The sequence below is a fragment of the Epinephelus fuscoguttatus genome, linkage group LG1 (assembly GCF_011397635.1).
Source record: "Epinephelus fuscoguttatus linkage group LG1, E.fuscoguttatus.final_Chr_v1".
Lineage (NCBI taxonomy): Eukaryota > Metazoa > Chordata > Actinopteri > Perciformes > Serranidae > Epinephelus > Epinephelus fuscoguttatus.
Genome location: NC_064752.1, coordinates 28,551,950 through 28,654,578, shown reverse-complemented (window position 1 = coordinate 28,654,578; position 102,629 = coordinate 28,551,950). Strand labels below are relative to the sequence as shown.

The 102,629-nt window shown below is 40.3% G+C and overlaps 7 protein-coding genes across 13 annotated transcripts; 3 read left to right on the top strand and 4 right to left on the bottom strand.

Annotated features, from left to right (window-relative positions):
• Nucleotides 1-4,674: 4,674 nt before the first annotated feature.
• Nucleotides 4,675-47,052, bottom strand: arhgef25b (Rho guanine nucleotide exchange factor (GEF) 25b). Of its 3 annotated transcripts, none has more exons than XM_049577037.1 (17): nt 47,043-47,052; nt 41,534-41,639; nt 23,668-23,990; nt 23,477-23,581; nt 16,400-16,527; nt 14,966-15,032; nt 14,735-14,838; nt 14,415-14,484; nt 13,439-13,528; nt 13,246-13,338; nt 12,052-12,102; nt 11,061-11,138; nt 10,776-10,967; nt 10,511-10,691; nt 10,104-10,303; nt 9,894-10,004; nt 4,675-5,733 (listed from the first exon to the last, which is right to left on the bottom strand). In XM_049577037.1, the coding sequence occupies exons 3-17, from the start codon at nt 23,776-23,778 to the stop codon at nt 5,644-5,646; spliced, it is 1,671 nt and encodes a 556-aa protein (XP_049432994.1). In that variant the 5' UTR covers nt 23,779-23,990; nt 41,534-41,639; nt 47,043-47,052; the 3' UTR covers nt 4,675-5,643. The 3 variants fall into 3 exon arrangements, with proteins under 3 accessions (XP_049432994.1, XP_049432822.1, XP_049432914.1); XM_049576865.1 differs by lacking the exon at nt 47,043-47,052 and adding an exon at nt 44,245-44,682; XM_049576957.1 differs by lacking the exons at nt 41,534-41,639; nt 47,043-47,052 and adding an exon at nt 38,475-38,885 and having other exon boundaries at nt 4,678-5,733.
• ankrd33ab (ankyrin repeat domain 33Ab) lies at nt 45,984-52,539 on the top strand. The gene is made up of 5 exons (XM_049577927.1): nt 45,984-46,127; nt 47,013-47,321; nt 47,418-47,547; nt 47,730-47,870; nt 50,783-52,539. Exons 2-5 carry the CDS (start codon nt 47,061-47,063, stop codon nt 51,628-51,630), a joined length of 1,380 nt encoding a protein of 459 aa, XP_049433884.1. The 5' UTR covers nt 45,984-46,127; nt 47,013-47,060; the 3' UTR covers nt 51,631-52,539.
• Nucleotides 52,540-55,384: 2,845 nt separating this feature from the next.
• LOC125889710 (activin receptor type-1B-like) lies at nt 55,385-68,453 on the top strand. The gene is given in 9 exon segments (XM_049577804.1): nt 55,385-55,478; nt 58,617-58,862; nt 60,941-61,207; nt 61,323-61,553; nt 61,699-61,866; nt 62,411-62,567; nt 62,717-62,841; nt 62,959-63,089; nt 64,475-68,453. Coding segments are annotated over 9 exon segments (1,545 nt in total). The 3' UTR covers nt 64,601-68,453.
• A 2,507-nt stretch (nt 68,454-70,960) lies between these two features.
• LOC125888481 (5'-AMP-activated protein kinase subunit gamma-1-like) lies at nt 70,961-78,401 on the bottom strand. Its single transcript, XM_049575899.1, has 13 exons — nt 78,272-78,401; nt 77,073-77,124; nt 76,880-76,980; nt 76,712-76,793; nt 76,562-76,620; nt 76,315-76,360; nt 76,172-76,226; nt 75,496-75,622; nt 75,117-75,282; nt 74,973-75,010; nt 74,177-74,323; nt 72,747-72,846; nt 70,961-72,542 (listed from the first exon to the last, which is right to left on the bottom strand). The coding sequence occupies exons 1-13, from the start codon at nt 78,278-78,280 to the stop codon at nt 72,532-72,534; spliced, it is 993 nt and encodes a 330-aa protein (XP_049431856.1). The 5' UTR covers nt 78,281-78,401; the 3' UTR covers nt 70,961-72,531.
• A 1,351-nt stretch (nt 78,402-79,752) lies between these two features.
• On the bottom strand, nt 79,753-86,436 carry rhebl1 (Ras homolog, mTORC1 binding like 1). The gene is made up of 8 exons (XM_049575798.1): nt 86,012-86,436; nt 84,378-84,449; nt 84,201-84,268; nt 83,763-83,845; nt 82,303-82,359; nt 82,157-82,204; nt 81,632-81,713; nt 79,753-81,530 (listed from the first exon to the last, which is right to left on the bottom strand). Exons 1-8 carry the CDS (start codon nt 86,061-86,063, stop codon nt 81,438-81,440), a joined length of 555 nt encoding a protein of 184 aa, XP_049431755.1. The 5' UTR covers nt 86,064-86,436; the 3' UTR covers nt 79,753-81,437.
• Nucleotides 86,437-88,905: 2,469 nt separating this feature from the next.
• LOC125888123 (zinc finger protein Eos-like) lies at nt 88,906-99,188 on the top strand. Of its 5 annotated transcripts, none has more exons than XM_049575392.1 (8): nt 88,909-89,295; nt 90,438-90,495; nt 90,595-90,699; nt 91,733-91,987; nt 92,965-93,132; nt 93,228-93,377; nt 93,673-93,804; nt 94,328-99,188. In XM_049575392.1, exons 2-8 carry the CDS (start codon nt 90,456-90,458, stop codon nt 95,212-95,214), a joined length of 1,737 nt encoding a protein of 578 aa, XP_049431349.1. In that variant the 5' UTR covers nt 88,909-89,295; nt 90,438-90,455; the 3' UTR covers nt 95,215-99,188. The 5 variants fall into 5 exon arrangements, with proteins under 5 accessions (XP_049431631.1, XP_049431349.1, XP_049431543.1 ...); XM_049575586.1 differs by lacking the exon at nt 88,909-89,295 and adding an exon at nt 89,464-89,732; XM_049575517.1 differs by lacking the exon at nt 88,909-89,295 and adding an exon at nt 89,464-89,989.
• A 60-nt stretch (nt 99,189-99,248) lies between these two features.
• On the bottom strand, nt 99,249-101,126 carry LOC125896479 (40S ribosomal protein S26). Its single transcript, XM_049589105.1, has 4 exons — nt 101,071-101,126; nt 99,938-100,115; nt 99,701-99,831; nt 99,249-99,340 (listed from the first exon to the last, which is right to left on the bottom strand). Exons 1-4 carry the CDS (start codon nt 101,071-101,073, stop codon nt 99,305-99,307), a joined length of 348 nt encoding a protein of 115 aa, XP_049445062.1. The 5' UTR covers nt 101,074-101,126; the 3' UTR covers nt 99,249-99,304.
• Between the last annotated feature and the right edge of the window lie 1,503 nt (nt 101,127-102,629).

Below are 102,629 nucleotides of genomic sequence, written 5' to 3'. Positions count from 1 at the left end.
TAAAAAAACAAAAATCCACTTTATTTTTAAGTACAGTAAATCTCCAGCACAGAGCTTTTATTTTGAAGTGGCGTTTTCTGCTGTAGAGTGAGTGACCAAGCGTTAGCTACTTTACAGAGACAGCAAAGTAGCTCAACACCATAGCCAAATGCAAGTGTGACACTGAATGTATTAAATTGTGGGACCTTAAACTAATGTGAAGTCTGGACCCTTTGGCTGGACCAGTTAGGACCAGGAGTTCAGGACCTTTTCTAGTTCTATGGCCACCTATTTAGACTTGTAACTGTCTCTTGGCACATCTCCACAGCAGCTGGCAGCACCAATTACTCCACTTTTGTAAAGCCGTCCTTGGTTTCTGGCTTTTAATGCATCTTCAGATTGTGCAGCCAAAGAAACAATAGGCCTTGTCTGTATTTGTAGTCCATTTTCTTTTCTTTTAGAGTAGTCAGCCAGCTTTCCTGCAAGAGTTGGATGTCGTGTCTCAGGTCTCAAGTTGAAGTGTGAAAGGCTTTAGCGCCTCATTAGAGAGTGTCAAGTCACACTCCTCACATTTGGCTTTGGGCTCTGAGTCATCACCTCCATTGACAAAACCATGTTCAATGCAATCTAGGCTGTATCTACAAACACACTTTTAATATTTTTGTGTGAAATAGGAGCACTACTGTCATTTTTTCACCTCAGGAACTTTTCCATTATACACCACACCACAGCCTGCGGGTTAGTGTGAAAACTGAGCGGCCCACTAGCTTCGACTTGAAGACATTTAGAGGTTGCTCACGGCCCACACATGGGCACAGACCCATTGGTTGAGAAAGTCTGCTTTAATCCCTGTCCAACTCCGAAAGTGTGAGACACTTATTACAAAACAAAATGTATGAAAGCAAAGGTCTTGGTCAGCAGTTTTTATCAGTGCTCCTAGAAATGTTGGACTGTGACATCCTCACAGGACTCCATTTAAATTCTATGTTGACTGTGTGACAGAAAATAGTGCCTGTTTTTTTCTTTTTTTCTCTTTGTTTTCTTTTTGTAAAATGCAGCAGTTAGCACTTGCATCATAAAGTCATGGGTTCATATAGTCTTTTATATTGGTTAACTTTATGACAGTCATTATTTTGTGAATCCAGGATAGATCTGGAGGAACAAGGGAGACAGCTAAAGATGCAATAGCCTCAAAAGTGTTAGCTTGTTTTGTTTTTTTAAGACCATGGTCAAAGTTCACCTCGCTTATTTTTGCTGTGAGGCAACAGCTGTAACCACAGAGCCACAGTGATGCTCCGTGATGCACATTATGATGTCCAAAAACAACCGAAGGATATTAGAATTCAAGAAAATGTACATTTACAGCATATTTACAGGCTAGTATTCATGTTGAGCTGTGCGCAGAAGGCAACACATATTGTGTTTACAGACGTGTTGTAGATTATGTGGGGCTGCTAATAAAGGCAGTGTGCATGTACAGTAAGTTCATATTATTTATTCACGACCACACTTCGACCTAAGCACAGTGTAAATGACCTGTGAGCCTTTGGGACATGATGTGCCATCCGGACACAAACAACCTGCGATGCTCTGTGCATCGCAGGTTGCAGGGAAGTCTGTCACTTAGAGAGCTGAAGTATGGCATTCATTTAAAAAACCATGTGGAACCACACCGAGCCATCAACCGCACACAGGAAACAGACAGGAACTTTCTGTGTTTGATTGTTGTGATGTAAAACAGCAGCCAGGTGAAAGAGCTGGTGTCATATTCGAGCAAGGCAGGCACTTTTGCTTTGTCCTGCCTCCACCATCAATCACTCAACCACAACTCCCCTGTCATTTCAATAGATCTGTCTATAAATACAAAATGATCATGATTTCAAATATATGATATTAACAAATCAAAGAATTTCATATTGATAATGTTGCCAATTCCAATAGAGGGCGCTGTATACCAACACCTTCTCTATTAAATTAAAACTCATTCAGTGCACTCAGACTTGTTTTTGTACACTTTTCCAAGTTGAAAATCTACTTTGTTAAGAGGGTTAAGACAATGAAAGCCATGATGATACTCTGTATAATATAATAAGGTAACATGGGCCCCTGACACCGATTATGGTATGAAAAACTGACTTTAAAACAAATGTGAAATGATAGAAAACACATCAGCAGGCTTTAATCTCGTCACTGAAGTATCCTGGAGTGGTGGCTTCAGGAGAATCTAAGTGTAACTGTTCATAGTTTTCTGCAGTGAATTTGTGCAGTTCTCTAAAGCTAGAAAAGACCCTGCAGTAACTACGTCACTGTAGGATTCATATACTCCAAAGTACATGCTCATATTCATAGCACACTGGGAGGGTGGATGGATAACTGAACAGGCAAACAGAGGGCTCCTGGACCAGAATCTCTGTGTGAAGTGCCAGTTCATGGACCTTTTTCACAGCAGACATTTTGACTTGTGTCAGTAGAAAAAGCACAGGTGAAATTGATAACATTAAGGATGGCTGAGTTCCATTCAGTGTCCCAGTAAGCTAGTAACATTTAGCCAACATGGACAATACCAGGGTCTCCCCTAAGTGGAACGCAGCTGTCATTAGTGTCATTGAACACACCTGTGTTGCTCCTACTCTGACGTGTCAAAATGTCTGCCGTGAAAAAGGTCTATTGTTCTTGTAAGAAAGTCAAATGACCACAAAGACACACGGAATGAGTTAATAATTGCAAAATGTTGCACAGCAACAACAAAGACAACAAAAAACAACTAAAAAGAAATGCAAAATTACTACAAAGAGACGCGCTACTTTGTTTGTTGTCTCTTTCTGTCTTGGTGTCTTGCTCCTGGAAGGGTTGTGGGGCCTTTTACATGCCAGGCCTGTTGTGGTATCCAGCCGTGACTGGGAAACATGAGGAAGTGTTTTACGCTGCAACATACAGTGGCTCTAAATTATTGTAGATATCATTAAAGTTCCCCTCCAGACATGTTTTAAACTATGTAATAATACAATGCTATGTTTAATACTTTGTTTAATATGGTTTTCCCACTTAAAAAAAACAACAACCAAACCAAAAAACAAAACAAAAATCTCTGAAGACCCCAGGAAGCACATCTTCTTTTTTCCCCCACTGAGATTGTGCTATAGGGCCGCTAAAAAGACCCCTCGTTATACCTCCTTTGCATTTTTACACAGCACTGAATGACAGTGGCATCATTCCGCTCCGGTGTGATTATACACTGTATCGCAGCTTTGCAGAATCAAAAGAGACATGACGGGCACGACATGTAACACAACAGCACTGGGCTCCAGTGTGACATATAAGCGTCGACAGTGCTGTCTGAACAACAACCATGGCATTAACATGTCAATAAAAATCATTTATCATCCCGGCTGATATTGTCCTGGTGGACGTTTTCGGCCACTCTTCTTCTTTGAGTTAGCCGCTAACTGCTAACAGCTACTTTTTAAATCTCTTGCGATGGGTCACACGCATAACATGTTGTCAAAATGTCACACCTGTGCCTTCCATGATCCCATCCTGCCGGCTGTCCTGTTTATACAGACACCCTTTCGGCGCTGTTACCGCCTCCCATGGCAGCTTAAAGGCCTCTCTGTCTCTCTGCCTCCCTATTCTGCAATCATGCCTTATATAGAGCAAGACACGACAGCACAATATTCTGACCCTTAACAGGCAGTGCAAAAGGGGCTACTTAGAACTTCTGGATCTGGCCTTCACCCAGACCATCACCACTGCTGCTTTCAAAGGTTTAGCTGTTGCTTTCTGCTTGCCCCAGTGTTGGCATTGCACTAAAAAAGTGTGGCTATATATAGGTCTGGCTATGTGAGACTAGTGCTGGATCAGCCATATTACTGCGCCCCTAGCACTAGTCTAGGGATGCCGTAGTCTCACTCACCAGACCTTTCTCAAGAAAAGAAAGGTCTGGCTGCGCTGACTCTCACTTCAAGATTGGAGGAAAAAAAACACCCGGCTTTTTTTATTTCTTTCAACCAGTCACAATCGTTCTTGGCAGTGCCAGCAATGGTGCGCTTGCAAAAATATTGCAAAAAACAGGTTTTGGTGTAACACGCCAACAAAAATATCGCCTACAGGACGCGAACCATAGCAGAAAAATGGCTACATCCCTGTGAGATCAAACACTGCAGAAGTTAGTAAAGGATGTGTTGAAAACTGCTACACAACCAGATGTGGTAGGGTGGGACTTCAGCGGGTGGCTGGTTCCGCCCAATGAGAGGCTGATCTATGCAGCAAACTTCCTCCCACTCAGACTAGGGATGCCGTACCGGTAATATGGCTGCCATTCTGTGGAGCAGTTTGGGAGTTTGGTGCCTGGTTCAAGGGCACCTAAGCAGTGACCCCAGGGACATCTCTCCAGCTGCCAGTCCATACAACCCTCTGGTTCCCCAGCCAAGTCCCCACTGACTGAGCTATGCCTCCCTATATTTTCATTATGCTAATGCAGAATTTGTTCTTTGCACTGACAAGCCTGCTGTGCGCTGGAGGTTTCAGGTTTCTTTGCCAGAGTTGTGTCAAAGTCTGTTCCTCCGTCCCCCCATCCATGTGTGTTTCCAGTATTAGTTGGCTTTCATATTAGTGATGTACCTAATCTAGTCTGCCTGGTGTTCATTTGAGTCTCAGATTTTGGGAAAGTCCACAGACATCGTCCCCCTCAGTTGACACATGTGAAAACAGCTCTCTAGTCTACATGAGAAAAGCACATTTCTGAGTGGAGGCGAGCTTTAAATATAATTCAGACTTCATGTAATTGGTACAAGTTCAACAAAATGGAAATGACAAAAATCTGAACAGCATTTCTCTTTAATTTCGCGTGTATATCAGGACGCCACAGGTCACAGAGTTTTATTAATATGATCCCATATGAGATTATGTACATTCAAGATGACAGTGACAGGTGAGCACCTCAGTTTTATCTTTGTTCCCTTTTTCCTCTCTCTGCCTGATTAGGACGCAAGCTCTGTGTGAGTTTGCAAATGTGTTTCGTCCAGATAACACTCTAACAATGGCGGGGGTTAAAATAGCCCACCAAGGGGAAAACACAGCTATTTGCTAATCTGCAGGGAGCACACAGACACATACACAACACGTATGGATTCAGATCCCATAGTGGAGCTGGAATCTGCAGTCAGTCAGTGATTTCATGGATGCAGTCATTTGAGGACGCAGAGTGTAAATCTGCGTGAAGGGATCTGAGATCAGATGTCTCACCGGGAATAAAGTGGAATTGGTCCCCTGTGAAAATATTGAGCTTTACAAAAATATCCATCCATGAATTTTCACTGGAAAAAGTAAGAAATTCATACATATACAATATGAAGTAGAGTCTTTGTGGTGCTTAAAACCATATTCTCACACATCTTATCAGCCATCACCATCTGTAGACGTGTGTGTATTCACTGTTTACACTCACACCAGTATGATTATACAAGATCAAATCCAGGTTAGCCTAAAGCATGGTGGTATCTGGAGGAAATCTGGAGGGATGTTCAGGAGAAAATGTGAAAAATGGAGACAGTGAGACCTTGAATGACTTCTGAACAGGAGTGAGACGAACAGTGCTGACAGAGCACGAGTCGAGGCACTCCGACTCCAAAAAGGTAAAGTGAAGTCATCTGACACCGCAGGTCATTACTGCTCGCTCTCCTTCAGATGATCCAGGTTGTTTGGCCGATGTGCGCCCTTGTTTAATGTAGTCGCCTGGAAACTGGCAGTCACACCCTGAGAGGAAGAAAAATTAAATGTTTTTCAATACTTGTGTGGTTTAAATGTGCATTGAAAGAACATGTTATATTTCCAGTGTTACAAAAAGATTTAAGTTCTTTAAACAGTTACAGTTCGTAGAAATCACACACAGCACCTCACAATTTATTTCCTTACTGCTGTAAACACTGATTACCAATTTATCATTCTGTCTTTTTGGGCGCGCTTAATGTAAATAAAATGCTCTATATTACTTTGTAAATTAAATTAAAATAATTTTAAAAGTCAACGGCCAAAGAGAGAGATGTTCATCATTTCTGAACTACCAGATGGCAACATAATGAGATAAAAAGGATTCATGGAGTTAATCACATCACCCTGATATAAAACATTAAAGGAATACTTCACCCCCCCAAACGATTATTCGTTTTGTAGTGTATTGTATTTATTATTTCAATTGCTCAACCCGTCTTATGTTGAATTTGTAAAGAAAACGTTATTCTTACTTTTATTAAACATGGTGCCCTTTTACTTCAGTTCATCAAGAATTTTCTTAACTTTTGGATTCTTCATTCACTGAAGGCATGTGAGAAAAACAGTTTTTCTGAATAACTTCAGTTTTTGTCATGAACTCAACGTAACATAGGGTCAGTGACTGATATACTGATATTTGGGGTTAAGTATTCCTTTAACAATCTTGACTATATTACACTGTAAAAGTAAAGTCACAGTAGTTGATTTTTTGTTTCATTCTCCACAAACTCCTGAAGGAAATATCTCACTCTTTAACTGCTAAATGTTTCACTATGTTCACCAGCTAGTCGTAAACTTTGGCTCATTTGGTGCTGAGCAGGAAATGTACAGTGGGTAAAACCTGTTGTTACTTGAAACCAGGCTGATCAAAGCAGCTAAAGTGAACTAAAACAGTTAAGTTGTGGGGTGTGAAACCAAAACAACAAGCTGAAAGACACCAAAAAACTCCATAGAGCTGAGGAAATCTGTGTGAGGTGATAATTCTTTGTGGGTCTGTGCGGTATATCACTGTAAACTGCAATCCATACATGACACAAACTTTTAATGTAAAGTTTACACAAATGCCAGGATTGTCAAAATGACATAAAAACTTTATGTTCACTTGACAACTTGACATGATTTTTTATGTTAAGTCAACAATTTTTGAGTTTTGAGTTAATTTGACTAAAGAGTTACCCAGCCTGCTGTGTGTCAATGTGTTTAAGGCTATAAGCCGAAGGCAACAGTGTTTAAATGTGTTCTAAAGCATTCAGGTTACCCATTACACAGTGATTAATGTTTATGTATTTCACAATGGTTCTAATGGGTTACTGATAATGTGGTAAAAGACATTTTGCACCATAAGTTAAATCATATACACAATTAGTGACGTCCCACCTGTGTGGATAATAGAAAGTTTAACACAAAGTTGAGCTGATGTGAAATAGAGAGCACTTCCTGGTTCAGAGTTAGTTAACTGAGAAAATTGAGCTTGCCACAATTTATATTAAAGCTTCAATGAAATACAAGAAATGGTTGTAAAATGTGTACTCAGTGTTTTGTATTTTATATGACATAGAGTTAAATGCTCAAGCTGCAACAACAAAGTTATGTTAAACTGATAAAATTCCTGTCAGACAAGGGTTATGTGATACATTTATTTTGTGTCTAGTGAACTCAAAAAGTATATGTTACTCTATTGTACTAAACTAAAAGTTTGGAGTGCAAGATGTTTGCAAAAAAATAAAGCTGAGTGAGGGAATTGGGGTTTACATAGTGCAGCTTTGAAAGGATGTTTATTTTTGTGCTCCTCCAAGTTTTGACATGAACCACACAAAAAACTACAACCAAAGTTTATGCTTCGACCTAATGGGCACAGGATTTTATATAAATAACTTTATGAAGCTGTCACATAAAAAATTGAATGCACAGGAAAGTCAGATAAGCGCCATAAAAAAGAGAAACCCATCTGTGCTCATGCACATTAAGCAGGGTGGAAACACTGCTGATCTAAAAGCACAAAAAAGTACCACAAGAGGTCGAGAGCGTCTTTGTGGAATCAGGCCAGATAAACACTTCTAATAAGTGATCAAACCATTTCCTCTTCTTGGTGGAAGTCTGAGCGAATAAGATAAAACAGCAGGTCAGTGGGGTTTCCCTAAACTGGATGACTGAACGACACCGACCACAGATTAGGTCGACCTGGTTTGTAAATCCATGCAGAAACAACAACAGGATATTTGACAAAGGCAACCAGAGAGTCATTTCCTCTCATCATCAGTGATCAGGACAACAAACTGCCTCAGGCTGCCGACGGAGAGAACAGCTCCATCTGAACCACCCAGCTTTAAAACCAATGTTAATGTTATTTGTACTTTCACAATAAACACCTAAAGGGGTAGTTTTAAAGTGTGTAACCTAAGCTGATGAATCTCACAGCTGCAGCACTGAATCAGTTGTATCGACAGAGGTGTTCAAGTTCCAGCTTATTTTTACTGAACACAAGTTAACACATAAATAAAGAGTCCTTTTAATAGAGTGAGTTTAAAAGGGAACTTATTGTGATACACCGCTGAAAACAGCATTTCACTTTCCTGTCTGGTGGAAAGATTTTTAATGTGTGGGTAGAAGCGATCTGTGTTGCACTTGTAACCACTCTAAACAGTGATGTCACAGTGTACTGAGCACAACTTGTACACTTGAACATCTGATCACTGAATACGACGGGAATCTCTGCTCACTGTTCTGTTTAAGTAATTTACTTATTATTTTCACAAAAAAACAAAGTCCTCAGAGTTATCTGTCTGTATCAAGCAATACATATCCTCTATATCCTCTAAAGTAAGCTTTGGCATGTTGCATTTGTGGACTTAGACGTTGTTGATGTGTTGATGTTGAATGTTTGTGATAAACCAAAGGATGAAGTGTTCCTTCATGTGCTGAGAAAATTCTCCTACTTCCTGAGCTAAATAAACTCTTTAAAACCCTCTTGGATCAGCTGAAAAATGCGTCGTCACAAATCTAAAAACACGGTTGTTTTTCTGACATTGTGAAAAATTGACTTTTTAGGGATGCGTGGTTCTCACAGGAGAACAACGCCACAAGCACATGATGGTCTTATAGAGAATATGAAGCATTGCTGTAGATTAAACTATCCAACAGTATATAAAGAAGTTAAAATGAGCTCAACCTGAAACATCTACAGCAGTAAAATGCAACATGAACATTAATGCAGCAGTGATGTTAATCCAGAAACATCAGAGCAAACAGGAAAACACTGACAGCATGGAACATACATACTTTGACTTTAGGTATTTTAAGTATATTCAGCATTAAAAAGTCCTGCAGCTGACTGAAGTCAACAAAAAAGATCCTCAGCTGCTGTTAAATCTTCTTTCAAGTGTGTTTTATGTTCACCCACATGAAACATATTTTCTAACTGTAGTCTGAAAATGTGTTTGCTGTGCTCACAGCACTGAAAAGGTCAGTTTAAAAAATCATCACCAAGCTTTCTGGCTGGAGACAATGTACTTCAAGGTTCAGTCTGCAATCCTAAATCAAATAATCTGTTTGTCCAACTCAGTGAGTATCTTCTCGTGGTCCACTATCTGTCTGCTCTGTGTGCACTGAAAAAAATCTGGTGTTCATACACAGTCCCGGCACTGTAAAGGGGAAACAAACAAAGTAGCTCAGACTGAGCAGGCTGCTCTCCCTCTTCACCGTCCTCGCCCACGAGGAACGAAGCTGCAAACTATAATGAAAAGTAAATAACACTGGAGACATTTCTGGAGCTTCTGAAGGAGCACTGATGGCGAGGGTGTATTTGTTTGGGTGTTGAGTTCAAATATCTCTACAGACTTGCTGACTTTCGTGTAAACATTTCCACTGAGTCTTGCTAAGTGGAAGAAACAGTCAGAAACCTGTTTGTGTGTGTTGTGTGGATTATAAACAGGAACAGGGAGGATGTTTCTGTTGAAAAATGACTTTGCTGGTGATATCTTTTCATTAATGTGAGCACCAAAAACAAAACGTCATTAACCTGCACTGTATTCGGGTGGCAGTACTCAGACATTGATATTGTCAAACATGAGGAAATAAAACCAAAAACTATCCTCATGGCTAGATACCAGATACTTTCATGATTGTGTGAAGTGAGACTGACATACCTGCATGCTGTGTTGGCTGCAGGGTGGCAGGCCATTGGATGAACTGAGCTGCTGGTGGGAGGGAAGCGAAGGGAGAGCTGCTTGAGTCGTCACAGCACAGGGATTAGAAAGCTTGAGAGAGAAGAAGGAAATCAAAGACAGAGGATGTCAGAGAAGGAGAAATGTATTAATGTACACAAATGTGCTGAAGGAGCGCTGCAGCACACTTACCACTTTCATGGCCGGGCTGTGGTATGGTGGGTGTAGAGAGGGCAGGGAAGTGTTGTAAGTCAGCAGGCAGGGCTGCTGGCGTCGGTCCATGGATGCAGAGGAGTGAGGTCGCAGGCCAGATGCTGTTGGAGACTTCATGTTCCTGCCCAGGCTGTTTGAGTTGCTTTCCCTGCGCTGGTACTCTATTGGAGACTGAAGGGCTGCGGTGGACAGGAAGTGATGTGAAACCATTTCATTTGTTTGACTCACGACCATATCACATGGTATGGAGCACAAACATTACATACAATAACAAAACAACACACAACATAACACAGGGTGAGTAACCAATATACACATGGTTATTTAGTGAGGAAGTATCCCTTTAAATGTGTGTTTTTTATTGAGTTAACACTGAACTCTGGTACCATTAAGGAAGTTCCTCTGAGTCTCTAAGATCTGCCCCACGTCATCGAGCCAAGCTTGCTGTATTTCCGGAGATGATGCCTGCATGATGAAGCGCGTCACACTGCCGTTTGTTCCTCGAGAGGTCAGGACCAGAAAGCATGGATCATTCTCAGAGTGCTCCTCCACGCCCAAACAGCTGACCTGCAGCACACAGGAGACTTGTTAAACATTAAAAAAAAAACACACTTAACCAAAGATGTTTTAAAGAAAACACTTTCACTTCACCTTGATGCTGTTTTTAAAAATATACCCTGGCAAGGAGAAACCCTTTTTCTTATCGATTGGCTCACTGAACATGACCAGCTGCTCAAACAGGAAGACCCTCCTCTCCCTTGCTCTGGACGGGATGCCGCTTTCCTCCTCGCTGACAGAGAAGGTATCCTGCTGGAGCAGCTTCCCCTGAGCTGTGATTTTTCCCTGAAACAGTGCGTGTGTCACAAACATTGTTCTAAGTCACCCTGGATGTGCATTTCATCAGCCATGATGCACAGGAAATAATCCATCTCTCACCTCAAAACCTTGGAGCCGGCCCACATTCATCATATCGTTACAGCGTTTTGGCACGAAACACATCACCTCCACAGCCCTCTGATGGAAGAAATGAGATGGAGGAGAATCAGTGAGGGAAAACACAATTTTGTGATATACAGACATCCCAGTTTACAGTTGCCAGTTTATTAGGTACAGCAGCTAAAAGTAATGGAGTCTTGTACAACAGCCCTGCAATAAATCTTACTTTTATGAAGGCTGTTGTGTTTTCTCCCAGCAAATTCAGGAAGACAGTAGCGGATACACCTGGCCAGCACTGACAGGATTACATTTCACTGGAACTGTGCCTGATATGATGTTATGTGACAAATAAGTTGACTGATTGACTGATTTTAATTGGAGGAGAGGTGTACAGTTCAACAGCACCACAAACTGCAGCCTCCAAAATGATCACACAGTTAAAACAACACCTCAGTTAGGCTCCGTCTACATGTATACAGCAGATGCCTCCGTTCGTTCATGAAATGGTGCAGCAACTCTAAGTTTAAGGGTGAAGTAGATATTAGATGAAAGAGTGCTGACATATTATAAACAAACCGGTAGTCTGCTATTGTTGTTGTTGTTTCTGGTGCACTCATTACACAAAGTAACAATGGTCATGCACAAATTGAGGACATGATGTCATCGTTTCCCAAATGCTCCAGTTCACACGTCCACATAGTTAAAAAGAAACCAGAGTTTGGAAAAATCTTCTTAAAAGGCATTTTAAAAAAATCTGACATAAAACTTTGTTTGGATGTGGACGTCGGGCCAAAACGTAACGGAAAATATCTGTTTTCAAAAACATCTATATACATGTAGACAGGGCCTGAAACAGTCAACAAAAACTGACCTTTATAACCTTCATGAATAACTTCTATTGTATTAGACTGCATTGGTTTTAGCTAGGCGTGCCTAACAAACTGGCAACTGACTGTATTATATGTATTCACATTCTGTAATGAGCTCACACCTGCAGCTCCTCAGCATCCCTCCCTGCTTTGCTGTAGTACTTCAGGAAGTCCTGGGGTCAGATAGAGGTGTGTTTAGAGACAAAGTAGTTCACTTTTATAAAAAAATAACTTTGTGTCATAATTGCAGAAACTGTCACTATATCCTAACAGTATTACATGAGACGGATAATCTGTGGAAATATCATGCTCTTCTGCCTTCTCCTAGTGCTCCTAATGGCATTTGAAAAAAATCCAGCACAAACACAGTGGCGATCTCTGCTCATGCAAACACTGTGCTGCCCTCCTCCCCTGCTCACGCTCTCACCCTGTCAAGCTCAGTATCTCCAGCGCGTCAGTTTTGAATCTTTTCAGGTTCTGCAACTCCTCATCGCTGAAAAGCTGCTCCGATGTTCACTCTTGTTTTATCTCAGGCTCGGTTTAACCCTTTCTCTTTAGCTTGTTACCACTGCTAGCTCACCTGGCACCACTGAGCTAGTTCAGCCAAGGAGAACAGCATTGAGGTTTACATCTCGTGCCAAGTTCACACTGAATGCGGAAGCGATGCTCTAGTCCTTTCTGGGCCCATGTTAAACAATGGGGCTTTTCATACAGGACACACCACAGCCTGAGCTCCGCAGCCAGCTTGCAATCTGTGGTGAAAGTTTTGGTGTCTGGTCTGTTTTTTGCACGAGCCGCGAGCACATCTGGCACGAAAACACGTTGACGATCCATCATGAACAATATGAAGGTTATTATAGATTTGTTATAAGTTATCTGATTATGATAAATGATCAAATATGCAGCCCATGCTTCCACATATATGTCAGTTGTGTCTAACAGAGAGGGAGAGACACGTGGACACAGACACACAAGCACACAGAGACAGAGCTCTCTAAGTGTGATGACAAAAGGAGGAGCAGAATCACTTGCTGATCAGCACAGAGAAATGCACTTCTGGTGTGAACAGCCAGGCAACCGCTGGAAGGCAGCTGCACGACAACTGACATATTGGGGTACCTTTGTGTTAAGTGTGAACATGGCATCACAATCAATACCTCCAACACTCTGCAACTTGCTTTAAAACAATCTAGATGGATAAGTAGCACTACAGGTAGGAGGAAAAATACATTTTATTGATTTTGGCATGAACTGTCCCTTTAATGTTGTGTAACAGTGCCACACATGCAGCTACACAGTCGTGTTGAATTGCAAACCTTCAGCAGCAGCTGATACTTCATGATCCTCTGAACAGGTTTGATGAGCAGGTCGTTGAGCTGCAGCCTGTGACCCAGCTGCTGCCTGAGATCCTGTCAGGTGAAGAAAACACAGAGAACATGTTCAAAGATAAAAGAAAAAAGTCTTCATGGAGCTTTAACAAAATCAACTGTTGTATAAAGGTTCACTCACCTCAAAGTAAGTCTCAATGTACTCAGAGACAATGTGCTCTGATTTGGGTTTGTTCTGACAGTAAACCACGTACATGTGAAGACGCCGCTCCTGGAAAAAGAATTTAAGAGAGAGAGAGCTCATGTGACAATTATTCCAAATAATAATCTGTGTGTGACAGGCAGTGTGAAGAAGTATTAAGCCTCTGAGCAGCTCTGACTCTTGGTTTCCTCTCAGCGTTTTTGTGTTCCCATTACCCTCAAGAGTTTTTTGTTGGGGCGGGGGGAGTTTTGTTAAACCAGTGCAGGACCTTTGGCTCATTAAATATTTCCAGTGGATGAGAAAGAATGGTTTAATTTGCTGTAGCTTAATTAGGCGTGCTACACTACTGTGAGTGAAGCAGATAGAGAAGCTGAGCTGGAAAAGCTGCACCAAATCAAAAATATATTTCCCTTTTTTTCTGCTGTAACAATGCCAATTAAAAGTATTCACCACCCTTAGAGAGTCTTTTTATGTTTTACGACACTGAATCTGCGTGATATGTCTTTTGATTCAGCCGCTATTCTGTGTTTATGTTAGTACGTCCTTTGGAAATTGAATTTATAGAGATCTGTTTTCACTATGAAATTAAAGAGTCTATTCAGTGTTAAACAACTGCATATGAGGTAGGCGTGAATACTTTTTATAGAGCTCTGCAATCTGTAATTTCAGCTCATTTTCACACTACACGCCGTCTCTGTAGATCGTCTTCAACACTGATCGTCAGCTTTGAAAGCTGATGATTACAAGACCCTTTATTCTGCAGCTGCACCTGCAGACAAACTGATCCTCGAGATGAAGACACATCTGGATGGCGACAGGCCAAGGCTTCACACACACAGTCAGCGCTCTGATCTGTGAGACGGCTGCGACCTTCAGCTAAACTGAAAACATACAGAGACGGAAAGAAAAAAGAACTTGTCATCCCGGTTTGTAACTCGCAGATCTGTGGACTCACATGTTTGATGAAGAGCTGGGCCAGGCTGTCTGGATCACCCACACATTTCTCCAGCTCTCCCAGGAAATAACTGTGTGACACGAAGCAGAAAAGGTCAGGCAGGAACAGTCATCCAACCACATGCACACACACACACACACACACACACACACACACACACACACACACACACACACACAGAAAAGATACAGCCACAGGGGACGTGACACACGTTGAACCACAATGAAACATGCGGAACTCAGAAAATCTGCATTAACTGTAAGAGATGGTTCAAATTCAGAGGAACAGACGGGGGAACAGAGGAGATGTCTCTGACTCACTCCTTATGCCAGTCATAGATCTGGTGGATGTTTCCAAACACAATCCTGTCCTTCCCTTTCAGGTCCTCTGGGACTCCCTGATTGGCCATGGTGCCCATGTACCCCTACACACACACACACACACCCAAAACCAAACCCCTCTCTGAGTTTACGACGTGATGTTGATGAAGGAATCTCAGTTATCTAAAAATGTCATAAGCAGATGATTTAAAGGCTGGAGGAGAGACACACCTGCACTATGAGTCCAAGATCCTCCACATACAGCCTTTCTGTTTCAATTAGCTCTGTCAGCACATATCTGAGAGAGAAATTTAAGGACATTAGGAAAGTAAATAGAGGCTATTACCAAACTAAAATGTACATACAGTACATGTTAAATGATGTCTGACATTTCAGGGAATTCACTAATTCACTTTCTTGCTGAGCGTTAGATAAGAAGGTTTAAACCACTCTCATGTCTGTGTGGTAAATGTCAAGATACAGCCAGGAAACAGTTAGCTTGTCTTAGCCAGATTACCACTTGTAAAATCACAACTTGTTTTTACATTCAGTTTTTTGTCCAGACTAAAACAAACGAGATATAAAGTGTTAATCAGAAAGTTTCAGCACGGGAGTCGGTTTTTATCTCTCAACTAGTCTCACGTAGCCAGACCTGTCTCCACAGTACTGTGTCAGCACTAGAGAACAGCCTGGAAGCACACATTATCATTCTGCTATAGGGGGAAAACCTTGGATTGTTTTTGCCTCTCTAAACCAATAACAATCATTCCAGGTGGAACAAAGCCCGGGATGCAGCAACGGTGCCCTTGCAATATTTAGGAGGGCAGCATACACAGTGACAGGGCTGACTGTTAGCATCACACGGCTAACATTACCTTAGTGGTATTAATGGGTTTGACGACAGAGTCGAGACATTTCAGTGTTGGTGGGAGTTTGTTGGGACCATTTATTGCCTCAGGGTTGTCTTAGCGCTGCTGGTGTGATAGCTCATGCTAACCAGGCAAAATCACTGGGAGGAGAGCAGCTCCGGAGACGGCAGCAACAGAAAGTTTGCTTATCCAGTGGGGGGTTGGGACAGTTTGAAGTTAGACCCCCAGGGTGAAAAGGATGGAATTCAGGTTCAGTCAACTGCGACTGGCAGTGTCAGAAAACAGACTGTTTATTCTTTATTTGCGTCTGCAAGATGGAGTTTGGGTTTTTCTTAGTTGCGTTTACAAGTTGTGTTAGGCATTATAGGTCTTTAAAACAATTCAGCTGAGAACAAAGAAGGCATGCCTTATTGCACAATCCAAATCTTTGTCTAAATGTGCCATTTTCAGTGTTTAGGATGTTAGCCTGGAGGTTAGTGTTTCCCGTAGCAAAGGGGATTCTGGAAACGTTAACACAGTGGAAGGGGGGAGGATGCCGGCCTAAATAGTCGGCCAGTGGCAGGATTATAGCCACAGTCTATATCCAGTGAGCCTTTGGACAGAGCCAGGCTTGCTATTTCCCCCATTTCCAGTCTTTATGCTAAGCTAAGCTAAACGTCTGCAGCCTGTAGCTTAATATTTACTGTGCAGACATGAAAGTGGCATCTTATTTCATTCTCTGCAAAAAAAAAAAAAGCAAATAAACTTATTTCCCAAAATGTCAAACACCTCGTTAAATGTAGAGGCCAACACCTACATGCTCTTCTCTAAGGCAATGTTTCGCTCCTCTTCGCTGTCCACTGTAGCAGACCACTGGCTGGCCGAGTCGTCAGTCACAGTGCAGCTGTCCTCCCCTTGGAGAGTGTTGATGCTGGATTTCTGACTCTGAAACACACAAACAAGACAGTTTTTGGTAAGCATCACTGTCAGATATTACGTAAGAGGAGACAGACAGAGACAACATGTTCTGTGGGGCAGTGAAGCCCAGTGGAAAGTTCATTTTCCCAAGCACTCAGCAATATTTGAGTATTTTGTTGTCTCCACTAGCTATAACTACTACCCACCCAACATTTATATGTGGAGCCCATGTGGGTAGTAAACAGACTGAAAAATGGGCCCTATATGTGACTGTTATTGGGTTACATATTGGCTCCATGACAATAGCCAATATGGGTGGATTTACCCAAGTGGGTCCCAGATGAGATTCCCATTTTGGGGTCCATATACCTACTTGGTATCCAGGTAACATTAGCATAACCATGTGGGGCCCACTTGAATAAAGCCATCGATCTGCATAGATATATATACATAGATGCCGCACCCTGGCTTGTGGGATGTGTCAATACCGCCGCCATCTTGCCTCTAGGTGCTCTGACCGGTTCAGACCCATGTCAGACTCGGCAAAAATGCCACATTTTTGCTCTGCATTTGAGTGTACGAACGAGAGAAGTGTTAAAACCAAGCAGAAGGGAATAACATTCCACAGGTAAGAAGTTGTTTTACAATATTTTACTGTTACGAACATGATTAATGAGATATATATCTGAAAAAGTGATCCTTCTTTTAAGCTAATCAAGTAAAGTAACTGTCCTGTTCTGGTCCTAATGCCAAATTAAGCTAACGCTATGTCACACAACTTGAAGAAAAAAGGTTAACATTTATATAATATTACTTAAAATTATGATGCTTTGTCAAACAGCTATGTTTGTGTTATTCCAATTGGTCAACTATCTGTTTCATGGCACCAACGTGACATAATGCAGTATAACGTTAGTAGTTAACTTGTGACCTGATTTGTAACTACAAATTATGTGGAACTGCGTTTTTCTGACACTTATTTTGTGTGTAGTTTCCCAAAAAACACAGATAGGAGACGGGCATGGGTAGCAGCAGTGAGGAGAAAGGACTTTGTCCTGAGTGACTCCTCAGTCATCTGCAGCTGTCACTTCACACCTGAGGACTTCGACAGGACTGGGCAGACTCCTAAAAATAATACTAGCTACTGTACACTGTGTTTTTTGTAAATATGACCTAATAATGTAAACAGTTCTGTGTCCAGGCTCCCATGAGCACTGTGGTGTTATACATATGAGATTAAAGCAAAAATTTTGTGTAAACATGCAGCTCTAAGTCATTTATTTTCACTTGTACAAAGCCAACATTTGTTAATCAGAATCTGCACTGCAGCTCGGCACAACCCTGCTGATATACTATTTTTTGCACATTGTGTGAAATGTGAATAAACATTTATAATCAAAATTAATAATTAAATGACATCGTGGTGGGCATTGTACATCTAGTAAGAAAAAAGAATATTTATTACATGGGGAAAGTTTAGTTTAAATGTGTTGTAGAACTATTACAGTTACTTTATCTACATAAGATCAAATATTTTGGTGTGAAAAGCTGCATTTTTATTTAACCAAGTATCCTGTATCATAATTACATGTCTGACGATTGTAACAAACCAAACCGCATGAAAATCGGTTGAGAATTCAGCGAGTAATGATGATTTTAATCATAAATAATCTCCTGCCTCAATAGACATACATGCATTAGGCAGCGCGGCTCCACCTGGGCAAGATGGCGGCCACGTTGACGTATTGCTCCAATGAGGAGCACCATTGAATGCGGCATCTACGTATATATATATCTATGATTGATGTTGGCAGTTAGCACAGGGCCAATATGGAACCCATGGACAATCCAATATAGGGCTCATTTCTCAACCCATTTACTTCCCATATGGGTCCCATGTACAAATGCTAGCTATGATGAGCTTTTAAAATACAATTAATTGTTAAAGATAAAATCAGTGGCTCCTGAACTTTTACTCTTGTGACCCCTGATACAAAGCAGTGTCAATCAAGATTATTACAGTTAAGTAAAACTTAACCCAAAAACTAAAACTAGGTATGAAAAAGAAATTTTAGTTAAGTGAAATAGAAATAAAACCTAGACTTCAGAGAAAATGAAAACTAACTGAAACAATATTGTATACTTTAAAAAAACTAAGAAACTAAAAATAAACACAAATTGTCTTTAGTCTTTGACAATTTATCCAAAATTTGTCAACACAACAAGCATGAGGAGGCATTAGTGCACATGTTTATTGAGACTGGGATGTCAACATGACTGTGAGTCCTTAAATTGTTGCATTTGTACTTTTACTCGAGTAAGTAAAGTATCTGAGTACTTCTTCCAAATGCTGTGGTGTAGAGTGATTTCTGACCACTGGGCATCAATCTCACATATCATTACTCTTCATCTACTGTGACCCCTGAGCCAGCCTGCACACATCTGTAGAAATGATGATGATGAAGATGAACCTGGAGAACACATCTGTGGAGCAATTTTATGTTCCCTTTTATGATCCCTTTTGGAAAGTCATGCCACCCCCTAAAATCCCGTGTAACCTGAGAATAATAATCACTTTTTAATGTCTCTGCTCGCTGCTGAGGAGACTGCTGGGCAGAGGAATTTGGAAAAGTCGAATCAGGCCTGACAGATGAAGGTAAATAATGAGCATCATCAGTACAGTTTGTCCACTCAGATAAAGGTCAGGGTAACTGACCGCAGTGTAAAGAGAGCTGTTATGTAACAAATATCGCTCCTCACCTAAAAGCAGTATAATCTAATGTGAGTTTGACTGTAATCCGTTTGACATAGTGTAGTCTAACCACATTTTGTGCTCTGCCTCGGTGCTCTGGATGATAATCTGTCTGCTGAGTCAGTCTGTGGGTCAAATATGCACTCTGTTTATTTTCCTTTTTTTTTTCAAGGTCAGTCATTTTTTCTCTCTGAGTCTGAGTCGACTGTTCACATTTTCACGCAGCTGCCGATGAGAAACATCTGAGGCTGATTCAAACTCCGTCTCCACTCTGGTTCTTATCCACTATCCTGCTGCCACTAAACTGAGTTTAGTTTGTTGCTCTAAATGTTTCCTCCTCTCCAACAGTAACTTCTCATCAAGCAGAAATCCATTAACTCCTCTGACAACTGCAAGGAGGTTAAAGGAATAGTTCAGCACTCAGTGAAACACTCATTCACTTTCATGCTGAGGGTGAGATCAGAAGATCAACACCACTCTCATGTCTGTAGGGTTGATAAGTTGGTGGAGCCAGCATCCTGTTAGCTTAGCTTAGCACAAAGACTGGACATAGAGGGAATCAGCTAGTCTGGCTCTGTCCAAAGGGGAAAAAAAATTTGCCTATCAGCACCTCTAAAGCTCACTAACTAACACGTTACATCTCCTTAGTTTAAAACCAACATGTTAAATGACAGTTTGCACTCTACAGGTGGTTATGTGTTGGGCTTTGTGCTGGAGACTCCAGGAAGTTAGACAGAGCCTGTCACATTATGTCTTGTTAAAGAGAGAAGTGTCATTTTTGCACTTTGGTTTTTGTATAGATTAAGCAAACAAAGATGTTAATTAGTGAGAATTAGAGGCACTGGTAGGTGGATTTTGTTACCGTCAGCCAGGCCAGCTTTTTTATTTTCCTCAGCTAAGCTAATTGGCCACTAAAAGTGTACATTTATCTTTACCATACAGAGTGTCATCAATCTCCTCACCTAACTCTCAGTAAGAAAGTGAATGAGCATATTTCCCAGAATGTCAAAGTATTCATTCAGAAAGATGATAAAGCTTTTTATTTACCCTGATCTGGACAGGACAACATTAAAGAGGACTTATTGTGCTCATTTTCAGGTTCATACTTGTATTTGAGGACATGTTAACCTGCTTTAATGCTGAAAAAATCTTTATTTTCCTCATACTGTCTGTGCTGGAACACCTGTATTCGCCCTCTGTCTGATGTGCTCCATTTTAGCGCCTGTCTCTTTAAGCCACCCTCCTGAAAAATGTATCTCAGCATCTCTGCACCATCATTGCAGCCATGGGAATGATTATAATGCAGAATAGTGGCACTTTCCCCTTTTAAGAATCACCAATAAAAGCTTCTAAACCAAAATCTTCCCAATTGGACATGTTCCAGCAGAATACAACACAAAATTGGTGAGGTATTAACATCAGCACCAAAGATTACATGTTTGCCTGATGTTAGCATGTAGCTACATGTAGCAGTGTACTTGCAGCTGGGGAATAACTGCAACAAAGTATAGCTGCACTTACTACTGTGAAAAACCACAAAGTAAAACTTCTGAATACAACTAGACCTGTTCCAGCAGGAATATGATCCAAAATTGGGAGAAATTTACATCGGCAACAAAGATGACGTCATCTAAGATGACTTAGATGTTTGCCTGACGTTAGCATGTAGCTACATGTAGCTTGTCTAAACATTAGAAGCAGAATTCAGAACAGTCTGAAGCCTGAGGTTTAGCTCACAGGGATTACTTTTACACACATTTACCTCATCATCTGAAATGTGGCCACTTTTGATATGAACATCCAACATTGTAACGTTATGTTAGAAAATAAGAAAAAGCATCAGTTCCCTTTAAAAGGTTGACGAGCCAAAGTAAACATAAAGCTGCAGGTGTTCATTTAATATTTTCATCCCAAAGGCCCATTGGACTGAGAGAGGCTGAAAGCGAGGACAGCCATTTAAAAAGCTGAACAATGTCAGACAATGCCACAGGAACTGAACCAGTCGACTGCCAAGAAAGGAAGACCAAGAAGGACACGTTCATGCCGAGCTGGATGTGAGGGTAAACCTGTTCATAATACAGCCAGCATTAGTACTTACGTTAACAAATGTCCAGTGGCCCTGCAGCACCCCTGGGCTAATTAATTCTTTACTGCTATAGGCTGCTTGGGTGTCGTGACAGTACGCTCCTCACCCCCAGATACAGACTGCTTTCCTAGTTGATTACTTCCAGATGCCGTCTAGAAAAGCCCACAGGATTGATTCCACTCCACACGGCTGTTCAAAGAGTATTTACTACAGTGTAGGGTTACCAGAATGTAGTCTTATGTGCTAGTGTGTGTGTTCGTGTGTGTGCACACACACAAAATATGCAGCAAAATGTGAACATATGAGCTATTCAATTGGCACAATTGGTGGAAGTCAAATGATGTGTGTAAATAAAAAGCCTTTCACATGCTAATAGAACTGAACAGGATGTAGAGGGACGTTTGTAATTCATAGTGTGAGTTGTCTCAACATTTAAGTGTATGTTTCCGTCATTTATACATTATTAACTGATGAGCATTACATCAGGGTTTGATTATGAGAGAGGCTACACTGACTGAACAGTTGTAAGAGCACTTTTGTCTTTGGTCATGAATTATTTATGCTTCATTTATGTTGTTCTCAATCACTTTTTCCGGTCAACTTCTGTAATTATATTGTCTGATCAGAAAAAAATTCTATTTTATATAATGTGTCGTTTCATATCATCACAGCAATAACATGTATCATATGTTCCCCAACTTTTTTTGCACTGCAAACTGTTTTCATAATGTTGTCGACCAAAGTAAAGGTTAAAGCTGATTATGGTATGATTTCCATTTTGGTTTTCTTTAATACTTTCTGTGTGGTCTATTTTCTGAAAAGATTTATTGCTTATTTGGTCATATTTGTTTATTCAGTTTTCCAAATCTTATTTTCTATTATATCTTAATTTCAGACATTGAAGGCCGACTCCATCTGGGTTGTTGTGTGGGTTTTTCAAATGGGAACAGCCACTCTGCTGTTAGCAAGAGTAGTGACATGGTTATAGTGCTGATGCCCTCCTCCTCCTCACACACGCAGTTTTCTGACAGTATTACTGACTGTGACTGCATAATGTATACATGGAAGTGGAAGATGGTGCTATTTTATTATTAATAATCCTTCATTTAACCAGTTCAGGAGGAAACATCCAGATTTAATATAATACCTAAATTATACTGCATATTTAAACTAATATTTTTATATACTACTCTTGTATTTTACACATTTATAGATCAATCATCCGTGTATTACCTACAGTAGGTGGCGGTTGGCACGCTCCCAGTTTGGAGAAGGAGACAGGAGTATCGGGGCACAGACGCTAAGCAATCTACAGCTGTGAACACCACGTCACACTATAACACAAACTAACTAACTAATCAATTGAGGTGGTGGTAGACCAGCAACTCCCCATGTTCTGCAAAGGAAAATTACTGTTTCTGTGAAAGGAGTCCGGTTCTGTGGAAATGGACAGCAGCATAAATATATTTTAGCCACCTAAAGAAAATCAATATCAATTTAAGTTGTACGCTGGATTTACATTGTTTTCCCTGCTTCACTTACTGTTAGACAGCCCTTTCCAATGGGGAACTGACGCTGTTATATTGCTCTCTTCGTAGCCACCAGACTCTTTTGACAGAAACAGTCATCCTACCTCACAGAACATGGGAAGTTGCTGGTCTACTCACTGCCTTAATCGGTTAGTTTGTTTGTGTTACTGTGTGACTTTCGGAACCAAACTAACGTGGCGTCCACAGCAGTACGTTGCTTAGCTTTTGTGCCAGTCGTTCTGTCTGCCTTTCCAAACCTAAAACATAAGATTGATACCTATTCTCGAAGAAGGCTTGGCTTGGTCATGAAGAGGCACATTACGGCGGGCTAGGCGGTTTACATGTAGCAATGTCATCATGCAGGAACCTACGTCAGGTCGTGTGTGAAAACGTTTTAAGAGGGGCTTGAGAAAATTTTGACGCTAAAACACACATACTTCAACCAAAATTAGAATTTTCAGATTTAAATACATAAGATATATTACTGAGAAGCTACAGAATGGCATAAAGACCTGAAAATAAATACATAAAATAATGAAGCCAATTCCTGTCTCCATCCTGATAAAGTTTGGTGCAACAACATGATATAGAAATGAATAGAGACATTACTAGGGACTGTGTGTCTCTGCCTTGCAGGAGGTCAGATAAGTTGCTCTGACAGGGCGCCTGTGCAGGAGGAGAGGCTACTGGATTCAACACACCGTCTTTCCACACCTGAACAACACAAACACAAGAATTATTACAAAATAAAAACACATTATATGAGGTATTAATGCAGCCTTTATGTCTTAAAGTCTCACTGTGTCTCCAGAGGGGAGGATGGTGTAGCTGTCGTTTGGTTCCAGAGGCCTCAGCTGAGTTTCACTGTGGGAACGGAGCGATGACGACTGCCTCCAGTCTGACCTGCACATCTGCTTCTCAACTTTTCCCGCTCCTCCTCTGGTATCAGAGCTCAGCTTGCGGACAGGGTTGGTAAGCCATTTCTTGAGGGCGCTGACAGGGTGCCGTGATCCTCCAGACGAGGAGAATGAGCAGGGGCTGGAGCTGCCTGAGGCCTGGTGGGGCACAGGGCCCACTGATGGGGTGATACTGCCGGTCCTGACCGCCACAGAGTACGACTCCGCTGCAGAAAGAGGGAGAAAGAGGGAAAAGGATTGGGTTAATACACAGCGGCTAATTGTGGGGTACATCCTCTCAGGTCAGATGCTGCAGACAGATTTCTGCACAAAAATGTTGTTCAATTTCCTGTGTTAAGTCCAAACTGTAACTCTAGTAGCTGCAGCTACTGTACAGGTCCTCAATCATTATAAACACATCTGTTCTCACGAGGATGGACTCGTAAGTTTAAGTGGAGATTATACTTGAATTCAGCATTTGTTAGACATTATCTCAAATAGAACATTTTTTAAACTGAAAATGTGGCAGCACCAACCAAAGGTCCATCACTGTCCTCTTTAAGTATTTGCAGCACTTTTAATGAGCCATGTAAGAGACAGTGGTGGAGTACGGAGGCAGTTTAAAGGGAAACTTTAATTTATTTGTTTTTAACGTAGACCCTATTTTTCCACATGTTCCCTGTGTCTATAAGCATCTTACGTAGATAACTATTGTTGAAAGTGATCCAGTATTGAGAAAAGAAATAAAACGATGTATAAATTAATCCAAATAAAATGTTTGTAGTAGTTAAGACCTCACAAATTGCGTTGGAGAGACTGATGTATATTCTAAAAAAGAAGGACAAGAACTTTGTTCATTTGTGGAGCTCTTATGAAGCTCATGGTTTTGAATAATTTGAAGCTTTTTGCAAATTATGCACTGCTGTAATTATATTTTTGTTTTTTTCTTTAATTTATTTATGTACGTTTATTATCATTATCATTTTATTATTCTAATTACTGACTTATTTAATTTAATTTAATTCAATTCAATTTTTTTTTTTTTTTTTTGCCAGGGTTGGGGATATTATAGTTATTTTCTTTGTCGAAATGTTACTGTTCACATTTAATATTTAAAAACTCAATTTAATTGTGGCAATCACAAATTCAAGTTTAAGACTATTTAATGACTTTTATGGCCTCATTGTTATACAGTATATTGTTATAAAATAAAAAGGATATAAAGTGGAATTATTTTTCTCTGTCCTCAGTCACAACTGTTCCCATCACGTCTGCACTGAACTGGCCTCATTCTACAACTCAACCCTGGAACAGACACGCTTTTACGCCACAGCTGGATTTTGTTTCCAGCTTTAAGTCTCTTGACTATGGAAACTGGTACATAATCCCCTGCCACACTGTTTTAATCACGTACCCTAACATTAACATTTCACTCTGTTCTGCTGATCGTAGCAAAGTGGAATCTTTCAGGAGCCTCATATTGTCGTTTTGGACTGTTCCCAGAAGCCACCATTCCCTGTCAGCACATTTATGTAAGCTGTAATCATAATAACAAGCTTTCAAGAAGCCAGTGGAAATCTGGGTCAGCCATTTGCCAAAACTGCCTGATAGTGCCATTAAACAAGACGCCATATTGACAGTGAAACACTAAATAATGTCTTTCTCTTTCTGCTTCATTTCAGTTCTCATTTTATTTTCACCGGCCTCCTACATACAAGAAATACACAAATATTATGTTCACTGTTCAGAACTGGTGATGATCATTTGTGCAAATTTTATGTAAATACATGCACTGTGTATTTATCGTGTTAATATGCTGACTGTCAGACAAAAGTTCAGTCCCCTGCAAAACACTGCAGACATGTAAAGCAGGCTGGATTCAAATAAGACAGTAATTAAACTAATTCATCGCCTGGTGCTTCACTCATGCAGTCAACAACACAAACTCATTTCTATAATGGGATGATTAAGAGGGAAGGGAGCAGGGTCAGGGTGTGTGTGTGCGCGTGTGTGTGCATGTGTGTGTGTAAGCAAGAGAAACAAAGAGTGTTTGTGTGTTATGTGAGTGTGGTGGTGTTCTCAGCCGAGGTTTGAACCAGTGGACTCTTGAGACAGTTTGCTTATTTTCCAGAATAATCTTATTAAAAGTCCTGCTGACCAACAACAATCAACCTGTTTAGGAAATCAGAAGAAAGAAAAAAATAATCCAGAAAATTATGGAATCTAAAAGAGTGAAATCACACAATTGATGGAGACAAAGAAGAAGACGCATCACAGCTGCAAGACACTGTTCACTGGGAAAGAATCTACAGCCATGTTAGCAGCTCTGAGTGTTTGAACTAGAAGCTAACATTAGCATGCTAACATATCCACATTTAAAATGCTAACATCTTAATGATAAGCTGGTATAATGTTAACAGTGTTCACCATCTTAGTTTAGCGTGTTAGCATGCTAATGTATTATTTGGCATTAAATATAAAACACAGTTGAGGCTGATGGCACTGTCATTAGGTATTTATTCATAAACCAAAATATTGGACAATCTCCACTGGCCAGCTGCACAAAATACCTTAAGTTTTCTCCTTAAGTATGGCACTCCAGGCTTAATTACTCCTAAGCAAAGGGACTAACTTAAGGGTGTTGCACAGAGTCTCTTAAAAGAAATCCTTTGTTAAGAAAAAATGTGAAGGCATTTACTAATAAAACATACATTATTACTCATCAGTCTCCCGGTCGTAGAACACGTTCTCCTCTCAAGATGCGATTTTCTTCATTTATCGCCATAAACTCGGTCATGTTGCAATTAAGATAGAGTCAAAGTTAGGCTAGTTTTATTACTTAGGTGGGTTGCTAAAGTATTTTGTACAATGGTTTGACTACCTTTAAGGGCTTCCATAAGTATACCAACATAAGGAGAAAACCTTAAATACCAAAGTGAATATCTTAAGGTTACCTTATGGAGAAGACTTAAACGTATTTATTTGCAACCTTAACTCAGACTCTGGGAAAAACTTTAACTTGAGTTGTTTTGTGCAATGGTTTAAGTAACTTTAAGGGATTATTTAAATATAAGACTAACATAAGGAGAAAATCTGAAATACTTCAGTGAACAACATATGAAACCCTTAAGAAGGAAACTTGAGGGTGTTTTGTGCAACTTTAACTCTGATTTTGAGGAAAATCTTAACTTAAAGAGTTTTGTACAATGGTTTAGCGACATTTAAGGAATTTCTTAAGTATAAGACCAACATACAGAGAAAACCTTAAATACTTAAGTGAACATTTCAAGAAACCGTTTTGTGCAACCTTAACTCAGACTTTAAGAATAATCTTAACTTAAGGTGTTTTGTGCAACCAGCATCAGTTATATTAAGACCGGATGTCTTGTAGTAGCAGTCCAGTTCTCTGAATGAAATCTGCATTGCTCCTCCTTATCTGAGGTTCAACAATCAGCCGGAGCCTCCTCTCTAGTGCCGTCATAAGCTTTCTAATAATAATAATAATAATTATAATAATAATTGAAGCAACCACCACAAACGACCTCCATGTAACACTGAAGAGCTGTGTCAGCCAAGACAGACCAACAACAGCTGCAAGCAATTAACTATAAAATGTAAGAATGGCATTACCAACAAACTACTTTTTGACCATATCCTCAAATGTGTGACCTCAATAAAGACAGACCAGAACAAATAAACCAGAATCAGATACACACACATTGTATGTTATCACTCTGAGCAGAGACGGACATCTGGTCCCATTGTTCTTTATCAAGATCAGGTCAAACAGGGCCGCCATCAGCCACCTTACCATCTGTCGAAATGATACAAAAAGTGAACATTACCGCAGATTTTTCTACGAACACATCAGCATTTTCTAAGAAGTGACCCTTAATGGTGCGTAATGGTCTTTGTGACATCCAAATCACTGATGAACTGAGCCACTCAGCTTGTCATGTTTGTTTGAGACACTTATGTAATGTGTCATTTTCCCACAGAGCAACAGCTGGACCACCATCAGGAGTGTCAGCAATGCGAGCTGTGAATGCATCCTCGCATGCAGGCTTTATGGACATCCAGATCATATTAAACATTTTATTCTTGTGTAAACATTCTGTCCATGATAATAGTGAAGGTTAAAGTCGAACTTCAGGTAAAAGAAAAACATTCTCTGTGACCATTTTCAGGTCTCACTGTGAGGCAATTTTGTGGGCCAAACATATTTTCTACTGAACTCAGATTGATGGATATTATGGATGAGTGGGGTTTGAGTCTCTTGGCAACCCCACTGGCTCAGACAACACACCTGCCCAGATGGAAAGAGATGACAGCAAACAGGACTACAACATTAGCAGAGGGTCAGACAATAATCCTATCTGCTGCACTGAGGCAACGACAGCTCACCGTCTGCAATCGCACTAGACAAAAACTTTATATGTAAGAGTGGACACTAACTGAAACTGAGTAAACTGTTATTGGAGTATTTTCAGAGCCACTCATTTTCCTTTTTCCCAGTGTAAGCTTTCACTGAAGCAGCATACTCCGCTACAGTTGAAATCACATCAGTAATGACCACAGTACGAAGCCACACAGCATCATCAACTAGACAACTGTGATCACATTCACAGTGAGCACAGAAAAGGAAAGCCATCTGTCTTAATTTTGGTCATGGCTATATGCAAAACTCTCACGAGCCACTACAAAATATTCTTGTCTCGCTGTTTTATGTTGGGGCAAAGCTGTGGTTAAGGTCTGGCTAGGTTTAGGCACAAAAAGCACTTGGTTTGGGGTTCGGAAAGATCATGGTTTGGGTTAAAATGATCTCTTGACATGGAACATGAAATCTTGTGGGAGCTTTTACGAATCTGGGGTTACCACCTAAACACAACCCTTAACTTTGTTTGTGCATTTTATAATTTCAGAGTTTTCCACTTGAAAAATGAGCGCTTCCTGACATGTTCTTTCTTTACACAGTTAGTTTACAGACCAATAATAAAAGCTGTGAATGATGACAGTGTGCAGGAGTTTACTGCTGACACACCTTTAATGCACCTGTCCCAGACATGCAGGTCAGATGTCATAATAAAAAAGTTTGTATAGCATTTCTCAGAACCAGCATCAAAAGTGCTGTATAACAAAAACAACAATAAAATTAATAGTTAATATTTGACAAACCAGGCAAGCATAAGAAAAAAACAGGCATAAAAAATAAACTTAAGAACAACAGATAAATTAAAAACCAAAAATGAAACACCAAGAAAATCTGTGAGGACACTAGTTCAAATGTATAATATAAAGCTGTGCAAGATTTAAGTGCAACATCAAGAGAGTTAACTTATTAGTTAAGAGTAAAAATAAACCTAAAAATTTAAAGGAGAACTTAGAGAGAAACCTTTCGATAAATATAAGTCTTCAGAAGTGATTTAAAAGAACATACAGACATAGATACTGACAGTGCTGTGGTGGTAGCTGATGAGGTGGGTGTAATGAATGAAAGTTGTCATTATTAGAAGGTCCTGTCAGGTTATTATCTTGACCTCTTAGTGCGCATGTGCAAGCATGACATATACAGGAAGCTGAGGGCTGAGGTGGATGTATGTTGTTGACGTTAAACGAATGGCAATAAAGTTACACGGAAAAGAACCTACGAAGTCGGCTCATTCTTGGTTAACTCTTATGTCAGTAAGATAAGACATCTACGGACGTTACAGTGGGTGTACGAGGTAGATGGGTAGGTTACAGAGGAGGAAGTGGGTGTAATCTCCTGGCTTTTCGGCTGGTAGGTGGGCAAACTATAAACGGCCAGAGAAGAGGTGGAGATACCCTGTATACCTGTGTACACCCTCCATTGCACTACTGGATACTGATGTCTTCTTTCTGTTAAAACAATCCAGTTAAAGTTCTGACTGTCCTCTTAACCTTTCGAAGTTGTCAAAACCATGTCCAGAAATGTCCTATTAAAAATTAAATTAATATCGCTCTCTGCATAATTTCAGGTTAAGTGGAAGTCTTTGAGTAAAAACTTTATTGTGGGTAACTACGCTATCCTCTGAATCACAAAGGGCAGACGGGCTACTTTAAAGCACTTGAACGCTACTTTGAATAACAACCAAAACATTTAGACTTTAGGTTTGTGGTTTAGGTTATTGCTGAAAGCAAGTTGGTGTATTAACAGTTACAGTTAGAGCATAAAATCCTTTCACAAAGCTAAACCTACAGAGTTTTATAAGGTTAGGATATAAAGAGAAGATTGTTCGTCTCCTCAAGTCGTAGTGCATTAATAATTAACACATATTACATGAGAAGAAGAGTATACTGTATTTGTGCTGAGTGCTGTTTCCATGACCTAATTTACATCTCGGGAGTCTCTCACTCTCTCTCTCTGTGTTACAGCAGATGGTTGGGAGACTGTTAACTACATCTTCCCCCACCAAACCCCATAAATGGTCATGGTCAGCAACAGCTCGAATTATTGAAATGCTGTTGGAGCTTCGAACAGCACGGTGACACTCCACCAAAGTCTAAGCATGACTAAAGCTTTGCACATGTTATGTGCCAGGCCTTCATCTGTGTGTGTACGGGAGCAGATTACTGTTGGTGCTTCATATTCTGTGCATGCTGATGGATGTAATTATCATTATTGCAATCAAATCCATGCATGTTTGAGTTAAAACGGCCTGTTTCACTTCCTGTTGGAATACTGCCAAGGAAAATACTCCTCAGTCCACACCGCTGTCCTCACCAAAACTACAAATCAGCCACGTTCATGTCATCTGCGTCCACTCACTCCTAAACAGAGCTGATGCACAGTTTTTCAATCCAGGAGAGTGACAGATTAATAGAGCTAAATATGCATGCGTGCACATCTTTGCTCCACATTAAACTAATGCAGGGGTTTCATTCCTGAACATGAGAGATGACTTGTAACATGTAGATATGAAATCAGGTGGTAACCTTCAGCAGGTTAAAACTGCAGGTCCTTGAATGCCCACTTGAAGCTGGCTCCAAAAGCGAGTCTGACTCCACAGACGCTCACATTAAAATGCTCAACCTTACAGCAGAAATAAACATGTTTACAGCAACCCCCCAGGAAGTGCTCAAGGCTTTGAAGACTATTTATGAAGTGGCCAAATAGTGAACTTACATCTGTCATGTGATGCTATGTGGCCCCAAAAGACTTTTTCCAATTGACTTACATGGCAAAAAAGATATCTGTAAATCAGTATGTGAATTTTTTGGAGCATCACAACCCCTGAAAATGATTCGTTTTACTTTTAGAATTTGATCCAATTGGTCCAATGACACTTGAAAAGTCTATAATAGCCATACTAATCGTATTTTATCTCCATCTACATTAGCAGAGTGCTAACCTGGAAGTAGCCAGCTCGGCTTTAGTGCACCTGCTGCATGGTCCACACAGGTTGGAAACACTGTTGATCATCTGTGCACTTTTATATGTTTTATATGTTGAACTGTTCTGGTGTCATGTACCACTGAGCAATTTTCCCAGGAATTAATGGGGACAGCGTCCATAACTGTATCGAGTTCTGTTTATACATTCACGCTTTACAGTTTGGTACACAATGGTTTTGGTCTCTAATTTTCCTTCATGACAGCTGTACAGAGGTAGAATTTGGCTCTAAAACCAAGATGGTGACAGCCAAAATGTCCAACTCGAGGCTTCAAAACAGGAGTCCACAAAACAATTGGTGATGTCAGGTGGCTACCTCCATTATTTTTACACAGCCTGTGTATGAAATGTCACAATACGTTTGCTGTGACTATAAAAGTTTTAGGAATTTTGGCTTGGCAACATGTAAAAATACAGAATGGAGCTTAAGGTTAAACCAGGATCTGATCAGCTGATCTCCCTGTGCCTCAACTTCTCATCTATACAGAGTCTATATATATCCCACTCCATACATTCAGGTCCTGCTGCTGAAAGCATTTATTTCTCAGTCATTGGCCTGCACCTTCCATGTTAATTACTTTAAAATATTGCTGCTTCAAAATGATCGCTATCCACTGGCTAGCTGCCAATGCTGCATCACAGAATGGTTCAGTAAGTAGGCTAACACCAAACTGAGATGCAACCGGCACTCGAACATACATTTCATCATCTATATTTCCATATATGTACAGATATCAATGTTAATGTAAATGCTTGTGGTTTGCTCTCTGTTTGCTCTTTGCTCTCAGCGTCTGTGACCTGAACAATTATTAGGTCAATTGCATTAGCTAGAAAAATACAGGAATGATTATGATTAATGTCTCTTCACATCACATGCGATTACATCCTGCACGTTAACAGCTGACCTAGTTACAGTTTTCACAGTGTAGCAGGACATCTACTCCTCGCGCCACTTCCTTTTTCCCACGGAGCTGCTGGCTGCAGATGTGGGCTCTCACTCGTACGTTGTGGTCATCCCTCATAGTTTTTGTTTGTTGCTTAAAAACAACTTTCTGTCTACTCTGTCTCCCCTCGCTGAAGGTCTGGTTAAAGTCTAAGTTTAGCACAACACAGGAATGAGTAAGTGTACTGAAGAGTATTAAACACAGCACACCAGTTCCACAGGTGTTTGCACTGGCATCAGGTAGCTTCTGCTTACAGATATAGATAGAAGACTTGTCCCGAATTTGGCTAACATGTATAACTGTCCAAGTGTGTTCTTTGAAAGTGCAATGTGTAAGATATGACCAGTTTAAAACATTCAAAAAACAAAAAAAGACTTTATCAACAACATGTAATAAAATAATGATGTTATGTCAAAGACGTCTATGTATTGTGCTGCTGAGATATCTACTGAAATTAGCACGCTAACCTGCTAGCCACAGCCGGTCTTGTCTTGAAATACCACTTGTGCTTTAAGAGGCAATAGTGAGTGACTGTAGTGTCCAGTCGTCGTTTTTGTTTTTTTACAAAACCAGTGTTTGGCGAGAGAGCTTATTTGTTTTTTGTGGAGTTTGAGTGAAGTGTGTTTCACAATAAGTTAACAGGGCATTTAAGACAGAGAGAAACTTGAATTCAGATGTTGTATAGGTGTACTTTTACAAAGAAATACAGCCTGGTCTCACCATGAAGGCATCAAAAACCACTACATAAGCAGTGGCCCTTGGCATCAGTTATGGATGCACAATGCACCCTTTAGCGTCTGTATGAGATGCACCAAGCTTTCAACGAACTCCAATATAAACCCATCTTCATCACCTAGATGGTCAGAACTATGGAAGTCGTCTAAAGAGTGCGAAAGTCTGTGTAGGATGGGTGGGGTGGGAGGGGAGGTGGATGGATCCAACAAGCACAGGACTTTGACCTAGGAGACGGGCGTTTGTGTCCCATGTGAAACTAAAAGTCAGCGTTGAGTTATTTTGTCACGTCAGTCGTTTGTCAACCACAAACTTTTCCTATCCTCATAACCAAATAGTGTTGTATTTACTTGACTGAAAAAGCTAAGAAAACTTGTACTAGTTGGTATGGAGATGAAAATAGTCTCTAAACTACTTTTAGTTTGGAATATGTGGCCACGCATTACGCATTGCATCTTAGATGAAAATCAAGTTCAAATGACGATCAGGTAGCCCACTAAAGCCACCAAATGTAAAAGGTCAAAATGTCTGAGCCAACAGATGAGATAAGCTTCTGTATATGTAGGTTATCTGTGGTACCAAACACTTTTGTGCTTATTAGTCATCATGTTTACTTCTTCACATACTGGCAGTGATGACCTCAAGCACACTGGTGGACTAATGGACTGTTAGTCATGGCAGTTTCTGAGTCACAGTGATATATGTGTAATGAGACAGTGAGATTGTTGGCAGGACTTTTAAGTAGATTTCCAAGTAAACATACTTTATCTGGAGGTGTTTCTCTGTCTTTATAAATAGCTGTTGGACATTGCTGCCAAATGAAACACTCAATGAGAGTGGTTGCACAATGAGGGAGTTATAAGAAGGAAGTCTTTAGGGGAGGCAGAGGGAGATCAGAAAGCTGCACAAACAGAGGAAGAAAGCCCCAAACCACATCAGAACAACACTAAAAAATAAAAGAAAAAGGCTCTCCTGGAAAAGTATTCCTGCAACCAAGAAGAGAAAAGGTATGAATGCAGAGACAAGCAGATTAGATGAAGAAAGAAGACCTGGTGCTGTCCTGACTGTGGCTGCTGGGCAAAGCAAACTCATTCACAGACTCACAAACAGACAAATTGGTATTTTTAGAGTCACATGGGTAGAAAACACCTTGTATAACAGCAATACTGACAACACATCACACAGGCGATGTGTCTCCCAAAGGAAAATGTTTGAGATGTTCTATTAATCTTTGCAATCAGAGGTGAGAAAGTGAGGCATCTCCACTCAAGGCTGTTTTCATTTTTTTTTTTATATTTAACACGTCTATTTTCAGGGTCTGTCAGAGCAGTGCAGCTCAGAGAAGAGCTGTTCTGTAATCACTCCCCGAGCAACTGGAACAACAGAGGATTTAAGGGTCGGGGCAGTAATGGGACGTGTTTGTGTGTCTATGTATGTGTATATTCAAGTGTGTGTGTGTGTGTGTGTGTGCATACAGCTGCCTTTGCTCTGGAGTCACAGTATTGTAGGGGTACGGATTAAGAAAATCACTCTATTTTTACATCCAGTCAAAAATGCTTCTGATATGAAAGCAGTAACTAAAGCTACGCAGGGACAAAGAGATGAAAGAGAACAGTCTTTACTGATGTAAGCTAATGTTTTCATCTCATATTATCACAGCATAGAGTGCTCCAGGAATGAGTCCTGAAACCCAGATGTGAGTTAGCATTTTAGCACCCTGGTTCCCTCGTCTCAAAGTCAATGGGCGGTTTGGTTAGATGACTGAAATCAGGTCTGTGGTTACACAAGCTTAATAGACTTTTACGCTTTGTTCTACGACATAAAATACATCAGTAAATACCTCACTTGTGAACTTTGAAGCTTCTATGTGTCTAAAAAAAAGGCGGCTAAATGTGACTACAGAACATCATTGTGCTGAACACAGCTTTACAGCCTCATTGTGGGGTTGACGTTAAGACATCCGACCATGGTGTAGTTTGTTTATAGCCTAACATTCGCGTTTTACTTCTAAAACAGTACATAAGACACACACACACCCCAATAAAGTGAGTGGTGGACCGAAGAAAGAAGAAAGGCAGAGGAAGTCTGAGGAAGAGCTGTAGGCTCAAAACATCACTCTGCATTAAAATCCCTCTAAATGGGAGATGCTCGGTGTGTGGATGTATTTGTTTTCTGGCTTTTTACTTCTGGAAAATGCATTTGGGCTTCAAAAATCATAAAAGCTGTGTCAATTTATGAAGATTATCTTGCTGAACAAAACATGGAAGTGGCATTTGTTTGCCACAGAGCTTATTTTCGGCAATAATCCAGCATCCAAGGGAAAAATCCCTCAGGCTATTTGACGAAGGTACCAGGGCGAAGCTAACTTGTGCTGCAGCCTACTGGAGCACTCTTTAGCCTACAAATCCAGAAACTCTGCCACATATGGAGCCCTAAAACTGACTGAATGTTGTAAAACATTAACAGACTCGTGACAAATGTAGCAATATTGTTGATTAAATAGTGTTATTATAATGGCGTGCAACAGGAAATAGGCTTTATGCTTTTCCTTCAACTCCCAATCAGTTGGTAATAAAAAAGAAAAACATTTTTTCTTGACTATTAATTACCGATTTGGCCTACTCCTGTACTAGTAAAGGCATTTTAGCAGACAAGATCATGGTTACACAGCTAGCTACTGCTACTTGAAAGTTCACAGACACCACCAGTCTTCAGCTCTGCTTTAGCTTCTGTTAGCACATTATTACCTCAACAGAAATCAACACAAACATTCAATATTACCAGCAGAAAAAAATCAGAGAAGCTTTCATCTCATAATATCTGATTACTGTCAGTGATGCAGAGAGAGATCATAATGAAGATATTCCATTCTGAGTCTTATAAATCTTTCCATTTCATTGGGGCAGTGACTCATTGATTCATGTGTTTCAAAGATTCAGTGATCAGCACCACATTCAGAAACAGTGCAGAGATCCAGATGTGACTCTATCACTGACTTTTATTGAAACATGAATCACTGCTCTCTCTCTATCTGTAGCCTATCACATCCCTCTAAACACAGACTGCTGACTTACTGCGGGGGAATCTTGGAAAAAAAAAACATGAATGAAACTATCTCTGCCTTGTTTTCTGTTAAATACATGGCCTTCAAATCCACAAACAATGATGCCACTGTGTCATCTTGGAGCAGACTTTCTAAAAGACTCTCATGGTATTTCATGGAAGCAGAGTTCCTATTTAAAGGAGTATCCACTCCTCAGCCCTGTCACTTTTTCTTTAACGATAGGAACAACAATCAACATGCATTGCATAGTTTGCCAACCCTATTTGTACCTCCAGTCCAAAGGAAATCCTCACTTGGCCCCGACGCCAGGGTCGAGGGCTGTAGCCCACAACAGTGAAGCCACTTGTCAACAAGACAAACACAACAGAATACAACATAGGCTACAATACAACATTCACTCATAAAGAGAAACCAAACCCAACAGGGACAAATGAACCCCTGACTAACTGCAGCTAGCAACATTACAGCCTGTTGCTTGGTTGGTACCATAAAATGTGGCTGAGGTTGCTGCTAACAGTGGCTCATTAGCAGAGTTAATATGCTGAGTTTCATTGTTTCAGCTCATTCTCCCTACATTCACAAAAGTAGACATTTTTTGGTTGTTGTGTCATTGTAACAGTGCAAACAATACTGTAACAGCACCATTTTAGACCCAATAAACAAACAAAAGCCAACACAAAGCAAACATGAGAATGCTAATATTAGTCTGGACCCCCAGCAATCACTTTGTGGAAGCTAGAGGATTCACAGTAAGACAAAAGAATATTAGCCAAGCAGGCCAAACAAAGGGGTTTCGTGAATCCTTGGATAGCAAGAGAATGACAGATGTGATGCTCCCTATGACTGGCTAGTACTTGTCACCTTTGTTGGTTGGACTGATTAAATTTATGCAAGAGGAGTGGGATTCGTTAGGGTTAGGATAGGAATGTCAGGGAAAGCCAATCAGAGGCAGAATAAGGCAGAGTATGGCAATTTCTCCGCTATTGTAGGATTCGCAAATTCACTTCCAAGCCTACATGGTGTGTGTGTGTTTGGTGGGGGCAGGGCATCTATTAGCAATGGTTGTCAAAAGTTGGACTATAAGCAGAAATATGTTTTTTTAAGCTGTCACTGCAGGGCAAACAGATACCGTCTAATTCACAAAGCACGCGCAGAAGGTGAAATGCTCCACTAACTGCACTGCCAAGCAGATTGCGTCTCGGTGCTCCGGTGTTATTTGCACGTATTTAAATGAGGTAATATGCATATATTACCTTTCTTTCTTTTACCTTTCTATGCAAATGAGCCTCATTGATAAATAACGTCTAATTCACTAACACCAGCGCTAATAGCCACACGCAGTTTGAGTGAAGTAAATAACGTCTTTAGAAAGCTGGTGCAAACTGGGCGCTCCTCTGTGGTAGCCTCTCGCCCAGACTTTCCAGTGATCGTGGCAGCAGTGATCGTCTGTTAAATCAGTCTGTAAATAATATTTTGACATTATAATCATTATTACTTTAATGGCATCCGAAGATATCGATGCATTGAACAAGTGACAGTCTGTGGTCGTTCTTAAAACACACTTCTGTCACGCACTTCAAAAGTAACTTTCAGTAATTTATTTTTACAAAACGGGGAAAACAAACGTGAACAAAAACGGTTCCATAATTCATATTAAATTCAAAAGATAATGAAAAAACAGCTACAAGTGAGAGGGAATAGTGATAAAGTGGTCAGACTTGGTCAAATCCACAGCCTCAACCCATCCGACACTGTTAGACTGACTCTCCAGCAGACATCACTACATGAGGGTATACAGTATTCAGTACTTTGCCAAACACTTACCATGCCATGCCATATGGCTAATTGCAATCAGGGGCAAATCAGGGGCAAACTGCACTCAGCTGCCAAACTTTGTGGCCGTGTTTTCGCTGGTATATCATTAGTACAATATCCTTTGTGACTAGGACGTTAAGACGGAGCAAACTACGGGTGCAAATGAAGTGCAATTCAAGGTGCTATCAGCGGCCGCAGTTCATTCTTTGTGAATTCGGCCCTGAGTGTTTCTTATGATATTTTTCTCTGCATCTATAAATGCAAGATACCTTTAAGGTCTAGTGTGTAGGATTTAGTGACATCTAGCAGTGAGGTTGCACATTGCAACCAACTGAAACTTCTCCTGTGTGCCAAGCGTGAAGGAGAACTATGTTGGCCAACGCAAAAATGCAAATGGCCCTTTAAACAGATAGTGTTTGGTTTGTCCTTTCTGGGCTACTAACATGGCAAGAAGACCCACTATAGATATAACGGCTCATTCTATGGCTATAAGCTTATTCTATGATCGTTTCTTACCAATGTAAAGTGTCTTTGAGTACTATGAAAAGCACTCTATAAATAAAATGTATTATTATTAATAACTAAAACACAATGATTATAAGTTACATGTGATCATACACTAATGAAAACACTGTTATGAACATTATATTTCATCTCTGCTATATATCATCTTAAATCCTACACAATGTCATCATCAGTGTAAACTTTACTCCACCGCCGGAGAACAACTGCAGCATCTACATACCTCTAACTCGACCAAAGCAGCAGCCACATTTGCTGAGCAGTTTTCTGAACAGGTGCTGACACCCACACCCTCGCTGGTGGTGACCCCCTCTCATGATGATCCACTCCTGCTGCTAGACCCAAGACTATCAGAAGCAGGCATCATGCTGGATGGACACACACATATAAGCACATGCACACACAAACACACAGACACACACTATTCCTGCAGTAATACCCTGAGGATAGCGGAGTAAAACTGCACAGAGAGCTCCAAAGTCATAGTCCAAATCTGAGTAGAAACCTCTGGGATGAAAAATGCTGCCTCTGTCCCATGATTTAAAGAACAGCGGGGAAACCCATAGAGACAGCGCTCTCCTCTGCTCTCGAGCCTCTCTGTGTGGCCAGATAGTGGACAAAGATTATGAGAGGGACCAAAAGTAAGTGAGGGAGCGACAGAGAGGCAGGGAATAGGAGGGGCTGTGAGGAGGGAGGGGGTGGTGGCTAACATGCTGCACTGCTGTGCCAGCATCTGTTTCCCAGTCCCACCTCCTCACACGCCTCTCCCCTCCCCTTCTGCTCCCTCTCCTATCTCTCTTCACACCTCCCTCATCAGCTTCTCTTCTCAGTGGTCGCTCTGTGAATGCAATGAATGCAATGACAAAAAGGGACTTTTCCATTAAAGCTAAATTTCAACCAGTAAACTCCCTCTTAAACCATACAGCAAGCTAAATTAATAGAATATAATGACAGATTCACACACTGTACATACTGTCACAAGCAAAGACCCACTAATGCACAGCTGCACCTGTGCAAACACAGAACAAGCACCCAAATGTATATATTTTAAGTCAGTGGTTCCAAACCTGGGGGGCTGGACAAAGCTGCTAACTGGGACTGAAAAAATGAAGCCAGCGCACAAGTGCCAAAAACTGCAGTTCCTCTAATGGCCACTTGAGGCTGGCCCTAAAAGCGAGTCACTCCTCATTGACCCTCATGTTAAAATGCCCAACTTTACAGCACAATTAAACATGCTTACTACATGGTGCAAAAAAATTTATTTGGTCTTTAAAGCTAATTTTAACATTTATGACACCTGTACAGGGGTGAATTTTTATATAATTCACCTGTTTACATTTTATTAAAGCTTAAAGTTACACATAATTAAGGGCAGGGCCACTTGAGTGACAGGATACAGTCTGTGGTAACAAGCTGTCCGTAAGGTGTCACTACAATTTGTGAGTCAAATTCAGGCCTTGCTCCTACAGCTCCAACCTCTCATTCGAATGTAGTTAGTTCAGGCTCCAAAAAAAAAACCAAGACAGCCTTAATGCCAAACTCGAGGCTTCAAAAGTCCATAAACCAATGGGTGATGTCACGGCTACATTCATTATTTTATACAGTCTATGGTCAAGACTCCTCCAGGGGGCCACAAAGTAAATCTAAGGGGTCATTAGATGATAATCAAGTTTTAACCAGCGGCAGCAATGTCATGATGGCTGGTGTGGCTTTCACTTTGTGAGTCTGTGTGTGTGTGTCATCATGACAAAATGTGGTCCTGGAGACACTTTTTTTGTAGCGGGAACTACCACAGAAGCTGTTTTGAGAATTTTCAAGTGTTTATGTCTGTCTGTGGATAGATTTTATCAACACAACAGTCATGTAACCACAATACAGACCAAGTTTAAAGATGGCTGCGGTGCGAGTAAAGGGGGTTAGCATCATTAGGTACTACCCGCTGTCACAGCCACCTTTATGTTTAGAAGTGTGTGCAGATAACCTCTGATTCATAGATATGCTCTGAATATTGTATACAGCTCCTTTAATCTTCCTGTTTGCTTGTGACACTGGATAATCCGTCTTTAGTTGAGCTGGCCACCAGGAATTAACATATGCAAACTGTACCGAGGGGTCATCAGTGTACATACTGTAGTTTCAGAGAAAATTCAAAAACCTTCCTTGGAAATTGACTTGACCTCTGCGTCTTTGCGGGTTATATAGACAGACAAATTTAGAAGCGTGTGCACAAACACCACGACACTCCCCGTGTGAAGCTGAAGGTTTCTCTGTATGTAACTGACTGTATCACACTTTAACTTGAACACAGTAAAAGCAGCCGCAGATACTCAGATGTATGCGCACTCACAGATGAATAATTAATCAAATCAGATCAGCAAACATGATCTATCGTATGTTTTTTAAACTGGTGAAGACCCTCCCTCTCTGATCAATAAGGCAGCTGCCTGCTCTCCTTTGTCACCACAGGTACTGAAGCATTTGTGGATAAACCAACATGTGGAAACATCCGACACACAGCAAACTGAGCTGGCAGGATGGAGGCAGACCGATTTAATCTCAAAGCCAAGATTAAGCATTCATGACTAGATGATCTTCTGAGCGCAGCTGTCCAGGCTCGTAGCAGCCGGTAGTGTGATTCAAGGAGATTTATGCATAAACTCGTACGAACCCAAACATGGACAGAATCAGTGAAGAAGAAGAGGGGGAAAAAAGCAGCAGGAGGAAAATCTGTCTCTTCCACAGCTGCTGTTTCTATGTGACACACGTATATTAGACAGCTCCCCGGACACACACGGACAGATAAGCACACACTCCCGTCGCAGGTCGACCAACACAACCCTGGAATCTCAATCCACTGAGGACAGATTACAGCTATAAAAATATCAAAATGCTCTTGCTCTCTTGGCCACGGAGTTAAGCTTTTAAAAACTCTGCTGACATTATGATCCATGAAAGCTGAAAAGCACTGATCTCATCACAATGTGGGATTATTGTGTGTGCATGCATGTGTATGTGGGTGTGCATGTGCCTTATTAGCCAATATTTAATCATCAGGATAACGTAATGTGCTTTTTGTGTTGGGGCTGCTTTTAGTCTTTAAAATCTAAAATTCATTTGTGATGTTTTGAGTGCAGAGTGAAACGTTTTCAGTTAAAACCCTGAACACTGCTCTTCCTTTCCATCAGATAGCTCCCCACTATGGATGACATTAGAGGTGTAGAAAGCAGTGAATACCAGCGTTTCTCTACAGTCGCTAAAGACAACTACAGCAGATGAACCCACCTTTGCATCGTGCAGCCACACTGAACCTCCTGGCCCACCTGAACTGCGTCTGGATGTCCTGATTGTTTTCATCTGGCAACAGTCTCTCCTGGCTGCTGTCTGAACCCTTACACAAAAAAAAGATTAAACAGTTAAACAAGTTAAATAAAAACACATCGTCCTCTTTATCAGAAGCCTTTATTTGTAGCTGTAATTAAATCTGAATGTATGTGTGTGGCAGATTTATTGTAGGGGCAGGCTGGATTCAGTGGCGTGAGATAGTTATAGCGGGCCCTAGAGCATGTTATAAGGCGCACACACACACACACACACACACACACACACACACACACACACACACATGCACACACCACTGGCAACTGTTTATAAAAATGCCAGAGGAATCTATTTTAGGGAGCATTGCTACTTTTTCCTCCTATTCATCTCTCTTGTCTTTTCTTATTGCCACTTTTCTGTTTAAAGGGCACGACTGCTCACTGGAGTTGCAGATGTGCGCAGCTTGTGCCTAAAGTAGCTACTGTATTGTATCGTCATGTCACATGATCAAATACAGACTTGACATTAGGCAACATCAAGGGTGCGCTCTGAATCGCATACTTTTTCTTTTTACTTTTAGTAGATGATGCAGCTGCCATTAAAAAGTATGTACTGCTGCATGCAGTATGCACACACTTACTTCTTTCTCTTAACATTACGTCCTGAACTTTGACCCTCTTGCTTTTATAACTGCTATCTTGGGAATAAAACAAACGCCACTTAGCAAGTTCGCCAGAGACAGAGATCAACCCGGAGAACTCTGCTGTTGTTACCTTGCAATGTATGTCAATTAACTTTTAAGTTCTAATTACACAGATTGTAGATTCTAACATATTACATTTACTACCATGAAATTACATCTGCATTTTTCTGTCATTGTTATTTTTCATAGTTAAGTCCTGCTGTTGTTGGTGATATTTAAGATTATTTTGTTCACTTAAAAAAAGAATATTCCTATTATTACTATTTGACTGCTCATCAGTTACTTGAATGTGCTGTCATCCATCATTTGGACTTCTGACAGCTGTCAATCAGTTGTCAATTGTTTGCGGCTCAGTCGATGTGACGTATCGTCCACTGCACAGAGGATTGTGGCTCAGAATAGGCAGAAAAGCATGCTGGCTTGCATGCTGCAAAATCCAATCTGATGAAGTAGAAGATCCTGGTATTTTTGGCATACTGCATTGCATCTGACATACTATGTATTGGGACATACGTGCATAATCTTTTTCTGGCACACTATATTAGACCGCACAGCAACATACATGTTACCCAACATTCATTATTGCATGCCTGTATATGACAAAAATATCAAAGAAAAGACGAATATATATATATATATATATATATACATATATACACACATATATATATATATATATATATATATATATATATATATTTCCAAGTTTTTATAGTGTATGTAGAATAAGCCTTTAATTTTGTTACAGATTGCTACTGACTATTTACCCAAAAAAGGGGAAAAAAAGTAAAGAAAAGAAAAGACAATCATGATGGAGATGGGATTGCATTTTTAGGGCATATAGCTCTCAAATGGCACCATTTTTAAGTTAATGTGATTTTTTTTTTTTTTTTTTTTTATAAACACAGGTGTAGTTCCAAGGTGGCAATCTGAATCATTCGCAAGGCCCCTTCACCCCACGGGCCCAGTGCAACCGCACTGCCTGCGCTGTCTATATTTACGCCCCTGGGTGAACCTAGTAGGACGGAAAGTGACTGAGCTAATTATACCATTTTTCCACTTTATTTCACCTCTGTCCAGCCCTCCATCTCTGCCTCAGCTTAAGTGGTTTCTTATCTTATCTTAGGAATTTCCCTGAGAGGGCTAAACTGACCTGGAGCGTACAGCACAACATCAAATCCTCGGCCAAAGAAGTCTAATGCTGAAGAATAAATCAGGTTGATTTGATCTTAAAAGTTGCTCCTAATCTATAAAACACTAAAAAACAAACCAGGGCTTGATTTTTTTCTAGTTAAGTCAACAGAAAATGAGTCTAAGTAAGATGTTTTGATGGACTCACACTGACATGCACCTCGTTGTTTGTGCGTTTTCAAAATTAGAAAGTACTGCTACATAAACAGCAGCAAACTGTCAGCATGCTATGCTTTCTTAACACATGGCCAATGATAATTAAACTAAGATCAACTTACCATCATCCCTGTTTATAAGACTAATAGTAATAATATAATTCCTTTAATTTATGTGCCTTTCAAAGTACTCAAGGATTGCTGACACTGTTGAAAAACAAGCAGCAATGCGTCTATAGATCATTAAATCAAACAAAGCAACAATATACAATGACTAGACAAAAATTAATAATTATAAAAACTAGAAGAATTGTGTTAGTACTGTATTTTTAAAAAATATGTTATTTAGTAAACTGGATAAAAGCAACGATTTGACTGAAGCGAGGTTCAGATAATCTGACACAAATGAGCACATTTACAGAAGTTCAAGCATGACAGAATATTCTTACTTTCAGGTGTGGTCTTCCTGTTTTGTGTCATTAATGATAACTCCATTACATTTACACAATGTCAGCATTATGTAAAATGTTACTAAGTTATTAAGAGTAGCCCCAAGTTCAGTTATACACGTTTTTAGCATCAAAGTTTGTTATTTCCATCTCCTCATTTGAACAACAAACACTCACTTCATTAATCCTGTATCTCAGAAGTTGTTCAGTCCTCCCCTGCACTTTTGCCAGAGTCTTCATTTTGCATCCCTGGCTCCTCTGTTTGTCTTAACGTAGCGTCCTTTTTCTTCAACTTAATGTCTTTAAATTCAGTCTCATTCTTCTCAGCTTATCCACGCATCTATAGCTGATCCTTTGAGTTTTACTCAATCAAAGGACACAAAGGTTTAAAGGCTTCAGAAAAAGAAGTCTGTCGTCCTGACTGACGTCCAGCAGAAGGTCAAAAGTAGACAGTTTAAGCTTCGCACCAGGTCTTTTTCTCCTCCGGGCAGATGAGTACAGCTGGTCAATTGCAGTGGGAGCTGTCCCCGGGCTCCTCTGGACAAGAAAGGGGTCAATCTGTGCGGACAAGTCCAGCCACGTCCCACAGTTCCCACAGGCTAATTTCAGTCTGTGACTTTTCCCAAAGCAGGAGTTTTAACTAACTCAGAATAGCTTTAGAAAAACTTTAAGTGCTCTTTTATTGTCATTCAAGACCAGATAATGCTGCCTATATGATTCCCTAGTTTTAGTTTTGTCAGTCCTGTTTCATTCACTTTTATTCTACACTCAACCATGACTGCACTGTAAGTCCTACAGTGGAGCAAGAAATATATTTAAATCCTTAGAGACCTCGTTTAATAGAATGCAGATACATTTAAATCATGTTAACGCAGTTTGTAGACACATGTATCATCAGTTTCAAGACTGAGATTAGAGTGTGTGGACTGTGTGAGAGATCCCCATCCTGTGGTTCATCTGAGCAATATCATCACTAAGCCTCAACAAAAGCTACTCTTTCACATGTTGCTGTTTTAACCTGTTGAGTCTGGAATCTGTCCCATCTGCTCAGAGCAGGTCAGTCACCACTGATGGGATTTGATCGTCTGCAAGTCAGTATTTACAATGAATTAGATTCCTCCCTCTTAAGCAGCTTACAGTTAACATTTCATACATCTACAATTGGATTAATTGCTTATTTGTGGATGGATCACAAATCCTGCAGGCAGTTTCTGTGTTTTAATAAGACACTAAATTTGCATAAGTTGACGTGTAGCTGTTATTTACACTCCAACTTTTCTTACATGTTGCTCTGTTTCTCTTCTAATTTGTTTTTTAAGTTTCTAATTTTGATTTGTGCCATTTTGTTGTGGTTCAAATGTCTCTGTGATATTTTATCAGAGAGTTAAAAACATGGGGAATCTACTTATTTTCACAAAAGAAAGAAAGAAAAAAGCAAAATAAAGACTTGAAAATTGGACATGACATACAATAACAATGATTTGCACATTCCTGCACATCTTTAGACTTCCAAAACAGACACTTAACAACATTAATTCTATGTATTCTTATATATTTTTTCATCTTCTGTTGTAAATGTGCTTACTTTATGTTAAATTCCCTGTATGTGTCCATCCTACTTGGCAATAAACCATGTCTGATTCTGGAGAAACTCTCTTTAATTTAGCCAATTATAGAACTTGTTTAGTCCCAGGTAGTATGGACAACACTGGGGTTGTGGTTAAAGATGAAAATGGCCAGAGCAGTACGTAATCCCCTCCATAAAGCTGTTGTAAGTGGGATGAGCTAAGCACAGAATCTGAACATGCAGCGTCGCAGTCAAGACTCCGCAAAGACTCCTCCTCTCAGTTTTATGTCATCACGACGATATGTGGGATGGAAATGGGCAACGTGCCGCTATTTACTGGCGCCGGGAGGAAACTGTGACCTCTCCGCTGCTCTGGAAACGCAGTGTTTGAGGAAGTCAGAAGTCGTCCAGCAAGAAATCACAGAGGTGTGACATGCACAGGCCGACACACGTGGATACATTTACATTTGCGGCTGATTGATTACCCTTTGTGGTGAGTGTTTCATTCTTTATGTTCATGTATAAGTTGGCTTGATCAAAGTGGTAGTGCATGATGAGGGATACTGAACTTCTGCATCTGAATTTTCACTTCTTTACTTTGGTTTCATGAACTTGTTTGTGGCATGTAACATTGGACATGTCTGAATTCAAAATTCTCAGACACTTTTCACAGTAAGAAGTGATTTTTATTTTTTTTTGTACGATACTAAAACAATGCGTGCCTTATGAAAATATCTGGAAAACCACCGTCATTCATCCACTATAGACGTTTTGAATATTCCCAAATCACTATTGTGTTGCTTTAATTTCACAGTGCCAGTAACACTTGAGTATAAGTGTAAACATTTTCATGTAATTACATACTAATTAAATTGTAGTAGTCATCAGTTTCAGATATGTTGGCTTCAGAAAGCAGCAATAGAGCCAAACCTTGGGTTGACTGGGGCCACATGTGACTGAGGTTATTCTGAGGTGGGTTGTTCCTCTTTTAGCCCTCCTGTATGTTCAGCACGGCTTTCAGATGCTGATCCAGTTACTCAACAGTAAAGGCACACTGAGCTCATGCAACCACACCCACTCCATGACACACATAACACACTCATAATCCCTGACTGACAGAATCATGTTTTTACTTTGTCAATCTGACAGTAAGCAAACTTTCGATCTTTCACTGTGGCAGATCTGAAGCCTTTTATATACTGCTTGTTGTGATTATCCAACAACTTTTTAACGCATTAATTACAGGAGCTTTTCAGGGAGGATAAATTCATACTTCGCTTAGTTTTCATCTCTAGAGTGCACTTGATTGCACCTTTGTTGCTATAGACAACATCCAGTAGTTTCTGCCAACTAGTTTCTATTTTTCATTTTCTTGTAGATGTAGCCAAAGAATACAGCACCGTCTCACCTGCTCTGCTGTTTGAAGATGGCCACCGCAGCAAAGGACCCCCACCTGGGCTCAGGCCCCGATGAGGACGACGTGTCTCTGGCGGGGAGCGGGTCTGATTCAGACAGCATCCTCTCCGATGACTCCGTGCTTCCAGATTACACACCAGAGATAACAGACGGGTGTGCAGCAGCAACACTGTATCGAGCATGTGTTCGTAATGACCCCGTTGCTCTGCGGAAAGTTCTGGACAGAGGGGTCACAAAAGAGGAGGTTGGAGAGCTGGACATCAACGGCTGGGTGAGAGTCTCATTCATAATGGTGATGATTCAGAACCTTTAAATCATAGCTCATAATGTCTAAAACACTCCCACTGTCACTGGTCCTCACCAACAGAACGGCTTGATGGTGGCCTGCTGCAAAGGATTTGTGGAAATTGTGCAGGGGCTTCACCACTGTCCCTTTATAGACATAAACCACCAGGACAACGAAGGCAACACTGCTCTGATGATTGCTTCCCAAGCAGGCAAGTCATACCTACAAACATAAAAAAGCAAAGATCAGAGGATAAACCAGCAAAGTAAACACAATAATGATGTAATTAGACAGTTGCATTGACATAGACTAAAAACACTTTAATTTGCAAGCAGCCCAAACCAGCTGACAAAGTGCTGATCTGATCTCTGAACTCTGTGTTTTTCTCTACAGGTCATATCAACACAGTCATGTATCTCCTAAACTACTATCCTGGGATAGACACTGAAATAAGGGATTGTCGAGGATTCACAGCGCTCATCAAAGCTGCTATGACCGGCCGCAATGACGTCGTGGCTGCCCTTGTTATGGCTGGTACGTAAGAGTGGGGACACAGCTAACTTTGTAGCACTAAATTTACAGATGATTTTAACTGTTACCTCCACCAAGGAGGTTGTGTTTTTGGTTCAGTTTGTTTGTGTGTCTGCAGAATTGCAAAAAAAACCTTCTGTCCTGATTTTAATGAAACTTGGGTGAAGGGTGTAGCATGGGCCCAAAAATGAACCCATTCAATTCTGGAGCAGATCTAAACAACAGGGTGGATTCACAAATTCTTTTTTACTTTTGTTAACACTGCAAAATAAGGCATATGGCCTTAATGGAGGTCTGCTTGTTCTGAGTGCCCTTCCAGTGTGTTTGCTTGATTTCCCATTTATTTTTACGTGTCTTGGCAAACAATTTTTGTTTGTCACTCATTTTGATTAATTCATTGCATATACTGATGCAAACTCTCTGGGAAATTATATAGAACTTGCATCATATCAATATATTGCATTTTTTTGATTAAAAAAAAAAAATTAGACCTAAGCATGTCATTCTATATTCCATATAGGGACAGCACAATATGCAAACATAATGATCAAAAAAATAAATCAAAATCATTTTGTGATTACTTTGACAGATATTGTGATTATCAGTTCCGATATTTTGCCCTTCATTTTAAGTGGAAAAAAAGGATGATGATTTGATTTTGCTGGGGTTTGTACCAAACAAGCATGTTCCCTGACATCTGGAATATGATTTGTGGATCGGGGCATCTCTGTGGCACCACAATGCTTCATTTATATGATAAATTTAGATGATAGATGGAGCATATCGTGACAAATGTATGTCTTTATAAAAAATAAATAAATAAAACTGCAGCTCCTGCAATTATACTTGGCCATATTGTAATTTTGACAATATTTGGATTAATTGCACAATAATATTGCATAGTCAAAGATTTCTAAAATGCACACAAGTCTATATACGTACAGATACATATAAAATAATATTCAGATGGCTTATAGTACAGTTTTCTCACCAGGGCTCCAGACATTCAAAAATCTGACTTCTACAAACCCTATTCTTCTTGGTCTCTTTCTCCACCAGTAAAAAAAAACACTGACTTTTCACAACATTGCACTCATACAGGAGCTGTTCAACTATGATGTTGTCTGGCTTTTTTCAAACCCTGACATTAGCTCATTAACCGGGACTCTTACAGCTCTAAATGAACAGTTACAGCACTGGCTGGTGGAGAGAATAGCTGAGCCCACGGTTTATCTGTCCTTATTTGAAGCCAGCTAACTCTGTCCACGAGTGAGTGTGCCTGTGACGCCAGACCGGTTTAAGGGATCACTCTGAGGACATTAGCACATCTTAGCACACCAGCCAATAACCTCTGACTTACTACTCTTGCAGGCTGGTTGTAGATTAGCCACTTGCAGAGCTATTTGTGGACTGTACACGTTTCCTAAAATCTCTAGTCATAATTTATTGTTTGACATTGCAGGAGGGCGGCAAATAATGACTGTTTTCTTCATTGATGAATCTGCTGTTTATTTTTTATTTTTTGTTAATTCATACTCTTTTAGTCTTGGAAATGGTAAAAAAGCTTGTGAGCTTGCGGTAATGCCTTCAATGTGCTTGTATTGTCAAGTAACAATGAAAAATCTTACTGTCACATATGCGAAAGAAAAACATCAGTATGCCATATTTGATAAGATGAAACCAGTGAATGGTTGGCATTTGTGCTAAAAAAAAAAAAAAAAAAAAGACAAACAATTAATGGATTATTAGAGTAGTTGCTTTCAATCAACAAACTGATTAAGTACTGAAGCTCTGCAATGCAGCCAGGGCTAGATGATATGATCTGTATCATAATAAACTGCAACATTTACCTTAATAACAATATCTGGGTTGCTAACTTTTTCTATGTTTGTTGCTGATATTACAGTGCTATTACCACTGTTATTATTATAGCCGATGCTGTTAAATCAATAGGCCAGTTACAAACAATGTCAGTATGGGCTTGGGTCATTTAAGGAAATGCACACTGATAGGCTTTGGTTTCTTATTTTAGAGTTAATGTCACTAATTCCCTGATGTGCATAGACTAATACAGATACGGTTAAAAATTTGAATGCTCAACATTTGTTTTAATGTGTTCTGTATCTATAAATGTTAGTCAATTCATTGTTCTTCAAATAGGCTGGATGTCCTTTGAAAGAGAAATACTTCAGTCCAGTACATTGACTGTAAGGACCAGAACATTTACTGAGAACAAATCTTTCCTAATTTAGATGAGACTCGTCGGTGCCAATAAAACCCATCTTCATTCGGATATCTTGACGCAAGTGCTTAAGAGACCCCTTAAAAAATAGCCATGCCAGTTCCCTCGCCCAAATTCAGTATAACATTGGAGCATTATTTAGCCCCCTTCTGGACAAGCTATGCTGACATAGTTGGTACCAATGGATGCATTAGGTGGTGTAGTTTTACAAGATGCCACTACTTTGATGCTAGCTTAAAAATTAGTACACCACAGCCTCCTAAAGACAGTAATATCGACCTCCAATTATTTTCTGCCACCAGAGGGCCTGAGAATACCCCTGTTGGGGATGCCACTGCATGTTATAGCTGAAAACACACAGGTGTACAGAATCATTTCATAACAGCTGCACTCAATTAAAGGGTTTCAGTTTGAGGGTCCTGGGTCTGTACATGCTGGCTCACTGGTATGGCATACTGGGACATTCACCTGGAACCTGGAACAGAACTATTGTTAATGTGATTAATGACACCTGTGCTTTTCTTGCTTTGACAAGTCAAAATATCAGCCAAGGAAAATGCCTATTAGCTCTCTGCAGATCTGATTTACACTAAAAAGAGAAGATGAATGAATTTTCAATTTTTAAACAAACCTTTCTCTCTTAATTCCTTTGCTCTGCCATCTCTATGTCCAGGTGCCGACATCCATGCAGTAGACTCCACCAAAGGAAAATGCGCTCGGGACTGGGCACTGAAAACAGGTCGCTATGAGACCCTGCATCGTCTCCGCCGCCTCAATATGCGGCCAAAAGCTGAGCAGTTCTGTGAGAGTTATGTCCCTGAGTGGCCTGAGCTCAAGGAGAGGGTAGCTAAGGCCACAGGTGAGAAAAGTGCTACTGAAAAAATCTCCCAGCGGCTCAAAAACACATTTGGATTCAGATTTCCTCGTGACCCCCAGGACAACGGGGTCTTGGACCATATGGTGCGCATTACCACCAGCGTCCACAGTCCACTTATTTCAACTGGATGCCGTCCCCTCTGCCCTACCAGCCCTCCTGAGGTGGGGAAGAGGCGCATGGCTGTGCCAGAGCTGGTGAAGCAACACACAGATAAGGAATTAGAAGAGAGCTCAGTGTGCCACAGCAACGGCTCAGTATCACGCATCATACCCACAATCCACTCAGCAGAGTCCATCTCTGCAACATGCTGTGCCGAGACGGAGCGGCGAGGCAGCATCCTCTCACTGGCCTCCACCAAAGTTGCCACTGCATTTATTCCCCGCAGTATGGCAAGAAGGAACAGCATATTCCCGTCTGGCTGCATCCCCAAGATTGACATCAGCAGGCCTTCAGAGGCAACGCCAAAGAAAGAAAAGAAGAAGAAGAGGAGGGACAAGGGCTTCCTGGAACCGCCCAAGTGGAGGTACAAGGAGATCAAGGATGAGAAGAAGAAGGCTGAGAAAGAAAAGGCTGAGAAAGAAAAGGCAGAGAAAGAAAAAAAGGAGAAAAATAAAGAAAAAGACAGCAAGAAGGCCAAAAAATAAGAGTTGCCCAAAACAGGGCTGTGATGCAGTACGAGAACAATATGCTTTCTGTGTTCACCTCAGGGTTTAAAATGTTCAAACCAAATATCTCAGGCATATTGAACAAATGCAGAACCTATAACTTAAAAGGAAATAGGTAAGAGAGGAGATATTTTCTTCCTAAACCTGGATGATGGAGGACCTCAAACGAGCACCGCAGAGACTCTTCTAGAGGAGTTTGAACCTTTTAGCCTGTAATGTCTAAAAGTTGAGACAAATGTTACGTATTTTTTGAGTTAGGATAGGAAAAAAAGTTTATTTTTTCATGGTTATGTGTAAATGTAAAGTATCAAAAAGACTAAACGGTACACTGCTACACTCTATGGTATCTACCTCATCATTCATACAGTAGCCTATACCTGTGTATCCTTCTCCTATATGCAAGATGTAAATATAGAATCACGTAGCTTTGTCATAGCTCATTTGTATTGTTATGTAATATTGTTACCAGCCATGACAGCAGAGCTGGTATTGTCTTTACCCTGAGGCTTTGTTTGTTTCATCATGACAAAATGTGGTCCTGGAGAGAATGGTCCTCCCACTTCACGCTCCAGGCCCACACTCATTTTAAGTCGTGTATCGGTGTCCCAGCTGGTGTGATCCCATTGAATAAAGGTCTATAGTTTTATGTATTTTTGTAAATAACTATTCAAAAATCACTTGTAAATACTGTACAGTGTGTAGCAAACATGTATCATGAAGGATCTGTTTTATCCTCCAGTTTTAATGCCACTCTCTGACATTGCCAATGACATCTTCACATCTCTCTTGCTTTTATTAACTCTATGAGAAATTACAAATAAATATAGAACAGCGAAAGTTTCAATTCAGTCAATTCATTCATTTGTTGGTGTTTAAAGTAGCACTAATAGTCAATATTGTCTAGACTGACAGTGGATCAAATGACTGTGTGCAACCTATGGGGCTGAAAAATTATGCCAAAATGAAAGCGCCAAAAACTGCACTTCTTTAAACGGCCACTTGAGGTTGATCCATAGTTAAAATGCCTGACTTTACAGCAGAAATAAACATGTTTACAGCCTGGTACAAAACACGGTTTTGGTCTCTATAGCTAATTTCCCCCTTAATGACAACTGTACGGGGGACTTATCGTTTTTTTTTACTCTCCCGCTTGGAGTTAGGTATAAGGGGTGGACTGCTTTGAGTGACAGACTGTTTGCCGATCGTGTCCTTGGCTTCTCAATCAGATCCACCCCTCGCTCCTCCACAACACCAGTCTCTAGCACTAATATGGTCACTTCTGGCTCCACAAAACCAAGATGGCAATGGCCAATGTGTGAAATCCAAGGCTTCAAAATGAGAGCTGAGGTCACGGTGGCTAAGCCCATTATTTTTACAGCCTGTGTGTGTAATGTGAAAGGTGCTGCTTGTAGAGACTAACAAAAATAGTCACCACCAAAGTCTGCAGTTTCATCAGCTCTATAGAATATTCAAATCTATTTTAGCTCATTGTCTTGGTTTTCCTCTTATCAACCTTGTTTTCAGCCACAGCAGGAAACTGTTTCAGCAGAAAAGCTCTGATAAAGCAACTGTACAACATCTGCTCAGCACCAAACATCAGGCGGACACAAGCTTGTGTTGCATTCAGCAGGTAAAGAGACAGATATGTTTCTCAGGGGGTTGTGGAGAACAAACCAGAGCTGAAACGAAAATGAGCTTTGGATTTCTCCAAATGAATGCTGATGTTCCTCCCTGTCCTCCCAAAGGCTGAGGGCAGCTAACCAAACACCATAACTGAGGACAACAATCCCCTGTCATAAAGTATAAACATGTACAACCAAGTTTGAGTCTAGAGAGTGCTTAAATAGATTTAATTTTAAAGCAAACACCGACAGCACCACCTTGGGACTCTCACCCAAAGACTAGCTAGACTAGTAACAAAAGTACTTCTCCCACCACTCTACAAGAGGTTCCCCTTTAACCCTTTTGAAATCTGGACGTCTGTTTTTGGCTTTTTACTTTTCTTTCTTTTTTTTGCTTATTTCAGGTAATTTTCTTGTTTTTCTTTTTTAAACTTTTTGTTTTTTGCTTGTTTTAAGTTAATTTTCTTGTTTGTTTTTCTTTTTTTACTTTTCTTTTTGGTTTATTTTTGGGTGATTTCTTAATTACTAAAGTTACTTCTTAAAGATTTTTCATATCTTGGTAATATCTGGGCCATTTCATAAATTTCTTATTGCCTTCTTTCCTTGTTTTAAAAAAAATAAAAATTAAAAAATCAAGTCTTAAAGGGTTAAACCACAGGTAAGCCCCACAGTTAATACACTGGCACATGTACAAATAAAGATTATTTGTACTCAACAAATTAAAAATTACATTCTTTATTTGTAGATGTGCCTCTGTATTAACTGTGGAGCTTACCTGGGGTTTAAAGGTTAGCCTCTTGTGGTGGGAGAAGTACACCAGTCTTTGGGTGAGAGTCCCAAAGTGGCATTGTCAGTGTTAAAATAAAATATGTTTAAGCACTTTCTAGATCAGGGGTGTCAAACTCATTGTAGTACATGAACCACACACAGCTCACGGGCTGGACCAGTAAAACTATTGCATAGTAATTTACAAATAACAACAACCCCTTCTATTTTATTTTTTCACTTTTTCAGTGTAAAGAAGCACATTCTGAAAATGTTCATCCATTTACAAAAAAACAATGAACAGCCTGCAATATCCTAAAAAAAATTTTGCAAATTCAACAGTATGTATCAGTTTTTCCACATTCAGTCAGTTTACTTCTCACTTTCATTACATGTGCTTTTTTTCATAATTTTTCACTGAAGTAGAAGCTATAGAAGAAGTAGGTGAAGTCATCCCCTGCCTTACAACCCATTTACAATCTGAAGTTTTGTCAGTGCCTTAGCAACAGGGTTCCTCTCATATTGTTTTAAGATAGAAGTCTGACACAGATTCTTTTGTATCGATGCTGCCGGTTAACAATATTTTGCACACTGTTCCATATCTTTAAATATGACCAAAGTATGTGTTAATTGTTATCTCAGAGAAATGTATTCTGGTCAGGGTGGAAAAGCCTCAGAGACATCATTTTACTCACTGTTTAAATAGCTCCTGACACCTGGCACCTCCTAGCCTTCACAAGTGCGTCAATAGGTGTGCAAAGTCATCTAGTGGGCCGGCTTGGACCATTTGGTGGGCCAGTTCTGGGCCCCACGCTGTATATTTGACACCCCTGCTCTAGGCTTAAACTCAGTTACATGTGCATATGAAGGCTAAAGGTGAAAAGACAGATATGCTCTGTAAGAAAATACTGAAAATGACATATTAGCAAAAGTATCTTTTCCTCCAGAACTCTAATAAATTTGGGGATGATCTTACAGCAATGTGAGCCTAATGACAAGCACAACCTGATGGTGACAAAAGGCTGTTTGGGAGTGACCTCTGTGAACTGTTATATATGAATTAGTCTGTAATGTGCTGCATATCTATCTCTTATAGCACCCTGTCTGTAATATCCAGGATTACAGTACATCCTAATGGGTGTGACCTTTAACATAGATAGATAGATAGATAGATAGATAGATAGATAGATAGATACTAACTCACCTCTGTAATAATCCCCAGTCTGTGTGTGTGCTGCAGCCTGCTGGTGGAACATGTTAGTCAACTGTTCACTGTGCACTGACAGCCTGGTTAGCTGTCATCATCACGCCTCGCCACATCTAACGTTAGCTAACTAAATGTCTTAATGCGATGAGCCGGGAATTCATTGATCATGGCTAACCTACAGATCTCGTTAGCCGTCGTGGTTGTTCAGGCGGTCCTGTACAGAACCTGCGAGGGTGAGTGACTTATAGTTTGTTTTGTTCACAAGCCGCTGCTGTGGTGCTGCTGCCATCATGAAGGCGAACGACTGTGGAGTTAGCTGCTAGCTAACGTTAGCTAGGTTAGCTAGCCTAGCACCGGGACGACAAACTGAATTGACACATAGACTTGAAACCAGGTCAGCCTTAATTTGTACAAACCTGCGTGTTATTTAGATATCTTTCGTGTAAATGTGACAACACACGACATCTCACCGTGTTTCTGTCGTTGTCGAGCCAGTTAGGCTAGTCTGAAACAGCAGTTAGAAGGTGTGTGAGGTAGCATGGGCTGTCAGCTCAGTCAATTATTAGGCTGTAAACACACAGAGTGTTGCTTTGCTCTCAGCCTTATGTAGCAGTGGTTATTTAACTTGTACAGCTAAATATATGGTTGTTACCGCTGTGTGCGACCCTTCCCTTATGTCTTTGTCTGCTGTTTATCCTCTTTGCATCACAGTAATGTTATCCAGAGACACTTGACATGTTAGATAATGATGCCGTGTGTGTGTGTGTCAGGATTTCAGAGTGCTCACATGTTAATGTAATTATCATAGATGTGCTCATGTTACAGACATTAGTAATCTCATAACTGCAGCCCCAGGCACAGATGTGGGGATTAAACGTATGTTGCAGTGTTGCTGTAAACATATATAATACACAGATGTACAACATGGTGTATTAGAACAAATGCACCTGTGTGTGATAGTAGATTAGTACAAAGTTTATCATGATTTGGAGCCTGGTGAGTCTGGTGTGTTCACTCAGAGTCTTCTATAGTGTCATCTGTATTATTGTTTGTGTTAGCATGATCCACTTTTACTTCTGTGTATGAGAGACTAGAAAGTATACATCAGCAGGTTAATAATATGTGCAGCTTGTTATGTTATGGGGCAGAGTAGGAGTGGGTGATATGTATAATATTCTTATTTGTCATCCATGTTTCCTTCCTAAAAACAGTTTATTACATTGCCACAAAAAAGCTAGGGCTGCACCTATCAGTTAAGTTCATTGCCATTTAAAGTGCTGATTGCCTTCTTAATCAATCTTAATTAATCACTTTAGTTCCATAAATTGTCAGAAATTAGTGAACATTGCCACTGAAATTGCTTTTTGTTTGTCCGAGAATTTAAAAATCCAAAGAAATTCAGTTTTCAATGAAGAGTTTGAGAAGGTGGCACCAAATAATCTTTAGTGTTTCTGCTTCAAGATTGATTTAAATGATTAGTTGATTATCAAAGTACTTGCTGGTTAAATTTCTACCAGCTGACTAATTGATCAGATTAGATGATCAACAGAAACAGACCTTCTAGGACAGAGAAACAGACTATAAACTATTAACAAACAATACACAAGCTGCTGGTTTACGGGTCACCCTTTTTTCATATTTTCTTTCCCCCAGCCAGCCCAACCTTTGCACAACAACAGCGCCACACATTACAGAAAAAAGGTTATAATAAAAATATATAAAAAGGACAATGATAACCAATGAAAACAAACATAGTAATGGGTAAGTAAGTAGATGGCCGGGGGAATAAGTTGAAAAGGAAAAAGAGATGAAATAAAAAAAAAATTCTGGTAAAATATAAACTGGAAAAGCCCGTTCCTGAGCTTGTTTATGTTTTGCCATGGTGTTAAGGAGTATAACTTTGCTTTGCATCCCCACACAGTGTAGATATGTATGTCAGTTCTGTTCCCTTTATTGTTCTTCAGAAGTACAGGACATTAAGTTGTTGCTCGGGATGTAAAATGTCATGAAATATGGCATCTCAATCCTGTTGTGTTCTGGTCGTAAACAGAAAGATCACCCAGTGCTCAAGCATCTGATTCCAGTGGTGATATTAATGTAATCGTTGTGTAAACAGAGGTAAACACACAAATTAACTGCAGTGTCTTGCAGTGTCTTGGATATATTTAACTATACTTTAAGGATTTCGGTTCCTAATGCTGATTATTTTTTGTTCTCTGAGGACTCTTTTCAAACATCAGCCCGATGTTGATTATAGTTATGACAATAATAGGCACGGAAAATCTGAAACGTCAGTCTCATTTCATGTTTAGTCAGCATCTATCTTCCTTATTTTTTTGAAAGATAGGTTGTTTTGTTTCTCGTATGACCACCAGCATCTGCCAAGTAGGTGTTGGCATTGTATGAGTCAGCACCACAGAGATGTTGTAACACATTAACTCTACATTTCCCCCGTTTGACGTAATAACTCTGAAGTTCAGGTTCATATGTACATGTTTTCTAACCAGCACATCCAGCACAGACATGCTCTCTGGCAAGGTCATTTTCTGCTGAGAATCCACTGGGGGCTTTTTCAGAATGACTGGAATGTCCCATCATGTCTGTGTCTTAATATTATTACCGAGTTTCAAGAGGAAGTCTCAGTCTGTTGTTTGTCAAAGCCGGTCATTTAATCTCTACTCCTACATGCCCTCACATAAACTCTCCACCCATCCTCCCAAAGCCCCTGCCATCCTACACACACCCCACCCTACCTTGAACACTTCCTCTACTTCCTGACCTCGCCAGTACCATCCTCCGTCTCTCTGTCCTTACCTCTCCAGTTCATCTTTGCAATGCATCACTCATCTGAAAATGTTCCTTTAGTACTTGAAATATTTAGGCAGTGTTGCTGTGAAATATTACTCTAACCTTGCCAGGTGGCTTCCTCAGGTGGGTCTTACACTCACCAAACTAATTGAATCACCATTATCTAAAAGTGAGATGCCACTTGCTACAGAAACCATAACAGAATGTCATCACAGAGTGGTACTAGGAATTGTCCTTTCTGTTTTTGGGCTTCATCCACTGTTGCATATTGTTTGTAAGTGCAGAGCTTATAATGTAATGCATACTGTTACTTATGGCTGCTATTGCCCTCTACTGCGCATGATGTGTACTGTATGTTCCTGCACAGTTTAGAAGAAAAGAAAGTACTTTGCTCCCACATTTGCCCGTTATGTAACAATAAATTCACAGCCTGTAGACACACACACACACATACACACAGTATTCATTAGCTGTGCTTGCAGACGAAAGTCTAGTACTTTTAATCATGCAAACTGTTATGTCTCACGCTGTGTTCCTTCCTTCTGCCCCCTTTGTCCCTGCAGCTTTGCGGTGTAACTGCACCACTGTCCAGTGTGAGAAGACTGGCTTCCAGTGTGAGACGGATGGAGCATGCATGGCCTCCACTTCCCTCATTGACGGCCAAGAGCAGCACGTCCGTAGATGCATCACACGAGACAATCTTGTGCCCCCCGGACAACCGTTCTTCTGCCTCGGTGCAGAGGGCTTGCTGAACATCCACTGCTGCTACACAGACTACTGCAACAGCATTGACCTCAAAGTACCTTCAGGTAAGAGCTCTGAAGTCGCACATGGCTTATACATCATGATCACCAATGCTCTGACCTTAAACCTGGGATATGCAGAAATTTGGAAAAGGCCAATAAACATAAGAATTTAAAAGTACACCCTCCTCCTGCAGTTCTCTCCTCTCTGTCCTAAGCCCCTCCCACCAAACGACCATGGGCATATGCACATGCTTCATACATTAACCGAGTGTTTGCCATACATTGATGCTTTTATTCTTTTTTCATTGTAGAGTTCCACACTTCATTTCCTCAGGCCCTCCCCGCCCACAAATTAGACAAGGATTAGCTAGCCAGCCACTCCACGGTTCCTCCGCCTCACTCTCCGCCTCCATGCTTCACTGGTAGGAGAGTGGGCAGCATCTCAGGGAGCAGACCTTTGGTTGGTGGCTCGAGCAGCTCACATTTGGCCAGTGCATTGCAGCGTGCTGGTGGCCAACAGCAGTGCCAGGTCAAACCTTTGTAACAGCAGCAACAGAAAGTTCACTAATCTGACGTCTTGGAGTCTGGGCTGTCTGGTCTCCCAGAGCTGTGGTTTCCATTTGCTGAATTTGTGATTCTGCGGTCGCTGACTGTGGGTCATTCGGAGCTGGTGCTTACTCTCCTCCCTGCAAAGTGATCTGTAGTGGAAGGGTTTGAGGCGGAGGACTCACTGTGATTCGAGGGTCTCACTAACATTAGCTACGTAAACGTGAACATGAAGCCGCAGCTGTTAGCTTTTGGCTCTGGTTAGCAAAAGGCTAAACTACTTGCAGCATTTTTTCTCCATCTCTGAAATGCTTCACCAGCATTGACACGTCTTCTGTTTGTTTTTTGTCAGACTCTATTATCAGACTCTGTCTTCCTTTGTTAGTTACCTAGCAGTGCAGGCAGTTGTTGCTAATGCTGGAATAGCAACATTCTTTGTAGAATTCTCCACCATTGAATCAAGCTTTCACCGAAGAGACATGCAAGTACATCTGCATTTATAGAACTGCCAGTAGGAACACTCTCTCACTCTCTGAAATAACCTGTGATTGTCCAAAGTCTCCCGTCACAGGCTGGGTTTTCTAAAGCCTGAAAACAGAGCCAAGAGAAGTAATTTTTTCTCTATCTTAGTCCACTTGAATTACATAATGCTCAAGTGAGATTTTTGCCTAGTGTGTCCAAAATAAAACTGTCTACCCATGCTTGAAATTTTTTAATTTTTGTGTGACAGATTAGAACACAAATGTCTATCTATCATGTGACTTGAAGCAAACACATATTACAAAAAAGTGTGTCTTTACCTGGAGTGCCATACATCTAATATTTGCTCCTAACATACAGTGAGTGAGCAAACCACAGGCAGGAACATGTTTCCTCTTTCCTACACTGTTTTATGACTCATGGTTCCTGGGAAGATACATGTTTCCTATGGAGTTCTGTACAGTGTCCAAAAATATTTTGCAGAGAGAAGAGTGTCAATGTAGAACAATTGTGACAGGAAAGTGTGATCAGCATTCATTTCTAGCATGCACAAGAAACACAAGTTCATATGAAGCTTTTAACCAAGAAGCAGCACTTTAAAAGACTGGTATAAACTGATGATAATTTAACCCCAAGTTGCTCTGCTTGTTGTACTGACTCACATACTCTTTGAGTGTGGATATCCTTTTCAGATCTGTGCAACACAGTGTGAAAAGGAGCCAGAAAATCATTTATTTGTCTGAATCAACAATGGAGTTGAGAAACTCAACACGAGCGTCACAAAGACAAAGCACTACTGAAAAATATGAGAAAGGTCAAAGGAGAGAATTAGCAGACCTTTTACAGTGTATGTACGCTGTTAATGCAATTTCAGTACTTACTGCACTGTAAAAGCCTTTTAGTGTAGAGAACTAAGCATCTCGTACTTAAATAACTGGGAATAATCAATAGAAGTTAATGCAAGAGTCAAATGTGGACTCAATGTGCATAACCAAAAGCTTTATACTGTCATTCCTCATGGTCACGAAGCAATTTATATCAGGGATCAAAGTCTGTCTTATGTGTGTACTGAGTACCAGATGTTGCAATTTAATTTTCCATTGGTCTCTCTTCAGTCACAACTCAGTCAGGACTCGGGGGAGGCTACGGCCCAGGTGGAACATGGGGGCTGGTGGAGCTGGTCGCTGTGATCGCAGGGCCGCTGTTCCTGCTGTGTCTGCTGCTGCTGATGGGTGTGTTCCTGTATCAGTACCACCAGAGGGCCTACAGCCACAGGCAAAGGTTAGAGGTGGAGGACCCCTCCTGTGACCACCTCTACCTGGCTAAAGACAGGACCCTGCAGGACCTCATATACGATCTGTCCACGTCTGGTTCAGGCTCTGGTCAGTGGATAATGTAGCTGCAGCTCAGCGCCCATGTTAGAGCTTGAACTTGTTTGAGCTTAATCAAATTAGAAGCAGCAAACTGTTGATTGCTCTTCTCATCTCTTTTGAGCAGGTCTGCCTCTGTTCGTCCAGCGCACTGTGGCCAGAACAATCGTCCTCCAAGAGATCATTGGTAAAGGGCGTTTTGGGGAGGTGTGGCGAGGACGTTGGAGGGGCGGTGATGTGGCGGTGAAAATCTTCTCCTCCAGAGAAGAGCGCTCCTGGTTCCGTGAGGCTGAAATCTATCAGACCATCATGCTTCGCCATGAAAACATCCTGGGCTTCATAGCTGCTGATAACAAAGGTACACACCTGTGACATCACAACATGTTGAAGAATGGATAAATAATTCACAGCTCAGGGTTAATGATGAGTTTTGTTTGTTGTGCAGTACTTCTCAGGTAAATTTCTAATCACTTTGTATCTCTATGTTTCTGTCTCCTGCCCAGACAACGGCACATGGACCCAGCTGTGGTTGGTGTCAGACTACCACGAGCACGGCTCTCTGTTCGACTACCTGAACCGCTACTCTGTCACTACTGAAGGAATGATCAAACTGGCACTGTCCGCAGCCAGCGGCCTGGCACATCTTCACATGGAGATTCTGGGAACACAAGGTGACAGCACCACTTCATCACTGACAGGGCTGGTTGTATTAATTGCTCTTTATGTTCCCCTCCCACAGACTGGCACAAAGCCTCTCATGTTGACAGCTGATCTGTGCCATCTCTTGCAAGACTCTGAGGCAGCTGAACTGAGTCATAAAACAGAAACTGTCTGAGTTACAGTATGTAAATTTTGGTCGACAACATGTTACCCATGAAAAAGGTTAAAATAAGTTTGTAAAATTCTCCATAATTTGCTGTTAATTTGTTAATAGAAAACCAAATAGAGACTGAAATGAACAGAGATAGATAAATAAATATAAGTTCTTGAAGTCAGTGTTTTCATATTGCTTAAAGCACCAAAAAAATACATCTGAAAAACTCCAGAAATTATTACCTGGTTACTCAAGATAATCCACAGACCTTGTTGTGAGCAGTTTCATGTAGGAACTATTTACTTTCTAGCAAACTACACCTGCCAATGGTATCATTGCGCAACAGAAAAAAAGAACTCAGACTTTATGAGTAACTGTAATTTACATTTATGTTTTGATAGGAAAGCCAGGCATCGCCCACAGAGACCTGAAGTCCAAGAACATCCTCGTGAAGAAGAACTGCACCTGTGCCATCGCTGACCTGGGCTTGGCTGTCCGTCATGACTCGGCCTCGGATACCATCGACATTGCACCCAATCAGAGGGTGGGCACCAAGAGGTCTGTGTCAACACACACACACACACACACACACACACACACCTGCAGCTGCTGACCGTCCGTTCTCACAGATATCTCTGACGCCTTTCCTGGAACATCCTTTAACTCTGCACATAATTTTAAACTGGGATTATTGTTACATCTCTCAGGTACATGGCTCCAGAGGTTCTGGATGAGACTATCAACATGAGACACTTTGACTCATTCAAGTGTGCTGATATCTATGCTCTGGGGCTGGTCTACTGGGAGATTGCACGCCGCTGTAATAGTGGAGGTTGTACTCTTTTGTTTTCACTCTGGATACTCAACCTGTGTTGTTTGATTTTTTTATGGATGTTAACAACTGAGATCACAGCACTGATCTGACCCCAACATTTTCCTGTGTTATCAGGTATCCATGAAGAATACCAGCTGCCCTACTATGACCTGGTACCTTCTGACCCCTCCATAGAGGAGATGAGAAAGTTGGTGTGTGACCAAAAGCTACGACCCAACATTCCTAATTGGTGGCAGAGCTACGAGGTATGATCAGTTAAAGCAAAATTTGTCACTGTTTAAGATCTACACTCACACCAGAAGTTAATTGCAGGTTATTATGACATAGGTCTTATTTTTTTTAGGTTTTGCTCATCATTTAATAAACTATAATCAGAACAGCACAGTCATCAACATAATTACAGAGATCTAGGAACGTTGTGACATCACTAAAAAGAAAATGATTGTAATATGGTTAAAATTATTACTAACAAAATATTTGTCACACTGTCTACACTCTTCTGTTCACTGTTTTCCAGTGCCATGAGGGATGCACATTTTTACTGAGGATTAAAAATTATATAAATATCAATAAATAAATACAAAAAATAAACAAAGGATATAATAAATAAATTCTGAAATAGATACATAAATAAACACAGGTATAAATAAATAAATAAAATGATAAAATAAATGCTGAAATAAATACAGGGATAAATAAATAAAATAATAAATAAATGCTGAAATAAATACAGGGATACACAAATCAATAAAAGAGTAAATGAATAAATAACTGTTGAACTGTTAAATGTTGAGATAAATGTATACATTTTAAAATAGATAATTAAACAGGACATAAATAAAGATTTTTAATTAATTTCTATATTTGTAAAACTGCATTTATTTATTTCTTTGCCTGTATGTTAATGTGGTAGAAGGTCCTAACATCTGCATTTACTTCTTTGTGGATTTATTTATTCATTCATACACTGATTTATTTATTGATACTTGTGTATTTTTTGTCCTGCATATTTTGTGGTTACACTCGCTCGTGGTTTATTAGCTTAAACTGTTGACTTATTACAACTAGCAAGATAAATCCACCGGTAACTTGACTTATCGGTATTGGAGCAAATGTTGTCAGATAAGAAACTGGTGCAAAGAAATGCCAAAAATACCATATGTTTGTTGTAATGTAGAAACAGTGTCTTCTTTAAATATTTTACCAAAGAGCATTGACAGGTTTATTTGTCCAACTGTCCAGCACATGTTGGTAACAATACTATATTTATTTCAGGAGTCTTTATTGCAAATCTGCTTACGTGTAGTTCATAACACTCACAAATATAGATTATAGGCTAGGTGTACAACTGTCAGATCATCATGTGTCTTGCCCAATTGGGTTTCCCAGATCTCAGCAATGGCGTAACTGAGTAATGCTGGAAATGACGGCCGAAGCTACTCACATGAGAGCAGTGATGCAATAAACTGAGTTATCCTTTACAACTCCCTTTTAAGAAAAGTGGATGACACAGGGAACACACGGGTCTTTCAAACAAGGCTTCTAACATAAAGCATAGTCATCCTCATAATGATTTATACTGTATTGTAAGTTCATATTCTTATTTGATTCTCCCTCCCTGCTGTTCCAGTCTCTGCGAGTTATGGGCAAAATCATGAGGGAGTGTTGGTATGCTAATGGAGCTGCCCGCTTGACTGCCCTGCGCATCAAGAAGACCCTCTCCCAGCTCAGCATTCAAGAGGACATTAAAGTCTGAGCTAAGTCAGCTGAGCGCTGAGCAAGAGCACTGAGCAACACCCGGCTCCAGACTGTTGGACACTGAGAGGAAGGAGCCGGGCCTTCGACAAAGAACGCACAAAGTAAGAGAAAACGATGGAGAGTCGCACTTTGTAAAATATTACTCCATAGACACTCCTGCCAGTTTTGAAGCCACTTGATTTCTGACAAACCCTACCTCGCTTACCCAGCCAAACTACCAAGAACACCTTTCCTGTCTTGTCCTCAGCTACTGCTGCCCTTTTTGTTCCTCTCTACACTCCGTACTAACAAGGATCCTTGGATTACCTGTGTACTTGTATGCAATCGATAGCAGGATATGTAATTACCCATTTAACAGTTTGAAAATCAGTTGCTGATATTTCCTTAAAGTCTCTATGATCACAGTCGCTTAATAGAAACAGCATTTGCTCTTTTTGTCTTTGAAAATGGGGCCAGCTTGTGGGGGTTAGGAGTGTTTTTAACTTATTTTTTACTTATTCTGTTATTTAAATGACTAGATCTTATTATTGATATATGGGTGTTTGTGAGGCTATTGTGCAGGTTTCTCTGTGCCGCCTACAGCTTGAAGGCACATCACAAACTGCTTAGAAACTCTTCAGAGACAATAATCCATCTGGTACTGCTGCACCTGTGTTTAGTTGTCTGCTGATTATCATGTAAGCATGTACAAAGCAGTTGAGGCAGTTTGTGTAAATGCACCCCGTTGACTTCACAGTTACTGGAGCGTTTGGGCAACTTGCCAAACATGATTTAGCCTTTGGACCACTTGCCTGGAGCCCTTCCCATTAAGTCTTGTAAACCTCAGGTTTTCCTTATGCTTACCAGTCAACATGTTTTTTTGTCTGCTTAGAGTCATCTTAAGCAAACTACGCATTTTGGAATTATTAAGCAAAGTGCATTTTACTGAGGCTTCGTTCACATTGCAGGGCTTAACGCTCAATTCTAATCATCTACCCAAATCTGATCGTTCTGCCTCGACTGTTCACAGTCATGTTTGAAGTGACTCATATCTGACATCAATGTGAACAGATCTCTGCCTTGAAACGCCTCACATGCTGGTTGGAACAACAAGAAGAAAACGTCACATTTGCAAATAGGCATTTGGGGGAAAAAATGAACAACGCAGCGGTGCAAGCTTCACCTCCTGAATGATCATAATTAGTTGTGTGTTTCTGATTGGGAGAGTGTGTAGCGTATTTTTGGAGCAATGGGTGTTTATTTTCAGGATAATGGGCTGTCAGATAAATGGGCTTTCAGTCCACTAGCTCTATTAGCGGCTGTTGTTGGTAGTTCTGTGAAGAGAGAGGTGAGGGTGTGGCCGGGAGAGGAGTCAGCAGTGGTGAAGCCGCAATGTGGAAGGTTTCACAGAGGAACAGTTCCTCCAAACTTCAGCATTTCCAGGGCTACATTGCAATATCTGTCTGCATTACAACAGTGCTGTCACGTCGGCAAGCTGTCCCCATCAGAAAGAGTCTGTCAGTCGGGCTCTATTGGCTGACGACTGGGGCAGCCTACCGCAGCAGCGATATGGCTACAGCAACCTTCTGTAGTTTTGACAAACCGCACAGACACTGTGTGGTGAGTTATCTGTATGTTGACCACCACCAAAAATCATGCCTGTGTGGAAAATCACATGAATTCGCTATGACCTTTCTTACTGTAGTTGTGTGGCCAGTGATTGGATATGTATCGTGTTTAGGACCACATATGATAGTGGTCCAGATATGACTGGAAAAAAAATCTAATTTCAGTGTCCACATGACACCAAAACAATCAAAATTGGGCCACATTTGCTTGTAATGTGAACATAGGCTAAGATGGAGGGTTAAATGTAGAGCCACAGCTGCCATGAACTTGAAACTGTATATTTTGTCCTTGATCTTAGCTGACACGCTCGCGTGCTTTGGACTGGGACACTTCCTACAAATCCCATGTATATTTAAATCATAGTATTCCAGTCTGAAAGCAGCCGCTGTCTCTCAATCAACCCACAGACCATAACCTGCCACAAGAGTAAACGTTGCTCCGGCCTCTTGGATAAGCTGATAAACACGACATTCAGATAACCTTTCGTCCTTTGCAGCAGCAATCCTGTATACACTGTACTTAAACTATGGGGCAAAAATGTTTCATTTTTAATCCCTTTTAAATACACTAACTCCAGGAATCTGAATAATAGTTTGTTTTTATGTTTTTATATCGTCAAAGCATGTTCAATGTTCTTTTCCCCTCAGGGCGTCTTTTCCCTGGCCAAGTATAACTACTGCACATAAACTAGCTTTTTAAGGTGAGACTTGTGTATATAGGACAGTTACATTAGATCTTATGTTGAGATTTAGTTCATGTTTTTAGATGGTCGAATCTTTTATATCGACTTTTTGGTTGGTGGGAAGAAAATTACTTTTGTCTTGCTGTTTGTAAAAAGTTTTATGTACAAATCTACTTTTTGACCTCTGATGTGACATCACTGTATGTGTCAGACACACTGCTTATGTTGACTATAGACGATAGAGTGCTGCAGGGATGATTTTGTTTTGTAGGTTGACCTGGAAGGTAGTGTCGCCCTGGTTCCCTCGTCAAAAAGCCAGTTGGGTTTTCCTATTGGATTTTGGATTATTACAGAAAATAAGCTACAAGTCAAACAAGTGTGATACCTACACGTTTTATTCGGCAAGATAATCCTCACAAATAAGCACCACTTTTATGATTTTTGAACCTAAATTAAATTGGCAGAAGTAATAAGCTAACATAAGGCTATAAACAAACAACATCACGGTCGGTAACTTCATCGTCACCACCACAACGAGGCTGTAAAGCCGCGTTCAGAGCATGGACTGTATAAATAGATGAATGACATGTTTCCACTTCCTCCAATTGTACAAAAATGCAGCCAAAATATCCTGGATATGGCCACTGCCATCTTGCAGTGGTGGTCAAATGGTGGTCATTTGGAGCCAGTGTCTGCGCAGTAGCAATCTCTGCTGTGTTGAGTTCCTGCTGAAAGATCTGTCCAACTAATTACAAGCATCGCTATTGATCATGAGCACACCGATTGACACGCCCAGCTGTCAATCATGACGTCAAACCCCATTTTTATAGTATCAAATAACTCATTAAAACCAGTCTTATTAGAAAAATGAATATCTGAGCAAACATCAGCATGATAAGAACTACCTAAAATGACAGATGCGATCTTTGGGAAAAATTTATTCGACCTGTACTTTGATGTTTTAGTTTGGCCCGTGTTCGTCTGCTAACATGAAGGTGCCAGGCTTTATGAACCTGTACTGCAGCCAGCCACCAGGGGACAATCTACATGTTTTGGCTTCACTTCAGGGAGCTGTTATTTTGTCCATTGTCCATCAATTCCTCTGAAGCTTGTGTTAGCCACAAACTTTATTTCAGGCTTCTAACCAAAAACCTACTCAAAAAACCCACTGACTACAAGACGAGGGAACTGGCAGTGCTAACATGCTAACTCATTTCCAGGTTTTAGGACTCGTTCCTGCAGCACTCGGTTTGATTTTAAATCAATGTTTCCCCCCCACAGCTAATCTTGTTCATCATACAATACCTCCTCAATGTGAACACTGTATGTGGATTGTTTCTGTCTAGCTAACACTGTCAGAGATCACTGTCTACGTTTTTTATGTTTTCAGGAAATAGGTGCACTTTTGTCTTTAGCTGTATGCAAATCCAACAGGTACTGTCTGTGTGTAGTCGTTCCCATGTTATTTATATATGTATGCTGTGAGTCCCTATGAAAGCCTGAAAGGCCACATGTGCACTACTACTGACCTCACAGCATTAAAACCAAATTATTCTCAGAATCATCTCTGGTCATGGCCTCTGGTGTTTATTTAGGATCACACCACTGAAAATGAGAATGTTGATACAAATCATGCCAACCAGTTGCAGTACACTCCGTTTGACTGGAAACTGTAAGGAGAATCTGGCTTTTTCTTTGGGAGAAGAAACTAAATACTACTGAATTGTCTCAATGCTGTCTCACAAATGTGTTTGACCAATACTTTTTATGTTTAAATCGCTTGCCCTCTGCATTGTATTGTTAAAATCTTACAGGATGTTTGTAAGAATGAATAGACTGCACTCGATGCTGTTGTTTTTTGCTGGGAAGACTGGGGAGCTCTACTGTTTGATAGGTGGTTGAATGTCAACCGTATTTATACACTAAAGGGGTGTGTCTGTCAAATTGTTATCTGCCTTACAATGTATAAAATGCATAATGTATTTAAGGTTTTAAAACCTTTCTCCAAGTATCCCCATGGAAGAATAGGAGGGTGTGAATCAAAGTATATTTCTGCTGATTGTGACAACTCCCAGGTCTCTGTCCAATCATGGCAAAGAGACAACTGCATCCATGTACAAACCCCTTCAGGACTTCAATCATGTACCTTCTAATAGAAAGTAATAAATGCATTTGTTTCTCTTTGTGGTGTCTGTTTATTGTATTTTCCTCTTGGCCAACCTTGTATTTAAAATCAATCTGTTTTGTGTTTAGAGATTGTTTCCACAGCCTCCAAGTGACCAACAGATAATACTGGCTTACTGAGCTCAAGTTAAAGGGTTAGTTCACCCCCAAATCAGCAATACATATTATTCCTCTTACCCGTAGTGCTATTTATCAGTCTAGATTATTTTGGTGTGAGTTGCTGAGTGTTGCAGATATCAGCCATAAAGACGTCTACCTTCTCTCCAATACAATGGAACTAGATGGCACTCTGCTTGTGGTGCTCAAAGTGCCAAAAAAAATACATTTGAAAAGCTCAACAGCAATGTCTCTTTACAGAAATCATGGCTTACAGGTCTTTGTACTACGACGCCAGTTCAGCTTACCCAGGATATCTTCTCGGTATCTGGTTTGACTAACCCTAACACTGGCCGTCTGGATAACCGGTGCTACAAAGCTGGTTATCAACTAGTTTAGTCAACTCTGGGTTTTCCTGTCCAGCCACGAGCATGTTCATGTTTTAGAGGCGGGGGTGTTTATTATGAGTGACATCATCAGAACCATGAATGATGTAGGCTACTTCATATCATATGAGATGAAACGGTACCAAAGGTGTCTGGGACTGGGAGACAGTAAAATGTCAGTGGCGTGGGGTGTAAACGAAACATGAAAAACACCATTCAAAAATTCACTGTTGCCCTAGACAAAAAATACGTGTAGGTATCACCAGGCTGCATGTGACAGTATAGAGTATTTTTTGCCCTTTAGTTGGATGATGTCACATAAAACACGTTAAAGTGACATCAGACTGTTTCTGCTACTGAGGTAAAGAGAAGAAAAGTAGTTACAAACTGATGAGATCTATCTGATTCAAATGTGGCATTTATAATAACAGGAGCCAATTAACAGTGTGTGGATTATTTTACTGATAAAATATTATCCATTTTATCCCAGTTCTCATCACGTAGGTGTCTCATGTTATTCTGAGCTGCAGTGATGGAATCAGAGAAAAATTAGCAACACTGTCACAGTCACTGCAGACTAAAATAAACTTTGCACAAGTTAAAATCCTGTTAAAATCATGTGTTGTGTTGTAATTAATCTCTCTGTTAGAAGCTCTGTTTTAAAACCAGTGGAAAAAGAGCCCTGGAAAATGATTCTACTGACCTATAACAGTATAGAGGCTCCTCTTTTTGTACCTGTCACTTCAGACTTTTGTCCATTGACACTTTTTTCCGTCAGTGATCTGACTGGTCAGAGGTCGGGGTGTTGACAGGTTGTGATCTGTTACTCTGAGTTCAGCATAAGCTACCACAGTGATTTATCCTGTTACAAAGAGAACCAGCTTCATGGTACTGAAAACCCAAAGTTAACCCTGAAGTTACCTTGCTAACTCCAGATCCTGCTTTGTAGTACAGGCCTTTGGTTACTCAAGATAATCCACAGACCTTGTTGTGAGCAGTTTCATGGAGGAACTATTTTCTTTCTATCAAACTACACCAACCAACCAGATCACTGCTCAGAAGGAAGAGTGAATCTACACCTCAGCCGAGAAAGACGCCATTAATGTTTACATCCCACATTGTCATGAGCACGTCCCTCTCGTCCATGAGTAGATGCACACCTCCTCCTCTAAGTGACATAGTTGGCGGGTATAGTTCGGTAGAAAGAAAAGAGTTTCTACAAGAAACTGCTAATGAAGATGATCGATATTTCCAACACTCGGCAACTCGCACCAAAACCATCTAAATTGATAGATAGCACTACAGATAAGAGGAGAAACATGTATTTCTGATTGGTGGGTGAACTGTCCCTTTGAAGTTGTGACATATGTGACATATATGTATGCATTTAACAATAATACCATTTAAAACAAACTCTTAAAGAACCTTTATTGCTCATCTTTTCAATCAGTCTCAATGCCGATTACTACAAAAACTGTGCATTTACATACAGTTGTACATGAAATTTCATACAAAGCAAAACAGGAAGTGACATGTTCCTGGTCCATTATGGAAATGGAAGAGAAAAATGCTGGTATTGAGTGATTTTAATAAAGTCCCCGAAACACTATGAAGAGATAACAGTTGAATAAACGTATTAGACTCGTTGTTCAGACGTCAGATGTCATCACTGACTGTAACTGACATCAACATAACACACCAGAAAGATCAGAAAAAAAAAAAAATACCACTTTTTCAAAAACTGATGAGATCTTGCAGCACTGGAGCAATAAGCAAATCCCTTTAACGCTGATAGTGCCAAAACCAAGTGTGAGAGACAAAACAGGCAGAAAACGAGTCAGTAAAGTAAAATCCATAAAACATTTGGTTATACGTGACAACACAGACAATATGGCAAAACATAAAACCCATAAATATTCAGAGCAAACGGGACACAGCACAATTAATGGTCGTCTCTAACAGCAGATTCACCGATGCTGTTCTGGACTTCACCAATGAGGTCGTCTCGAGAGCCTGACGCGCTCTTTCAGGTTTCCTACATGGCAGATTAAAACCTGAGCCCTTGAATTCTTCACACACTGCTAACTGGGGTAACTTGATTTAACTGGTGACAAATTTACATAAATCTTTTATATTCGTTAAAATTTATTCAGAGCTTTTGTTTTGTTTTGGAGCAACAGGTCCTGAAGCTGAAACCTGACTTGTTTGAATGATAAATTATCCAAAATCATTTTAGCACCTTCACACCAAAGCAGCACAAAGCCAGTTGTTGTATGCATGTACTGTATGTACAGTATATGCCACACATACATACAGATAAATACCTCTGTAACCATATAACCATCAGCATGTGCTCAAGGTAAAAATGATTTGCGCATCAGTCCTCTACCTGCATTTAAATTATCGAACTAGTTGTTTAACAAGATCGTTTCAGCTGAATATCACCACACTACTTCCACGTACAAAGAACAAGTCAGAACGTGCCAGAACATCCTACACACCAGACGCTGATCTGACAAAGTTACACAGGGTTTAAAATTACCCTTTCATAGGCTTTGTGTGAAGCTACATTTCAGTCTTATTGTACAAATAAAATGTTGCCAACAAACGGCAATACAGGTAAATCAGTTTAACTTATAACTGATTATATCATTAATATTATCGGGAATACATTTATAATCAAAGCCACAATTAATGGTCCTCCTCTGCATAGATCAGAACCAGCAGAGGTGGGAATGATGCCTGGTCAATAGCTCCTCTTCAGAGGCCTCTTGTGCAACTACAATGTTAAATTGCAGAATTGCTAGAGCTTCATGTTTCTGCAGAGAGGCAGACGTATTCATGTGTGATTATAGGAAGCCTGGTTACAGGAGATGGGTGATGATACTTCAATACATTGTGGAAATTCCCCTCTCACATGCCTGATCTTTCTCCCTTTGCTCCGTGAAGTCTTTCCTTCTTTGAGTTACCTATTCAAGCTGTGCCTGTGGACAGAAAAATCAAATCATCACTTAATGATGATGAACAGTTCCACGATCGATGAGGTAAGGGAGATAATGGCTTTGCAGCGACTGCTACAAAGCTTTGGAAAAGCCTTCCACTCTCAATCAAGGAACATATTTAGGAAGATGTTCTGCTCTGTTGTGTATGCTCTAAAAATCTTAAGAGAGCTGCATGACTGTACTCACCCTCATCTCCATCAGTCAGCACTAGTGCCTGGAGGATATCTGAAAGGGAGACTATTCCTTTCACCACTTCCTGCTCATCCACCACCACCAGCCTGTGCACCTGAAGGACACAAAAGAGGACCATTGTTACTTTTAATTGACGCATGACACTGGTACTATCTACACAGACAGTGACTTGGAGTGTTATTTCATTTCGTTGGCTGCAAGATCTTGTAAACTAAAGCCGGGCTCAGACTAATGGAGTTTTAAAATCCTAACAAATTTTGATATAAGGTTGTGTCATGCACATAAGGACAAACTTCACATCTGTTCTTCTTCCTAATCTTAAAACATGCACACACTACAAAATTCGAAAATAATGGCACGTAACACATTAAAAATATTAAGATTATCATGTCAGAGGGAGCATGAATGTACTACCTCATGTGATCTCATTTGAAGGGCTGATGTAAAGAAAATGGAAACTGCTGTGGTGCAACAATTTGTTGTAATGTTAACAATGCATTGCAGTTGGAGCGTTGGTGGCTTAGTGGATAGAGCAGGCAACCCATGTACAAGGCTGTTGCCGCAGCGGCCCAGGTTCAAGTCCAGCCTGTCATCCCCCCTCTCTCTGCCCAAAAATATATCTTTTTTAAAAAAAAAAAAACAACCCAATGCACTGCAGTGAGAAAATCAAAAGCAGAAAGCAAAAACTTGTCTGGATGGGGAAATGGTTACAGAGACACGGTCAACACGGGTTGTCTATTCTTCATCTAGAACTGGAGGCGACATTCTAACTGTCAGTTTTATTATCTGTCAACAGTTGTGTGCTAGTTAACGTTAGCCTCAAGGGCTGGACTGTTTACCATTGCTTGTCAACACAGCCAGCTGCTCCGTACTGACATAATAACTATAATCATCCACATTTTAAAATCTAAATATCAAATCTGTTTAAAATTATCGGTGCAGCCTCCAACAAGCCCATGAACAGTTCAGGAGGTTTAAGACTGGATCTATGGCCTTTTTCATTACCAGATAAACCAGTATCGACAGACATACCCCAACAGATTTCTCCTCCGATTGTCAGAAGGGGTGAATCAGGGATAAATCAGCCCTGAACTCCTGTATTGTGAGCCCGGTTTAAGCTGTTCAGTCTTTAGCAACAGTCATCCCGTGTAGTGATGACATACTGAGGGGTAGATGTGGGCAAAACATGTCAATCAACTGTAAAACATGTTTTTGATTTGCCAAAGAGTTCCTATACCATGCAAAGCTGGTTGCTACCTTAGCTCATTTTCAGGTAGTGTTTGATGTGTTCTTCTATTTAGGACTTCAGTTTAAAAAGAATAATTAAGTGTGGAGGAACATTATATATTAACCAAAAACAAGAGGGGTCAAACCAGCCACAACAGACAACTACTGTGTGACACATGATGACATCCAACTCTCACCTCTGCCTCGACCAGTCTGTTGATGATGGCTTCCAGGCTCTCGTGCCTGTTGCAGGTCAGCACTCCTTCAAAGTACTGCGAGCGGTGCTGCAAGGCTTTGGTCACTGTCACATCCAAGTTGTTGTACGTCTTCTCTGCGGCCAGGTTCTGGAAAACACAGGTTAGCAATGTTTCTTCATCTTATATTGCACCATAAATAGTTTAAAAGAAATACAGTTAAAATTTTAGCCATGAGATTCATGTGCCAGAACCCCATTAATTTAATTTTCTATGTAAGGTTGAGTGATACTAATAAATCACCCTATATGTCATTTATATTGAGAGTATCTGTTTGTGGCTCATCCAGTGAATTTAATACCTAATAAATTAAAATAATCTATCACATTTAAGCCAAAAACTGTAAATTAGAATTTGCCATTAAGAAGCCTTGCTCACTGATTTGCACATTGTCCACAGTAACATGGGAAAAATACCTTGCTGTGAACTGTTTTAGAACGAGAGAAAAAAAGGACAAATGTCTATTGCCAAACTGTACTTTAAATATTACAGCTACAATAGATTGTAAACTATTTTGCGCATAGATTATGCGTTTTCACCTGAAGTTTTGCTGGTTTAAATTTCTCATCTGTGAGAATTTGATGTTTTTCTTTGACATATCTGGTTGTAAACTGCATGTTTTGGGGCTTTGGGCTTTGATAAAAAAAAAAAAAAAAGCTAGCAATCTGAATGCATAATCTCTGGCTTTGGGGAATTCTAGCAGGCACCTTTCACTATTTAAAGATAAGATGAAACTTACTATAACATCAAATTTTGAGTATATATCCACGACTCGACCTGCAGGAGAGAGGCAGCGTATCAATAAACAAACAAACAAAATTAAAGAGGACTCCGGGCATTAATGCAAAATCAACAAGGATGTCATTTCAATCAGCCCACATACCTTTGTCATCCACAACAGGGAGCGCAGACACTCGCTGCTCAACAAAAATACCCAGCGCTGTGTACAGCGGTGTGTCTGCACGGACCACCGCTATGTTCCGGAATGTTCCGATGTTCAGGTCCTCTAAGGTTTGTCTCAAGAATGAGGGTTTTGGCATTTCTGCTATCTGAAACAATAACAAGAGAGTGTGTACACTTGATTAAAACTGTAGGGGAATGGATGTCTTTGTAAAATAGTTTTTAACTAAATATTTTACTTAACTGTAGCTGATAGTCTTAACTCTGTACCAGCCATTTGCTGTGTTATAAGATTCAAACACTGAAAATAATTTAAAGTATTCAATGTAAAAGTAGTGAGGAGAGAAACCACAGAGACTTACAAAAAGCTTCAGGAACTTGAGAATCCTCTTGTGTGTGAGAATATAGAGCGTGTTTCCTGTCAGGGGGTCGATTACAGGCAGTCTGTGGATCTTATTCTTCAGCAGAGATGAGACTGCGTCATACAAACTGTGACACAGAGACATTAAGAGAGGACCAAGTTAATCAAGTTATATTGGACACAACATGTAGTGAAATGAGAGAGCTAAATAAAAGAAAGTGAAAGGGAAACCAGCGAAGGAATAGTTTCTAATGTTGGCTTGTCAGCTGTTGACAAGAAATAACTTCCAAGTGTAAGTTAGGTGAAACATTTGTACAATAAATATTATAGGTACAAACACACGTTAAAACTAAAATACTGATAACTTCATGCAGTAATTAATAAGTTTCTATCAAACACAAAAATGTGGAAAAGCTGCATGCAGCCACAGCGAATTTCCAGGCAGTGTTTGATGTCTGCCTCTATCAACAGAGACTCTGGTCAAAACAATAAGATGTGGAGAAACATTTCTGGCGCCTATTTGTACTTCCCTGCTGAGCACAGGCCAGGTTTAATGAGTTACTGCCACAGACTAAACCATCAGAAGTTTAAGTGAAGTTTGACACCAACAACAAAATATAGATGCTTTAAAACGTACTGTCAGGCCGAGCGTTAACTCAAAAAAAAAAAAAACTTACCTTGCGTTGGGAGATATGCTAACCAAGGGCTTAAAAGAGTCTTGAAGGTACAGCTCTATTACAAATGAGAACAGACAGCGGTGTCAAGACCTTTATACAAGTCAATTAAAAGAATGCATAACATATTTATTAAACTTTCTCACCTCTCCATGTTTCAATTTTGTGTTCTTCCAACTCATATATCTGAACCTGAGAGATTAGAAAGAACCTGTTAACATATTTATGAGGGATTAAGAAAGAAATCAAGACAAGACCACATTCTGCATCGTCTTAGTTTAAACCCTACCCATAGCAACATAAGCCTGTAGTTCAACGCAGACATGTAATATGTTACACCTACAGTAATCTTACAGTTTAAGGTCTATATCCATTTGCTGTCCACTGTCTTACCAGTGGAGATTTGTAGTAGCGATGTAGGATGTTAATGAAGTCTGTGATGGTCAGCATACCTACAGAGACACATGAGGAGAATCAAGTCAGTCCTTTCTTTAATTTCGTCTTACCGAGAGTGAAAGTGTGCCAAATGAAATTTGAACTCACCAACGAAGCACTGCTTCTTGCTGTCCCACAGAGGTGCTGCTCTTACCCCATTGGAAACAAGAGCAAAAAATGCCTTCTTGACCTGTAAGATTAATTATACCACGTTTCAGTGTAAATTAGCAGGTGAGGGATAGAGTCAGTTATTCAAGTCTTGAGCTTTTGTTTTACCTGAAGCGATGTATCAAACACAACCAGTTTGGAGCTGGTAGGTACGAGGTCATAACACCGGTGGGACTTCATAAACCGGGTGTACACATTGTGCTCTGGGTCTGAAGGAATGTGAGAAACTATTAGAGACACACTGTTTTTCTATGTCTGTGTTGCTCATTTTGGTCTCATTAGATTTGTATGAGTCCTTTACCCTCTATGACTGGGTCTTTTTTGCCCTCAAGATCATCAATAGTCACTGGAATCTGAAATTAAAAGATAAAGGTCATTATATATCTGTTTGACCTCAAAAATAAAAAGTGAATGTGAATATGAAGGCTCTGCTGTATACAAAACCCTGCATGACAGATAAAATAAAAATAAGCCCCAGCTTAGTTAAATGTAAATAAGCCCATCAGTGTGACATGCTAACAAACAGACCTTTGTCAAAGCAGACATTTTGGCCTGATATATCAGGAAACACACAGGTGTTACTAATGACACTAACATGGCTCTGTTCCATTCAGAAGTCGCAGTGAGTGTAACAGTGACCACTCATGCAAAATACTAGGTCCCTGAAATCAGAGCAGCTAAATGGAACTCAGCCATCGCTAATGTCTTTACTTACGCTTGTGCTTTCCCTACAGTGACATGTAAAAATGTCCTCCGTGAGGCGGTTAGATTCAACCACTTACCAAGGTTAAGTTAATGTATATTGTTAGGTTAAGATAAGAATGATTTGGTTCAGGTAAAGTTAAAGGGTTACTGTATGGATGTGTAACTTAGTGTAGATATGCTAAACTCTTACACTGTGGACACGTAAGTCAGCTGATTAGTTGAACATCCAAAAGCCTCAGCTCAGCATAACTGTTTACTTGAGTACATGTTGTTTCTTATTCTGCCATTATAAAAGGTTATTTTGACACTACTGCTGTAATTTAACGGTGTCTGGTTGTCAACCCGACACACAGTGTAACGTTACTCGCTTTTGAAGTTGTGCAACATGAATAACGTTATCCTAACGTGAGCTAAGCATTAGCATCGAGCTAGCTACCGTCACAGTCTGTTGACATTAAGGAGCCATTCGAGGTGACTTCTTATTTGGGCTCTGTTTTTTCTTACATCGGCTACCCTTATAAGGCGATATGTGGTACACTGTTTTGTTTAACGTGAAGTAACTAATGTTAGTCAACCGACACCAAGACTGAAACCATAGTTACATTCTTCACGGGCACAAATATGTGCTGACCACCGACACTGACAAAAGAGCTAACGTAACTCTGCCAAGAATTAGCTAACGTTGGTTAGCTGTTACCGTTAGCATGCTACGGGAAAGTCACGTTAGCTAACTTAGTTGGAGGATTATTAGAAAGCTAATGGTCTATACAAGGTTAAGTTAGCTGGATAACTTACACACTCCATATTCCATTCGCCGTGTCGCCTTCCTGTTGCCGGGTTGGTTCACACAACCACACAGATCTTCCGCTACAACTTCAGACGAGCAATGTGAATGGCTGTCGAGTCCTTACCGTAGTACCTGTAGTATTACCGCACCACAACTTCGCGTCTGAAGCGCACTATAAATTAAACTTCATGCTGTGCCTCTGTGTATGGCTCAAGGTAGATGGGGCCATGTATTATAATATAAAGAAATATAAATTTAAAAAACTATTCTGTGACAGGCAACCATGCACTGCTGTCTGAAATAATCACAAATAATCATGTAATCCTGATTATAAATAAACTTCACAAATTATCATTAACATTACAGCAGTTCTGGTGGCACAGTGCACTGCAGTCCTGTGTGTGGTTTGTCCAAGTAACATTGCTGTACCCCAACAGAACACAGCTCACGAGTATTGTTAATGTTTTAAATATGTTTGTCAGATAGCCCATGTATAGTCTGATTAAAGTGTGAATCATTTATGTTGCGCTGCATGTGTACTTTATATAGACAGCAGTTGTAGTAGGCAGATCCCGCAGTGTTGACTCCATGGCTATGGCCTTGGTATGGCCACATACAGTAAAACTTCAATTAATAGCCCAGGCTATTATTTGCTTAAATCACTTAAGTTAACAGGCTTATATTTGGGACAGGTGTCTATATGGGACAGGCCTTTAATTCCTTTCATACAAAACTGTCGCTCAGCAAAGATGGGAAATATGATCAAACTGTTTATTTCAACTTTTATGAATATTACTTGTACAAAAACTAGGCTTTGAATAACAACAGTTATGAGTTATGTTATAACACTTGTTTCACGGCACCCAGCATGCTGACACACTTTATCCTGCCAAAACAATATTCATAACTTTTGATCGGCTGACCTTTACGGACTCAAGGAATAGACACAAATTCTGACTTTATGACAGCTTTAGAGGTAATACAGGGAGTCACCACTTTTATTTTCATCATTTCATCAGTACATCTGAATGACTTAGTTATCTCTGGTGCTCATGGTTTCAGTAAAATGAACAGAACTATGTGCAGTATCTCCATATTGACAAATGTTTAAACATTTGTATCTGTATGTGTGTTCTAAGCAGTTACCTAATGTGAGCTCAAGTGGGTAGTCAACAATCCAAAGACCTTCCATAAAAATGAACCGCTTGGCAACCAGACCAGGCATCTAACTAAAACAGGCCTTTACTTGTCAAAATGTATAGCTACACCAGGCTAGTAAAAGGGACTGGGAGTTAAAGTGGGAATAGGCTTTCATTAAAGGTGGAAGTGAAGTTACGGTGTAGCCCAGTGATGAACTAACTGGTTATTGTAGTACATTAACAGATGTGCTCCTGCTGTGCACTGTGCTGTCATTTACTGTATAAGCAACCTTGCTTTGTGCCACTTTTAGCCACCTACATCATCCAGCCAAAATCAGCACAATGACACATCACATGAGTAACAGATTTATTTATATACAAAACTGTTTACAGCAAGTTTTCTGAATTAACATTGACCCACAAGGGGAAATTGGTGTTGAGGTGCACACCGCCACCTGCACCACGGTATCAAGTCAACAGAAGGGGGGAAAAAAAACCTTTAAGAGCACCTTGAGTCATTAAGGGAAGCAGATAAGGGAGTTTGAGGAACTGTAAGGCACAAGACACAGCATCACCAGCTTCTGTTCAACCATCATCAATCAATCAACTACTTACTCAGCAAAGCACTTGATAAAAAAGTTACAATTACCCACTACAGGTACAACATGAGGACTATGGGGGGAAATCCACGTTGTGTCGTGTCTTTGTAAGGCTACATGATCTAAGGAAAACAAAGTTATTAAGGATCAGTGATCAGACAGCGATCATGCAAGTCCACAATGTAAATTGAAAGGACTACATGCCAGCCTGGCTTGTTTCCATCAAGCCTGCATGCACCGTCAAATCAAAACCATGAGCTCAAAGATTACTGAACTAACTCTGTAGCCTCCAGCCACTTAAATAGTCTTACGCAGTGTTAAAACGCAATTAAAAAATTGCAACTCAACAATATTCATAATTACAACGCACTTAGAAGAATATACTCTACTTAGGATACTGAAGGGAGAGCAAACCTGCACCACTCAAAATATAACCAATAGTATCAAACCAATTTCTAAGATTCTAGTTATATTGTATAAAAAGGCCATAACTGGTAAATATCAAAGATCTATTCCAGTCTACGCTAAATTTCTCTGAGGGTTGTCCATAAGATACCATCTTTATTACAGTCAATAAGGAGAAGTTAAACTGTAGAAACAATGGCAGAGAACTAATCTGCTTAGCAGAGGAGCTTAAGATGTAAGTTATGATATACAAATAGATTCCTCCATCGTGAAGATGCAGTTCATGAGTTCATTGGTGAGAGGTACCTGAAGAGGAGTTGATAAAAATTACAGTGAGAAGAACTGTGAAACCAGCAAGATTTCATATGTGAAATCTCATTCCAGAGTGTTCGAGGAAATCCACCATCTGTGAGAGATACTGACATTTTAACACCACATTTAAAGCAATGTGAACTGTGACTTTCCATCACTGTCAAAAAAAAAAAAAGAAGACCTGCTGAAATTATACCAGTCTTTAAAAAGGTTATTCACCAGCCCTTACTGTACATTAACTCAACTACTCAAATAGTAATGAGACAGAGGCCAATGTTGTCTCAAACATCAGATTCACAAATAGTTATTACCGCAATACATTCACACACAAAAAAAAAAATTAATGCAATTAATTGGAACCATATGTTTGGTAATTTTTTTGTTTGTTTTCTGAGCATTTGGTTGAACTCAAAGTCAAGATTTTGCCCAGCTACATATTACAATTCAATATTTAAACAAAGTGTTCACCGACTGTGCTTCTTTGTCAAAAACAAAGATTTATCTTGCTTTTTAGAAACGTCTCCCTGTGGTTACAATTAGTGGGATAGTTTATCAACTGTCTGGGCAGTTGCCTTGCTATGTAAATCAATCAGGTATCACAATGGAGCAGTAGAGTTCCACTGCAGTGTCTTGGTGTCAGTGAGGTCACTATTGGCAAGCTGGTGAAGTTGTGCCTCCTGTCTTCAGCAGATGAGCTTACTGATGTCCTGGATACACTTTTACATCACAGCACACTTCTTCTCCTCGGGTGGTGCGTTTCCATCAGCTTTCTCCATCTCCAAAATGATCCGCTTGAAAACCTCCACAGCAGTCTAAATATCAAGAATATCGTCATCAGTGTGTGAATCTGTGTCAGAGTTAATACGCAGACTGCATCACATGAGTTGGTATTCAAAGAGATATCTATCATTACATCATTCTCCTTGGCTGAGGACTCCATGAATGCAGCACCCCAGGAATCAGCAAGTTTCTTTCCCTCCTCTGGTTTGATAACCCTGGGAAAATGACATGAGGTGAAACTTTTATACTGTGTCAGGCTGCACAGACAATGCACGTTAATATGATCAGGTCATTGTTGGTTTTGCTCTTTAATGGGATTTGTTGACACAAAGAGACAGAATGTCACCAGACTTTTTTTTTTTAAGATATTTTTCTGGGCATTTTAGCCTTTAATTGACAGGACAGGTGAGTGTGAAAGGGGGAAAGAGAGGGAGCAAAGGGCCACGGGCTAGACTCGAACCCGGGCCGCTGTGGCAACAGCCTTGTACATGGGGTGCCTGCTCTATCCACTAAGCCACCGACACCCCAGTGTCACCAGACTTATCCTTTTACTTGCTTGTCATTACAAATATCTTTCATGTTGAATTATACTGAGTCTTTTTTTAAGACCAAAAAGCCTATACTTTATATTCTCAAGACACTCAATAATTTTGATTACCTTTCCATGTGGAGGTCTTTTTTGTTCCCTACAAGAACAGTTGGAGCCCTGAAAAGAAAAATGAAACCTGCTTTTTAAAAAAAAAATCTCTTGAAAAACAAGACAATTTTGGAAGTGTTGAATTTAAGGATCCAACTACAACTTACTGCATCTTCCCAACCACGTCTAGCAGCTTGTCATGTAGAGCCTGCACAACTTCAAAACTGAAGAGAGACACACATCAATCATACACATGTAATTTTACAACTTCTATTCTATTCACACTCTCTTGATGCACAAATTGAAGCTACTGGTCGGATTACATTTCACTGGAGGTGTACCTTTTATGATTACATGCGACAATAAATAAAGAAAAAACATGCTAGTATCAACTGTAAGACACATATGGTGCTATCTACCTAACATAGTGTTTTAAGACTTTTTAAGGAGAACACTGGCTGAATTGCGAACTCCAATATTACATGAACATGAGCTACGCTCTCTTAAAGCCAGAGACCAGGGGCTGTATTCACAAACATTCTGAGAACCCTCTTAGAAAGCTCCTGTCTTCGCCTAAAAGCTTTTAGTAAGGAGTCCTAATTTATGAGTGATTTAGGAAAGTTGTTGGAGCAACTCTGAGCAAGGCAGGGACAGAAACTTTAATCTTAGTGAGGAGGTGTGGTTGACCCCATTGCTAGGTGTGATTGGTTGTCACAGACACACCCTTCTGTGAGCCTGCCAGGTGTGAACACCCAGTGGAAATGAAATGAACTGCTGACTGTGAAAGTGTTGTCATTGTTACTGTGATCACTCTGGTGATGGAAGGTTGAGACAGACTGAAGTCATCACTGCTGCACTGTTGCATTTTTCCAGTTCTCCATCCTAGTATTGTGATCATTTTATTGCGTTGGATCGACCACAAATATTATCCCTGCACGATCTAATCTGTAGCATTTCATTTACCCACTGTCATCCAGCGTTGGGAGAATATTTCTCCAACCTGTTTGTGTTTCTGCCATTTTCTCCTCTGTTTAGGAAACTCTTAAGCCTCTTAAAAGTCCTCCTCCCTGCTCCTAACAGTTTTTCACCTTGGGAGCTTTTTACGGTCTGAGATGCTCTGTGAAAAACTTTCATCTTTACAAGGACCTAGTTAACTTTAACTAGGAGCAACTCTTAGCACTAGGAAGCTTTGTGAATACAGCCACAGAGAAGTAAGTCTCTAACCTGTGATGTCATCAAATATAAAGTCTGGAGCTGCTCCATAGAATGTTTGTTTTCTTCTTTGTACCCAAATGACATTTATTCTACTTTAGTGTTCTCAGTTTTCACCCAGACATTGTACCCATATACTCAGAACATTCCCCTGGGTGCTCTCAGTGACATCTGTAACATCTTTCACAATTTATTGTCTCTGGAGCAGAGCCAGACTTCATACTTGATGACATCACACGTTTGGGTTTTAGCACTGTAGCTTTTAGACTTTGGAGAGAGCTGTTCATGTTTACTAATATTTTTGGACTGTCTAAGACCATAGGAATAACATCTGCATTTTGAAAATGGGTGTAGTTCTCCTTTGATAGTGTATGCCTTATATTCATAGACATATGACACAGAACCATCCACTCACCTTTTATTGGAAGTCACTGAATAGACAAGGACATACCCATGGATGTCCAGTGAGAGGGATTGTTGAAAAATTGAGTACTCATCCTACAGACAGAGGAGACATATTATAATCTCATTAAGGTATTACCGTTATCAGTCAGACACACAAAACTATGGCATCTAGAATAACTTTCAGTACAACAGATGACTTGTCACTCTGACATCAGAGTACATGTCATAATAAGTTACAGATAAGTAATACAGGACAATGAGGCAAAGTAGAACTCTGACTTGAGACATGGCTGACTTAATTAGAAATTCAAGGGTCTCTACACATCTTGCTTAACACTGGTATCAAAAAACATTTCAACCTAAGGTTAAATATAAGGATTTTACAGATCAGGGTGTTTAAAACCAAGAGTTTAGTGCATGTGTCAGATGTAGTCGGTGAACAACTTACTTGTCCTGCTGTATCAACCAGCTGAAGATTGAAGTCTTGGCCATTCACATTGACCAATTTGTTAAAGGCTGGAGAGAGAGATGAACTAGTTAACAAAAGAGTTCCTTACATTAAACCAAATCCATTGTGGCTTTCTTTGCCGTAATACAATATGAACAATACAATAACGACACTTACTGTTTTCAATGGTGGGGTCATATGAGTCGACAAACTGTCCTTCCACAAACTGTATTGTAAGAGATGACTTTCCTGTGCAGGGCAGAGAAACAACACATGGTTGTTTTACTACCATTTTAATTCAATATTAAAACGTAACAATCCTCTACATTACAACAAACACAAATACTTGGTCGGTGTAGTGGCTTACATGAAAACGTACAATATTGCAACACATTTTTACATGATCAGTTACAAGTGATACACCAAATCATGTGCCTGGTCGTAAATGTCAGCTATATTGCCATGATAGATTTTTATTATGCCATGATGTCACACACTTTATTGTGATAGCCATCACTAAAGATGGTGCCTCTGCCTCACAAATTTTGATAGCTGTGATTTTGGTGTACTTAAATCTGTGATCTTTTAGATTCAACATGCAGTTCTTTAGCTCCTCTCCAGGGGCTCCCTGTGGCTTTGACAAAAAAAAAAATCATATGGAAATGAAAAACGGTTATTTTGTTAGCATTTCAATTTTCATTTATCATTGGTGTTGGCCTAAAGAAATGATTACATTCTGCAATTGTAAAAATGTGCAGCCTATACACTGACTTTAAAATATGTTCCTCATCAACTAAAAAGTGCATCACAGGTCTACAGCCTAGCACTTTGACCTCTGAATTTTACCAAACCTTAATAGTATTAGATCGTCTTATGTCTCCCTAGCGAGTCTAGCTGTGGATTTCATATCCAAAAAAGTAAAATTCTCTGAGGAAAATAGATAATTTATAGGTGTGTGGACAGATTTGTGTGTACCAAATAATTATAAACAGCCCACTGCAGAGGAGCCACCTGGTGACACACATTAATGAATGCTTATTTGGACCTATTAGTAATGTTGCTAGGTCGATATGTTTTGCAGCTCCAGATTTTTTATGTTAATTTTGGTCAACAAATGCTCTTTTGATAGTAAAGCTTGCTGACCCCTGATGCAGGTGACACAGAAAGATCAACACATAGTGATAGTGCTCTTCAGATACACACAGATTCTGTTTGTGATCCTTTATGCATCTATAGGTTCAGTTTGTGACCATATCTAAATGCTAATAAGGCACCGTTTTTGACAATGGTTGCTATCAAAATAAATAATGTGAAAGTATGATAACGTCTGAAACAGCAATACAGCTCAGAGAACCTGATCGGTCTCGTATTTTGGCCCAGCACCGGCCACACAAGGACATTTTAAAATATAAACGACTTGGTATAAGGTCGAGTAAGGTTACATGGTGGTTTCCTTAAATTGTGGACATTGCATACTTGCTATGTTAGGCATGCGAGACTGAAAGTTTCGACACACTCCCCTGGCTCTCTACCAGGATGTTACCGGCTGAGCTAACTTTGTTTTCACAGAACACGTTACAACTACTAACAGATGGCTGTAGCTACACGATATGATAATGTTAATTTTACTGTGGTTTAATTATCAACTGGACACCAAACACACGTAGAACAAAAACACATAAACACAGGCGATCTAGGGTTACTCGTGTTAGTGGGATACACTGAAGAGGAAAACAAAGCCAGGACGTTAGCCTGTTAGCCATGCTAGCTAACTAACATTAGCTATGCACGAGCTCGTGCGCTTTACTCACCTACAGACCTGTAACCTATAACAGCAATTTTTCGATGTTTTGGTTGAGGCATTTCGGTGCAAACGGTGTTCGTTGGGTTTTAATAACGTAGTACGCCACCTAGTTTTACTATCGAAACAAACTTTTATCGCCACATTCGTCTCACGTCACGTGACAACAACAAACTTTTCGGAGCTGCCGCTCGAGCTCTCTGCTGGGCCTCGAGCTGGAAGTTCAGAGTTTAAGTACAGCAAGTACAACTTGTACTTATCTCGAAAAAATGTCTCTTTCTTTATCTGGCGCTGTAATCGATATCGATCGATAGTTTGAAATGGTGAAACTGTAGTTCCGGCTGAAATTGAAAACGAGAAAACGCTCGCTCAACGCGGTTACGATTCGCAAGTCAAGCTGACGGAAACTGTCATTGTGTAAGCACACCGTCGTAAAAACAGGGAATACGTCATAACTGACATGGACGTGCTTTCTGGACAATTTGTACAGCAGAGGTCACTCTTTGTGCGTCCCAGCGTGTTTCTGACAGCCAGCCTTTTTAGACTTTTCCAGACTGACCTTCAGACCACAATCACCGCTGAAAATCTACATTCCTTCATATCAACAAGTGTTTGTTTCCACTGTTTCAATAAAAAAACAACATGGAAAAAAAACAATTTGGATTTTCTTAATCTGTATTTTAAGTATGGATTATGATTTTCTTGTCATTTTATTTTATGTTATATTGTATGTATTTTTATTTTGTGTGGACCCCAGGAAGAGTAGCTGTTGCCTACGGTAACAGCTAATGGGGATCCGAATAAACTAAACTAAACTAAAACATGAAGGGGGATTTTAATTATAAAGATCATAGACAGATGTTTAGTCACAACCTCATCTGAACAGATTTCCAGGAAAACCCATCTGACAAGATGATACTATTAGTATGTAGAAATTAAATAGCTCAATGTTTATTGTAGGCTATATTTTGGTGTCCCTATCTGACTTTCCATCTACCTCAGATGATTGATATACGCAAATATACTGAAGCTATATCTGTTTGGGGAGGACCCTGACCTAAATTGCTCAATTATCATGTCAACATGTAATGAAAGAAATGTATCCTAAATCTTAAATAATAAAAGTGAAAAAAAATAGCAGCATGCTTATTCATACACATAATTCAGCACAAAAAGCAATGACTTACTAGCTTATGTTTTCTATAATAGGTCTACCATGTTTGAATATTCTGGCACCAACATAAAACCTAGAGGTGCCTTTGCTATCTGTTTACCTAAGTTTTAATTATGGGGGGAAATATTATCCCCTCACAATAGATGTATCACCTGCTAGCTTCCAGTCTTTATCCCCTCTGTAGCTCTCCCACTGTCTTGTTTTCAGTCACATATGTTTACAATCAGATACCCTAATGAAATAATTTCAGACTTGGAACCTTGTGGTATGTTTTTTTTTTTTCAGCCAAATCAAGTAAACCAAATACTGTCATAATAAAAATCTATCAGTGAATAAAAACTCCACAGCAATGTTCAAATTGACCACATTTTACAATTGAAGAGACTGTCTGTGCTAATTCTCTCATTAAAACTATCTTAATGATTGTCACTTGCAAAAATGTCCCAGTATTGTCTTGAGACACTAAATGCCTTTATGCACACCCATCTACTCCACTTGATCCTCTGAGTCTCACCCCTGACTCTTGTCTATTTGACCCTAAATCAGTGAACCCAATCTAATGGGCTCCTGGAACACAGACAAATACTGCAGTGGAGCTATTTCTAACACAGGCCACAGCAAAAATAAATTCATTAACTATTGTATTGTTCTGAGATATGTGATGCCAAGTCTTTGTTGAAGGCCCACCAGCATGCAGGGTTATTCACTCCAGTGCCAGTCATTGCACTGCTGGCACGAACATTTTCAGACTTGGCTTGGTATAAAGCCTCAATAGTCTTTGAATACCAATCAAAATGCCTGCACAGATATGCAAAAGGTCCCAACACCTCTCAGCCTCTGTGGTGGCTTTGTGTTTCCTTGTAGTTGTTTTGTGTCTTTGAGAAAATGTTATTCTTTTTGGTCATGTTGTGTCTCCTTGTAGTAATTTTGTGTCCCTTTGAGGTGGATGGGCTAGTCCATTCAGTAATCCATCCATGACCAAAACACCACTGAGCACTGATACTGTTGAGTACCAAAAGTGTTGCTGGCATACCCTTTGATCAGATATTTCTAGACTTAAATAATTTTGCAAATTTTAAGCAAAGTCCTTGCATGATTGACTTTGGTTAAACAACATAAAACTGGTGCAATTCTAAAGTTTAATTCATTCATTACATAAGGGTTTCTATTGAAAGACCTTTTATTCCATTGCTTGTGGTATCAATAAATATATAATTTTGGTATGCTTTATTTGGGATCAAAACTGAAGCACTGTATTGGCACTGGTATCAAAAATGTTAGTGATAACAAAGCCCTGCTTTTGAATGAGCTCTTTGTATACCGAGGATAAAACACAGTCAGAGACACAGTTATTCAAACACTCCAGATGGGATAGTTGAGGGTGATAAATTGTAAAGACTCTTTTGGCACGTCCTGGATCCCAGCATGTGTTCTAAAAGGGCAACATGTTTTTTCTCTTTGGAGACCCACTGCCCAAATATTGGGGATGTAAATAGAAGTAAGCAGCATTCGGACAAAATTTTATTAAAATGTTCAAAGCCGTCTACATATGGATCATCAGATAGCTACAATATGGTCACAACAGAGCAAGTGAAACAAGTGCAGACATACTGTCAAGAGAGATTATATAAAGTAAGACAGAGACATACAATGAAATTAAAAACCAACAAAGCAAAGCTAAGAAAAGCAATATAATCCAGGAATACTGCACAGGCTTAAAGTGGTGGGTATAGAGGCAATGAGGCAAAACAGGTTCAACAAATCTGTGTAACGTTATAGCTGCAGATAGATGTTTACTGCAGCCTTAGATTGAGACCATGTGTCTGTATATTTAAAGATAGTGGTGCGATCTTAATCGAAAACACAGCTCACCGCTCAATCTGTTAGACGTCAGTGTGTGTACGTACTGAATAAATTAAATTGTGTCGTGGATTTTCATACAGACAGATTCGGGGTTCATGTAAGGACACTCACTGCTTGCGGTTGATAGGCAGCCACATTTTGGATCTAACCGGAAATTGTTTGGAGCTGGAGGGAAGCGCTGCCGGGAGATGCTGCCGTCATAAACAGGCAGATGAAAATACAGAATAACCTCACTGAAACGGCCCTGACAGGGACAGGTAATGCAGCGGTTACTGGGAGAACCGGACAACTTTAAAAGCACACTCACAGCCGACTGCCTCCGCCGCGTCGTGTTGGAAATGTCAGCTTTAAGGCTTCTTGGAGAACACGCTAGCTAGCTAACCACTAGCTGGCTAGCCATAGCATTTGGGAGGGGGTGGGTGCCATAGCAACCGTCTGGGAAACATTGGCTAGCTAGCTAAGATAGTTCAGGCTAACGTCGGTTTGTTATGCTAGCGATAAACAAGACGTCGTAGACACTTGATTGTCTAATTTAGCGTCAGTCGGCAAATTAATGTCACAAGTCAGCGTTGTCTACGTTGCGTCATCGCCCATATTACTTAGCTGTAACTTTGCGCCATGCTTTTCAGTAAGCTGCCGAGGATGGCAGACTGTTGTAACGCTGCACTGTTGAGTTCAGCTAACTTGGCTAACGGTAATTTCCATCACATGCAGTAAGCTAACGTTAGCCACCGAGGCCGACCCGTAAACTTAGGTTACCTCAACGCTACCGTTATGTAAACGGCAAAGTAAACGCTATGTTTCTCTCCTACGATCTGGATGTCAGATTGATTTGTCTCAGAGGAGCCTAACGTTAGATTAGTTTAACATGAAGTTACTTTATCAGTGCTGTCATGGGTCAATCTGGGTAATGGGTGACTGAGTCAATCAGCTGATCTGTGGCTGCTAAGGGTAGAGTTGGCGCTTATTTACCTGCCTTTCCTGCTACAATACATTTACCTACACCAGCTAATCTTTAACATATTTATTGTAAGCGATAGGAGCTAATGTTATAGTTACATATTGCTGCAGCTGATGTATGCATGGCTTTACTTTAATTGCACCGCCAAGTTGACGGCTGTTAGCTGCCATTCACGCCTGCCCTTTAGTATGATTTTCTATATTTTAGTCATTGACAGTGTGTGAAATGACAATATTTTGTGCACCAGGTAGTTAAATTCCATAATGTGATGTTAATGTCAGTAACTGTTGTATGATTTGCTGTTATTGTTGTAGTAATGGGTTGCAGGACACACAGTTGATATGATGTTAAGTTATGTTGAGTGAATTGGTGCCTGAGTGAAAGTGTTAAAGGGATTACTCACTTTGATCTTAACATCTTGCACAACTGTCATTTCAGTATTCAGCTTGAACTAGTATGGATGTTGATGACTGCAATGGCCGGTCTTACATATCAGGTAGGACTCAGCTTTTTCTTTTCACAGAAATACATTTTGTCAGTGGTTGGCGTGTGGTTCAAGTGACAGATCTTGTTTTTGTGTCCTCTGTGGTTGCAGCTAGTGGAGACTCCTCAATGGAAAGAGAGTTTTCTGGGGCCCTTGGAGGTCCGACAGTGAGCACCCCAAACAGCAAGGAGACCTCTCCCAGTCGCTCGCTCAGTGGTCAGTGACAAAATAAGTGTGAATCCCACAAAATAGACTATGTATTGGTTAATCAAATTGCAAAATCTTAATTATTCCAGTCTCTTCTTCTGTTAAGCTCCCAAAATACAATAGGACATATAGTAATGCATAATAATACATCTTACTGTGATAAATCAAATATTTTCAGAGGTTACGCAAAGGTGTACAAACATTTGTATGATTATTTTATTGTTCAGATTGCATTTAAGTTACCTCATAATATCAGATGGAATTTTAGTTCAAAAGGCATCCCTACTTTTATCACATAAGTAATGACGTGAGCCTGTACACGCTCTGTTTTCTCTTGCTCTTAAAATTAACAACACCCTGGTTGACAGACTAAGAAGCATAAGATTTAGTGGCATCTAGCAGCGAGGATTGCAGATTGCAACCAGCTGAAACTTCTCCAGGTTAGAATTCTTTCAGTGTTCATTGTTCAGGAGGTTTTTAGCAGGAGCCAAATTATCCGCAGAGGTCTCCTCCTTCTAAAACAAACAGACCTGGTGATTTAAAAACACAAAATAAAACAGTTTAAAGTTAGGGTCTGGAGGATTTTCCAGTTGCTGTTTGTAAACACACATTCAAATTTGGCCCCTCCTATCAGGCTCAACTCTCCCGGGTGTACGGAGCCCGGAGGTATGGAAGAAGGCTTCACAGAAGAGGTTCAGGCAAGGCTCATGCTGGTGCACGCTCGGACACGCTTGGGCACAGCGCCTGTGCTCTCTCATTGGCTGGGGAAATCTCCGCCCAGAAGCGGTCCTAGCTCACAAAAACATCAAAATACAGTTAAAGGGCTGGAGCTCTGCAAACAGAGTCACCACCACACATGAGTAGAAGCCCATAGGTGATGATTAAGCAGGATTTCATTTCTATATGTCTATATTTTGTTTTGTTTGAAAATCCTCCAGATCCTACCTTTAAGTTACTGCAAACACAATGATTCATATTTTTAGGTTGTTATTATTATATTTAAATTAAGGCCTTCTTTCTATTTGCTTGTATGCCTCTGTAGCTAACTCCATTAAAGTGGAGCTGTACAGCGATGAAGACCCAGGGCGCAGTACTGAGGATGAACGAGGGGAGCGGGTAGAGGAAGGAGGTGCAGAGCAGGGATCTGAGGCTGTCGGAGGCTACAGGGAGCTCACCAATCCTGAGACCATGCAAGCTGGAGCCACCAGACTACCAAATGGAAAACTCAAGTGTGATATCTGTGGAATGATCTGCATCGGGCCTAATGTTCTCATGGTGCACAAACGCAGCCATACAGGTAACTGATCTGTTTATTTCAGATAGGAATGGGTGCGATTAGTCAAATAATTGATTTAATGTTGCTACACTCGCTAGTCGGCACCAGGATCACTAGCTGGTTAAACTTATTATTAATGTGATTATTTTATGCGATTGCGTTCACCCAGTGAAAATGCTGAAAGATGTATTTTCTGAAAGAATATTGTGTTCAATAGAAGTAATTTGTAAACTTCTGTTTAGTGAGTTGTTGTCACGTTTTGTAGGATAGTGTGCAATGTTCATAATGCACGGTGCAAAGGGCGACTCATTTCAGAGGCATAAGAAATACGATTTGGTTACAAGTGATTAACAATTTCAAAAAGCTCTTACATGCAATATTTTATCAGATGTAATTTAACCTGATAGATTAAATTGTGCTCAATTTTTGACGGTTTTCTGAGTGTTTTTACTTAATGACTGGTCAACTTGTCTAAGTTTCAACTTCCATTTAAACATCAGGTAAATTATCTTTTAGAGACAATAACGACGTCAGTCATCTCTGTGAAAGAGAATAGGTTATATACAGAACACGTCTTGGGGTTTGGAATTTTTTTATTATCTTTTTCTGCTGACATTTTTTGTATTGTAAGCCTTAGTACAAGTACTGGAAAAAATATTCTCAATTAAGCAGAGTTGAACCTCTGTATTTTCAAACCTATCTGGTCATTAATCAAGACTCGATGGCAGGGAAAAAAAAGTTGGAACAGAATATTGACTTTGCATTAGGTTTGTCTAAGTGATGTATTTTATTTTAGTTAATTTCGCTGACCCATTTAGACTCAGATTCATTCAGATTAAGGCAGTGTAATTTCAGGTATTTTTATCCCCTGTAGATGTAGATTCATGGTCACTCATGAACAACTCTGTTTGTAAGAATGATTCTTGCATGAGAACTAATGTACCAGACACTGTAGATGTAATAAAAGAAGTTGGGTTGACAGTATGATCTCTTCTCAGGTGAGCGTCCATTCCAGTGTAATCAGTGTGGCGCCTCCTTCACTCAAAAGGGTAATCTGCTCCGCCACATCAAGCTGCACTCAGGGGAAAAGCCCTTTAAATGCCCCTTCTGCAGCTACGCCTGTCGAAGACGAGATGCACTCACTGGCCACCTTCGCACTCATGCAGGTAGGACAGATGCAAGCCGGATAAGTAATGATTTTGTTTTTCTTATGATGCTGTACAGTGACAATAATAATGCTATCCTCCCACTCTGTCCCCAGTGTCCTCTCCAACCGTTGGGAAGCCGTACAAGTGCAGTTACTGTGGCCGTAGTTACAAGCAGCAGAGCACCCTGGAGGAACACCGTGAGCGCTGCCACAGCTACTTACAGAGTCTGGAGTCACAGCAGCCATCTAGTGCACAGAATCCAGGTACGCTTTTATGGCATTCGTGCAGTTAAATGTCCAGCGTATACAACATTTTCTCAGATAAGACAGCAACCAAAATCACCAGATGGTGTCGTAAATATCAATTTCCAAAGGGACTGTAGTGGCATCTAGTGTAGAGATGGAGTCTCCCTCCTTAACAAGGTAATGGACACATCATTTAGTTTCTTTTCTATACAAACGTTGACAATCAGCATACAACGTAAGCATTTGGGATAAATGCTGTCTGAGTAGTAAGAACCCCCCCAAAATAACATTACAATTTGTTTGTACTCTGCAGGAGAGGAGATGAGAGAGCTAGAGTTTATACCAGACTCTCTACTGCAACCCTCCTCAGACAAGATGGCATTTATCGATCGGCTGGCCAACAGCATCACCAAACGCAAGAGATCCACACCTCAAAAATTTGTAGGTGAGCATTTGGTCTCAGTGTGGACAGGTTGAGGAAATGGAAAGCCACATAAATTGGTTGAATTGGAAACCACATACAATAGTGTTGATCTTTTTGTGCAAGTAATGTGACAAAGAGGTTTTCATAGTTTTATGTATCCAAGCTGTGTGACTGGCCGTAGATTTAAACGAAATGTCAAAATGAATCAGGGTCTTCTGTGCTTTGTTTTGAGGTTTATTGATCAAAGTTTCACATAGCTGAGGCAGAAGAGCTGTGGTCGATATAACAGCAAACACAGGCTGAGGTAAAAACGGTATAATGAAGTGAACAATGATAAACCTCACTGTAATAAACCCTATTATACACAAGAGCAATTGGAACTTGATTTTAATTTACAAATCGTCCTGACCTCCAACCTAATTATGGCATCCAGAATGAATCCCAAAAACTTGCAGGCTTCTCACCGAACTGGGCAGTTTCAGTTTTGACGTCTTCCACAGACTCTCATAGGACAGTATCATAAGATTGTGTTTCTTCATTGCAGGACAGAAGCACATACGCCTCAACCTTGCAGATGCACCTTATGAGCTCAGCGCTGGTTTGGATAAAGATGGGGAGATGCATGCAGGGGACCTCGAAACCCCACACTTTACTGGTCTGGGAGGAGAATACGCAGGTGTAGCAGGTAATGGAGGAGGAGGGGTTTCAGACACACTGAGGCCTCTACACCTTCCCACCACTCACCCTTCATGCTTATCAGAACTCAGGCCGATCCACAGCTCTATTCACACCTCCGTCGCTCTTGGCCCGAGGCTCGATTGCACAGGGACCGGAGCTGGGCTGGGAGCTGCCGGTGTAGGCGGAAGGGAGGCAGCGGAGGGTCATGAAGACCTGCCCGCGGGTCGAAGTCATGCACCGTCACCTAGCAACGGTTGCCAGGACTCTACGGACACAGAGAGCATGCCAGATGAGCCTTGCAACAGTACTGCTCCGCCTCAAACCCTGCACAGTAACAACGGCCATCATCTTCAACACTCCAACAGCCACCACTCGGCGCCTCCTCCCATCGCACACCACAGGAGTCGGGACAGACACAGTCCCAGCCACGCCAAAGACAGGGAGATGGAAAGAGAGGACGGAGGCCACTCAGCTCCCCCACCTCCTGCCCTCGCTCCAACTCCGAGCTCACCCACAGCACCCTCCTCCACCTCTCGGGAGGCGTTTCGGGTCGTAGACGGGGAGGGGAGAGCTGTGCGCTCTTTCCGATGCGAGCACTGCCGTGTGCTTTTCCTAGACCATGTCATGTTTACCATCCACATGGGCTGCCACGGTTTTCGCCAGCCTTTTGAGTGTAACATCTGTGGTCACCGCAGCCAGGACCGCTATGAATTTTCTTCACACATCGTCCGCGGGGAGCACATCCTTGACTGAGGACAAAGGGTGGTCAACCTGCTTCATCTAGAGAGATTTTTACACTGAGACAAGGACCTGGCTGAGTTTGGTCTGCACACAAACTGAAGGAGACACTGATGACATGAAACTAATGCGATTATTTCAAACATTCTCTGGTACAGTTAGTGTGTACCAGCAGGAATGGCAATCTCATATGTATGTTTCTAAAATTATAATAGTGGTCCTCGTTATTTTTAATGCACTTTGAATAATTAATCAATTTAAAATGCACTTTTAATTCAATGTATTTTAAAGTAGATGAAGAGCCAATGCACTTTTTCATCCGCAGATGTGCCTTGCTCCAAAATACAGGATTTAAACCTGACGCACAAACTACGGTAGAGAAATCGGACTCTTGTCCATAACGTGAAAACGGTCCATCCTTGTGCACTTTAACAGAGACAACACATAAAAAGCTTAATGTGAAGTTTATAGGCTCATCTACAATGGAATCTGTAGAGATTTTAATGCCTTGTTCTAAATGAAATGATTCCCTAAATGTAGCGCAAAGTTTTTTTTTTCCTACCCGGGGCTGATTGTGTAATAGAATGTTTTTATAATTTGAAGTGAAGTGCAGACCAAACTCAAAAACCAGGTCCTCGTCTGAATAGATGTGTTTGAGGGGTTGTCCGTGAATTAGAAATGCACTTTTGTTTTTAACAGGGGTGGGGTGGACAGTTCTGAGTGTGTGTGTGTGTGTGTGTGTGTGTGTGTGTGTGTGTGTGTGTGTGTGTGAGAGAGAGAGAAAGAGGGAGAACGTGACAGACTGTGTTTTATGGAAGTAAACTGACTAAGTAAGGTGGTAAATGAAGGCCTTTGTGTGAATGCTGTGTGGCGCGGCGTATGAAACATTTGTTTTTCTTTTCTATGACTGCTTTTGTTGCACTGATACCTGCCAGAATACTATGATTATATTAAACTATTTTATGGAATACATTAACGACCTGCACATCTCTCTCAAAATGTGAGAAAAAACGACGGAATGTTTTTCTCACTGGGAACGGAGTACGAGTATCACTGCCACGATATTAGAGATTACTGAAGAGGTTAGGGTCTTTACAAGTCTTTAACATTTTCCCTTTCATACCTGCATCAAACTGCAAACCAATACTAATCTATTTATACTTTACATTTTGTTTTTCTGTTTTTATCTCATTGTATTGTGCCTTTCTTCGCCCTGATCGCACCTTGTTGACCAGACTGAAGGACATGAGCTCCCAACTGTCGCATCTTGAATCATTGTGGGTGATGTTAGAGATCAGAATAATTTACTCGCTCAAGTTGTTTTCCAGACACAAGTCTCGCTTACAGCTTTGCACAATATTTATGTTCTCCTCCTCAATAAAAGTTGGGTTGATTTTCATCGACGTGTTGGCAAAGAACCCAATTCTGCTAATTTATCAAAGACTAAATGTGCACGGCGTTTGGCACATGCTGCTATGACGTGAATAAGTGCAGTGTGGAGTGGCAGTTTACGACCGTCCTCAAGGGTTAAACCCAAAAAACATTTGATTTAAAAAAAAATTTCACGTTTATTTCAAAATATGGTTTTGTCGGTTGTGATCTATAAAATATCCTGTCTTAGGGCGCAGAAATGAAACATATGTCAAGAGCAATGTGTTAGTTAAAAGAACACGGTCATCTCTTGAATCTGTCTTTATCTGTTTACATGTTAAAACTATAGATAGATAGTCGTATATTTGACTTTAAGCACAATAAGTTGTACTGTTAAGCAGGCAAGTCTAGATTACAGAATTGGGCACAAAATCAATATCTAATTTGTGTTGATAAACAGGACATTAATAGATTAGATTTATCTCTGTGTACTCCTTTATGAATAGCCACAAAAGTAAAGTGAGATCCAGTGATCTTAAAGGCTGGAAAAATACTGCCAACAGTCAAAACCATAAACTGACTTGAGCCCATTAAAGTTGTTGCAGTACAGAAGAAATTATTTATTGAACAAAATGATCTCTGGTTATCATAACTGGCATTTTGAATTTATTTTTTTTTAGCGTCAAGAAATGTCGCTTTACAAGCTGAACTGAAACGACTGAACCATTCAAGTCTTTAAATGGATTTAAGGTCTTTTTAATGTTGTGAATGGTTCCGTGGTTCTGTCATATGCTGAAGTCACATTTTTAAGGCGCGGTCTGGATGCGCAGAAGCTCTGAAATACTGTTTTTATGAAGAGGAATCAAAAAAGTACTCGGCTTTCCTTTTATTTTGCGATCACCGTGAGTGTGGTTCTGTATAGTACCAAATTATGGTTCCCCCATGGCTGAACCAAAGAACCACTACTTCCTACTGTTAAGCACTTTTCCCTATCACAGTGGCAAAATGACAAATTAGTGAAAGTAAATGAATATATTTGTACATACAGTATGATTAGGAAGAACCTGCAAGGTAATATTTCTGTGTTTTCGTTGCTCTGTCAGTACAAACCTTATAGATGTTAAAATGGTATCTTTTTCCAGGAGTTACGTCCACTTAGTTTTTGCAGAGGACGTTTATAAAAGATTATTTGGGGTTTCCCTTTCGAAATAAATATTGTAAAAGTTTACCTTAAATGTGCTTTTTTGTTAAGAATTGTTACAAGCTCTCAAGTGGGGCTGCTTGTGTTTTAAATGGTTAGAGAGGCTTTGGTGCACACTGCTGGATGAGATTAAAAGAGAGTGAGTCACTTTTAGACACAGTACACTCTGGCGCTCACCAGTACAGAAACAAACTGAAATAGATGGTTAAGTATTTCTCTTCCAAAGTTGTAATTTCATTTAATAATCAAATGATCTTGCCTTAATATAAGAAAAGAGACTGTTAGGTCATGTTGGGACAGACGTTTGTAGTAAATCAAACACGTGTCCCAGAATCCTGAGATGTACTTTCCTGCAACTTAATCTAGAAAACATTGACAGTGTCTTTAAATGATCCGACACCAAAGTTGTCATTATAAATCACTGAAATTGTCATTTGAGTTTGCATTAGCAAAAAGAAAATAATGCTTTGACTAATTGATGACATCTTACTTCACTGTGTATATTCTGATGTAGGAAACAGCTTGCATTTACACAAAGGCCCAGGTGTGATTTCTGTGTAGACTTTACAATTGTGCCTTTGGCTTGAGGTCTTTTCTGCATTTTGTTTTCTCTCAGCAGTTTAAATGATCACATCAAGTGTAAAGCTTGGCTTGTCAACACTTAATCATGTGGTGCAGGTACTGCACAGTACAAAGGCTCCACATTATTTTGGCCATCTTTGAGAAGTTTATAGAGCATACCTAAAACCTCCAGTAACCGCTGACTAACCAGAACCACATTTGTTCTTACAACCGATTTACCTTCAAAAGAACTTGGTATTGGAGACTGCTAGGACCCAAAGAACTAGAGACCTGAACCCTTAGCCATTATGTCGACCTCAAGTGTGACATATTGTACAAAAACGGTAGACGACATGAACCCTCTGCAGAGTTGTATCCCTAAGTTGAATCAAAGAACGAGTCACTTTATCTGAAAATATTCAGCCCTCTTTCCCATTCAATTCCAGGTGTAGATTTTTACTCATACACGCAACACTAGACAGTAATGTGCTTCAAAACCTGATGCATGTGATACCAATGCTGTTTGCTCCTCAACCTACACCCCCGCCACTTTTCAGTTTTAGACATAAGGACAACCAAATAAACTTATCTACTCCAATTCAAGACTGTACTTCAGAAAAGAAACTCTAGTTTTGTGGTATTTTGTGTTCAAATGTTTTCCTTGTTGCACTATTTGTTCCCTTCAGTTTTACTCTTTAACCTTCCCATCCTGTAAATGGTCTGATATCGCTTTAAATAACTGCAGAGCCTTTTGAAATGTATCATATTGTAATTATGCATTTACGTAATTTGATCTTAAACTACTGTAAGTTTTGTACTGTAAGAAAGTCTATTCCAAATAAAATACTTGACAGGCTTGTCTTTCCTAAACTACACAACCAGTGGTGAGTTGAGAATAACGAGCTTCACAATCAAGTTTTTGTAAAGACTTTTGATTTTATTCTTCAGGTGTACAGCATCATCAAATCTGCTTTACATGGGCTTTGGAGGGGCTCTTGGTGCACCGGCCTGCAAAAAAAGGAACAGAATTTAGATTGATATCTGATATAGACCTTTCTCACTGTCACACATGTAACAAAATCACATTAATGGTTGCATTCAGGTGTGCCAGTACCAACATTCTGCTTACTGACTAATATAAATGCAACAAAAATCATCATTACATATTAGTTACACCTGCGCTTTTTTGGTAATGACTAATCAAATGATCCACCGTGAGATCTACAGTTTTAATTTTATTTATATATTTTATTAATCCCCAATTGTCAATTACACACAGGTCCAAAATACACACATGCACAAACAGGACCTATACATGCACCAAGTGGAGAGATGTCAGAGTGAGAAGTAGTAGAGGAAGATACTCACAGCGGGCCTGAACCTGGGTGGTGGGGTGCGGTCTTTCCTGGCCTCACAGGAGCGGTTCCTCACCACTTTACTGTGGATGGCGCAGCTCACACAGTAGTGCAGCTTCACATAGAGCTTGGGTAGAACATAAGCTGCAGAGTAAACATAACAGGAGAATCGTTAAGATGAGGGCAAGCCACCACGGTAACTCAGAGACAACTAACGATGACATGTAACTTGAAAAAGAAATGCACTCACAGTCAAAGACACTGGCCTCTGTGATGTCCCTCACGGCCGCAGCCTCCACTATGTTCCTGATGACAAACTTCTTGATGGCCTTGTCCTTAGGGACACAACGGGCACAGTTGGTGCAGCGGATGGGCTGCACGTGGCCACGGCCCTTCTTGGCACGACCGTTATTCCTTCTCTTCTTGGTCTGTAAAGAAATGCCACAGTTAGAAAGGAAACAAATCACAGCCCAACAGCTAAACCAATATTTCTTTGGTACATAAAGTCTCAGCAGTATCAAGTATTTCAAAACTACCAAGTATCACAAACTGGCATTTACTACCTTAAACTTCTTTTAATACATTTAAAAAGGACTTTTGAGAAACCTGTCTCCTCAAAAATTAATAATAACAATGCCATCTTATATCCAAGTCTGTGCCCCATACTGTGTTTTTAACTGAATTAACACTGGGCACAGAAAATCACCTTAATGTTGCACAGTTAATTTAATCTACTAATACTTTAATTCCCACAAGCTTTTAAAAAGATAGTACCACAGCTTCAACAGGTTAAGAAAGAAAATGACAGGAAGTCAAAACACAGCCCTCTACATTTAGTCATCAAGTTTACCATTCAAACAAAAGTAATAATCATTTAGGGTGGGTTTAATCAGTATTTCGTAGGATGACCTTAATCCATTAACTAATGTCTGTATATCGGTAACTATTTTAATACAGTAACATCAGATCACTGCATGCATGTGATGGCTGCGGTGTCTCGAACCGGCTTCCATTACAACACAATTACGGTGACTAGTTTGAAGTGCCCCCGTTGTCTTTAGCTGATACATTAATATATATCATCGTGAGAAATTCTACATTTTGAATCCTTTGTCTTCGCTGTGTTTCTCAGCATATTTTCAGTGCCATCATCTCTCGCTAGCTTACTGGAACACATGCACAAAACGGTTAGCCTGCTAACAGCTAGCATTAGGCCCAGACTTATTTTTTAATAAATTTAAGTGACCCCTAAGGAATATTTCTCACACTGTGATTTGGCTATATGATTAAAATACCCAATACGAGGTGATTTGGGGTGATTAAACGATTATAATGACATTAAATTCTGTTTTTGTCACACGGCCGCCATGAAGGCACACTCACCATGTTGCACGGGAAGCTGGAAAGAGGACCGGAAGAGGTTGGACCGTGAGAAGTAGTGCCTTCCGCTCCGCCCTCTAAATCTAAAAATCTTTATTTCAAAATTACAGGGTCCAATATGTCCTTTTTTATTACACAGTTGTGATTTGTGTACGCAATTTAAACAAAAATGAACAACACAAAATTCCTTTAAGAAAATAATATTCATAAACTTTTATTCGCGGAGGGATATCAGTGTATTCAATTTTGTCCAGGCGTCACCCGAGGGGAGCGGAGTTCTATGTTACGGTAATGGTCCAATTTTGAGAAGCACCTCCATTGAGCAACGCTGTCAAATAAAACGAGCACACCTTTGTTCTTCAGCTTTCCACGTAGATTAACAATATAAATGAAATGTGTGGAAAATATTGTGGAGTTTGTCTGGCAAAGCAATGCGTTTTAAAAAGATAAGTAAAGTTTAGCACTTAAATTGTGACTGGAATTGATCTACCAGTGGTGGACTCAGGCTGTGAGGGTCAGGGGCAAAAATCTGAAAGGACACCAGCTGCATTCAGTGGGCCACCATGGCGTAGAATGTCCTTTAGCCACGGATTTGTAAAAGGAACTGGATACAGCTTTGAAAGTAGGCCCCTGTTCAATGCCAAGAAAGTTGCACAGTGGCCCATGGAGCCAAAAGCAGCTCAGTCTTAACAGCATGAAATTACCTGAGACTCAATGACACCTGAGCAGCAAATTTCAGTATGGCACCTCACTAACTTAAATCAGGATCAAATTATTTAACTGTGTGGCTCTTCCAGACTTTTGAAATGTTATTGGACTGAATGGATCAAATCTTGATAATGAAATGAATCATGTCCCAGGGGTTGTGATGCACAAAACAATTATCCACTGATTTACAGATGTCTCTTTTAGAATATCAGTCTCATCGTCCGAACACGCCATGTCTATAATCATTACGGATAATGTCAGTAAAAATTACAGCGACTTTTACCTTCTGTAAAACGGTCCGGAGAAAATACCTCTGGTAATTTTAATTCTGTGTCAACGCGTTCCTCTGTAAAAATGTATGTAAATATTTCATCACATCCTGTTTACAACCATTTTTCCCCATTTACAACTAGTTTTCCGCGTTTTTTTTCAATGATGGAGGCACTTGAAGAAGCATTCGGTGTTGTCAGCAGTCGTGATAGTGGACATTCCTCTAATGATCGCATAGCCCTATGTGGGAGACCAATCAAAAAGGTCAAGAAGAAAGCACTTTTCAGAGCCACGAGACTTCTGGTTGTGTTAGGTAGGCCAAATATAAATCCATATTGCTAATCGTTGTGTACACACAATCCTGATCGTGGGCAATATTTCATATTGGGCTAATCATTAATTATTATTACACATACAGGAAGCAACGTAGCATGCACATGCTGGCAGGAAGGTGACACCAGGGTGCAAACCACTCCCATTTCTGGTAGAATTACAGGGATTTCTTGTCCCATGCGAATCGCACATTTGTTTTACAGACTTCCTGTGGTAAAATGACATTAGTCCACATCCCTATGTAAAACTAA

Excerpts from the sequence above, each read along its gene's own strand:
- arhgef25b (XM_049576865.1), bottom strand. The coding sequence starts at position 44,307 with ATGAAGACTCTGGCAAAAGTGCAGGGGAGGACTGAACAACTTCTGAGA. Across the intron at positions 14,485-14,734 it reads ATCTATGACTGGCATAAGGA|TTATTTCCTGGGAGAGCTGG; the intron begins GTGAGTCAGAGA and ends CGTGTCACACAG. Across the intron at positions 10,968-11,060 it reads GCCGGCTCCAAGGTTTTGAG|GGAAAAATCACAGCTCAGGG; the intron begins GTGAGAGATGGA and ends GCACTGTTTCAG.
- ankrd33ab (XM_049577927.1), top strand. The coding sequence starts at position 47,061 with ATGGCCACCGCAGCAAAGGACCCCCACCTGGGCTCAGGCCCCGATGAG. Across the intron at positions 47,548-47,729 it reads GATGATTGCTTCCCAAGCAG|GTCATATCAACACAGTCATG; the intron begins GCAAGTCATACC and ends TTTTCTCTACAG. Across the intron at positions 47,871-50,782 it reads GGCTGCCCTTGTTATGGCTG|GTGCCGACATCCATGCAGTA; the intron begins GTACGTAAGAGT and ends CTCTATGTCCAG.
- LOC125888481 (XM_049575899.1), bottom strand. Across the intron at positions 76,794-76,879 it reads TGTTTGATACATCGCTTCAG|GTCAAGAAGGCATTTTTTGC; the intron begins GTAAAACAAAAG and ends TTAATCTTACAG. Across the intron at positions 76,227-76,314 it reads CAAAATTGAAACATGGAGAG|AGCTGTACCTTCAAGACTCT; the intron begins GTGAGAAAGTTT and ends CATTTGTAATAG.
- rhebl1 (XM_049575798.1), bottom strand. The coding sequence starts at position 86,063 with ATGCCTCAACCAAAACATCGAAAAATTGCTGTTATAGGTTACAGGTCT. Across the intron at positions 84,450-86,011 it reads TATAGGTTACAGGTCTGTAG|GAAAGTCATCTCTTACAATA; the intron begins GTGAGTAAAGCG and ends TGCCCTGCACAG. Across the intron at positions 81,714-82,156 it reads AAAGACCTCCACATGGAAAG|GGTTATCAAACCAGAGGAGG; the intron begins GTAATCAAAATT and ends TCATTTTCCCAG.
- LOC125888123 (XM_049575392.1), top strand. The coding sequence starts at position 90,456 with ATGGATGTTGATGACTGCAATGGCCGGTCTTACATATCAG. Across the intron at positions 90,700-91,732 it reads TCCCAGTCGCTCGCTCAGTG|CTAACTCCATTAAAGTGGAG; the intron begins GTCAGTGACAAA and ends ATGCCTCTGTAG. Across the intron at positions 93,378-93,672 it reads ATCTAGTGCACAGAATCCAG|GAGAGGAGATGAGAGAGCTA; the intron begins GTACGCTTTTAT and ends TGTACTCTGCAG.
- LOC125896479 (XM_049589105.1), bottom strand. Across the intron at positions 99,832-99,937 it reads AGAGGCCAGTGTCTTTGACT|CTTATGTTCTACCCAAGCTC; the intron begins GTGAGTGCATTT and ends TTTACTCTGCAG. Across the intron at positions 99,341-99,700 it reads CACCCAGGTTCAGGCCCGCT|GCCGGTGCACCAAGAGCCCC; the intron begins GTGAGTATCTTC and ends CTTTTTTTGCAG.